Source organism: Rhipicephalus microplus, chromosome 9, assembly GCF_043290135.1.
Source record: "Rhipicephalus microplus isolate Deutch F79 chromosome 9, USDA_Rmic, whole genome shotgun sequence".
Lineage (NCBI taxonomy): Eukaryota > Metazoa > Arthropoda > Arachnida > Ixodida > Ixodidae > Rhipicephalus > Rhipicephalus microplus.
In genome coordinates this window covers 99111425-99255603 of record NC_134708.1, presented here as the reverse complement: position 1 = coordinate 99255603, position 144179 = coordinate 99111425, and the positions used below count along the sequence as shown (strand labels likewise).

The 144179-nt window shown below is 46.4% G+C and overlaps 1 protein-coding gene across 1 annotated transcript; it reads right to left on the bottom strand.

Moving 5' to 3' along the window:
* Positions 1–32361: 32361 nt before the first annotated feature.
* Positions 32362–129442, bottom strand: LOC119164680 (uncharacterized). Its single transcript, XM_037416898.2, has 11 exons — positions 129296–129442; positions 117820–118054; positions 115006–115333; positions 111936–112071; positions 101798–101965; positions 84133–84285; positions 80287–80560; positions 75345–75505; positions 52754–53091; positions 35146–35491; positions 32362–33457 (listed from the first exon to the last, which is right to left on the bottom strand). The coding sequence occupies exons 2-11, from the start codon at positions 118049–118051 to the stop codon at positions 33137–33139; spliced, it is 2457 nt and encodes an 818-aa protein (XP_037272795.2). The 5' UTR covers positions 118052–118054; positions 129296–129442; the 3' UTR covers positions 32362–33136.
* Positions 129443–144179: the final 14737 nt, after the last annotated feature.

Here is a 144179-nt window from a genome sequence, read left to right as displayed (position 1 = left end):
ATATCGTAGCCCTGACCCGTTTCTTGTCTTACACAACTGGTCTATTCCTGTAAAACATTAACCCTCTTTCGGTACGTCTTACTTAGCTTTTCGAGCTCGAGCGCACGGTAACACCAGATGCTTGATTTTAGCCGTACACATATGCTAGCTATGCACTCCTTCTGGTAATAATGAAATAGAGCGAATACATCTGTCGCCATTTTGAAATGCGAAGCACTTCTTAGTGAGCGTATCTTCTTTGGCGTCTTTGAGCGTCTTTGGCGTCTTTGGCGTCTTTGAGCGTATCTATCTACCTAGCTATAGATAGATATATCTATCTAGCCGCTTACGTTTGGCTACTCTCGTGATCACCACCTTAACTTGATTAAAGTCATCATAGGAGGGTAAGACGGTTTTACGAAAGTGACGCCCTGATCAAAACATGAATCACGTCACATTCTCGTCGCGTACGTCGTCAAACACTTAGCGCCAGAAATGGCACATACCCACAGGCAAGTATGTGCCACTGTTATGCATGCATGTGCCACAGGTGATTGACAGTTAGCATCTAACGAGGAACAACGAGACCACACATGCGCAATTTTAACGCGCAAGCGTAAAAAACACGTGACATTGGTAGCGTCAGCCCAACGAAGGCAAGTAATAAATGTCATGGTCTAAGGTGGAATCGAACGCAAGGATTCTGCGTGACAATGAAGCATACTACCACGGAGCTACGCCAGGTCTCAGAACTACTTTTCAAATAGACGCTAATATTCGAGAAAGATCAATATTGGTAGCAGTACTGCCTACCCTATTTTACAAACATTGCATAAGTACTCTTTTGACAGAGCCATTTCGTCGAGTTACGTCAATTTTGGTTAGGCGCCATGCGCTGGAGTTGATTTATGTAGCATTGTCCAGGGTCAGCATCCTCGCGAGCATCAGCGCTTCATATCAGCTTTATGGTGTCGCTAATACGCACGTTCTTGTTGGCATCGTTGCGTAAGTGCCAAGAACTGGTTATATAAAGATCTGCAACCCTTTAAAAAATGCTTGTGCGTGCGACATTTGTACATATATTTAGCATCATTTCAAGACGTGTCACTCAATGAAATATTCTTTCTCGCTCACCTTCCCTCCACATGCTTCGAATAACGTCAATGGCCAAGATACGTGAGATGTGCCGAAGTTATATTTATCATGTCAGTGTGATATAGTAGAAACTTGGCCGCGTATCTGCAGGTAATCTGCAAATGTCGTCGAAAGACGATAGTCTTGCTTGTGGAGAGAGTTAACAAGACATTTATTTGATGTTTTGCGCAAGAAAATCGGTGAGTGGTGTCCTGTAGGCGCTGCGTTAGAGTGCCTCGAGCGTGCAGCGGAGGCGAACGAGTGCATCAAGTTACGTCAAATGCGAGACATAAGCGCCATCTGGCAGTTGTCCTAAAAAATAAAACGCGTGGCTATGAGACGGGTGTGCGCGCCCATCTCAGAGGTGATAAGGTGTAGAACGCAAGGCGACGGGTAGGTGCCAGCACCATTTCGTTTTCGCAAAGCGTTGAAAACACTCGTTTTTTCCGTGCAGGTGTTGCATGGTCAGCGCAGCGTGATAAGCGCTACAGTCCTTAAAATTACTTATGCATGCCTTTTCTAGCAAGACACGCACATGCAGATTATATACGTTTTGTTATGGTGCCCCAGACATGCCCAATCATTTATTTAAATTGACAGTTTCACAAGCATGAACGCTCAACCTTGAGCAACATAGGTGGGCGCGGCAGATGAGGTCAGCCGTTTCAAGTACCCGATGATGTTAAGAGTGGACAAACGGATACATGTTCATACAGACAGACAGACAGACCAAAATTTTGCGTTGAAGGTCCCCAAAAAAGATTATCGTCTTTAAAAACGCAACCGAAACTATGCGATTGCCATGAAATGAAGGACGTAAGGAAGAGCACACGTCATTAGCGGTTAAAGAGCGCGTGACAGCTTTTGAGGCAGAGGGGCTTCTCCTCTGGGTCAGAGCTACGGGAGCGTCTGCTTAGCAGCCTGTGAATTCTTGGAAACACAAGGAAGTTTGCTTGTTAGGTTTTTAATAAATAAATTCGCGTCCCTTGGAACTATCACTCATATGTTTATTTCAGTTATGAGTTTTTAGCAACCTTACAATTCGGCCTAATTACTTCCTCTATACTTTCCTTGTCCTTGGCATTATTGTCTGTTACGTATCGTTAACATTGTGTCAAACAAGGAAAAATGAGCCCTTAAGTATACACGTCTTTCTTTTATTTTATATATATATAAAGGAAAGAAGTGTGTACCTAAGGGCTCATTTTTCCGTGTATTAACACAATATTAATGAGATCTAACTGACAGTAATGCCAAGGAATGTACAGGGGAAGTTATTAGAACCAATGGTATGTAAATAAGAATAAAAAAAGTGGATAAAAAAATAACCAGCCATGAGCAGGAATCGAACATACGACCTTCGAATAACGCGTTTGATGCTCTAACCACTGAGCTACCACAGCGGCCTTCCCTCCATCCACTTTTTTGGGTTTTTATATGTGAATTTACATTTAGGAGTGACAGTCAGCGCCATCTATAAGCCAAGCGACGAGTGTGAAAGCACTCTTTTTTGCGCATGTTTGGCGTCACGTAGCACGTGAACTTATTATGAGCGGGCAGCTGATTAATAGTCTTTCGTATACAACCTAAACACAGCGAGTCTGCCAGTACGAGACCCTCGTTCAATGAAATAAAGGAAACAAGTGTATACCTAAGGGCTCTTTTCTCCGTGTATTAACACAATTTTAATGAGATTTAACAGACAGTAATGCCAAGGAATGTACAAGGGAAGTTAATAGAACCAATGGAATGTAAATAAGAAGAAAGAAAAGTGGATGAAAAAATAACCAGCCGTGAACAGCAATCGAGCCTACGACCTTCGAATAACGCGTTCGATGCTCTAACCACTGAGCTACCACAGCAGCCTTCCCTTCATCCACTTTTTGGGTTTTTATATGTGAATTTAGAAGTAGGAGTGACAGTCAGCGCCATCTATAAGCCAAGCGACGAGTGTTTTTCTTCTTCTTATTTATATTCTTCTTTCTTTCTTCTTATTTACATTCCATTGGTTCTAATAACTTCCCCTGTACATTCCTTGGCATTGCTGTCTGTTAGATCTCATATATATATGGCGCTGACTGAGACTTCTACTTCTAAATTGACATATTAACCCCAAAAAAGCGGATGGAGGGAAGGCCGCTGTGATAGCTCAGTAGTTAGAGTATCGAACGCCTTATTCGAAGGTCGTAGGTTCGATTCCTGCTCACGGCTGGTTCTCTTTTCACCCACTTTTCTTTCTTCCTATTTACATTTCATTGGTTCTAATAACTTCCCCTGTATATCCCTTGGCATTGCTGTCTGTTAGATCACGTTATTATTGTGTCAAAACAGGGAAAAGCAAGCCCTTAGGTATACACTTATTTCCCATATATATATATATATATATATATATATATATATATATATATATATATATATATATATATAACGCCCCATGATGCACCAGGCTAATACTGCAGGTTTATTATTACTGTCAATGATATCTAACAGACAATAATGCCAAAGAATGTATAAGATAAACTATTACACCAATTGCAATGTAAATGTGAAGAAAGAAAAGTGGGTGGAAAGATAACTTGCTGTGAGCAGGAACCCAACCTTCGACCTTCGAAAGCGTTATTCGAAGTCGGTCAAGTCAATCGTTTCTTAAATTATGTGTGATTTTCCGTACGTTCCAAAATCGGCATCATGTTATTTCGCGCCTCAGAGCGTGGTGTCAAATGTTCCCACACACCAGTGGTACACTTGTCCGCCGAAGTGGTGTAACGGCCACGATGTTCGTTTACTGGTCCGAAGGCTGCGGGTGCTACACCGGCCCGGCAATCACATTTTGATGGAGGCGAAATGGTAGAGGTCTGTGTACTCTGTGATGTCAGCACACAATAATTAAAACCATATGGTTGAAATATCCGGAGCCCTTCACAATGGCATCTCTACACACTATGACGAATTTGGCACTCTAAGCCTACTCTAATAATATTATTAGTGTTAAATGAACTTTTGACAAACATGCATTGTGGGGCAGGTCGAATGAACTCTAAAGAACTTCCTCTTCAGATTGAGTGAAAAAAAAATGTAATTATGTCCGTGTTAAATCGCAGTGAATAAAACAAAAACCTCGATATCAACAAAGTGACTGAAGCTAGAGGAACTTGCTTGGAGGTGCGCGGGGCGTTTCTTAGCGAGACTACTTCTGTAACAAGCATTGTTAAGAAGCGGGCGAATGATGTGTACGTCGGAGGCAGCGTTGTCGGATACGTTCAGCGGCCGGCACGACACGTCAATCGGCACATTAACCACCTGCCCTTTTACAACTTTACGGGCCGCTGCTGTTAGTCAAATGCCTATCGCTCGTAAATGGCAGACGTCGAGCTACCAGGCGTTCTTCAGCGGGGTTGAGAGCAGGCAGGTGAGAGAGCTTGGGAAGATATTAGTACCTATGTGTAACCTCCTCGTTGGAACTTATCACGTGCTGGCATGACTACGGAGCGATGACATTGAAGTGGACGTAGTGACGAGGAGGCAAGCAAGCGCTCCATTGAAAACCGACGCCTTTGGTGGTGGCGCGCCACCTAGTAAGCATTGTTCAAATCACCGGAGAGGCGTCCTGAGAAGTGACTAGAGCGGTGACCTTTACGTTGACCGGAGAAATGTATACCGGAAACACTGGTGTACACGCCGGCGCCACCAGACAGTGTACGAGCATGAAAAGCTTGCAGAGCGAGGTTCTAAAATCGTATCGCTGTACGCAACGTTTCGAGAGTGGCCTTGACTTCTTCTAGGCAAGAGGCTTGAAGCACACAAGGCCACTAATAAAAAGTTTTGGCTCCATCGAACCCATGTTCAAGAATGGTTCGTCGTTTCAAATTATCATATTCCCGTTAGTTACTGCCATGTTTACAATTTAATGTCCATGACCTAGAAACACAATGTTAAAAAGATTGCCGCATAAGACGCTAATTCAATGCTGGCACTATAAAACCTTGAGTGGTAAAAAATTTTTTTTCGCATGTGCACCTATGCATTATTTCTCCTCGTGGCAGGTCAAGCCGGAGATAAAAAAAGAACAGAAAACCTCGTTCATCGCAACCCATCTTAAGGGGTTGGAAGACGAGGCCCTTTTTCAGTTCCCTTCTTTCATTACTACCTGCAACGCCTGATTACACTGCATCCTCATAAAATCATGTGCTTGTTATGCATTTAGATAAGACAGGCCGAATGCAGAAGTCACCTTCACCTTTTTGCTTTCTTAGCTGTTCGTATTAATTTCTTTCTTTCTTCCTTCCACCCTGGAGCCTTCGGCCTCTACGATGGTTTTGCACGGCCATCGCGATTGATTCACCATTGGCAGAGAAACGATGCCCACTGGTGACGGCATAATGACGTCACAAACTGTGGAGAAGCTTACTGTCAACAAAATGATACGAGTGTTCTTAAGCTTAAAGCTTTACAGATCACTAGATAACACAAACGAGAGCATAGGTGAAAGCCCATGCTTTTACAAAAACCTCATTAAATTGCTCTTGCATTCTCAATGAATGCACGAAGGGGAGTTTCAAGGGCTCGTATATCGTTCTGTAGATTCAATTTCAATAAGAACTAGCAGGCAATTAAGCCAGTACGGTGCATGTTCAGTTTCTGCTTTTGGCAATGAATTTCAGCTTCTGCCTGTTGCAAGCTATTTTAAATGCGAAGCATCTTAGCGATCTTCGCCGAGCTTGAGCGTATATATATATATATATATATATATATATATATATATATATATATATATATATATATATATATATATATATATATATATATATATATATATATATATACATACATATATATATAGCCGCTTACGTTTGGGTGCTCTCTCGCCAACCGGGCTCACAGCGACCTGCCTTCGTGCCAGGGAAGTGCCAGGGATCTACCCCTCAGCTATCACGATATCACGCTATTTTACCGAAATTCTCGCTTAACGTATCTTCCGCCACATAAATCTCTCTCCAGAAGTGACCAGGCTTTGTGGCGCAGACTTCAAACGGCCACAGTGACGACTCCTTTTCTTCTCTCCCTTTTTACACATGGCGAAACCTCACCTCATTGCAACTTATGTCCTAGCACGAGAGCCGACTTCCAGCACATATTTCTGAATTGTCTAAACAAACCCAAGCCTCTGTGGCAAGGGTCAGAACACCAGGAGCGATGGGAGGCTGCTCTGCGCAACTCGCAACCTGGTTTACAGCTCCGGACAGTGAGCTGGGCCAGAAGGGTCGCCGAAGAACAGCAGTGTCTGGCCACCTAGAGCGGCCCGGGGGCTCGTCGTCATCCTGATTCCACTTCCCCTACCACCCCCCCCCCTCGAATGATTCCTTCGTGAATCAATAAAGTTGATTACCTACCCACCTGGGTGCTCTCGTGGTAACCTCCTTAACTAGTTAGGCGTGAACCAAAATTAGTATGCAAGGTTAAGACGGTTTGAAGAATACGACGCGTTGGTCAAGACATGAATAATGCCACAATCCCGTCGCGTACGTTGTCAAACACTTCCCGCCAGACAGTGGCACATATCAATCGGCGGAAATGTGCCACTGGTATGTGGATATGTCCCACAAGTGATTGACACTTAGTATCTATCCAGGAACGAGAAGAACACACATGGGCAATTTTAACGCACGGTTAAGAAATTCCCGACTTTGGTAGCGTCCATCCGACGAATGCAAAGAATGAATGTCAGTGTGTCAGCTGGAATCGAACCCAAGCATTCTGCGTGGCCATGAAGTATTTTATCACAGAGCTACGCCCGGTCTCAGAAAAACTTCTCAAATACACGCTAATCTTCGTGACATGTCAATAGTGGTTGCAGTGCCGCCTATCCAATTTTATAATAAATACATATGTATGTACTGCTTTGATACAGCCTTCACGTTGGGTTAGCGTCAATTGTGGTTAGTTGCCATGCACTGAAGTGGATTTATGTAGCAGTGTGTGGGGCCAGCATCGTCCAGAGAGTCGGCACTTCATATGATCTTCTGGTGTTGCTAATACGCATGTTCCAGGTGACATCATTGCGCAAGTGTAAACAACTGATTATATAAACATATGCAACTCTTCAACATACGTCTGTGCGTGCGACTATTGCACACATCTTTAGTGTCATTTCATGACGTCTCGCTCAAGAAAAAATTGCATCATGGTCACCTTTCCTTCGCATGCTTCGCATTACGTCTATTATCAAGTACGTGGGATCTGCCGAATTTTTTTCGTCCACTTCACTTCCTTCACAATATATGCATACCTATAACAGTAAGTGACACACCCTACACTTTCATTGGCTTGATTGCTTGTTTGTTCTCATTTGACATTAGTTTAGTTGAATGGGCGTTTTCTGTGTCTGAGCAGCGCCACCACTGGAGATCGCCAAGACGCAAACTGGTCCCTTGGCCTCCGATGTTGGCAACGTCAGCCCCTTGACCTGCCTGCATTGGCGCACCTCTTTGGCGGGGGATGGAAGAATTCGCCAGCTACGAATTCTTGCTTAGTTTCTGTCGAGTGGTTTCACCGCCAAACAACATGGTGGACGCAATCGTCGACACTATCGCACATGCGACCACTACCCGCCTGGAAAAGCTTCACCGTCACTTATTCAGTCATGTCTCTCGCACATGACCAAAGGTTCTACGTGCTGAGACTCGGTCGCCGATATATATGAAACAAAATTTCACCACTCTTTGTTCTTGCCTGCATGCTTAATTTTCTGCATTACATTAACTTTAGGGTATACGTGACAGCAATTTTATTTGTATGATTATCATCTGAGTCATTTTGAGTAGCTATTCAGCTGCTTTCAGTACCAATAATCACCTATAATCAACTGATAAACACATCCAACTATATGAACCCTTCACCTGACTCCCCCTTCAGACTTGTTGGATCTCACCCGATGTTGCATCACGTCTGGGATCGGCACGCCCCACTTTCGGTACCATTTCAATGACGCCGCCGGACTTTCCAACTCTTGAGCCATACGTATGTTATTTAGGATATGTTGAACAAATAAACGCAAACCTCAGAAAAAAAAGGTCACTTCTCCGCTTTGATTGGTTGTTTTTTGCGCAACATATTCAAGTGGTCGTGACGTTGACGAAGGTAGCAGTCGGTGTGTTTAAGACGAAACTTTTTACTTGAGCGAACATGTGCCCAGAAAGGGAAAGATCAAAGCATGAGCAAGTGTAACTCTGCGCTGATAGCGGCGAGAACAACGTAGGTCTTTGTGTGAACTGATCTGTTGTGAAGTGCATGAGTATTAACGCATGTGGCATCGAACAGTCGAGGTTAATCACAAGTGCCCGCGTGTCTCATGAGTAGTCTTAACACAGTGAGTTTAATAAAAAAAAAACGCGAAGCTTCCCAAGTGGGGCGCGCCAAGCATTTATAACAGAATTTCTGGACTAAACGCGACTTCGCCTGCACCATACAATAAATGCACGCGGCAATATCAAACAGAATACATGCACACCAACTCACCTAGCCAGAATTATTTCTTAGGTAGAGCTGTGCGCCGCCGTGCCAAAACCGCCGCCCATTTTTGCGCACGCAGTTCACGCCGCTGCCGAAGTTTCAAGAAAGACCACCCCGCCCCAGCCACACAATATTGGCGGCGTGCCACCATTTGTCATATTTTACCGCGACTGAGGAATCTGAGCATAAAATGCATCACAATTCACTTTCCTTCGTCTTTAAAATTTTTTAGAGCGGTGTTTATGGTGTCTTGACTACTCTCTTGTGTCCGTCTTGGCATGCCTGGTTTATATAAGGGCGCTAAAACAGCTTCTGAAAATACACAGGTGAGCGTGCCATTCTCTGTTATTGTTTCTTGTTTTCTTGCACCTCTCCGTGCTGCCAGAATGGTGATTTACGTGACATTTTTAGTGCACATACTTTTTGATGCTTCATATACGAGAAATATCAATTTTAAATTGTTTCAAACACTGCTTTGCCACGTATTCGCCACTACCACCACCCTTCTTCCTTGCGTCTCGTAGGACTATCACGCGGGATGAGCTTGTGCTGCATTTTGTGACTCAGATTGCGCACGCGGAAACAACAGAGTGTAACCCACAAGCTGAAAATCCTGACAGGCTCAACTCTGAGCGCCTACATATTGCACACGTCCTTCATTGAGACATAAGCGTCGAAGAATTATACCTTGCCTGAATTGCAGTGGACGCCGTGCTCCGTAGCTCAGACGTTAATGCCTGAATTGCGGTGTAGGAAGTGTAGTCTGATTTATTGGAGAACAAAACGAAAGAAATTATTCGCTCCAGATTATTTCATTTTCCTAACGGACAATTTTTTCACAGTGAAGATGACGCAGCTCACCACAAAAAAGGCCAGCCCACTTCGACGGTTTTCGATATGTTTAATTGCGAAGCAATTTTATATGGGCGCTCTCTACAGGCTTTCATCGTCTCTGTCATGTTCCGTATAAACTCCGAATCAATAAACTTTGTACACATCCTGTATGCTGTCCCCACGGATAAAATCTTGTGAGTGCTAGCGAGGAACACTGCTGAGGGATAGATGAACAAGCTGCACATCTCCATCGCACGGAGGGTGCATGCGATATTTTCACTCCACGTGCCGTTCCGGTCATTGATTCATTCTCAATTGGGAAGAAAGCCCGGTCTGTCTTTTGCTCGACGCAGGAGTAAGAAGAGAGGAGGCTACGCTGCTTGATCGGCTACTGTGAACTTTGGTAACATGGGCGTAGTAAAGAGTGCTAGCCTGCTTTTTCAGCAGACATCAGCAATGATTCGTGCTCTTTTCTACGTGTTTTGATATCAATGAACTAACACTGCTCTTTTTCTGGAAGCGGCTGTATTTCCATAAGCATGCCTTGAGCAGGTTCGCGAGATCAGATGAAAAAGAGTGTGCTGCAGCCTCAGTTCCTTACGATGCTGCGTGCTCCTTTGGCACAATGTACAATAAAAACATTGTCGAAGAGTTTTCTGGCAATAAAACTGCTAAAATCGCCTAAAACATAGCATGTTATCCTCTAAGACCTAAGGTCAAAACAGTTTTACACTTTATAAAGGTGATGACGCTTCGGTACTCGACACTAGCCTCATATATTGAGAAATTTTGCGGTGTAGGTGCCCCTCTTCTTACCTTTTGCGACAATTGAATTCCCATCAATATATATATATATATATATATATATATATATATATAGATCTAACAGACAGTAATGCCAAGGAATGTACAGGGGAAGTTATTGGAACCAATGCAATGTAAATAAGAAGAAAGAAGAAAGAAAAGTGGATGAAAAATAACCAGCCGTGAGCAGGAATCGAACCTACGACCTTCGAATAACGCGTTCGATGCTCTAACCACTGAGCTATCACAGCGGCCTTCCATGCATCCACTTTTTTTGAGTTTATATGTGAATTTAGAAGTAGGAGTGAAAGTCAGCGCCATCTATTAGCCAAACAACGAGTGTGAAAACACTCTTATTGGCATGTTTCGCGTCACGTAGCACGTGAACTTATTATGAGCGGGCAGCTGATTAATTGTCCCTCTTATACAACCTAAACACACCAAGTCTGCCAGTATGAGACCCTTGTTCAATGAAATAAGGGAAAGAAGTGTATACCTAAGGGCTCGTTTTTCCGTGTTTTAACACAATATTAATGAGATCTAACAGACAGTAATGCCAAGGAATGTACAGGGGAAGTAATTAGAACCAATGCAATGTAAATAATAATAAATGCGACCCAATAAATAAATGTGACGCAAAACAGCCATGGTGACACAAATATATATTTAATCTCACTCGTCGCATAAAGCGTTTGTGTGGGAATCGTCATCCCAAGTGTCATCATAATGCTTCTTCATTCACTCTATTGAAAAGCAGATGGGAAGCTAGCATGAAAGAGGCTAGGAACAACAACTTCAGCAACGCCTTCGCTACATTTATGAAAAAATCCATCCTTGTTCTAGAGGATGGTTAATGCTGCATCGCCTATGCCTTCATCGTTTATTCTTGCTGGCTAATCCTCCTTCAATCCTGAAGCTATACCAAATGCCTTTACTATTCAATTGGAATCTGTTTTCTCTACCTATAATCACATCATTCGTTCATTTTCTACGAGCAGTAAACTACCTGCTCTTTCTATTCTTTAATTGAACTCCCGTGGACTACATAACCTTACGCCTAATTTTGAAGTTTTGAAATGATGTGGCCCACATGGTATTCCAAATAAGTTTCTGAATTATTATGAAGAAGATTTTCCTGGATATCTAGCTGTAATATCCAAAAAATCAATATTCTTTGTAGCACTTCCGCAGTTGACAAAATTAGAAAACGTCGTGGCTGTATTTCAGTTCGTAAACAAGCTAATACCAAATTATATGTTAGTATCTTTGCTTTATACGAGCTGTAAACATTTGGAGCATATCGTGCAGAAATAAATTGTAGAATAGCTACATGCAGAGAATACGCTTTCATGATGAGAGCAAGGCTTTCACGCTGGCTATTAAACTATTACACAGTTGCTTCTATTTACGCATGACGTTGCTTCTTCCCTTAAACAGATGGAGGCCATGTTCAGAGGACTTTGACATTGTTCGCCATGTTAAACTTCTTCACAATTTTCGGCGATAACAAACTAGTTGATTGCATAACAGATTACTTGCCTTCACCCTCAAACTTTCTTTAGTTTAAGCACACGAAGTCATCTGACGTACATCTCACTACAAGAAGGGCCTTCAGCGTTCGGTACTTGGTCTGATTTTGTTTATTATGTAAATGACGGGGATGAGATTATGGATGACACTCATATTATACTTAGAAAGTATGCAGATTACTGCGTTATCTGTAGAACCTTCTCTTATACTCTCGATCAGGATGCACTGAAGAGTGATTTTTTTCGCCGTCTTGTAACTGGAGGGAAACACGGCAAACTTCGAAAGTACTCGACACAACATTTTCAATTGAGCAGCAGCCATTTTATTTTACACATACTCATGACGGAGTAACTCTAGCAGGTGTTATGTAGTTTAAGTAAATTTGTCTCACTCTCACAGCAAATATAAAATAGCAAAAGCACATCGAAACATTCCACAACAACCTCCTCAAAAAAGTGGGTGTCTTTAAAGGACTAGACAAAGGAATACTGACTGACAGTGCGTAAGACTTTGGTAAAACTTGAATATATGTTTGTTGTTCGGTCGTCTCACCGCAAACATGACACACCTGTGTTAGAATATGTTTTCCAAAAAGCTATGCTCTTGTCCAGATAACAGTATATGAGCGGCATAGTATCCGTCTCACCATGACGGACTATTTGGGCGTCTACTGCTGCACACCTCCTGCCACAACAGGAGTGGCACCCAACGTTTTCCTGCACGGACGACTGCCCCGAACTCGCTTAAGTATTGTTGAATATACCAGATTCTTTATTTCACTAAAATTCAGCAGAGTCGATGAAAGGGCTGCGTCAGCGTGTCCAACACGAAACAAGCTTCTTTCAAACTTTACACTGACTGCCGTCCCGGATCTTGGACCAGAAACTTTGCCGTCGGTGACTACGTCCGTATGAGAAACCCATCCGCTCACTGGAAAATATCCGCGCACTTTCCGGAACCGAATTACTTATTAGGCAACGAGGGCTAACCTCATTTCTTTCGGAAGACGGTCACGTATTGAACTCTTCGAAATTTCAAGCAGTACACCCAGAAGCCGCGTGGAAGCTGATAAGCAGTCGGCCTGGAATCTGCCCTCATCGGAGGAACCTTTTTAAGGTAGTGCACCTGCGAGTGAACAACACGACGACTGTCCACTTACGCCACGGCAAGGGACAGCAGACCAAACCAACTAACCATCTTCACCACAGTCAGAGCCATCTTCACGGCAGTCAAAACCATCTTCACTGCAGATCAAAATGTCTGACCAGCCATCACAGAATAGTAGATGAGTGAAAAAAAAAACTCCGTAGGAGCTCAGGAACTACACGCAAGCGATAGTTTTTTTTTTTTTGATCAGCTGAGGAAACGATGTATATAGGAAAGAAGATTAGGACGATCGCGCGAATCAGGGAATAAAGAGAATGACGTTAAGGCATCAGATGCATCGTTTCTGTATGTTCTGAATACAACAATTGCCACCTATATTTCATCGCTATGGACACCGTGTCTGGCCTACTTCGCATGTGCATGTTTTCTCGCTGCAGCCCCCTTCAAACATCGGCGCACTTGCAACCGCGTTTCATCATCCTGCATAAATACGTTAATTAACAGTGTGGTTCGAGTGTTCTAGAACCTCCGTTTCATCTTCCGTGGTTCGAGTGTTCTATATTCTCCTTTTCATGTTCTGCACACCGTACCTGGTCATTTGATTCTCTACATATTGTGGCGGTAAGATAAATTCAGAATTGTATTACTTCTTTATTTTTACTTTTTTTGGAACGCGCATTTTTAGAATGAGCTTGATGGCTATCTTTGCAGACTCGTTGCTAAGCAATCGAAAATAAACGTGGCTAATCCTCCTTTGTAGAAATCGGTATGGAACAAAAGTGAAACATATTTTCACAGAGGTAGTTGAGTATTGTGCATTGTTTCGCCACAACGACGAAGGAATAAATGCTACCGCAACAAACTGCAAAGTCACGCAAAGTTCATGATAAGTTCGATATCAGCGGTAACAATCAATCTTTAAGAGTCATTTTGAAATTTCGCGTCGAATTCTCTGCGCGCCATTTTGAAAATTTTAAAATCATCTTTCAGCGTTTTCGTGGGAGTGGCTCAATGAACTCATTTGAAACTTCGTATGCTAAATTTAGGGTGCACCCACAAAAAAAACGTACTTTGATTCTATCGTTTGGAAGCTACGTAGAACCCAGTAGACGGCTATAAAAATTCTTACGTTTTGGTTTTTGGTGCAGGAATCTCACGAGTCGCCACACGCATTTTCTTTTCACGCATTTTCACGCCTACTAAAGGCGGGTTCACACTAGAGCGACACGTCGCTGACATGCCCCGGCGCTGATACGAGGCAGACGCAGACGATCAGCCTTCGAGACGCCCGCTGACAATGTCGGCGGACCGTCTGATCACACCAGGTCGACAACGACAATGACGCCTCGTAAGAAAACATATTGTCATAGTGTAACATGATGGTAGACCAAAAACACCAGCGAAACGCATCAGTAGCCTTGTCATTGGGAGACCGGTGGTCGAGTGAAACTTTGCCCGTGTCGTCACTCTAACGACGAAGAGGGAGATCCGGGAGGCAAATTTGGAGGCCCCTCACAAGATTTAAAGGGGTCGCGAAACGTTTTCTAAAATTTTTCAACTACGCGTGTCTTCGAAATTCTGGCAGTCAATTCAATACCTCGACTTTTTTTATCATCCGCGCTAACTGAATAACTAAAAAAGTGCTACTGCAGTTTCCGAGCTCACGTTTCCGTCAACTGTGCTGCTGACGTCACTTTAAGACAGCCAATGAAGAGTCTTTGTCGGGGACAAAACAAGGCGACGCAGCAAAGTTCTTTTAACTATAGATGACCGTCGTTCGTAGTATCATACTGTTTGTATTACGACGCCGTCACCACCATAACAATACCGTAACGTAGGATGGCACCCATTCACAAAGTGCAGGCTCATCTGCTACAGCGTAGTTGGCTCTTCGGCTTTGATCCGTACGCCGAAGCACTTATGCGAGTGCAAGATCCAACATTGTCAGAGCAAGACAACAGCGGCGGGGAAAAAGCCTGCGCCCTGGAAGCAATTGTATTGAGACTGCGTGGCAGAACCACCGCCAGCGGAAGCCCCGACCATGAGCCTCCATTCGGTGTGCCCATTTCATCGGGGCCATCGTGGTTGATAGCTCGAGGCACTGCTGTGGGCTGTGGCTCCCTAAGCAGTTCGTGAAAGCGGGCGTTGTTTGCTCAATATTAAACTGTGTTTGCAGCACTGTCTGACGAGGCACACGGTTGGTATAGCCACCCAGAACAAGCAGAATAATACAACCTGACGCAAAATTAAGAAAAAACGGGTAAGCGGCACTGGCTGCATCGATCGAGCCAAGGCGACCGGCTCGAAGGCAACAATACACACGTGACAGAGCCCGGTTGTACTTGAAAGTGAAGCCATGCGGATGGCTCGCTTAACTAGGAGCGTAAAAGTTGCCTCGTGATTTTTTTCTTCTCTTGGTTACTATAAATCTGTTACTTTATATCGCAATGAAGCTAACACTTTGCTTGTAACTTCTAACCCTGACAATTCAATGACGTCACATGTCAGTGCTAATGGCGGCCTATGATCACGCATGCTCGCTAGTGAGCCCCAGAAGAAGTGCGATTTCAAACGGGCGTCAATAATTACAGAATTGATAATGCGCCAAAATATATCACAATTGGTATGTCTAATCCTTACTAAACTGGACAAATTGCAACGGGGAAGTTTCATTTTAATTTCGCGACCACTTTAATGGTCATCTTGCGCACCTCACGGAAGCCGTTTCTTCGCTTCGTCTTTGTCCTTTCCCACCCTCGTCCCTCAAGGTGGTCAGGGATGGCGGAGGTTGCGCCATGTAGCCCGAGATGGACAATGATAACGCAGGGAGAACGGCTAAAAATGAGGAGCATGTTGAACCCTCTTTCGATTGATTCGTGCAAGTTTAGTCGATGTCGCCGCGTGCGCCTGCTTTATCACAAGAGAAATGGCCGACGAAAGGCTGTGAGCACCACAAGGCGCGTACGGAGTCTTCCCGAGACCATCGGCCGAACGTGTCGTTTCAGTTCAACAGAACGACGAGAAGACAAATTACGCTCGCAAAGACAGTCGGCAGAAAAAATCGGTGCCGTGTAACTGTAGTTAGCCACTCCTTTAGCGTCGTGTTACTGTAGGGGTGATGTGTTTGGGATTGATAAATTGTGCTTTACTAATATGCGAAAAATAGTTTTGCTCTTCGGCGTTTTTTTTAAGCCCGTTGTTCAAACAAGAAAATGGCAGCATATCCACGGAGTGAATGATGAAGAGTGGGACGAAGCATTCGTCCGTCCATTCGTCCTTGCTTTCGTCCATCCATGCGTCCGTCTGTGTGACCGTCTATGCGTCCATCCGCCCGTCCGTGCGTACGTCTGTTCGTGCGTGCGTCCCTGCGTTCGTCCATGCATCCGCCTCTGCGTCCGTTCATGCGTCCATCAATGCATCTGTCTGTGTGTCCGTTCGTCCATCTATTCAACACTCCAAGTACCACCATCTCGCATCTTTTCATCATATATTTCTCATATAGAAGCACCGCCATCCAGCGGACATTCCAAGGACTAAACGAGAGGTGACACACACACACTTTCTTACGGCTTGCGCTTCGGGTCTACTTCCCACCTTTAACCACCTGGAGTTCATGGTATATACTAGTTCACTGTATTCATGGCACTGCGGCGCAACGCTCGCTAAACCTTTCTAAAACCAAGGAGGTTACGCCCAGCGAGTATAACGTAGCAACCTTTTCCTGTCAGATAGTGCTTAATGTACATGCCAAAGGCTGCTAATGAAAAATGAGAGACAGAAGGATTCGGCTATTACTTTCTTACGGCTTGCGCTTCGTATCTACTTCCCACCTTTAACCACCTCGAGTTCATGACATATACTAGTTCATTGTATTCATGGCACTGCGGCTCAACGCTCGCTAAACCTTTCTAAACCTAAGGACGTTACACCGAGCGAGTATAACGTAGCAACCCTTTCTTGTCAGACAGTGCTCAATGTACATGCCAATGGCTGCTAATAGGGAAAGAGAGACGGGAGCAATCAGCAATTATTTAACGCGCGCGCCGCGAACTTTTTATTGTTCAACAAAGCACAGGAGAAATCTCTTTGCCTCTGCCCTCGTTACAGCGTGCAAAGACGGCAACTAGCGGCTGCGTTAGCTCGCCTTGACGACAGACCTTTTTCTGAACAATGAGTGCTTGAAAGGCGGCATAATTTATGTTCTCACAGAAAATCACTGAAGGCCTTACTGAACTTTCTGCTTGGCAGTGGACTTTTGTGTAGACTATAGCACCCCAGCCCCCCTATTTTTTGCGCGAGTCTATTTCCCTCTTCGCTTTCTTTCCCATCTTTCTTCTCCATTCCCCCTTACCCTAGTACATGGTAGCAAACCAGATGCTCCATTTTCTGGTTAACCTCCCTACCTTTCCCTTATTTTATTCGGTCTCTCTCCCACCGGCACCACCTTGCCGATCAAAATGTAACACTGGTTACACAGAGTCTCTTTCGGGCGTCCAGTGCGAACGGGCGTATTTTTCGGAGCTCTTGCGTCGGCGAGAGACGCTGCGGCGTCTTTGTCGTCTTCAAATGATTGCTGTCAGAGTATTGCTTCAATCCTACGAAATAGTACGCCGTTCGACAGATGTCATCGAGAGGATTATACTGAGCTCATTTTAGATGCGGAAGCATCTTATACTCGCGCCTTGTAGTGCGCCGTCCGCGCCGTCCGCACCGCTTCTCGAACATTCGACAGCTGACGCGCGCGCATGCGCCGCCGTGCCGTCTCCTCCTTCTTCCACCATCTGTGCATCCCTTCCTCCTCTACACACCGCGCGCGCTTCACTCCTCCACCATCTGTGCACCCTCCCTCCTCTACACACCGCGTTCGACATCTACAATTCTCCTGATTCTCCAGTGGACGCGCATGCACCGTCGCGCTTCGAGAACATTCAACAACTGACAGTGCATGCGCCGTCGCATTGTATATATATATACTCAAGGTCGGCGCTCGCTCGCTCAGTTGCCGCTCGTCGGTTGGTTTGTACGGCGCGTCGACGTCCAAGGTCGCGGTGAAATGAATTCCAACGAATCCACAAACACAATGATCGACGTCCCTTCGACCAGCGCCGCCCTTTCGCATACGTGTGTACGTGTTCTTTCATTTAACACCCCCTCCTACAACCACGTTAACCAATTTAGCCATCGACCCAAGTAAGTCGCAATTTAACACCCCATTTCACAACCACGTTAACCAATTTAGCCATCGACCCAAGTAAGTCGCACTTTAACACCCCGTTAACCAATTATATGCTCCGCATCCTCCTCAGTGTTCCCCCGAGGGAAGCTGCGGGCAATTTTTTTGACCTGATAAGTCTATTTTTCACCCTTTTAAAGAATTTTCTACGACTGGGCATCCGCCCGTGCCGACGGAATGGCATCATGCCGAAGGTGATGGTGGTGGACGAGGAGGTTATTTCCCAAGAAGACGCTAATGCGCCTCGGTGGCACACTGCTTTAGGCAAGAATAAGCGTTCTCCCCGACAACAAGCGTCTGCTTCTTATCAAAGTGGAGGAACGGCTGGCAATCGCACGGCCAGCGCACATGGCGTCGTTCTGCGTCTTGCAGCCGCATCGAGGCTTCCCCGATTGCCGAGGAGCCATATTCGAGTCATAGTCCGACCGAAAGGAGGCTTGGATCTCAAGAAGGTTAGCCTGATTCGTCTAGCCCAAGCCCTCGAGACAGCAGCAAAACTGTCCCCGGAAGAAACAATGGAGGATATCGTCTGCCCGAACATAACCCAGAATATCGTTGTGGTCTCTACGCCAGCGTCCCGCAACGCAAGCGCCTACGCGGCGCTGCGACTCATCCGCCTTGGCTCGACTGAGTATCACGTTTCGGCCTACATGGCCGCTTCTCACAGTACCTGCAAAGGTGTCATCCGAGGCGTCGACGTGAACATCGATGAGCGACAGTTGGCGGCGATGATCGTCAACCAGCGCAGCCCTAAAGCCATGAAGGTTCATCGCATCAAGGAAACGACTACCGTCGTTGTTCTCTATGTTATGTACCCAAATATGCTATGTGTGGTTCGATCATGCTACGGTGTACTTTGTACAGGAGACAGACTGACGTTTGTTATGAATGTGGAGCTCTCGGCCATCGTGCCGATGTTTACCCGACACCGATGAAGAAAGTGTGCCGCGGGTGTGCTGTCAACGATCCCACGAACAATCACCAATGCGAGCCGAAATGTGCCTTGTGCGGGGGGCACATCTAACGGCCGACAAGTCCTGCCAGCATCGATTCCAAGTCCCTACTTGGTAAGGCAACGAAGACTGCGTAGAAGGCCGCCAAAAAACGCAGGCAGCACCAAGAAGGTCTGACGTCACGGGATTCAAGCATGGCACCAACCTCCATGATGCGCTCTCCCTCGCCAGCTGTTAAGAAGAGTCGCAGCTGCTCAAGAGAACGCTCTCGCTCCAAGAGGCGCGCCCACTCCAAGGGGCGCTCCCGCTCCAAGGGACGTTCCCAGCCTAGGCTACGCTTCCAAAAAGCTCCCAAGACCTGGGCGGATTGTGCCAAGCCCACGTGGCACTGCAAGAGCAAAAAGAAGACCCTAAAATTGCAATCTTACTCCAAGAAAATGCTAGCCTAAAAGCGCAGCTTCGGCAAATGAGGGTCGATTTTGAAGCCCTCAAAAATACAGCACAGGCCCCGGTGCGGTCTTTGTCAGTAGAGCCGCGGCCGGCTAAGAGAAAGATAGGTGCGGAAGGGGCTTAGCGGTGGCTTCCGACTTGGACGTCTTGGGACCAATCAAAGATTTATAAAAGACGGTAGCACGGCAGGCGGAATGCTTTGACCTCATAGCATGTAAAGTTGCCATGATCGAAAGTAGACTCGCTCCAGGCGGGAACTCTTTTGTCCCGGTGACACCTGTTTTACTTGTTTCCTCTGCGCACCCCGGTGCGCCTATGAATCAGGCTCCCGTCGATATGGACGTGCCGTTAAGTCGGCAAACCAGTAGCAGCAGCCATGGCTCCCAACGCGACTGAGTTCGTCATTTGGCAGTGGAACTGCGCGGGGTTCAGGAAGCATAAGGCCTCCCTCCTGCAGTACATTGACTCATTGGCAGTTCCGCCGCAAGTGATTGATTTACAAGAAACCACTGACGCGGTGGTTGCCTTGCCCGGCTACCAATCTATATCGTTTAGGGGGGAGGGTCAACGTGGTCTGGCTGTCTTGGTTTCGAAGAAATGAGCGTTTTTAGAGCACACGCTTGCGCTTGGCAACTATACTTTGGAGGCTCTGTCGGTTAAAAATATTTCAAATAATTGGCTTAAGTGCAGCATATTCGTACTGAATGTTTACAGCAGCCCTCGAAATCACAAGCAGGCGTTCTCCTCGGTGGTCGCAAAGGCAGCTACCCTTCAGGCAAGTCACCGCTCGTAGCTATTGGTGACTTTAAGGCACCTCAGCCAGCCTGGGGTTCTCCAAAGGCCACTGTTAAAGGGAAAAACCTTGTTAAAGCTATGACGAATTGTTCCTTGGAGCTGGTCACGGACCCTCAGTTCCCAACCCGGTTGGGCTATTCCGTTTCAAGAGACACTACTCCCGATCTGGCATTCATCTGAAATGCAGAGAAAGTTCAGTGGGTTAACTTGCAGGAAAGCCTGGGAAGTGATCACTTCATCCTCGCAGTCACACAGGAAATCCGGGCGGCTCCACCTAAAGAGTCATCATCATCATCAGCCTGACTTACGTCCACTGCAGGATAAAGGCCTCTCCCATGTTACGCCAGTTAACCCGGTCCTGTGCTTGCTGCTGCCAATTTATACCCGCAAACTTCTTAATCTCATCTGCCCACCTAACCTTCTGTCTCCCCCTAACCCGCTTCCCTTCTCTGAGAATCCAGTTAGTTACCCTTAATGACCAGCGGTTATCCTGTCTACGCGCAACATGCCCGGCCCATGTCCATTTTCTCTTCGTTATTTCAACTATGATATCCTTAACCCCCGTTTGTCCCCTAATCCACTCTGCTCTCTTCTTGTCTCTTAAGGTTACACCTACCATTTTTCTTTGCATTGCTCGCTGCGTCGTCCTCAATTTAAGCTGAACCCTCTTTGTAAGTCTCCAGGTTTCTGCTCCGTAGCTAAGTACCGGCAAGATACAGCTGCTATATACCTTCCTCTTGAGGTATAGTGGCAATCTACCTGTCATAATTTGAGAGTGCTTGCCGAATGTGCTCCACCCCATTCTTATTCTTCTAGTTACTTCAATCTCGTGGTTAGGCTCGGCTGTTATTACCTGGCCTAAGTAGACTACCTCCCACATGCATACGTCAAATAACCTAAAGAGTACAGGGTGACAGACTGGGACAAGTTCAGGAAGCGCCGGAAAGCTGATGAGACCGAATATGCCATGTTAGAGGAACTCTTTTCTCGACTCGCGGAGGATGTGCTCCTCGCCACCAAGACTGTCCAAACCGATTTACAGGTGGATACAATGGACTCGCGTCTTGCACATTTATTGGAGGCTAAAAAATTGCTGGTTGAGAGATGGCGCAAACAAAAGCTAAGTAGGAGGCTCCCCAAAAGCATAGCTCTCCTCAATAAAGATATTGAAGAATATTGTCAGGAGATTTCAATGCAGCAGTGGAAAGAGGTTTGCTCAACAGTAGATGGGCAGATGCGCACCGGAGGTAAATGGGACCTGTTGAAGGTACTACTCGATCAGACAAACTCCAAAAGTAATCAAAGGTTGGCAATCGACTGCTTAGTTCAAGCACAGCGGAGCAGTGGAGTCACTGACACCCCTTTACTCAAGGATTTGGCAGAGCGATACCTTCCGCTTGGCCCCTCCAGGGACTGGGATTACCCGGTCTACCAGGGAAGGCCACTCGAGGAAATTGACTCGCCCTTTACGAACCTTCAGATCGAAGAGGTGCTTCATGCGCTTAAGCCGCTCAGCCCCTGGTCTAGACGGCGTTACAAACAAGTTGCTGCGCAATCTCGATGGAAAGTCAATCACTAAGTTAAATGAGGAGGTCAATATTCTCTGGGCATCACCTTCCCTCACATCTTGCGTGGGGAAGGTGATGGAGCATGCGGTACACAACAGAGTATCTCGGTATATGGAGGATAAAGAGCTCTTTCCGTACAACATGGTAGGCTTCTGGCCGGGTCTCTCTACCTATGATGTGATGCTGCTGACTAAGAGGCAAATTATCGATCGACACACCCAAGATGTTCGAAGAATATTGGCCCTTGATCTCGCCAAGGCCTTCGATACGATTTCACATCAGTTTATACTGGAGCAGGTAGAGCGCATGGGATAATGTCCCAAGTTCTACGCCTATGTTCGCGCCTTCCTCAGGGACCGCAGAGCCACCATAAAGATTGACGAATTAAAATCGGAGGCCTTCACCCTGGGTGCGACGGGCACGCCGCAGGGAGCGGTAATTTCACACCTTTTGTTCAACATAGCCATGGAAGGCCTCTCGGAGCGCCGCTCCACTGTAGCCAATACCAACCATGCCTTATATGCAGACGACATTACAGTCAGGTGCATGGGCGGTTCGGATGCTGAAGTGGAGCAGGCGCTCCGATCTACTTGGTCAATCACAGAACGTTTACTGCAGGGTACAGGGCTCCAGCTATCCGCCTCTAAATCGGAGTTGCTTCTATATCGAGCAGTTCGACCCGGAAGAAGAATCGAGTCACCGCTTGATCAGGTGCAGATTGCTATAACCACACGGGATGGGCAGTCGATTCCAAGAGCCAATTGTAATCGGGTGCTAGGCTTCCTTCTTGAATCTAATGGCAGAAACTCAGAGGTTTTGGCTGGCATCACTTCCAAAACGGAGAACATGCTCAGACTAATATTGAGGGGTTCAAGCCGCAGGGGAGGGCTGAAGGAAAGCAATCTCCTTCGGCTCTTCCATTCATTCCTGATGAGCCACATTAATTACGTGGCATTTACGCTAAATTGGTCTTAACGCGAGGAGGATAAACTCGACACTTTATTGCGTAAAAGCATCAAAAGGGTACTAGGCCTACCTATGAGCACCAGCACGGACCGGCTCAAGAGTCTGGGCATGCACAACACCCTCACGGAGGTGACCGAGGCACAAACACTAGCTCAGGTCGTGCGACTCTCCTCCACGAAAGCTGGGTAGCGTCTCCTACAGTCGCTGGGATATCATCATACGGCAGGGGAGGTACAGAAGATCTTCTTATCACAAGCAATGAAGGGCACGTACGAGGGGGCACTCTTCCCGCGTAACGTTCATCCACAGTACAATGTTGGCCGGCGAAAGGCACGGGCCAATACTCTCCTTGATTTCGTGGCTAAGTCCACGAGAAGTGTAGCTTTCATCGATGCGGCGCAGTACGGCCGCTTCGATCGTTTCGCAGCTGTGGTCGTTGATCATCGTGGTCGCGTACTCAACTCAGCTCCCGTGAGGAAAGTGTCTGCCTCCGTAGCAGAGCAGGTAGCGATAGCCTTGGCGATGACGGACCCTTTGCGTCCAGAGATATTTACTGGCACCTGGGCTGCCGCCCGGGCCTTTGCCTCGGGGGTAATCTCTAGGAAGGCTGCTGCAATTCTAAATTCCAGGGGTGTTGTAGGCGACCACACAATCACCTGGTTTCCGGCCCACATGGGCTCAGAGGTGCATCCGACTCTTCCCAACGCCAATGAACTTGCCCATAACCGTGCGCAAAAAATCACGTGCCGCGGTGGTCCGGGTGGGTACGGAGGTGGGTTAGCGGATAACTTTAAAGATCCACTTCGCACCTTTAACGAAGTGACGTCCCATCATCGCTTGCCTAGGCGGAAGTACCCGCTTCCGCATTCCAAGCTCACTCGGCCACAGTCGTCGGTTCTTCAGATGCTACAGGCAGGTTCATTCCCATCTCGTAGCACATTCAGCCACTTCGCTGATGGCATAACTCCAGGATGCCCTAGTCTTGAGGCACATAACTGCACACTCGCTCACATGCTCTGGCAGTGCCCGGTGTTACATGGCGCAAAGTTCAGCACAGAAGAAGACTGGGAGAGGGCTCTTAAAAGCCCCGAACTCTCAGTCCAATACTCGGCAGTCCAGGAGGCCTGCAAATGGGCAAAGAGCCACGGTCTTCCAGTCCCGGCGTGGACGCGGCCAGCAACTGCAGAGGACACCTCTACGGGGGGTGTCTGACCAGTTCTCCAGGACCAAATAAAGTTAATTTCACTTCACTTCACTGGTTACACACTACGACTACGACTACGACTACGAGGGACGAACGGGTGCCGCTTTAAGTAGCTTCGCCCCTAAAAATTGGCAGACTACACGTACAGTGTCAATGACTGATATGCGAAGCATGAATGAGGAAGGTTGCTGTGCCGCTTTCAAATCACCTCAACGTTACGATGCGGAGGTAAGTTATGACGTACACGACTTCCGTGTCATAATTATCATGTTTGGATGTGTCGTTTACCTTCGTGATCTAATCCCACAACGTTATGCCAAATTTAGTATATGTGGAGCTGGCGAAGTCACCGCGAACACGCCTTGAGCGTGGTATGTTGTCATGTATTTACATGAGACGCGTCCCCCGTTTATCATGTTTTCACTAGTCATATACCTTCGTCATCCATTGACATCACGTAACACGAAATTCGGTATATTTGGGGCTAGCGAAACGGCCTCGAGTGCATCATGAAGGGCCCAATATACTTCAATGTAGCGTTGACGCGTGCGCACGTTGGGCATAGCGACACTACGTTATCAAAACGTGAGTACTCAATAGTCTGACGCCGAGCGCGACCAGCGTGAAATGCGACATGCTGCATTTGGCGCCCATGCGTTACCCAGACAGCACTCTGTCTGCCTCTTTTCGAGACGGAAGGGCGCCGGACGGGCTGTAACGCGCTTGCGTCAAAGCAACGCAGCGCCTGCCTGCGAGTATATGGCAGGTCCGGCGCCTGGCGTGACAACACCGGCGTGACGCGATGAAATGAATGCCGGCGCGCACGCGTGTCGTGTCACGTTGAAGTGTATTGGCACCGTGACTGTGGCATGTAGTCATGTTGTCACATTACACGCATCTCATGATTATCATGTTTGCACCAACAACATATTTTCGTCGTCCATTGACGTCATGTAATGCTAAATTTAGCATATGTGAAGCTAGCGAAATGGTCGCGAGCGCATCATGCATGTGGCATGAGTCATGTTATTACATGACACACATGTTGTTATTATCTTGTTTGGATGTGTCATCGAGCAATGTCGAACTTTCTCGTCACGTAACACCGATTTTGGCACATGTGAATGTAGCCAAATGGCCGCGAGCGCATGATGAGCGTAGCATGTAGTCATGTTGTTACATGACACGCATCTCATGTTTATCATGTTTGCACCAGTCACATACCTTCGTCATCCATGCACGTACCGTAATACCAAGTTTGGTATATGTGATGCAAGCGAAACGGCCGTGAGCGCATCATAAGTGTGGCATGTAGTCATGTTGTTACATGACAAGCATGTCATTATTTTCATGTTAGGGTCTGTCGCTTGTGTTCGCCATGCAATCATGTCATACCATACCAGTTTTGCAACATGCCATGAAAACAAAACCTTCGCAAGTGCTGCAGTACCATGAAATGTAAATCATGGCATTTATTGCATACATGGGATGATTTTCATTTCATATTTAGTCATATATGTTCTTCATACTGTGATGTTATGCCATATCAAGTTTGGTATCGATACCATCATCCAAACGGCCAGGAGAGCTAAAAGGCGTAGGCAGCCAGATAGATAGATAGATAGATAGATAGATAGATAGATAGATAGATAGATAGATAGATAGATAGATAGATAGATAGATAGATAGATAGATAGATAGATAGATAGATAGATAGCTGCGGCGGCTGCATTTCCGATGGAAGCGGAAATGTTGTAGGCCTGTGTGCTCAGATTTGGGTGCACGTTAAAGAACCCCAGGTGATCTAAATCATATAGTGGTTTTGGGACGTTAAACCCCACATATCAATCAATTAGATAGATAGATAGATAGATAGATAGATAGATAGATAGATAGATAGATAGATAGATAGATAGATAGATAGATAGATAGATAGATAGATAGATAGATAGATAGATAGATAGATAGATAGATAGATAGATAGATAGATAGATAGATAGATAGATAGATAGATACGCTCAAAGTCACTGAGGTTCGCTAAGAAATGCCTCGCATTGAAAAGAATGTTGCACAAAAATAACGCACTAGTGTACACAGCAAAAAGCAAACTGCCGCAATTCTCGTTTCTTCGTGTATGAGCAGCGTGTTCCTTTCGTAAACGCGGCCTTCGCAGCGAGTGAAGTGACCTTCGTGCACTCCCGAATTACGAGTTGGATAAGTGCGCGCGCATGGGAGACCACGATCCGAGAGGACGGCGGAACGCTAGAGGCGACAACCTTCAGAGCACGCCCAATACGAGACTTTCCCGCCATTCAGCTACTAATGAAGAAAAAAAGAAAATGCGCTGAAGTCGCTCAGTTCTGAGAAGCACCAAATGGTATATGTTGAATATAAATAGCTTGCTGTCAGCAATCTTATTGACAACGTACATTCCGTGGCTTAGTCGTTAGCGCTACACACTGCAGATTGAGAGGTCACTATTTTGAAGCCCGGTGACGGAACCTTCCTTCTCACTCTTTTTTTCTTTGCAGAGTGTGAGTATATATTATACAACGTTATATGCTTGGCTGAAATACATCAGCTGAGTCGTGGTGCACCCTGCAATAAAACACTTTCGTGTTAAAATGTAGTGCAAGTGCAAATAAATTGTTTAAATATATTTGTTCAAGGTCTTGAACATTTGTATATACGTCTGCTATGTCTCGAAAATTAACAGAGTAGTATTTTGAAATAAACAACATTAAGACATGCTGCTACCTCGTTCACTGCTTCACCCTTTCGGGCAAACATTTTTTTTTGTTCACAATTCAAGGAACAAGTTTCCATTCCCGCTAAACTGTTGATTCCTGATACCCGACAGCGGCAGGCCAGACCTGCCAAAACATTCCTAAGCAAAAAATTGCATAAATCTTGCGAACAGAGGTGTAGTCTATAGAAACAATCTCCTCGTTTTCTTCTGCTATGTTCATGTCTGGCTTCGGCGACACGCCACATGTGGGGTACAGGGCCACGTTATATGCGCTCACGTGTCCCCTCTTATATGAATGACAGCTTTACAGTCGTCTGCAAGCTTAACACGAACGCTCCGCAGCGTGTCCTGAAACAGTTCTGTTGCCGCTATTGCCACATAGCTTTGGCTTCTGTTGCCGAGATGTATTCAAGCTTACCAATGTATTATCAATACTATTTAAGCTTACCAAGGTATTATCTCGGCAACAATGCCCTGTGCTTCGCGGCTGGCAATGTAGTCCGGGAAGGTAAACTCGCTACGCGTCGGAGCGTTCGTGCTAATCTTGCTGACGACTGCACTTGAAGGGGAAGTGCGTTTAGTACAAAGTAGAGCTCCACGGTTATTCATGGTTTACCTTGAATGCTTCAACAACACACTGGCGCTTTTTGCGACATTACATAATTGATAAAACTGCAAGGACTTTTGATCCGGCCAATCTGCGGAACTAATGTAGGCAGTATGTTTCGCATGATTCCAATGATGCCTGAGGGCTGCGGTCAAGTGTAACAGACTTTTAGTCAGAAGCTAGTCGCAGTTTTGCCATATGGTAGAATACAAGGAAGAATAGGTTGTAAGAATCACCTTGGCGATTCGACAGAGATACCTTGCATAGATGGATAGATTGACTTCCCGAGAATGTCTCACCTGCGCCTTGGTGGAAGGAGTCTTACTACCTAACCTATCACAAAAGAGTGTAGAGTGCAATAATAGACGTAGATGGATAGATGAATATATTTTTTAGGACAATCACAAATAAGCAATGTACGTTTGTCTTGTCTAGGAGGGTTACAAAAAGGCAAAAATGCCTGACTAAGTGTCACACCCCTATATAGACACATAACTCAGAGGCCATCACAGGAGCCCATATAATACATACACAAGATTACATATTTGATACGTAATTGGTAATACATATACAAGATGAATACAATTATACAAGGGCAGTGGAGACATATAGGAGCTCCAGAGAAATGTAAACGTGAATTGCAGCGAGAAGAAAAACACAAATAAAACTAAGAATTATTTTTATTATTAAAATTTATGTAGCTAACTTTCTTTTGAGGCACTATGTATGCACCGCTTCTTTTACCAGATTTATAACAGTAGGATGATGATTTGAGAAGTTTTCTAATACGTAAGATTGTTTCTGCATGTCATAGTTCGTGTAAAACCTTTGTCATAAAGGTTGTTCTAGTTTCGTAAGGATGTCGCTTTGACAAAAATTGTCGATGAAAGTTATCCTGGCATAACTTTATTTTCTGAAGAATTGCAATGAATATCTTCTTTCTTTACTACACATTGCAATGTTAATATATTATTCACTTTGAAATGTGGCGCGGAGAGAGTTATATAACGTAAATTTACGATAACTCACATGATAAGTTTTTGTAGAATGTGCAACATGTAATAGTTGTTGTTGTTGTTGATGTTCCCCATACAAGGAAAAAGTATTGTAAATGAGAACTGATTAGTGCATAACATGGCTGAATTTTCGACCACCAGTGGTCTGCCGCAATGGCTGTCTTTTCAAAAAATTTCCGCCCATAAGTGTGTTGGTCTGTGGGAATAGAAAGGTACAAGTAGCGGATGACCGATAGCCAAGCTGCTGTTTTTGTGACTAACCACCTGCGCATACTCATCGAGTATATATTCTATATTTTAAGGTAAATCAGATTTCGAAAGCGTGTGCTCGCGTACCTCAAATGTATTGTGCCATCTTCGCAGAACTCCCCTTCCCCCTAATAATTGAGCTAACACGCCCAGCGTAACGAGTTTCTATTGCATCCCTTATTTTTTCTTTATTAAAGGCACCAACGGATGACACTACTGTCTTTTTCAGGCGCTTTCGGTCTAACATTTACTTCGTGTATTTGGAACCTAGAAAACGTATTTCAAAAAATAAAATTGGTACTAAGTGAATGGTTCTCATTATAGTTAAAGTTTACACAAGGTGTGTCAACGGAGAAGAGCAATACTTAATATAAAGATGGGTGACTTGACAAGTAAAGTAACTAGAACTGTAAATCGTTACACACTTTTCCTAAACACAGGGTTAACAAAATAATTGAACACGTTCATTTGAAGAACAGACACTTTTCTCATGAGACGCTTGGGCTGCTGTGAACCTTGGTGGAGCAGACTTCCACCTCGCGCTACTTTTTATGCGACATCCGAGATCCGCATCGACGTTGCGATGAAAGAAAGCAATCATGGACTACGCCAACAACACGCGAAAATTGCGGTGACAGTGTCACTTACAGGTGCCGCAAATCTTGAGCATGGGCTGCTTTCTATGCGGCCTACAAGATCCTGATTGACTCTGACGAAAAAAATCTACTTTGTTAACCCAATGAGCACACGAAGGGCGCTCGAACCTGGAAGCGAGAATACTGCTACTGGACACCATTTGAAGTGCTACAAAGCGAAATGACTCGAATGTAAACATTGGACAGAAGTCTGTATGGTTGGGTATGAAACTGGAAGATGATTTATACTCAAACAAAAAATTTTGAAGAAACCCGACATTTCGAAACCGACTTGGTTCCTTCCTCAAATGTCACTGTGGGACTACGTAGCAGCCACGTCTTCAAAGCATTCGCGGAGCGGATAATGACCCCCTCTCACTCTCGTTTTGCCGTGGAGCGCAGTCCATGTGTATACATTGGGGGAAGGGTTCCGCAATAGCGGTTGATGTTATGGGCTGTCCTCTGCCACGACTCGAGTAACAACCTTCTCCTCCAGTTCGGCTCGCTTTCCAGGATGGCCGTCACTTCGAAATTTATCTTGTCATCCAACGTCTCAGCATGTTCCGCGACTGCGCTGCGCTCTTTGTAGAGCTTCCGCACATCGCTGGCGTGTTGCTTCAGTTGTTTCCGTAGGTTTTTCGTCTCGCCGATATACGAAAAGGGGCACTCGGCGCACGGAATTTTTTCAACGAAACCGGGAGTCCTGTTCATAGTTAGCGGTCTTTCGGGCAGGGGAGGAGGCAGCCAAGCGTACACGAAGGCACGTGCGCGATGCGAACCCCTTCCTTTTTGAAGATCCGCACCATTATCTCGCTGGTTCCCTGAACGTATGGAATTGGTACGCGTTTCGGAAGCTTCCAATTAAGGTTGATTGGGGTTTTCGTATCCTCTGTTGCTCGGCGCGGTGGTTGGCGTCTGGAATGAAGCTTTTTGGGTATCCGTTTTTTCGGAGGTCCGCAATTATGTGGGCCTCTTTTTCCTTTCGCTGCGTGTCATTGGAGCGTAAGTTTGTAGCTCTCTGGAGTAGCGTGGTCACAACCAAGGCCTTGTGGCAGGCGGGATGGGAAGAATGAAATTGAAGGTAGCGTGCGTGCGTTGGCTTCTTGTGAATAGAGAAATCCAGGCCGTTGCGCTTTCTTGCCACCTGCACGTCGAGAAAGGGCAGGCAGCGGTCGCTTTTACACTCGGGCGTGATTCGTATGGCTGGGTGCACGGAATTTAGGTGCTGTCTGAAATTTTCAGCTTCAGACGTCTTTATGACGTAAAAGCAATCGTCTATATAACGGAGAAAAAGCTTGAGTCACGGTGAGAAGAAGCTGAGTGCTTTCTCTTCTATGTACTTCATGGTCAGGTATGCCATCGTGACGGAGATGGAAGCTCCCATCCCGGTTACACTGTTCTGCCTGAAAATAGTTCCTTTGTAGTGAGAAGTACGTACTGGACTGGCCAAACTCCAGTAGACGGCAGAGCTCGTCAACCGCTAAAAGAGTCCTTTTAATCAGGCTTACGTCCCCCTCAAGCACAGAATGGGCAGAGAAAACAGCTAAGGGCACTGGCACATTGGTGAACAATGAAACGACGTCAAATGAGAGCAACCTCTCGTCATTGTCGATGCTCACATCTGACGCTAGCTACACGTAGTGGCTGGAGTCATAGACAAGAGTTGGTGTTTTCCGGGTTAGGGGGGTGAAGATTCGGTGTAGAAAATTTGAAAGGTCTCTGCACGGAGAGGAAGTATACAATCGGTCGGAGGGGGACGTCAGGCTTGGGAATTTTTGGTAGCCTCCGCAGTCACCCCTGATGCCTAGTTCACACTGAAACATCCGCTTTCTACAGCGACCGAAATTCTCCTGCCGCCGAAACGCAGCGTCGTTCGCACTGGACGCGCCCCGCGCCGCCGAATATGCCATCTACTACGGGGCGAACGCGGGATGGATGCGCTGTCACCCGGTTGTTGTCGCGGCTCGCAGACGCTACTACGCTATCCAGTGGTGTATACTTCGACGATTCTCGTACGCAAGGAGCAAGAAAAAGCAGTTATGCTTACTTTGCTGGCAAGTGGCTGTCTTGTATAGCACGATGAGCAGAAAAACCACCGACGCCAGCGGCGTTGGTGGGTTTGTTTTGCTCTGCAAGACCGCAACAAGCTCGGTCACGCCAACAGGAAGCTCGGTCACCTCTTTCACGAAATACGAAGGCGAAGTTGGCACAGAGTAGGTTAAACAACCGTTGGTTTCAACATTCAGTTACGTGCACTGCAGCATAACAAGCGAGTAGGGCTTGGCCGCCATTTTTCGAAATTCCTTGACTAGCGCTCCTATTGGTCCGCGGTGACCGATTCGGCGGCAGATGCCGCAAAAATCGGTCTGAGAGCGATCGGCGCGGAAAGGGCCCTTTCGGCTGATCTCGCCGCCGCCGAACCGGATTCGGAGCACTGTCGGCGGCCGGAATGCTCAGTGTCAACGCGGCCTGAGGAAGGAACTAAGTCGGTTTCAAAACGTCGGGTTTCTTCAAAACAATTGGCTAGAGTCTAAATCATCTCCTAAAGCAAAATGAACATGTCCTTTACCAACCTCCCTAAATTTCTGGTTAGAAGCCACGCTACTCTATATGTGCGTAAAACAATAACCAGTTTTTAGCCTCAGATTCCCTGCGAAGATCTCACCCAGAAGAACATATTTATCAGCCAAGCGGGTGTGGGTCACATGGCGATGCATGCGGACAGTGCCAGGATTACATGCAGTGGAATTTCGGGGCATTCGCTTTCAACGCTAAACTGTTGGGAGTAGAAAATTTGGCTGGTCTGCGTCAAGATATCTATTAGAGAACAAAATCTATTCTGCACTAAACATCTCTAACGACCCGGATTTCAACAAGACATTGACATCCTCTTGAGTTCGCATTTTCGAATTCATCTTCGTTAAATAGTTCAAAAACTGAAGCGCAAGAGCGCTTTTGAACATTGCCAAAATGGGGATGTTGTTGCGACATGCAATCGAGCCCGCCACCGTGTGCGGCGATTCGTAAGAAGACTAGGAGTAAAAATGCAGAAAATATATGTTTATTACTCATCGTAGAACACTAAAGAAAAAAACTATACAAGAAGCACTTTTGTCGTGGAATATTTCACAGCCACGAGAGAAATATGAAAGTGCGAAATTCTGAACGATATTATAAAACATGGCCGGACAAGATATCCGCAACCGCTACATCAAGAGGACAAATAGAGGCAGCGCTTAAATCAGAGGTGATGTTTAGAAGAAGTATGTTTGAGTTATTGGCTACTCCTAAATGAAACACTTGAAATATTGAGCTTAAACGGAAGAAAAAAAAAGGATCCAATGAGTAGGAAATGAGTCCTGCATTTCCAGTGAGAGCTATGCACAAAGTACTCCTTTTAAACAGTAGATGCGAAGACGCTTTGCCAAAAAGGCGTAAGTTCTTATAATATGCTTTGCTTTGACAGCAGCACTGCAGAGTCCATAAAATGAACTGCTGCATATGGCGAGCTGATAAAGCTCAGCAAGGTTCACCTACAGGTCACTTGAGACGAATGGATTTCAAGTGATCGCGTTAAGGCAATTACAAGATAATCGAGACCGTGTGATGCTTGGGGGAGCGTGAATAGGTGAAAAGCTTGCTAGCATGAGGGTCCCAAAACGTATTCGCTTCTGTGCTTGAATATTAGGTAAGAAGGTACGGGCTCTTCTTTTTTGTAAGTTAGGCATAAATAAACAACGTAACTGTAGTTGAAACAACGCACAAGTATCCCTTAAACCTGGCAAACAAAAAATCATTGCAAAACAATAGGCTGTCAGGTGTCCGTATCTATTACATCGCTGAGGCTTAGATAGCTGCAAAGGCGGGCCAGGAGATTTTCGTTCAGGCTGGCAATCGTGTATTCACCACTGCTGCAAGCGATGCCACGCTGTACCACCTTTGTCAAGATGAAGTAGTTTTTGTTCAGGCGGTCTCTAGCTTCGCCGATCTTCACCCACGCATCGCTCTCGGCTACGCCGAACTCGTCCTGCATCACCTGCCTTACGGAGTATGATCTGCGAAGCGTCTCAAAGGCCAGCCCTTCCGACTTGTTCATGGAGCCGTTGACGAACTGGATTGCCTGGTGGACGAGCGCCTGCGTAAAGCCGTGAGATCATGCTGGAATGAGCCAGAAGAGAGACTAGGCTGTTCTCAAGTAAACATGAATTGACACCGTCGCAGAAACCGTACTTCTCGTGCAACCGAGAAAGAAATGTGCCACAATTTCGTTCTTGTGTAAGCTTTGCAGTTTTAAACACTGTGGGTATTGATGTTACACAACCTTGAAACCAGGCTAAGCACATAAAGCCGGCTACCGTGAAATTTTCTAGGCTCTTGTGACCGCCTTGGTCACTCGCTCGCTTGCCAAGGTGGCGGGGGGACAACAGCTTCAGAAGTATACTACAAGATTTAGGTTATATTAATTTTCGAGTATACTCGACTTTATAATCCTTCAAAATTTAGTTAACTATGTAGTGGTCTTGAGCATTGCCAGCTTTGTCTTGGAATGCATGTTCATTCGGCATGATGCGATAGAGTGATGACAAGGCAGATAAGGAAACTGCTGTATGTACACGCAGGCAAAAAGTCAAATACATCAGTGCTTGTTCCTTGCCAACGCAAGTGGTGTGCCAGCATCAGGAGCACCTGCATTATTTGTTTTACCTTTTGTGTTGCGCAAGCACTTAGGTGACGCGCTCGTTACCCTTTTCCATTCTAGCACATACTTTTAGTCATCCAAATATTCATACTTCTTATAAAAACAAATTCTGACCATTCTGGTTGAAGTTAAGGGTGACATTGGGCAGTCATGACGTGGAATCCAAACGCGGTTGAAGGGAATGGCCGAACAGCTTCCAGGACAATGAAAATTTGGGGAGTTTTTGAGTAGCTTAGATTTCAGCAGCTAAGATTTTCAGCTGTCAGAGAGGATATCGAAGATACGCTTCAGCGTCGGAACCACGAACATTGTTAACAATAGAGAAACACCAGGGCTAACGAACAGCGAGGTGCGATCACTCCTAGGCACACACATTAGCCATAGTAAAAGTCGCCTTCAGTTTTTTTTTACCACTCTACCATCTCCGTATGAAGGAGAGCCGACTCTCAAGGATACTGGCAAGCGTAACTGCATTTTCCTCTGTGTGTATTCTTTCCCAATATATTTAGTGAAATCATTTGCTTGAGTGCTATATTGTCCTATCGGGGCTTGTAAGGAACCGTGGTGCTTGTGTCGTGACTGCCTAGTGGGAATTCGAGACAATGCTGTAGCCGAGAGAAAATATCCGCGCATTGGCGAGGCCATTTCATGAACCAGAAACTTGCATGGGTTGTGCAGTGGAGTGACGCGGATACACAGAGGATTACGTGCCGGAACACCTTGGCAAAATCAAGGTATTATGTCACACCTAGTTCATTCTGCGATCACATACCGTAGTGGGAGATGCTGTTTGTGCGAGCCACTCGTAGCACTTGATATTTGCACAAGCGAATTTTAGTGCAGGTACATTCTATTTTTTTCGTGGTGCCATCGTACTCCGCACCTGTATACGTTAATCGTGCGGCATCTGAGCCGATGTTTGAGCAATAATTGTAGAAAAGATTTAGACTTGAGTACATTGTCGGACGAGCCAGAACTGTCGACCGTTCTTCCCGACCATACTTGTGCGCCGTAACATCTGCACGGCGCCATCCCCAATTATCACGGTGGGGCTCCGAGCCTTAAAAACATGCAGGTCGAACGATGCTCGCGCCAGGTATACTAATGCTCTAATGAATGCTTACAAAGTTGTGCCTAAGAGTCTCTTTGATCAGAAAGTCACTAGCGCGGTTGTCTCCCTGCAGAACCACGCTGACCGATATGAGATAGCGGTTTTGCGGAACGGTCTGCTTGAGCTCTCGGCAGATTGCTCGCAGCTGGCTCCATTTATCTCCACGGCTTTTGTCGAGGTCTATGGAGAGCAAGTTGATCGTTTTGTTGTGCAGAACCAGTCGGCCCAGCGCTCTAACGACCCTCCTCTCGAAGGTGATGAGGTTCAGAAAGAGCGTTTCAATGCTGCTGTTTACTTGCAGAGCACGAAACACCCCCAGTGTGGCGGGCTCCTGTAGGACGGCGTTGAGATGCAGGTGCCTGCGACAATGAAAGTGTGTCACCTGTAGCATGTTTAAGGTATGCGCGTGCTCACTCAAATACACACACACACACACACACACACACACACCAACACGTACACACGCGTCCAAACGAAACAACACCGTTGATACAAAAATTATTAGAAAAGTGGCTTATAGTCTAAAAGTTCATACTAAGTTACTAGCCAGCCTTGAGGAAATTCACCGATCAGAAAGCATGGACTCGGGCGGTCATGTGCCGTGTACTTCAAAAAACAACGCAGCACTCTGAAACAATCGTGTAATCTCGCGCAATTTCTAGAGTGACCACCTATTCTGCAATATACACTAAAGAGAAAGTTAGGAAAAAGTTCGCAACATGCAAATAGTAAGAACAGCCTAACTAACCTTCTTTGGCCCTTAACTTCCTGCGATCTTTGTACTACCTACGTTAGCAGACACCAAAAGGGCCACTCACCAGGTTCGACGATTTTGAACTGCCAAGCGCGATGCATGCTTAGAGCATCAACGATCACGTCTGCTAGATTTTTCAATGGTACGCGCTGTGGAAATGGGTCAAATTTCAAGAATAACGCTGCTTGCCCTTCCTTTCGCGGGGCGCCCATAGAAGGACGTATTACGTAGACCTAGAAATGTCCCTACGTAGACGGTAGTGCTGTGACGTCGGTGCTCTACGCAGACACCTGCGCACGGTCGTCGCATACATTAGCGCGTGACAGGGCAAAAACTATTCTATACAACATGTGAAGTTTTTGTAATTTGTTGCTCGAGTAGAATAACACTTCACATAAATAACGAGACAAAAAGAAACTATGCGCGTTTTTTTCCTTTTTGTCCCGTTACTTTCAAGGAGATGCAAGGCTAATGCTCTTGAGTTTCGCGTGCATTCGTGTCGCCGGAATTAGTGCATCGAGCAGACTCCATCCCTGAAAACAAAATGATCCTGCGAGTTCGAGCACTTAATATGCTCATGTATTTACAGCGTCTAAGCCAGTGTTTCCAGACAAGCGTACAGTGAGGCATCCATCTTGCAGAAACAGGAAGTAGACCACGAAATAACGCTGGTCAACAAAACAACGTCCATCGTGCGCTCGAGAATCGGGCTTGCTCTGGGACGTCATGCGCACGTGACCATTATCACTGCTGCCGTAGCGGCTATAGGCACCGTTCAGTCGAGTTTTCCAGTCTGATTGCAGTTCCAGAATACATAGCCTAGCAGATAAAAAATGGGCGCCAAAACCTTCATGTTACTCTGCAAATATCGTCGAAAGACGATAGTGTTGCGTCTGGAGAGAGTGAACAAAACGTTTATCTGATGTTCTGCGCCAGAAAATCGGTGAATGGTATTCTGGAGGCGCTGCGTCAGAGGGCCTCGAGCGTGCAGTGGAAGCGAACGAGTGATTCAAGCCACGTCACACGTAACACATGAGCGCTATCTGGCAGTTATCTTAGAAAACAAAGCGTGCGGCGTGCGCGCTCATCTCAGAGGTGATAAAATGTAGACGCAAGGCAACGGGTAGGTGCCACCACCATGTTTTCTTAGCATAGCGTTGGGCACACATGCTTTGTCGTGCAAGAGTTGCATGGTCAGAGCAGCGTGATAAACGCTAAGGTCCCTGGAATTACGTATGAATGCTTTTTCTAGTAAAACACGCACATACAGAATATATACGTGTTGTTATTGTGCTCAGATATGTGCGATAGTTGCTTTTTATTTGAAAATCGCACAAGTATGAACGCTGAAGCTCGAGCAATACTGGTGGGCGCGGCGGACGGGGTCGGTCGTTTGGGGCTTCGTCCGGTGCATCTTAAAATACCGTTAAGAGCGGGCAACAGACAGATGTGAAGACAGACAGACTAAACTTTTTGCGTTCAATGTCCCCAAGCAAGATTATCGTCTTTAAAAAGCAACCTTGAGATCACCTAGGTGAAGGTGATATGCGACACGCGTCACGCCCCCTGCATCTGTTGGCGGATTGTGGCCGAGATACTTGGGGGACGCGAGCACGCGTCTATTTTCTGCGTGCCCCTAATGGGGGGGGGGGGGATAAACAACAAGAGGGAAGGCAGGGAGGTTAACCAGGCACATGCCCGGTTTGCTACCCTACGCTGGGGGAATAGGAAGGGGACATAAAGATGAGAGAGAGAGGAAAGAGAAAAGAAAGAAAAAAAAGGAGGATTGTCAGTCAATCGGCTGGCGCGTATGCAGCGGTGGCGCTACACAAAAGTTAAAGGTGGTCACATAGGCCTGTAGTCCTCAAAAAGCACAAGACAGCTTTGACTGCTTTTTGAGCCGACGAAAGGCGATGACGGTGCTCCAGTAGCATCTGCACAGAGAGTGGCCGATCGTCCAATTGTCGCAATGCGTCCGAAAGCTTCTGTCTTTCAGAGGCAAATCGAGGGCAATGGCATATCAGATGGTCGATGTCTTCTTTGGTGCAGCAGACGTCGCATTCGGCATTGTCGGTCAATCTGATGAGGGCTGTATATGCTTTTGTGAAGGCAACCCCCAACCAAAAGCGACAAAGAAGTGAAGCTTCACCTCGACGAAGTGCGGATGGAGGTCGAAGTTCCAGTCGAGAGTTTATTTGGTATAGTCTCGTATATCTTATGTTTGGGGTGTTCCACTCCTGCAGACTCGGACTACTTGCCAGGTGACTAAGTTGCTTTGCAGCGTCAGTCCTTGACAAACGAATCGGAAGGGCGTGTTCTTTTTGGTGCGATGTGCGGCCGCGTTGTCTGCGGAATCATTGCCACGGAACCCACAATGGCCAGGAAGCCACTGAAACTTGACCTCGTGGCCTGCTTATGTGACGTGGTGAACAAGCTTGACAACTTCGTAATTTAATTGTTCATGGCAACCTCGTCGAAGGACTGACTGCCTGCTCTGTAGGGCTGGTTTTGAGTCGGAAAACACAGCCCATTTACTCGGTCTTTAGGATTTGATGTACTCTAGGGCGCCACGCAAAGCCGCAAGTTCTGCCGCTGTGGACGTAGTGACATGTGGCAGTTTGATTCGCAGAGTGATTCCTCTAGCTGGAATCACCACCGCACCACCAGAACCAGACGCTGTGGTTGAACCATCGGTGTATACGTGCACGTGGTTGTTGTACATTTCGTTCAGATGGCTCAAGCTCAATTGTTTTAGGGCTGATGAAGGCAAATTCAATTTTTTCTGTATTCTTGGAATTGAAACACGTACTTGTGGAAGTGTCAGGCACCACGGAGGATACACCAGTTTCTCAGCATGCGTAAAACCTGACGTAAACGACCCACGACGAGCACATACAATTGCACTAAATTTCGTGCGGGGCCTCTCAGTAGCGAGGGTTGCCAAGTGGTGGAAAGGATTCCTAGCATGTTGCCTTAGGTACGTACGCATCGTTTCAATGGTGATGTGCGTCATGATCGAGTAGTCCTGTGCAATAGAAATTGTTTCAGCTGTCGATGCGCAGGGGGTAAACCAAGGCATATCCTAAGCGCTTGGGCTTGAATACTTTGGATTGTGCGCAGGTTCGTTTTGCGCGTGTTAGATATAACAGGTAGGATATACCACAGGAATCCAGTAAATCATACCTCGTACAGCTGTAACATATACTCGACAGACATTCCCCAACATTTCCCAGCAAGAAACCTGAATAAGTGACAAAGGGCAGTCAGCCACTTTTTCACGTAGTTTACGTGGGGTGTCCAAGACAGGTTTCGGTCGATTACGACTCCAAAGAACCTGTGACTCCGGCTGCATGACGCCAACTGCCCGTTAATTGATATGCCGTAAGCGGACATTGGTTTTCTGGTGAAAGCCACGACTGCACACTTCTCACTTGCAATTTCAAGCCCTTGTTTGCGTAAGTGGTACGATGTCACTGCTGCTGCCTTTTGAAGTCGAGTGCGAAGTTGAAGTCGAGTCACACCTGATGTCCACACACAGATGTCATCAGTATAAATGGAAAGTCGTACACTGCTTGGTTGCTTGCCAACTAGTTTAATGAGTGTTAGGTTGAACAGCGTCGGGCTTAGCACCCCGCCTTGCGGGACTCCTCGGCTGCAGTAGTACTCGGGTGTCGGGCCATTCTCTGTCTGCACGTGAAATGATATATTCTGTAGGTAGCTCTGAACCCACGTATATATCCTGCCACCGAGTCCCACTCCTAGTGCGCTGAGAATGGCTTCGTGGGTGACATTGTCGTATGCCCCTTTAACGTCAATAAACAGAGCAGCAGACAACCGTTTGCAGGCCTTCTGGTGTTCTACATATCTCACCAAGTCAACTACATTGTCAATTGACGAGCGGCCTCGTCGGAACCCAGGCATGGCATCTGGATACATTTCGTAGAACTCAAAGTACCATTCCAGACGTGTTCCGATCATCCTTTCCATAACTTTTCCCACACAGCTTGCGACGGCGATCGGGCGGTAAGAGGAAATGTCCAAGGGTGACCTGCCGGCTTCGAGAAGGGGAATCAGGCGACTTGACTTCCATTCCTGTGGAACCATGCCAGTTTGCCAGGAGTCGTTGTACAGCTGCAAGAGTGCCTGCCGAGCTTGATCTCCTAGGTGACACAGAGCGCGGTAAGTGATGCCGTCAGGTCTTGGCGCTGAAGAACGTCTACACAAAGCAAGCGCAGCCTTTAGCTCGTCGATTGAAAACGAAATCTCCATTCGGGGATCAAGTGAGGATACAGAATAGTCGGGTGTCTTTGTCCAAGTGGAATTTGAGCTGCAGGCCATCCTTCGACAGAAAGAATCTGCGACATCAATCTCTTCGCAGCGTAAGTGAAGTGCCAGAGATTTTAATGGGTAGCACTGAGTAATGGTTGTACGAAGACCCCAGACAGTTCTCCAGATTAGTGACAGAGGCTTTCTGAGATCCAAAGACTCGCAAAAAGATACCCATCGTTGCTTGTCCAACTTGTCCATGTGACGCTGTATTTTCTTTTGTGTGCGTCTGGCCAGTCTCAGATCATCAAGTGACCTCGTGCATCTATAACGTCGTTCTGCACGACGACAAATCGCTCGGAGTTTCTCGAGATCAATGTCCATATCAGTGCGAGATGCGCTCACCGGAAGCGAACGCGTCGTTGACTGTAGGGCACTCTTTATTGCGTCCTCTAGGTTGAAAGGTGAGGTGCCAACATAGTCTTCCTTGATTAACTTGTATTTTGGCCAATCAGTGCACTGGACGACTCTGGAGGACTTGAGACTTGGAAAGCCGTCAATCTTCAGGTATGTTGGGATGTGGTCACTACCCCTTTTTTCCAAATCCGAAAACCAGTGCACTCTGCGTGTGAACGAGCGTGAGACGAAAGTGAGGTCCAGGCAACTGCTATAGGCCGATCCGCGCAGATAAGTAGGGCTGCCGTCATTCACGAGGATAAGTTCACATTCAGAAGCGAAAGACACTAGCTGTCTACCTCTAGTGTTGACCCTGGAGCTTCCCCATAAGTACTGGTGGGCATTGAAGTCACCAGTTATCACCCATGGCTGGAAAGTTGAATTCAAAATTCTGCGCAAGCGCTCACAGTCTAGACGACTTCATGGATGTAAGTAGGCTCCGATGATGGTGAATGTGGTCTTGTTTTTTACTGTTAGGCAAACGTACTGGTTTTCTTCGTCAGGGGGTACAGGGGGATGAACATAAGTTAAGTCGTGCCGTATGAACACAACGACCTTGCTGCGCTCTCCATGGGTAGAAGACATGAAGCACTCATATCCAGACAGTCTCATCTGAGCTGACAGGGTCGGTTCACAAATCACAATTATGGAGAACTGGTTCGTGAATACATATTGCCGGAACTCGGACCTACGCGCCCTAAGTCCTCTGGCATTTCACTGAAGAACAGATGCGTTCTTGACCTCCTCTCGAAAGGATAACATGTTGCGGGCCATCGTTTTACCTTAGAGCTGCAAGTACCGGACTCAAGGTGTCCAGCACTTGGAGTGCGCTCTGCGCTAATGGGGTGTTCATGCTGCACATTGCGTTCATAAGGGTCTGCAACATGTTGATGACCTGGCGATTCTCAGTTGTCTTTTCATCAGTGGTTCGTGATGGCATCGAGGTTGGCGGGGATCGATGCGCCTCTGAAACAAGATGTGTTCGTGGAAGTGATGGCCACTCTTCACGAGTGGGAGGTTTGACCCTGATTCTGCTTTTGGTGTATCCGTCTTCACAGAGCTTGACGATGGGGGGCCAGTTCTTCTTGCTTGAGATGACGGGTCTCTATCGGTAGATGTCACCTTGCGTGATCTTTTGTGGTGACGCCGACGCCGCCTGACAGTAGCAGCGGCTTCCCTGTGCGTTGAATTGTCGCGCACCATGCGTTTCAGCACCGCGCGTTCATTTCTCACTCGTGGGCAATCTTTAGGCGACGCTTTATGAGCGCCGTGAAAATTGGAGCGTTTGAACGCAGTTGCGTGGCAGGTGTCCTCTGACTGAAATTCGGCACACCGCGGGCACACGACATTGCTGGTACATACTACTTTTGACATGTCCCATCTTGAAGCATCTTAAGCATTGTAGGGGCTTCGGTATGTATCGACGGACCTGATGGCGAACGTGGCCAACTTGGACGTGTGGGGGAAGACTGTCTCCCTCAAAAACAATCTTCAGGCATCGTGACTGACCAAGCCTTGTGATGTGCTTGATGAGGATGTCGTCTCTAGTTGGCTTTATCAAGATTGGGAAATCGTCAGCGGGAATGGAAATGTCCACGTCATAAATGACGCCAACACTGCCCTTACAGTTAGTGGGGATCACTGATTTAACTGTGACTGTCGATTTCCTAGATGTTCTGTAGGCTTTGCAGTGCACTATGGTGTAGAACATCAACTGCCAGAAAATTCTTCCATGAGTTGATCCTGACATCTTTAATTTCATTTGGAGCGAGTCCTTCGAGGTATGCAGAGAGGACTTGCCTGTTAAGCCGCCGTAGGTTGGCTGAAGGGTCCACAGCCATGAAGAGTATAGTGTGTGGCCAATGCTGCGCGGTAGCCTGCACGGTGGATATACTCGTCGTCGACGATGTTCGTAGCAGTGTTCGTTTTGCATTGTGGCTCATGACGACTGTGTAGTCGTCATCCGATGACTCAAAACCGTAGGAATAGAGCTCCGTTGCCTCACTGTCTGTGCCACTTGACGTACTCCCACGTTTCCTAGCCGCTGCCAGACGTAGCGGTTGTCCACCTCGAAAATCCTGAGATGCTTCTTCATCCATTCTCGCATGGAGGGAGCGGCAGCTCCCAGAATTTGCGGTAAAACAAAAGAAAATTTGAGACAAGGGTACAAGCGTTCTATGAAATAGACCCTTCGTCGTCGTCTCCTCGCCCCTAACGGTCAATGCAAAGAACTGAGGCGGGCCAGTGTGAGCAACGCACCTCCCTCTGCTCAGTGCGCGGTGCCTATGGGAGAGATTTGGTTTCCGAAAGCTAAGAAAGGCGAGCAGCAAGGGTCTCGAGCTCGCTTCCTCTCATCATGATTTTGGACCACTTCATAGTGCTGATTCTCCCCGTTTGTAATGAACTAATCAAAAAACTTCTGGTGTCATTACGCTCTTGTTCGAACACAACTGTCAGCGTTTAACTAGAATTTCTCCTGGTGCTTTGTGAGAAGCTTTTGAAAGGTTGCAATGTTTACTTCCTTTTGTGCTCTATTGCAAACGTTTTAAATGCGAAGCATTTCTTAGCAAACTTCTGCAATTTTGACCGTCCGTCCGTCCATCCGTCCGTCCGCCTGTCCATCCGTCCGTCCGTCCGTCCATCCGTCCACCCAATCCACCCACCCACCGACCCACCCACCCATCCATCCATCCATCCATCTGAGCCCACGGGCCTACAACATTTTCGCCTCCATCGAAAGTGCAGCCGCCGCAGCCAGGATGCGAACCCGCGACCTGTGGGTCAGCAGCCGAGTACCTTAGCCACTAGACAACCGCGGCGGGGCACATGCTTGTCAGGTAAACGAGTTGGGTTCGATTGTCCATCGCATCTTGAAATTGCACCTTTCTACTTATTTCTGTTATGGAGAAAGTATTTTGTCGCTCAAAACCCATGACGTCCACACTGACACCAATGCCAGAATTTCTGCGAAAAAAACTCTTCAACGCTTTCACATTATTTACTAATATCACAGACGTTGGTGAATCTCCGTGTTGTAGCCAATTGGATAAGCTTAGCAATTCTCGATCGAAAGAATAGTTCACAATTGAATAGAAGGTTAAAGAATAATGCCCGAAATGAGCTAAATGCTTAAGTTGCCTCAATGTGCCGATCCATCATCAGCTGCTACACAATAAGTACACACGCAGAGAAAATGCTGTGTTTCACATGTGAAGGAGGATTTGTAAAAATAGTTCGCCGTATGACGCAATCGACATTTAGTTATTTTTCACCAGTATTGCTATACCCCACCAGTTTACTTATACAATAATTACAGAGCGTATAAACTTTGCATAAACATTATTTTTCTGAATACATTATCACTGTCATCTCGAAACGTAGCGAAGTAATCTGCAGCTAGCAGCTCTGTGGGAAGATTGACTTAGAATTTCAAGGATTTTTGCAAATAGCACTAACAGTATACACAGCACAAGAAATGCTGGATCTGAATCGATTTCTATATGTTGTAACGGTATGCGCTACGAAAAGTTTCCACTGTCGGAACGCAAAGTCAATAAATACTCAGCTAGCTAAATTGCTGGCATTGGAAGGACCAGAAGATCAAGTACGCTATTGTTAAGGAGATTATTTTCTTGCAGCCACTTGCATCGGCCGAAGCTCTGTTCGAGCAGCTGCATCAAAACGAGTCATTACAATATGACTGTAGTAATGATAAATGTGCACTATTAGCCTGGTGCATATATATATATACATATATATACATATATATACATATATATATATATATATATATATATATATATATATATATACATAAATATATATATTATATATATATATTGTAATGAATCTAAATAACGGACGCTCTGCTGGTAATGAATAAGACGATGATGATCGAGGGCTATAGTAGTAGCTCGCGCACGCCACACGCCATTAGCCAGACCTGCCTGATAAAGCACATTTTGCCAAGCTGCGTCTGAACCTTTCTCGACGTACAACACCTCTATTTTTAGTGGTGGAGGAGCCGCGGTTGCCATCATCCTGGAACTTCGCCATTAGATGCTCCACTCACCACTCACCATGACTGCTCCTGGCCCTTCTCAAGCTGCCTTACCAACGACAGTCTACTGTACTGGCGTGCCTCGGCAACGCGACCCACCAATTTTTCGCGGCAACGACGAACAAGACGTCGAGGATGGCTCGTCGAGTACGAAATCGTAAGCGCTTCCAACAAGTGGAACGCCTGAGACCAGCTAACATTTACCTCGCTGATGTGGCCAGCCTCTCGTTCAAGAACCACGAAGGCGAAATCACCAACTGGTCCACCTTCAAGATCACCATCGCCGCGGTCTTCGGTCGTTCCGCCGTGCGCCGGCTTCGCGCGGAACAGCGTCTCCGTAGTCAAGTCCAGCGCAGGGACGAGACGTTTACAAGTTACATTGAAGATGACTTGTCTCTTTGCAAGCGCGTCAATGAATCTCTAACCGAACGTGACAAAATCAAGCACATCATCAAAGGAGTTGACGACGATACCTTCCAGATGCTCGTCGCTAGGAATTCACAGACCGTCACCGATGTTGTCCAGCTCTATCAGGAGTACGACGAGTTGCGTAGGCAGCGTGTCTCGACGCGCAGGGCCGCTGAAGATACGGCTGAAGTTTCTGCCCTCGTGCACGACGTCGCTGCTGATCACACCGTCTTACTGCCCCACATCAAACCATTCATTCGTGAAAAAGTTGAGCGTCAGCTTTCCCTTGTGGCCGAAGCATCCGCGCCAGTGACCTCGTAAGACCCACGTCTACGCCAGGTCATTGAGACACAGGTCACGCAGGCACTGCCTCCATCGCCATCTGTCCCTACGCCGCTGACCTACGCTGCCGTCGTTGCTAGACCCCCAGCCCCACCTGTCTCTGGCGCATACCGGGGCACCGAGTTCTCCTACCCTACGACGCTGCCTACATACACGGCACCCCATCCCGTTTCGCCCCCAGCACCTTCTGTCGTTAACCCATGGCGCACCTTGGATAATCGACCCATCTGTTTCGCATGCGGTTTCGTGGGACATATAGCACGCTACTGTCGCCGTCGCAACTTCCAGCCTGCAAACCATGGGAATTCTGCAAATTACCAGGCTGCCCAGAATCCCCAGCGACCATCTTTTCCTATCACCGACCATCTTTTCCTATGGCTCTGCGCCTCCTGCGCGGGGAACACGCCCCCAAGCAGCTGCAGCAGCCCGATGAAGGCCAGTGTCGGGTGCGGCAAATGTGGCGGAAACACCTACTTGTACAGTCACACCTTGTTCTTCTCGGTATTGTGCACTTCCTGGTTCAGGAACGGGAACGTCACAGTTTGGGTCCCCGTCGTCCCGACATGATGCGGTCGTCGACGTGCGCGAGGGCAAAGGTGGCACGGCTGGAACGGCTCACCGCACACGGATGCGCTACCGTGTGCAGCGCCGTTGAATCGGACGTCGCGACCAACCCAGCAGCCTGGGTCGCAACTCCCGAGCTCCAGGATCAGGCCACGGCTCACGAGGTCCACACCCGGTAGGCCTCGCCCACAAACCTGCTCGCGGCCACTGCACCCAGGCAGGAGCCGTTCAGCAGGCGCCGTCCTTGGACCTTGTACAGGCCGACGGACTCGACCTCGAACCGACACACCGGAGCTCGACCTGGCCGACACGTACGGGTCCCACGTCTGGCTCAGAAATGCTGCCAGGAACTCGTCCTCTCGAGCGGCGCACCGCTTCGTCTGCCTTCGTGGCCTCTACTCTCGAGCTGCGGTGGCGGAGATGCCTGGAGCAGCGCGACCTCGGACCTCGTTTCCAAGCTCTTGATCACCTTCCCGGCGTAGCGGTTTCACGTTTGCGGGTTCTGGCCAGCACAGCACCGTCTATGCCGTGCTTAAATACTGCTCGCTACAGCTGCGGTGCGGCAGCTCACTCACTGGCGTTCCTCGCCTTGGCCAGGGCACAGCCAGGTATTCTCGGGTGCACACGCCCGCGTCTCGCCCGGCCGAACGTCTCACTCGTCCCTTGCCGATGTGCGACACTCTGGTGACACCGGCGCTTGATGGCATGGGTGCGACTTCTGAGCAGTCAACCCGCATCGGAGACGCGACGCTCCATGCGGGGAATGGCCAGCCCTTCCAGCGAAGAGCGTGCGCCGAGACGCGATGCTCGACGCAACCGTGACCATTAGCCAGGCCACGTTTATCGCTGTGTCGAACGGCCGACCGCGGAGACGCCTCGCCGAGATCCGCGATGCCCTCGGCAAGGAAGAGAACAGCAGACCAGGCCGCGCCCCGACATGCAGTACTCGTGCCAGCAATGCCGCCCAGCTGGTGGTTGGACGGCAGCAGTGTGGACGGCCGCGTTCCCTGGCCGGAACCTGGATCGCCTGCGTCCGACGCTTCGGCCCGCTGTCTCCCGTATGCCGCTGCTCCGGCTCGTCCCCAGCCACACAGCCTACTGCCACGTAATGGTCGCACGTGGCCCAATCGTGGCACGCCACCTCCACGGGCCACCACTGGTCATCAGCTGATCGGCGCACAGTTGCCTCGTAATCGCACGTGCCTTCTCTTCTTCATTCCTTGTTGTCGCCTTCATGCCGCCTGCCCTCCGCTCGTCTTCTTCAGTTTCGGTTTGACGTTCCTCGGCGTCTTAAAGTCCTTTCCTTACACCATTTATTGCAACCTCACGCCTGGGCAGCAGGGACAGCTGATCAAGCTCCTACAGCGTTTTCGAGCCTCGTTTGACCGCAATCAGCCTTCCTTAGGTCGAGCGTCATCTGTTGTTCACCGTATAGATAGCGGTCAAAAGACGCCATGACAGCGGCGTCCATATCGCGTGTCAACTACCGAACGCCGTGCCATCAATGAACAGGTGACGAAATGCTGACACGTGGCATAATCGAACCATCAAGCAGTCCCTGGGCCTCTCCAGTTATGTTGGTGAAGAAGGACGGATCCATCAGGTTTTGCATGGACTACCGACGTCTCAACTGAATCACGCGCAAGGATGTTTATCCACTGCCACGCATTGACGATCCCTTGGACTGCCTACAGGGAGCCGAATTTTTCTCGTCTTTAGATCAGCGCTCTGGATACTGGCAGGTACCCATGGCAGAGGCCGATCACGAAAAAACAGCTTTCATCACGCCCGACGGGATTTACGAATTCACAGTCATGCCCTTCGGCCTATGCAACGCGCCAGCTACTTTTCAGCGTATGATGGACTCTATCCTTCGAGGCCTCAATTGGAACGTTTGCCTTTGTTATTTAGATGACAATGTCTTTTCAACTGATTTCGTAACACATTTAATCCGCCTCGAGAAAGTCCTCGCATGTATCTGCATCTGAAACTGAATCAGAAGTGCCATTTCGCCGCTCGAAAGCTTACGATCCTTGGCCACGTGGTTTCAAAAGACGGCATTCTTCCTGACCCTGCCAAACGTACAGCCGTTTCAGCGTTTCCCAAACCGACCACCATGAAAGAACTCCGAAGCTTCATAGGCCTTTGCTCTTACTTCCGGCACTTCGTCCACAATTTCGCGTCGATCATCGCTCCTTTGACCAAGCTCCTCGCCGGCTCTTGAGACCTTTCAGCCTGGTCTGCCACCTTTGACGATTCTTTCAATGAACTGCGCCGCCTCCTCACGTCGCCGCCTATTCTGTGACACTACGACCCATCGGCACCGACACACTGACGCTAGTGGTGTCAGGCTAGGCGCTATTCTTGCACAGAAGAAAGACGGCTTCCAAGAGTACGTGGTTGCCTATACAAGCCGAACTCTTAGCAAAGCCGAAATCATCTATTCCGTCACTGAAAACGAATGCCTCGCCATTATTTGGGCGACAGAGAAATTTCGACCTTACGTGTACGGGTGACCTTTTGACGTCGTGACTGACCACCACGCCCTCTGCTGGTTGTCGTCACTGAAGGATCCAAGCGGTCGCCTTGCCGGATGGGCATTACGCCTCCAAGAATATAATATTCGCGTGGTCTATCACTCCGGCCGGAAACATTTGGACGCAGACGCCCTATCCCGTTCGCCCCTACCCCCTGACCCGGACTGCTGCGAAAGTCCAACCTGTGATGCCACTGCTGTCACCATCGCCCACATGCCATCTGAGCAACGCAAGGACCCTTGGGTTGCTTCGATTCTAGACATCCTGGCTGGGCGGACGGCTCCCCCCCCCCTTCTCGCACGTTGCGTCGGCAAGTCGAGCACTTCGCCACTCGCGACGACATGCTGTACCGACGCAACTACGCACCCGGTGGACGTCAGTGGCTACTCGTGATTTCACGTCATCTGCGATCCGAAATTTCTTCCATATTTCACGACGACCCCCAATGTGGCCACGCAGGTTTCCTGAACACTTATTCTCGCATACGTCTCCGATATTACTCGCGTAGCATGTACCGTTTTCTACGACAATACGTTCGAGCCTGCTCGACGTGCCAGAGACAAAAAACTCCACCTTATCATGCCAGCGGTACCTTGCTACCCTTACCACGCCCATCCTGACCATTCTACCACGTCTGCATTGATATCTATGGTCCCCTTCCCAACACTGCTGACGGTAACCGCTGGATCATAGTTGCCGTCGACCATCTCACGCGGTATGCCGAAACTTCATCCCTTCCCTCGTCTACAGCAAAAGACGCTGCGACTTTCGTTCTTCACAACATCGTGTTATGTCATGGAGCACCTCCGGAGTTACTGAGCGATTGTGGTCGCGTATTCTTGTCAGACTTCATCACAGCATTGCTGCGTGAGTGCCACGTCGTTCACCGCACTACAAGCGCCTATCATCTCCAGAACAATGGAATGACAGAGCGCTTCAACCGCACCCTTGGTGACATGCTGTCTATGTATATCTCGTCAGACCACTCCAATTGGGACCGAGTGCTCCCGTTTATCACGTTCGCCTATAATACCGCCATTCAAAGCACTACTGGGTTCTCTCCTTTTTTCCTCCTTTACAGACGCGAAGCTTCTTGCACTATGGACACCATTCTTTCGTACAAACCTGACTCCTCAGAGTCCACGACTTTGTCTCAAGCCGCTACATACGCTGAAGAATGCCGCCAACTGGCAAGATCATCCACAACCCAAGACCAAGGACGCCAAAAGCACCACCATGACGCATCAAATAACATCACTTCCTACGATCCAGGTTCACTCATCTGGCTGCATGTCCCTTCTGCTACACCTGGTCTTTCTACCAAGTTGGTCTCGAAGTATCGCGGCCCATATCGCGTGCTACAAAAAACGTCACCAGTGAATTACCTCATTGAGCCACTAGAACCATCTTCTGATCAACGTCGTCGTGGCCAGGAAATCGTGCACGTCTCGAGACTTAAGCCCTGCTACGACCCTCCCGTTGTTTACTTGTCCATAGGTCGCCAGGATGGCTCCTTATTTCGCGGGGAGTAATTGTCATGAATCTAAATAATAGACGCTCTGATGGTAATGAAGAAGACGATGATCGGTAGCTATAGTAGTAGCTCGCGCACGCCGCTCGCCATTAGCCAGACCTGCCTGATAAAGCACATTTTGCCAAGCTGCGTCTGAACCTTTCTCGACGTACAACACCTCTATTTTATTATATATATTTCTTTAACATTTCTTTCTTAACACTTACTTTACACTTTGTTCTAATACGTTATATATTTTCCTTGGCATTATTGTCTGTTAGATCCGGTTGATAATGTGTAAAAACACGGGAAAACGAGCCCTTACGTATACACTTCTTTCCCTTATTCATTAACGAGGGTCTCGTACTGGCAGGCTTGATGCCTTAGGTTGTATACGAGGGACTATTGGTCAGCTGCCCACTCGTAACAAGTTCACGTACTACGTGTCGCCAAACAGGCTCCAAAAAGTCTGCCACACTCGCCGCCATGGCTACTGTTGCGCTGATGGACACTCCCACGTTTAATTCACATATAAACCCTATAAGGTGGCTGGGGGGATAGCTGTCGTGGTAGCTCAGTGGTAGAGCATCGAACGCGTCATTCGAAGGTCGCAGGTTGGGATTCTGCCCACGGCAAGTTATCTTTTCACCCACTTTTCTTCACATTTACATTACAATTCGGTCTAATATCTTCCCCTATACTTTTTTTGGCATTATTGTCTGTTAGATCTCATTGATATTGTGTAAAAACACGGAACAACGAGCCCTTAGGTATACACCTATTTCTTATATATATATATTATTGCCACGAACGCGCGTATGTCATTTTCAATTTTGGCTGATTTGGTTCTCGCCTCTAAAGCCTGGACAAGAATTCTCAGTGCATGTTGCACATTATTGCATGAGAACGTTCGCAATCCTTGTAGATTGTTCTGTTAAGATTACCTGCTAGACGCGACCACTCGAGATAGCTGCAGAGCTACCGCGAAGACCAATGGTAAGACTGGAGTATTTCATGACACATGTATAAATGCTACCGTTCTGAGCCACTTGCGAGTTGATCGCCGGCTAACTAATCGCCGCTATCAGTGCCCATGTGTGGCTGTAATCTTGCCTTCAGTTTTGTGTCCAAAGTTCAGCCTATTAAACAGTTTCATCTGAACATAGAGTCTGCTCCCTTCGTCCACATCACGACCACTTGACATCTGGTGGAGGTCTTTAGTAACGATCCCAGTATTTCTCGTCGGCAAAGACACAACAGTTGCCAACGACGAGGAAATAGTGGAAGCCAACAACGCTTTCAGTCTCATTGATTCTACCGAATCTATTCCGACGACTCAAACCCTTCAACCAGCTTTCAACGTTAATCCAAGCCTTTCGACACATAAACGAGAACAGTCCGGGAAGCTGCTCTTGAAAAATAAGAGCTTCTTTTGGTCATCGTCAAGAATTTGACAGACCCCGGTCGTGAAGAATTGAATCGTTATAGAAGACTTCTAAGGCACTCCGTCAGAGCCCGTACAGAGTTTCGACACGAGAACGCAAGGCCACAAAAAAAACTTGTCGGGAAAATGCTACGCGACGATATTGTTCAACCTTCAAAGAGTCCACGAGCGTCACTGGTGGTCTTAGTAAAGAACAAGAATGGAACAGTTCGCTTTTGCGTTGACCATCGGTGTCTCAACAAGATCATGAAGAAGTACGTACACACTCTCTTCGAAATAGATGACGCCTTTGATCGATTCCACAACACGAAATAATTTTCATCGATATACCTCAAGACAGGCCACTGCACAATTGTAGACGAGCGAGAAAAAAAAGACTGCCTTCATTACACTAGACGACCTCTGAGTTCAAAGTCATGCCCTTCGCTCGTTTTTGGCGCCTTTTAGGTTTCAGCACGTTATGGACCCCGTGCTGGCTTGGTTGAAGAGACGGACTTGCCTGGTATAGAAGGACTGAAAGCTGGGCCAGTTGGTGATAGTACTTGAACATATTTTAACAGTGTGGAAGTTTCTCCCATCTCTTCTGTTTGCGTAGTCGTGTGGTGTGTAAAGTTATGTTCAAGCATGGTCTAGTGAAGTGGGATGAGGACGTGGTGTATTTCTCAAGCTTCGACGGGCATCTCCGAGGCCTTGACGCTGTAATTCAAGCAAATAGGACTTCCTAACTCACGCTGAAGCCAGAAAAGACCACGTCGCGCACAAGAAACTTTGCTTCTTGGGCCATGTGATAAGCATGTTCGAAGTAACACCTCATCCGCAGAAGACAACCAACATCGCTGCATCGCGCCACCCTCCGAGAAAAAGTCCGTGCGTCAATTTTTCGGCCTGTGCGACTATTACAGGAGTGTCGTCATAAATTTGATGGAACGTGAGAAACAGAGAAAAAAAATAAGTCGACGCTTCGTTTTCGCCGGTAGTCCGTCAGCACAGCAGTGCTCTGGTGCTGCGTACCACATGGGTGGCGCTTTGCTATTGGCTACAAGGAGGCTGCTACTCAATGTGTAAACGCAATCACAGACGTCCACAAAGTTTTTTGCACTGCCATGCCAAAAACACTAATAGAGGACGTGTCATATAAGCGCTCCCCAGCAATACAGTTTTACAACTTGAACAGTCGAGCTCAACGGTGGGCACACCGATTGAACACTTGCATCTTCAAATAACACAATCTTTTCGGCAAAAGCTTTACCGCAATAGAATTGATAGGGTGTACGTACCTGAGGTACTTGATCCGGCCAAGAGTGTCGATCATCCTATTGACCACAAAGTTGGTCGTTCCAGCTGTGCACGTCAGGGTAAGGGCGTTGATTTTCCGGTCGATTACGAGAGTGTCCAGTAGCAGCGTGCTGTCGCAAGGGTAGCGATAATCAAGATTGAAGGAAGCCGAGGATATCTTGCATAGATCGTGTCCCTCACGAAAGTCCATACCATCCGGATTCTTCCATCCGATTATCACACGGGAGGAGAGCTTGTATCTCTTGATGATTGACAAAAGGTCTCGGACATCCGGCTGACGCGTGATATTTATGCTGAGTTCTTCTACCGTCGTGTTTTTCTGCGAAAGCGCATAATCAAAACGAAACTGTCACTGATAGTCGCGCATTCTATTTCAATAGTTGATAACAAGGTGTTAAACACGATACTAAGCTGACGGTCACTTTGTTTCAAATGTGATATCCTGGGTAATAGTTCACATGCTTTATAGTCTTAGTGCCACATTATTCACTACTGGCCTCTCTGGTACAGAGAAGAGGAGGAAAAAGTAATGCGCATACACAACAACAAAACAGTCTCGTTAACCCCTAGCGCTCACTACAGCCCTTTAAAAACTTTGCCAGGCCTTCGCGAAAGTCGTAGCACGGGCACAGCGAAAGGTCGAACTCTGGCGCCTGCTAAGAGAAGTTGTGATGCTGAAATATCTACTACGTGATCGCAATCCCCATGAAGTAAGTAAGGACCCACCAGAATATATTTCATCACATTGCTGATACCCGCAGAGGTATATGTGACGCATTAATGATGAATGAACATCGTTTCGGATCAGAACACGCAGGGCAAACTTTGCGTTAGCTGACTCATCCCGCGTAAGGAGCACGAAGTCAACCTTGTTGGCCCGATCATGGTCCTTCGACAGAACAACAAAAGTTGGTAAGGCATTATATGCATTTTAAAGACGATAGTCTTTCTTGGGGAACTTCGACGCAAAAGTTGTGGTCTGTCTGTCTGTACATTCGTCTGTACGAATGTTTTTGACGAATGTCTGTTTGTCTATCCTTAATGGTTTTGTGTACTGTAAACGGCACCAGTTGATACCCCAAATGACCGACCCTATCCGCAGTGCCCACCAATGTTGCTCAAGCCTCTGCATTCATACTTGTGCGATTGTCAATTAAAAAAGCAATTTTTTGCGCATATCTGAGGCCCCATAGTATATATTCTGCATGTGCGTCTTTTACTAAAAAGGCATACGTAAGTATTTCTAAGGACCGTAGCGTTTGTAAAGTGGCGCTGCCCATGCAACGCTTGCACGAAAGGGCGAGTGTTTCCAACGCTTTGCTAAGACGAGACGGTTGTGGCACCTACCCTTCGCTTTGCATTCTACACCTTATCACCTCCTATCTCATAGCTGCGCGCCTTGTTTTTTAAGATAACTGCCTGATAGCGCTCGTGTCTAACGTGCCTCGATGCGATAGTTCGCCTTGGTTGAACGGATAGAGACTCTAGCGGAGTGCTTTCAGAATGCAATTTACTGATTTTCTCGAGCGGAACATCGAATAAACATTTTGTTCACTCTCTCCACACGCCAGACTATCGTCTTTCGACGAAATTTGCAGACTAACATGCAGATACGGTGCCAACTTTTTTTGTGTGTGTAATCGAAGGTGAATAAACATGACTGACGCCCCTGTAATTGGTTAAAAACATTAATCAACTATTCAACCCATCTCAGGGTTGTCTTTAAATTCGCATTGTGTAGCTCAAGGTTACTCTTCCGCAACTTAATGCTACGTACTGCCAAGCGCATTTCTTTTCAATTGTGCCGTAATCTGTCTGAAATATTGCTTTTGTCTTTTGGCGTCACATGATCTAATTACGGGCTGGCAGCTAACCAATGAAAAGCTGACTCACCAGTGCAATTATTTTCGGAAATATTGGCACTTTCGCTCGAATAGAACAAAATCAGGTGCGAATTTCAGTTGCTGAATTGCAGGCCGGTGAATCGGAAGAGCCGACGCGCTATCTTCAGCGACAACTCGTTAGAATGGGGGTTTCCGTTTGGAAATATTGAAGGCTTCCATGGCGCGAAAGCATGGTTGCTACCGGCTGGAAAGTAACGGCTTATGTGCATTGCAAATGCCCAATTGAAAATTATGCAAAATAAACAGCTTTCAACGTGATTCGACTGATAGGCATTTTCCAAGTCACTTACGAGATTCGTAATGCCATGGGGGTATTTCTTCGTGTGATATCTATCTATCTATCTATATCTATCCATATCTATCTATCTATATCTATCCATCTATCTATATCTATCCATCTATCTATATCTATCCATCTATCTATCCATCTATCTATCCATCTATCTATCCATCTATCTATCCATCTATCTATCCATCTATCTATCCCACTATCTATCTATCCCACTATCTATCTATCCCACTATCTATCTATCCCACTATCTATCTATCCCACTATCCATCTATCCATCCATCTATCCATCCATCTATCCATCCATCTATCCATCCATCTATCCATCCATCTATCCATCCATCTATCCATCCATCTATCCATCCATCTATCCATCCATCTATCCATCTATCTATCCATCTATCTATCTATCTAGCCGCCTACGACGTTTAGCTCTCGTGGCTAAACCAAACTAGTATCGATACCATACTCGGTATGACATAACATGACTGTATGAAGAACATATCTGACTAATCACAACATGAAAATCATGAGACATGTCATGAATTCATGAGTTACGTTTCATGGTCCTACACCTTTTGTGGTGGTTTTGTTCACATAGCATGTTGTAAAACTGGTATGATATGGCATTATTGCATAGCAAACACAAGCGACAGAACCTAACATGAAAATCATGGCATGCGTGTCGTGTGACAACATGACTACATCCCATGCTCATGATGCGCTCGCGGCCATTTCGCTAGTGTCACATATACAAAGTTTGGTATTACAGTACGTGAATGTGACGAAAGTATGTGACTGGTGCAAACATAATAATCATGAGATGCATGTCATGTAACAACATGACTACATGCCAAGCTCATGATGCGCTGGCGGTCGTTTTGCTAGCTTCACAAGTACCGAACTCGGGATTACGCGATGCGAACGGGCGAAATAGGTAAATGACACCTCCAAACATGATAATCACGACATACGTGTCACTTAACAACATGACTATAAGACACACTGACGATGCGCTCACGGTCGATCCGCTAGCTTCACATATGCCAAATTTGGTATTACGTAGGTAGGTAGGTAATCAACTTTATTGATTCACGAAGGAATCATTTGAGGGGGAGGAGTGGTAGGGGAAGTTGAATTAGGATGACGACGAGCCCTCGGGCCGCTCTAGGTGGCCGGACACTGCTGTGCTTCGGCGACCCTTCTGGCCCAGCTCACTGTCTGGAGCTGTAAACCCGGTTGCGAGCTGCGCAGAGCAGCCTCCCATCGCTCCTGGTGTTCTGACTCTTGCCACGGAGGCTTGGGTTTGTTTGGACAATTCAGAAATATGTGCTGGAAGTCGGCTCTCGTGCTAGGACATAAGTTGCAATGAGGTGAGGTTTCGCCATGTGTAAAAAGGGAGAGAAGAAAAGGAGTCGTCACTGTGGCCGTTTGAAGTGTGCTTCACAAAGCCTGGTCACTTCTGAAGAGAGATTTATGTGGCGGGGGATACGTTAGGCGAGAATTTCGGTAAAGTAGCGTGATATCGTGATAGCTGAGGAGTCGATCCCTGGCACCTCGAAGCGAAGGCAGGTCGCTGTGAGCCCGGTTGGCGAGTGGTCGGGCTTGGGTGTGAGCGGCCGTGTTGCCTGGGTATCCACAGTGCGCAGGGACCCAGAGGAGGGTGATGAGGCGATCAGGCGGAGGGGATGATTCAAGAATTTTAGCAGCCCTGGAATGAAGTCGGAAAGTGGCGAAATTACGAATTGCAGTTTTTGAATCGGAAAAAATATACTCAGCGGAGGAGTGAACAATGGCTAAAGCAATTGTCGCCTCCTCTGCTTCCAGGGATTCTGTCGATTTTGGAAGGGACGCACCAGCGACCAGTTTTTGAAATCCGTCTACAACGGCTACCGCGAAAGCTCGATGATCTACATATTCGGCCGTGTCTACATGGACTGCGGGAGAATTAGGAGGGAAGCGCTTCTGAAGGGACTTGGCTCGAGCTTCCCGTCGCGCCCGATTATGTTCTGGGTGAGTATTTTTGGGGAGTGGCGGGATTAATAGGTTGCTGCTAACAGTGATGGGAACTGCGTGCGTGGCCGTGGTGTGACCAGGAACGTTGATTCCAAGTCGGCGCGGGAGTACCTGCCCTGTTTCTGTTGGTGATAGTCTTTGATATTGGCTGAAAAGATGCGCCTCTACAAGCTCTGCCTGAGTGTTGTGCACCCGAAGATGAAGTAGTTTATTTGTGGCTGTTGATTTAGGGAGATGGAGCGCAGTTTTATAGGCATAACTAATGAGGTTGTTAAGTTGCTCGATCTCCGTAAGTGAGAGATAGAGGTAGGGGATAGAATAGGTAATTCTGCATAGGCAAAAGGCCTGTATGCGGCGGTGTGTGTCTGCTTCCCTCATGCCGCGATGACGATTGGATATGCGCTTAATGAGAGAAGCTGTATTTTGAACCGAGGTGCAGATTAACTTTATAGTGTCAGCGTTTGAACCATTGCCGGAAATATTAAGGCCTAAAATATTGATTTTATTAACCGTACGAATAGGGGTGTCATCAAGGATGACTTAGATGTGACATGTCTCTTGCTTTTTAAAGTCAATTACTAGGAGTTCCGATTTAGCCACCGAGCACGTGAGCCCAATATTGTTGGCGTGTTTAACAACAATGTCAGCGGCCAACTGAAGCTTCGATTCGATTTCGCCATGGTTGCCAGTATGGACCCAGATGGTGATGTCATCCGCGTACAAGGAGTGATTGATGAAGGAAAGTTTGGCAGGTTCCCGCGCTAGCGGTATGAGAGTAATGTTAAAAAGGAACGGGGACAAAATCGATTCCTGGGGCGTTCCCTTGCTACCTAGCGTGAAGAAATCGGTTTTGAAAGCGCCCAACTGTAGGCATACGGACCTATTGCTGAGAAAGGCAGAGACATACCTGTGCGTGCGAGAGCCTACGTTTAGTTCACTAAGAGATTGTAAAATCAATGAGTGAGAAACATTATCAAAAGCCTTAGTCAGGTCCAATGCAAGGATGGCCCTGATGATGTCCTTAAAAGTAAGATTTAGCACGTCCTCCTTAAGCTGCAGCATGACATCCTGAGTGGAGAGTTCCGCTCGGAAGCCGTAAATGGTGGAGGGAAACAGTTTTTCTTGATCGATGTAGCGATTTAGACGATTGAGAATTAAATGCTCCATCAGTTTTCCTGTACATGAGGTAAGAGAGATCGGTCTCAAATTATTAAGGTTAACGGCTTATTATGCTTGGGTATGAAAGTCACCTTAGCTGAGTTTTATTCCTGGGGCAGCGGGCCCTGCTCCCATTGTTGATTCATGTATTCGGTAAGAGCTGCCACTGACTTGGAGTCTACATTTCGGAGTGTTTTGTTAGTAATTCCATCTAGTCCTGGAGCAGATGTGGTGCGAAGTTTGCTTTGGGCAGCCCAAACTTCCGCCCCTGCAATTGGTGCATCCAAGTCTGCATTGGGAGCTCCATTGTAGATAGGTAATTGATTGATTTGTGGGGTTTAACGTCCCAAAACCACCATATGATTATGAGAGACGCCGTAGTGGAGGGCTCCGGAAATTTTGACCACCTGGGGTTGTTTAACGTGCACCCAAATCTGAGCACACGGGCCTCATTGTAGATAGGTAACGATTCTCGCCTTGGGCCAGGGAAATACGTAGTTTTAAGAGCAGTTTCAATGTCATGCCCTTGTTTTTCTACTTCAAACAAGAGTTTCGTAATTCGCTTATCACTTTCACATCGCGAGGAGCATGGATCTAACATATGGCGAAGCAGGGGCCAAGAGTTCTTCATATGTAGAGCACCGTGGAGTCGGTTACATATCTGGTTCCATTGTTGCGATGAAAGTTCGGCCGCGTGTTCAGTTCCAAGCTGGAGTGTGTGTGACATCTTGCGTTTTAGTCTACGATTATATTTTTGCTTGAGCCATCGTTTCTCCAAGCTCTGATAGGCCTCCCATAGGTGGAGTAGCCTGCTGTCTACTGGATCACGGATATGTGCAGCTGGGGCTACTTTTTTGCTAAGAACTACATCCTGTTTAGGCTGAGACGCCCAGTCTTTGTAGTCTTGAATTTCTTTTTTCGGGTTTCGGTCTCGTATTTCGCGAAATTTGTTCCAGTCAACAATATGTTTTAAATGAAACTCTGGACGAAAATTGTCATGGGACAGTGTAATTGTTACGATGTATTGATCACTGCCGAGGTTGACCCCACTGTGTGTCCAGTTAGCTTGTCACACATTTTTGTGAAAGTAAGGTCAGGGGTGGTATCTCTGCTCACAGTGTTGCCAATTCGTATTGGTAGCATGCAGTCAGTGACTAGAGTGCACCTGTTTCGCTGAATGTATTGAAAAAGGCTGGTGCCCTTCCGAGTGTTCCTCCTGTAACCCCAATCTACGTGCGCGGCATTAAAGTCACCCATTACAACTATGGGAGCAAAGTTTGCTATTTGGATGGCCCTATCGATTGCTTCGAAAACAGCAGTGAGGGCATCTCTAGGATGAGAATAAATATTCCAAATAAAATATGTGCCTTGTCCTGTACGGCGCGGGAGAAGTTCAAGAAGAAGGCAGTCACTGTAAAGATCGGGAAGATCATGCGCTATAAACGAGATATTCCTCGGTATATATGTGGTAGCCCATGGGGAGCTAGGATGCGAATGTACAGCCTGATAGCCGAGGAATTTGCAAGCTTTTAAAGGCTCCTGTACGGAGATGACATCAGGGGCCCTTGTAAACCGCTGTATATAATGTGAGAGGTTGTCTCTCTTGTTTCTTAATCGACGGCAATTCCATTGCCATATGCAGAGTGAAGAGGGTGAAGATGAGGCAAGGGTGCAGAAGGGGGTTATGGCTGCGAAGGCGCTGGAGAGGGCTGGGATTGTGGGAGAGATTAGAGCCGAGCAACTAACACGTCTAGAATTCTCTCTATCTTATTGAAGCGTTCAGCAATTTGCGTAAAGCCAAGTCAACCTTTTGTTTGAGTTCCCGGTGTTCTTTCCAAATTTTTAGGGGCGAAGCTCCTTATGGCGTGGCTTGGGCGTCCCTCGTACGTAACCACCAGTGGCACATACCCGAAATAGGTATGACACATGACCTCCAAGGTGGTGCCAGTGAGAGATTTCTTCTGGGCGTTGTTTAACAATAAAAGGTAGAGCTCAATGTACATGCCAATGGCTGCTAATGGGGAATGAGAGACATGAGCATTCGGCTTTTAGTCAACGCGCACGCTGCGATTCCCATTAGCAGCCATTGGCATGTACATTGAGCACTATCGAACAAGAAAGGGATGCTACATTATACTCGCTGGGTGTAACCTCCTTAGCTTTAGAAAGGTTTAGCGAGAGTTGAGCCACAGTGCCATGAATACAATGAACTTGTATATACCATGAATGAACTCAAGGTGGTTAAAAATGAGAAGTAGATACGAAGCACAAGCCGTAAGAAAGTAAAAGCCGAATTCTCCTGTCTCTCATTTCTCATTAGCAGCCATTGGCATGTAAATTGAGCCCTATCTTACAGGGAAAGGTTGCTACGTTATACTCGCTGGGCGTAACCTCTTTGGTTTTCGAAAGGTTTAGCGAGCGTTTGGTCGCAGTGCCATGAATACAGTGAACTAGAATATACCATGAACTCGAGGTGGTTAAAGGTAGGAAGTGGACCCAAAGCACAGGCCGTAAGAAAGTGTGCGTGTGCCACCTCTCGTTTAGTCCTTGGAATGTCCGCTGGATGGCGATGCTTCTATATGGGGAATATATGATAAAAATATGCGAGATGGTGGGACTTGGAGTGTTGAATAGATGAACGAACGGACACACAAACAGATGCATAGATGGACGCATGAACGGACGCAGGGGCGGATGCATGAAAGAACGCAGGGACGGGCGCACAAACAGACGCATGGACGGTCACACAGACGGACGCATGGACGGACGAATGCTTCGCCCCACTCTCCATCATTCACTCCGTGGATATGCTGCCATTTTTTTTTGACTGGTGCTTTTAAAATCATCCTTCGATGACTCGGGTTGCTCTGTCCTTTTTCTTTTTTGTTGGCTGTGGAGAGGAATCTATATTATCGGTCCCGGACTCGGCTGCCATATCAGGCTTTATGGCAGAGGTGGAGATGGATAGGGGTGGAGAAGACGCGGGTGGGGCCGCTGTAAATGTACTTAAACGTTCCAGCACCAGAGCCAACTGTTGCTTTAACTCTTGATTCTCTCGCATTAGACGTTCGAAAGTCTCCTGAGTTTTAGAATTTTCTTTAGCGTCAGTGAGCATACAACAGGAGCAGGATGCTTGCTTTGCCCAGCTCACCTTTTCGAGTTTGGTGCTGAAGTCGCGGCTTTGTGATGTACTCCGTCCAGGGCTTTTGCCTTTGCTGCCACGGTTTTGTCCAGGACACCTGCTTCTGCTGCTACGGTTTCGTCCAGGACTCTTGCTTTTGCTGCTACGATTTCTATCGTTGATGCTTGAAAAAACCTCCTTCTCGAGCTGGAACTCGGGCTGCTCCTGCTGGTACTCTCGTTGCGGCCTTTGTCGTGGCCGAGAGAGACTGCTGAAGCCACGCTGAAAGCGTTGCTTGCATGCCCTGTCACCCGTCTTGCGAGCGTCCCCACAAATGACGCACTGCGGGATGCAGGGATAGTCCTCCGGGTGTTTCTGTGCGCAGCTTGAGTAAGTGAGGCGATTTGGCAAAGGACATACATCTCATCGATGGCCTACTTGTCTGCAGTTTAGGCACACTTCCACCTTCGGTCGAAAGTGTAAAACGGCGTAGAGGATGCCAAACATTTTGACTGACGGAGGAAGCTCCAGAGCCACAAAATGAATCAGCACTGAGCGTAAAGTACTTCCATGTCCCTCGCTTGGACTATTGGTAGAAGGGGATTCGTCCGACGTAATTCTTGAAGCAAGTCCTGAGGTGATTCACCATTCCAAGCGCGGTAGACGATCCCTGCCCGTGCCCCGTCCAGGGGAGCTATGTACGCTTGAAATCCCAGTTTTTTACCACGTAGCGTGAGTTCTCGTATTTTTGCATAGTTGGCAACTCGGTCAGCGCAAGAAGAGGACAAGGTGAAAATATTCTTGGCCAGATTGGTGCACACAATATCTTCGTCGGCAACCACAGAGTGCAGTCCACTGTTGGCGACTACAGCCGCTCGTAACTCTCCATCGTTGTATTGGGCCAGATCTACGCCCGCATTCGGACGAAAGACAATCTTGAAGTCATCGACTGGCAACTGTGGCAGTCGTTTTAAGCGAGGACGCGCCACAGCTGTGTGGTCGAGCTTTGAGGAAACGCTGGGCGGTGATTCTGTTTTCTGCGCTGGCGTTTCGGCAGCTGACGCCGCTGTACTTGACTGCGTTTCTTGAGTTTCTTTTGACTGCTGTCGAGATGAGCGTTGTCGGGCATTCAGGACTACACTCCATTCTTCTGGGTTAAATTCTGTGGCCAGTAAATTCGTGCCACTCACCATGTATGCCATTTCGTTGCCGAATGAACTTGTGCACGCGCGTCGAAGCGCGAGCCCGACGCCGGTGCCGGTGGCGTTAAGGCTAACGAGGCGGCGTTCCCCTGCTCAGCAATAGTTGAAGTTTGCAAAGCTCCTCCAGAACAAAGAGGTTTGAGGCACTCACCAGCAGCGTCGGCAACTTGCTGAAGTTCAAGAGAGACCACTGTTGGCACCAAAAAAGCAGTCTTGGTTCAACGAAAATTTCGTAGAATACGGAGCCCATGCGAGGCACACCAGCCTTGCCTGGCCCCCTAGCCTGGTATTACGTGACGCCAATGAATGAGGAAGGTAAGTGACTGGTGCAAACGTGATAATCATGAGATGCGTGTCATGTGACAACAGGACTACATGCCACAATCAAGGCGCCAATACATTTTGACGTGACGCGTTGCGCGTGCTCAACGGCGTTCATTTCGTCCCGTCACGCCGGCGTTGCCACGCCAGGCGCCGGTCCTGCCACATACTCGCAGGCACGCCCCACGCTGCCTTGCGTTGACGCATGCGCATTTCAGCGCCTCCAGCGTTTCTTCGTCACGAAAAGAGGCAGGCGCAGTGTTTTCTGGGGAACGCATCGGCGCAAAATGCAGCATGTCGCATTTCACGCTGGTTGTTGCCGAGCCGCGCTGACGGATCTTGGTCGCACCTGGCGTCAAACCATAGAGTTTCTCAAAATTAACTAGAGGGCACTCTGGCGCTGCGATCGTTCTGAGACCATGGGAATGATGGGTAGTAAACACATTTGCCTAGTCTTCGTACTTGTGGGCGGCGAATCGTACTTGCGGCTTCGTTTACTGCTGGTTACGGTTTTGCTTTAAAAGAAAGAACAAACCCTTTTGAATTTAGTGACTTGATTCGAAATGGTAAACCCAAAGAAATAAGGTTGTGAAGCGCAAACGGTGAACATTTGCTAATTAATGTTTTTGGGAAAAAAACAGCTTCAAGCCACACGAAAACACACGGAGCCAAAAGCAGGCCACAAGTACGAAAATTAGACAAATGTTTGTACTACCCATCATTCCCATGCTCGCTGAAGCGCCATGTGTTGCAGCTCCCATACACTAGCGCCAGAGTTTCGTCTAGCAAGTATTGTAGGAAACTATGCGTCAGACTACAGAGTACTCGCGATTTGCTAACATAGCGTCACTGTGCCCAGCGTGCGCGCGCGTCAACGCTACCTTGGAGTATATTGGGCCCTTCATAATGCGCTCGCGGCCATTTTGCTATTTTCATACATACCAAATTAGGTGTTACGTGACGTCAATGGATGACGAAATGTATGACTGATTCAAACATGATAATCTTAACAAGCGACAGACAGATGCCAATCCTGACACGCGTGTCATGTAAGAACAAGACAACACACCACGCTCATAGAGTGCTCGCGGCCGTTTCACTAGCTCGACATATATTAAATTTGCTATCAAGTTACATTAATAGATGACGAATGTAAAAAACTAATTCAAACATGATAATCATGACACGGAAGTCAGTACGGCATCATTTACTTCCACCTCATAACTTTGCGCAGATTTTAGAGTGACGTATCAACATTTCTCATTCATGCTTGGGGTATCATCGATTCCCAGTGTACGCGGGATCTGTCAATTTTTATCTGAGCAATTCTCAGCACATATCGCGTGCCAGCGTTCGAAAACTCACATTTTTTTGTAAATCATTGTGTTAAGATGACTCACAGGACTAGAATGCTCAAGACTATTTCGGGGCTTGCTTGACTACAGATGACAATAAAACTGCTTTTGGGCCTAGTTGGTTCGTAATCCTAGAAGCTTTTTACAGCGCAAATGCCAAGAGACCACGAAGATACGACACACACAAGTGCTGACTCTAGGCACGTGACAGTGGGCCAGAAGACGCCACGAAGCTTTTTGGGTCGCCTCAGCATTGTTTGTACTGACCGCCAGGGATACTAAGAAAATGAAACTCTCCCTGTACGCAGTGACATGCTGAAGTGTCAGTGCCCTTTTTGGCACGTTCTCGAAGAAGGCTTCCTGGGCGCTTACATAATTGGCCGGGCCCCCCTGCTCACAACTAAAAGAGAATATGATATGTACGTGCAAGTCCGGTTTGACTGCGTCTACTCGCTAGGCTGTGTGCTGTGGCGCTACCATCAGATCTCGTAAACTGCATACCAGGTTGCCTATTGTCAGCGCTTGTGTGTGGCGTCTCTTTTAAATACGAAACATTTCTTTAGCGAACTTTGGCGACATTGAGCGCGTCCGTCCGTCCGTCCGTCCGTCCATCCATCCATCCATCCATCCATCCATCCATCCATCCATCCATCCATCCATCCATCCATCCATCCATCCATCCATCCATCCATCCATCCATCCATCCATCCATCCATCCATCCATCCATCCATCCATCCATCCATCCATCCATCCATCCATCCATCCATCCATCCATCCATCCATCCATCCATCCATCCATCCATCCATCCATCCATCCATCCATCCATCCATCCATCCATCCATCCATCCATCCATCCATCCATCCATCCATCCATCCATCCATCCATCCATCCATCCATCCATCCATCCATCCATCCATCCATCCATCCATCCATCCATCCATCCATCCATCCATCCATCCATCCATCCATCCATCCATCCATCCATCCATCCATCCATCCATCCATCCATCCATCCATCCATCCATCCATCCATCCATCCATCCATCCATCCATCCATCCATCCATCCATCCATCCATCCATCCATCCATCCATCCATCCATCCATCCATCCATCCATCCATCCATCCATCCATCCATCCATCCATCCATCCATCCATCCATCCATCCATCCATCCATCCATCCATCCATCCATCCATCCATCCATCCATCCATCCATCCATCCATCCATCCATCCATCCATCCATCCATCCATCCATCCGCTTACGACTTTTAGCTCTCCTGGCCGTTTCGATAATGGTATCGGCACCAAACTTAGTATGGCATAAAATGACTGTATGAAGAACACATTTGGCTAGTCATAACTTGAAAATTGTGACATGTGCGTCTTGAACGTTATGATTTACATTTCACGGTCTTGCAGTTCTTGCAATGGTTTCGTTCACATGGCATGTTGCAAAACTGGTATGGTATAACATGACTGCATGGCGAACACGAGCGACAGACCACAACAAGAAAATCATGATATGCGTGTCATGTAACAACATAACTACAAGCCACGCTCATTATGTGCTCGCAGCCATTTCGCTAGCCTCACATATACCAAATTTGGCATTACAGTACCTAGATGGATTTGAAAGGTTTGTGACTGGTGCAAACATGATAATAATTGGGATTCGTGTCATGTGAGAACATGACTAAATGCCATAGTCAAGGCGCCAATACGTGTCGACCTAACGCGGTTCGGGTGGTCGCCGGCGTTCATTTCGTTGCGTCACGGTGCCGTTGCCGCGTCAGGCACCGGTCCTGCCATATACTGGCAGGCGCGCGCCGCGCTGCGTTGCTTTGACTCATGCGCGTTTTTTGCGCGTCCGGCGTCCTTCCGTCATGGGAAGAGGGAGATGCAGTGTTGTCTGGGTAACGCATCCACATAGGGTAATGTTACTCTATAGCATCGGCACGAAATGCAGCATGTCGCATTTCGCGCCAGTTGCCTTCGGGCCGCAACGACGGACGCTGGTCGCGCCTGGCGTCGGACTACAGAGTGCTCGCGTTTTGCTAACGTAGCATCGCTATGCCCAGCATGCGCGTGCGTCAACGCTACATTGGAGCATATTGGGTCCTTCATGATGCGCTAGCTGCCTTTTTGCTAGCTTCACATATACCAAATTTGGTGTTCGTTACGTCAATGGATGACAAAATATGACTGGTGCAAACATGATAATCCTGACACGCGCGTAATGTAAGAACATCAGAACATGCCACGCTTATAGCGTGCTCGCGGTCATTTCGCTAGCTACACATATACTAAATTTTAGTATTACGTGACGTGAATAGATGACGAAGGTAAACGACACATCCAAAGATGATAATCAAGACACGGAAGTCTTGTATGGCATCATTTACCTCCACCTCGTATCGTTGTAATGTTTTTAAAGTGACATATCAACCTTTTTTATTCGTGCTTCTCGTACATGAATCCCCACTGTACGTGAAATCTCAATTATTTTGTTGTGTCGTTGCGTCTGTCCTGTAAAAGTACTTATATAGCGCCAATGACACGCCTGCAAAGTTCCACGCGAGATGTATAAAAAGCGCCGCCTCCTAACGATGATCATTTGATTGACGGTCGACGCTCTGTTGGCCACTGTCAGTGTGAGTGCGTACTGCTGTAATTTGAGTTTCTGCTTGCCGGCCCGAACTCGCCGATTCGATACACATAGCTGCTTTAGATTTTTCTTTTACGCCTTTGTTCTTAGTAGGTGCTTTTAATCTCCCTAATTTAATTTGGAACGCTGATCTACCATGCGCATCACCTTTTTCGGCACACGCTAAGGATTTCACAGATACGTGTTCTGTTTTTGGTCTGTGTCAGCTGGTCACCCAACCTACGAGAGTAACGAGTACTGCTTGAAATACACTGTACCTAATTTTAATCAACGCACCAATACTTAGCTTCTGAAATATCAGTTATCTGACTGCCGTCAGCGATCATTCCTTGTTTGCTTTTCGCTTTAAAATGACACCCCTCAAACAAACTAATGATAAAAAGAGTTATATGCGATTTCTAAAAAGGAAGTTTTGATTCCATTACTGCTGAACTTTCTAACTTCGTCTCAATTTTTTTCTGAATTTAATGATCACCATGTACAAGCCAACTGGGATATTTTTGCTCCAAAGTAGATGAACTTAGCAAAGAAATACACTCCTGACCATATTATAATCTACAATTAGAAGGAATCATGGCACAACGCCTACATCAGACGATTATCTAACCGCAAAAACGATCGACTTTGCAAATTTTTGCAAGTAGCTCCACTGAAAAACGTTGGGCGATTTACAAGACCAGACACAACACCTAAATTACCGCTTTGAATTCCTCCAAGTTGCATTTTCATTCTCCTACAATGCCAGAAATATTGTTAACCAATTAAGGTAAAATTTGGCACCTAATAAATCCTCTATCAGATAACAGCATAGTTCTAAAAGATCATTGACCATTTCGTTTCTACTAACTTGTGTGCTGATTTTATGACACTAACAAAAACAATTTTTTAGTTGATAACGCCATTCTGCCTCATATTCAGAACTCGAAGTATATCGTCATGTCACCAATTTCTATTGGTCTTTTCGGTGTTGCTCAACCTATAGGTGGCTTGCCCATTCACTCTTCTCCTGGCCACGACAACATCGGTACTAAGGCTCGAAAAAGCATCATTACTTATAGTTTACAGATACTAACGAATATCTTTGAACCACCCTTACATACATTAACCATTCATACACAATAAAAAACCTAGATGGCGGTGACAATTTTCAAGTCCTGTAATAAACACTCTGCAAATAATTATCACCCTCTTTCTCTAACAAGTGCTTCCTGTAAGCTATGAGAACATGCAATTTTCACCACCCTCACTAACTTTCTTCAATTCAACTCTTTTTACACCAGCACAACATGGCTTTCGTAAACAAATTTTACGCGAGACACAACTCGCATCATTCACTCACCAACTTCATATTTTGACCATTCATCATGCGGTGACTATTTTCTTAGACCTTTTTGGTAATTGAGCTTTCGACGAAATCTCTAACCAACTACAACTGTTCAAATTGAGCCTGCTAAACATTGACAATAAATTACTTAAGTGGCATTAGTGTTTTTTGTGTAACAGAGTTGCATACGTTACTGCTAACAATCACAATTGGTCACCTGCTGCACTCCACTCAGGCGTACTGCAAGGACCGGCCCTCGACCCGCTTCTGTTTATTTTTATTAACGAACTCACTTCTACTATTCCTTCTAACAAATTCCTCTTAGTGCAGGTGATTGCGTGATTTTTTATCAAATAACCGGTGATAATGACATTTAATTCCATCACTCTTATCCTAACACGATAGCAGCTTGGTGCAGAATATGATGACCCTAAATATGGGCAAATGTAAGGTAATTCGTGTAACAAGACCAACCAACACCTCGCTAACATACTATTTAAACAACTACCCGCTCAAACCGGTCAAGTCATAAATACTCGAGGGTTCGTATCACGAAGAACGCATCTTGGGCACCTCTCATCGAATACGTTACTAATAATGCGAAGCGTACGCTACATACGCCGTGACTTTTGCAACGCACCATCAGCACTTAAATTGATCTTATATGAAAGATTAGTAAGATTCAAACTTGAATATGCTTTTTTGGTGCGGGATTCTTACAGCGATATTTTGATCGCTTCAATAGAACTTGTACGCAATAAATCCATTCGTTTCATCCTGTACATCTATAATAGCATTACTAGTATATCTTCCACGAAATTCAACCTAGGCCTCCCTTCACTCCTATCCGTCGTAAAATATCCCATTTGACAACATTTCACAAATTATTTCATCATCCCACACATCATGACTAACTAAGCGTCAATCCTCAGTACATATTTCGCCGTATCGATCATTGTCATAAAGTTGGCAATGCATTATGCTACTTGCGCTGTTTTTTTTTCTTATCGATCATTCATACTACGTGCACCAGCAGATAGGACCCATGTACCTGAGGAGATAACTATTACTATTAGCGTCATCATGGCTGGATGTAGGCGCATAGGCCTGTAACACCTTCATCTTATCTCTTAAACTGAATAAGAGATACAAGATGAAGGTGGTACAGGCCTACACGCCTACATCCAGCCATAATGACGCTTCAGTTGAAAGCTTCTATGAAGACGTGGAATCGGCAATGAGTAAGGTAAAACACAGTATACAATACTGATGGGAGACCTTAATGCAAAGGTAGGGAAGAAGCAGGCTGGAAACCAGGCAGTAGGAGATTATGGCATGGGTACTAGAAATGCAATAGGAGAGCTACTAGTAGAATTCGCAGAACGCAATAATATACAGATTTTAAATACCTTCTACCGAAAACGAGGAAACCGCAAGTGGACATGGAGGAGCCCTAATGGCGAAAATAAGAACGAAATAGACTTTATAATGAGTGCACACCCAGGCATCGTGCAGGATGTGGAAGTGGTTGGCAAGGTACGATGCAGTGACCATAGAATGGTACGGTCTCGAATTCGCCTAGACTTGAGAAAGGAACGACAGAAACTAATACGCAAGAAGCCAATCAATGAGCTAGCACTGAGAGGGAAAGTACAGGAATTCAGTGTGTCGCTTCAGAACAGGTAGTCGGCTCTTAGTGAGGAAACCAACCTTAGCATAGATACGATAATAATCTGACGAGTATCATTACGGAGTGTGCAGTGGAAGTTGGAGGCAGGGTAGTTAGACAGGACACTGGCAAGCTTTCCCAGGAAACAAAGAATCTCAAGAGGAAACTTGGGATGGGCAAAAATCGGATTTATGCACTAAGGGACAAAGAGGGCAAAATAACTACCAATATGAATAGGATAGTTGAAATAGCGGAGGAGTTTTACAGAGATTTGTACAGTAGCAGGGACAACCACGACTTTAATACTATAAGAACTAGCAGTAACCCAGATGACACCCCACCAGTAATGATAGAAGAAGTCAGAAAAGCTTTGGAGAGCATGCAAAGAGGCAAAGCTGCTGGTGAGGATCAGGTAACATCAGATCTGCTGAAAGATGGAGGACAGATTGTGTTAGAAAAACTAGCCACCCTGTTTACGAAGTGTCTCCTGACGGGAAGAGTACCAGAGTCTTGGAAAAACGCTAACATCATCTTAATACATAAGAAAGGAGATGACAAGGACTTGAAAAATTACAGGCCGATCAGCGTGCTCTCTATAGTATACAAGCTATTTACCAAGGTAATTGCTAACAGAGTAAAGAAAACATTATAATTTAATCAACCAAAGGAACAAGCAGGATTTCAAACAGGCTACTCAACAATTGACCACATTCATACTATCAATCAGGTAATAGAGAAATGCTCAGAATATAACCAACCACTATACATAGCCTTCATAGATTACGAGAAGGCGTTTGATTCAGTAGAAATATCAGCCGTCATACAGACACTGCGGAATCAGGGCGTAGATGAAGTATATATAAATATCCTAGAAGAAATCTACAGGGGATCAGCTGCTACCATAGCGCTTCATAAAGAAAGCAACAGAATACCAATCAAGAAGATTGTAAGGCAGGGGGACACAATCTCCCCAACGCTATTCACCGCGTGCTTACAGAAGGTTTTCAGAAGCCTAGGATGGGAACAGCTAGAGATAAGAGTTAATGGAGAGTACCTTAGTAACCTGCGCTTCGCCGATGACATTGCATTGCAGAGTAACTCAGGGGACGAATCGCAACTCGTGATTACAGAGTTAGACAAGTAGAGCAGAAAGGTGGGTCTTAAAATGAATCTGCAGAAAGCGAAAGTAATGTACAACAACCTCGGAAAAGAGCAGCGCTTCGAGATAGGTAATAGTGCACTTCAAGTTGTAGAAGACTGTCTTCTTAGGGCAGGTCATAACCGCGGAGCCGAACCACGAGATTGAAGTAACTAGAAGAATAAGAATGGGGTGGAGCACATTTGGCAAGCACTCTCAAATTATGACAGGTAGATTGCCACTATCCCTCAAGAGACAGGTATATACCAGCTGTATCTTGCCGGTACTTAGCTACGGAGCAGAAACCTGGAGACTTACAAAGAGGGTTCAGCTTAAATTGAGGACGACGCAGCGAGCAATGGAAAGAAAAATGGGAGGTGTAAACTTAAGAGACAAGAAGAGAGCAGAGTGGATTAGGGAACGGGGGTTAAGGATATCATAGCTGAAATCAAGAAGAAGAAATGGACATGGGCTGGGCATGTAGCGTGTAGACAGGATAACCGCTGGTCGTTAAGGGCAACTATCTGGATTCCCAGAGAAGGCAAGCGGGTTAGGGGGAGACAGAAGGTTAGGTGGGCAGATGAGATTAAGAAGTTTGCTGGTATAAATTGGCAGCAGCAAGCACATGACCAGGTTAACTGGCGGAACATGGGAGAAGCCTTTGTCCTGCTGTGGACGTAGTCAGGCTGATGATGATGATGATGATGACCTGAGGAGATAACTATTACTAAACACCATCTTTTCTGTCAAATAATTCCTTATTTTGTATAACTCGAAACTAAACAATGTAGTGTGTTAGGCATTATATTCATACTGTGTTGAGGTTCTGTTCCTTACGCTGTTAACATTGTTTATTCTGATGTTTTTGCATATTGACGAACTTGTTTTCATGGAGGAGGAATAAACTATTGTAAGAAACCAGAAGGTTTAGGTGGCCGGGCCTTCGCCTCGCATGAGGGGACGTCAAGGGCTCGCCTCGACGCCGCCTCACGGGCGTGCTGGGTCGCCCAGGTTTCGTCGTCAAGAGCGGGGCTCCGCAGAGCCTAATGGAGCTTTGACGAAATGGCCGTGGCGTTAGTGTGTCTGTACTATGCTGGGCACTCCCACAGCGTGTGCGGAAGCGTAGCTGGGTGAGTGCGCAGCACCGGAAGTGGGAGGCTGTGTACACGTTCGAGATTATGAGGTGAAGGCGGGGAGGTGAGGGGTACGTGTTTGTTTGAAGTAGACGCAAAGGGGTGGACTGTGCCCAGTTGAGCTTGGGGTGAGGTGGGGGAAAGGCTCGGCGTCCGAGATAAAAGTTCCTAACCAGATCATGGTAGGTAGTCAGGTTGTCCCTGGTTGTCCCTGGTAGGTAGTCAGGTTGTCTCTATTGCTGTAAGGTGTCCCTGGGGTCCGTCTCACTATGCTGTATTTTATTTCTTGTGTGCTTGTAAGCACTCCCTTCAATAATGTCTTATGGCTTGAGGGTAAATGAAATAAAATAAATTAAAAGAAGTTTGGGCAAATCTCATCTTGGACTCATCTTGCACGTACCATCTGCTTCCGTCATGCTCATCTCGACCGCGAGACACTATCAAACCAGTGCTGCGCATCTTCATGTCACTGAAATAAGTGCGTTTGCAGAGTATTACAGCTCTTGTCTAGAGATCAGTGCAAACAAACGCTGCTAATCCTAATAGATTAATCTGTTTTGCCGGACGATGGGTCCGGCGAGACATTTTTGGCGGTATAATACCTTTCAAAGGAATGGCTGGTTTTTATAACTTGAGTGCGCGGGCGAGCTCCTTGCTCTTGTACAACTGCACCAGTAAATAATTATATTTCCTGCAGTCACTACATGGGAAGGGGAAGGGGTCATTTGAATTAGTGCGTAAAGGAGCTACAAGGAGGATTGTTGCCTCAGCACTGGAGTTAGGCTGGGTACGTGCCTTGAAGGGACACTAAAGAGAAACAGGCTCTCTATATTCACAAGGTGCATTCTGGGAACTCTGTTGTAAATTTCGCAATCATAAGCTCTTTATTAACGCAGAAAACGAGGGTTGAACTTGTATTGCTACATTTGACGTTTTAATTGTTGTGCGGGTTGTGGAAAATGTCAGAATGCATTTTTCGTATTTCAGCGACAACGGCTCGTTCAAGTTTCTTAAAACTTCGTATGCTACGTCTATGACAGCAGTAGTTGGCAAAAACTATTTTTCAGAAATGGAACATGAAATGCGTGGCCTGGCGCACTCTGGCGGCTGCTGGCAGCACGTTCAAGCGAGCACAAAAACAACCGCAGCCTTTTGTCGCAAAATCTCGAGGCGAGCAAAACAAACAGTATTTGATGGTATGAAACCGAAGGCAAGATTTCAACCCCCTCCACTTCCAAGGTGATTAACGGCTTCATGAGTGATCGTTTTGAAGGGAGAGGAGGCTACAGTCTTGACACTTGTTAGGTAACAGTATCACCGGTGGCTGCTTCTTTTGCTCGCCTCGAGATGACGTGAAAAGAGGGTGCTGTTGCGTTTGCTCCCGCTTGTACGCGCTGCCAACAGCCGCTGGAGGACGCAGGCCACCCGTTGCCGTGTAACCTTTCATCAAAGTTAGCACTACTTTTATTTCATTGATTAAAAGCAACGTGAGACCTAGTAGACACCTTCTAAATCTATTAGAAGGTGTCTACTTAGTTAAAAAATTTCACGGGTAAAAACAATTGACCCCGTATCGGCATGTTTCATTGCAAATGTCGTCGAAAGACGATAGTCTTGCATGTGGAGAGAGTGAACAAAACGTTTGTTTGGTGTTCTGCGCGAGGAAATTTGTGAATTGTATTCTGGAAGCGCTGCGTTAAAGAGTCCATCCGTGCAGCGAAGGCGGACGAGTGCATCGAGGCACGTTAGACACGAGCGCCATCTGGCAGTTGTTTTGGGAAACGAAGGAAGGCGTGCGCTCCCGCGGAGAAAGATGCGCGCATGTCCCGGAGGCGATAAGCTTTAGAACCCAAAGCGACGGGCAGGTGCCACCACCGTGTCGTCTTAGGAAAGCGCTGGAAACATTTGCCTTTTTTAAGCATCGCATTGCACTGTCAGTGCAGCGCGATGAATGCTATGGTCCTGTTAATTACTTGTGTGTGCCTTTTCTAGTATTAGAACACACATACAAAACATCGACGTGTTGTTGTGGTGTCTCATAAGTGCAATAATTGTTTTTTAATTGACCATTGCACAATTACGAACGCTGAATCTTGAACAATATAGGTGGGTGCTGCAGACGGGGTTGGCCATTTGAGGTTTTGTATGATGCCATTTGGGGTATCGTTGCCATAGACAGACAGACAGACAGACAGACAGACAGACAGACAGACAGACAGACAGACAGACAGACAGACAGACAGACAGACAGACAGACAGACCAAAAGTTTGGCGACGAAGGTCCCCAAGAAAGACTATTGGTTTTAACAACAACGCTGTGCGAAATCAATGGGCAGGGGGGCAGATCGAGCGTTTTTTGTAGCGGTTTTGTTCACGGCCTTGCTGCCTCCACCAAGACAAGACCTCGTCGAAACGTTGCAAATATACCTGGTTTAAGGGTTTATCGTTTGTTTTGAATAATTTACTTATACTTTCTCTGAGGATTTTCATCACAAATAGATCTGCCACAAGAGCGCATAATTATGCATACCATCAAAGACTTAGGGCATGATCATACTGAACGCGTTCCGGGCAAATGGAGAGGCGGATCCGTGAAAGCGGGCAAGTAGTATCCGCGAAAGTGAAAGGCCCACTTGTCCGGGTCGCACCCGGACTACCTGCTTTGTATGTACACTAACCAAATAGATAGATGGACGCGAAACGTTATTTAGGTCCTGTGGGGCACGACTCAACACGCAGCGAGCCGCTCCCACGTTGGGGCAGTCAGGCCAAGCCCTACCACCACATCGTGGGCCCTCTTGAAAGTCCACAAACCAAATGAATAAAATTTTATGGGCCGCAGTCAATCAGGGCCTGATACTAGTTCAGCGTCATAGTGCTTCAAAATGGCGGCACATACACCATGCATTTGTAGGTTACTCTGTCCGAGGTGAAGCAGGCTAAAGGAAAACCGGGTTGATCTGAACAGCTGCTCAGGCTGGCAGCCTTTCCCCTTCGTGAGTCCATTTGCCCGCAAGCGTATTCCACGTTCATTCTTGAAAAGCGCAAAAGAAACAGGGACAACGAAGAAACAGGCGCTTCGCCCGTGTTTCTTTTTGCAACTACAGTTACCCACTCCAGTTACCAACTACAGTTACCAACTACAGTTACCAACTACAGTTACCAACTACAGTTACCAACTACAGGCCAAATAGCTGAACTGCTCAACGTTCGGTGTGAACGAGTCTTCAGTAAATTATTACATGACAGTTCCGCCTGACACGAAGGCTCACCCTTAAGACTTCCAACAGCATTCCGTTTCCTGCGATGGACAGTCGGTTATGCTGGACGTAGAGGTGTTTCAGGCGCTTGTCGGTGTGCAGCTCCAACGCTGCTTCTGACGCGAACGCATCTCTCAGCTCACAGGCGGTGAAGGTGAGATGACGTAGTACACCTGAACAACGTGAGAGATTCAGCATAAGAAACTTTAGCCAGGTACATGCGTCTGTGAGCAGTGGGGGACTTGAGCTAGTCGAGAATTCCGGGTGGTAATAAAGACCAAAAATGAGGGTACTAAAATAAATGTCATAAAGATGGCTACTGACACCATCACTATTGAGTGAAATCTATTTATGTATGCTGTAATTTGAATACTTCTTACATTTCTAAGCTGAATGAGCAAGGGCAGTTAAGTTGGCGAATATTGTTTAACAGCAGAGACAGGCTGCATGTTTACTTGTGAGGATTTCAGGACAGTTTGGCCAGATCCTCGTCGTGCGGATTGATGAATTTGGTAGTTATTGTTGTGAATGCGAAGCATTTCTTAGCAAACTTCGTCGACTTAGAGCGTATGCGTTCGTCCGTCTGTCCGTCCATCTATCTATGTCTGTCTCTCTGCGTCCGGTCTCCCTCTGCGTCCGGTCTCCCTCTGCGTCCGGTCTCCCTCTGCGTCCGGTCTCCCTCTGCGTCCGGTCTCCCTCTGCGTCCGGTCTCCCTCTGCGTCCGGTCTCCCTCTGCGTCCGGTCTCCCTCTGCGTCTCTCTGCGTCTCTCTGCGTCTCTCTGCGTCTCTCTGCGTCTCTCTGCGTCTCTCTGCGTCTGTCTGCGTCTCTCTGCGTCTCTCTGCGTCTCTCTGCGTCTCTCTGCGTCTCTCTGCGTCTCTCTGCGTCTGTCTGCGTCTCTCTGCGTCTGTCTGCGTCTGTCTGCGTCTGTCTGCGTCTCTCTGCGTCTGTCTGCGTCTGTCTCTCTCTGCGTCTGTCTCTCTCTGCGTCTGTCTCTCTCTGCGTCTGTCTCTCTCTGCGTCTGTCTCTCTCTGCGTCTGTCTCTCTCTGCGTCTCTCTCTGCGTCTCTCTCTGCGTCTCTCTCTGCGTCTCTCTCTGCGTCTCTCTCTGCGTCTCTCTCTGTGTCTGTCTGTCTCTCTGCGTCTCTCTCCGTCTCTGCGTCTCTCTCTGTGTCTGTCTGTCTCTCTCAGTCTCTCTCTCAGTCTCTCTCTCAGTCTCTCTCTCAGTCTCGCTCTCCGTCCCTCTCTCTCCGTCTCTGCGTCTCTCTCTGTGTCTGTCTGTCTCTCTCAGTCTCTCTCTCAGTCTCTCTCTCCGTCCCTCTCTCCGTCCCTCTCTCCGTCCCTCTCTCTCCGTCCCTCTCTCTCCGTCCCTCTCTCTCCGTCCCTCTCTCTCCGTCCCTCTCTCTCCGTCCCTCTCTCTCCGTCCGTCTCTCTCCGTCCGTCTCTGTGTCTGTATCTCTGTGTCTGTATCTCTGTGTCTGTATCTCTGTGTCTGTTTCTCTGTGTCTGTTTCTCTGTGTCTGTTTCTCTGCCTCTCTCTGTCTGTCCGACTCTCTCTGTCTGTCCGACTCTTTCTCTGTCTGTCCGACTCTTTCTCTGTCTGTCCGACTCTTTCTCTGTCTGTCCGACTCTTTCTCTGTCTGTCCGACTCTTTCTCTGTCTGTCCGACTCTTTCTCTGTCTGTCCGACTCTTTCTCTGTCTGTCCGACTCTTTCTCTGTCTGTCCGACTCTCTCTCTGTCTGTCCGACTCTCTCTCTGTCTGTCCGACTCTCTCTCTGTCTGTCCGACTCTCTCTCTGTCTGTCCGACTCTCTCTCTGTCTGTCCGACTCTCTCTCTCTCTGTCCGACTCTCTCTCTCTCTGTCCGACTCTCTCTCTCTGTCTCTCTCTCTCTGTCTCTCTCTCTCTGTCTCTCTCTCTCTCTGTCTCTCTCTCTCTGTCTCTCTCTCTCTCTGTCTCTCTCTCTCTGTCTCTCTCTCTCTTTAACCACATCGAGTTCATGGTATATACTAGTTCGCTGTATTCGTGGCAGTGCGGCCCAACGCTCGATAAACCTTTCTAAAACCAAGGATGTTATGCCCAGCGAGTATAACGTAGCAACCTTTTCCTGTCAGATAGTGCTCAATGTACATGACAATGGCTGCTAATGGGAAATGAGAGACAGGAGAAGTTGGCTTTTACTTTCTTACAGCTTGCGCTCCGTATCTACTTCCCACCTTAAACCACCTAGAGTTCATGCTATATACTAGTTCATTGTATTTATGGCACTGCGGCTCAACGCTCGCTAAACCTTTCTAAAACTAAGGAGGTTACACCCAGCTAGAATAACGCAGCAACCCTTTCTTGTCAGATGGTGCTCAATGTACATGCCAATGGCTGCTAATGGAGAATGAGAGACAGGAGCATTCGGCTTTTAGTTAACGCGCACGCCGCGAAGTTTTTACTGTTCAACAAAGCACAGGAGAAATCTCCCACCAGCACCACTTTGCAGGTCAAAATGTAACACTTGTTACACACTACGACTACGACTACAAGGGACGAACGCGTGCCGCATTCAGAAGCTTCGCCCCTAAAATTGCAACACGGTCACGTTCGCCAGAGCTTGGTGTAGGTGACGGAGTGCAGGGCCTAAGGAACGGAGCTTTGTGCTAACCTTCATGTCCTCGGGTAAGAAGCTGTGTGAAGATTAGCTAGCGAAATTCAGGACTGCTAAACAGACACCGGCTAAATATGCGTGTGAAGACTGCGCTACTGCGAGAAACATGTGCACTTCTGTGGCCAATGGGGCTGCGATGTTTGGCGAATAGCATGAAAGCGCGCACTGAGACGCCATGCCGGGTGTCTGTTAACTGTGTTGAACATTGCTTGCAAAGAGTTTATTTTATTTTTTGTGAAAAATTGTGGTTCATATATATTGTTCTTAATTTTACTAGATAACATGTCCAGCCATGTTTCTTCATTTCATGGCGTCTTGCTTAATAAAAATGTCGCTACATGGTGACGTTCCCTCCGCATGCTTCGCATAACGTCGATTCCCAGGTACGTGGGATCTTTCTGATAAGCAAGCTTCCGTTGCACTTTGCACTTGATGAAGCATCGAACGCCGCATCCACACATTGGGTTTTGGAGGGTAGCAAAGGACTGACGCGCTAGTACCACTGGATGTCGTCGTTTAGTTAGTGTTGTAAAACTGACGATTCGTAAATATGTGGTGACGGAACGACGGGAGCACTGGTAGTTAATGCTAGTGAGCGTTCAAACCAGTTCAAATGGCTAACTGGCATGGCACCTTGAGGAAATTATTCGTGGCTCATCGCGCGTCGATGATCACGGGGCGCAGTTTTCATACATGATTCACCATTGAGTTATGTCGGTTTTGTAATTAAAAGGCGCAAAAAGTGTTTTGATAGGCGCAAGAGGTCTCACCTAGTGCCAGCTGTGGGCAACACGAACATGTAGCTAACTCTTAAACACACGGACAAAATGAATAAGTCCACACGCCACAGCGAAGCTCCGACTAAGAACTGAAGATGCGCACAAAGACGCAAGGGAAAGAGACATGTAAACTTATCTGATCATGCTCATGCATTATGCAAAACCTGCTCAATCAGAACGCGTAGAGATTTACGTGAAAAATCTAAAGGCATTTCTCGCGTGAACCCCCACGTACCGGTGTGATATTTTCGCCTATTGGGTTATTAGATAAGCTTTCATGCCTTCTTTGCTTTGCATCTTTGTGTGCAACGTCATATTTTAGTCAGCGTTTGTAGCGTCTGGACTTATGTGCGTCCATGTTCACACTTCTGTACTTTACAAATCATGCTTACGAACAAGCACAGCTCTCTCTTCATCAAAAATGTAGTCTTAAGTTTCCGACTGGTCGATGGCTGTTTCGATGCGACTGATGTGCTTGTCTTTTCTACTAAGAAAAAAAAAACTGGCGTTCATAGGTCGGGCGCTTCAGTTGCGTGGACACATCGCTTACGCTGCTCTGTACGTGAAACTTGGTGTGTGGTCGTGAGGAGGTTTAGAAGACTCGCTGAGGGGCCAATTATCGCAAGTGTTTTCGAGAGCTCTACGCCAATAGATATTTGCTTCGATGATATTCACGGGAAACTTACATGTACAGTGTTGGCTTTATGATAACGCGCCGAGAGGCATTATTACCCACACACGTCCATCCTTCGCTTTCATTTGCTTTAATGCTCGGGGGCAGTGGGGGGAGGGGGGGGGTTCGAGGCAGTCCGGGAAGCCGTTCTGGTTCCCCAAGCCCAGACCTTTAGGGAATCCCAAGCTCTAAAGAAATGAAACCGCAAACGCAAAAGACCGAGCTAAAAAACAGAAGCCCACGGCAAGTGGCAAGTTTGACCATCGCGAGCTCCATTGTCACCAAGGCCTAAACTAAATGCAGCGCTCTTTTCTGTCCTAATTTTTTCGCTTCCACAGTTGCGAAGTAACTACTTCTAGGTTGCGCTGTCCCTACATTTAGTTATGTCCTACCAACTTGCCGAAGTTTCCACGCTTCATCGCCAAGACCACTGCAATATGTCACTGTATACTTGGCCGCGCGCATATGTGGTCACTCTGAACGTAAGCCTTGCGTTCGAAGACAAAAGATGCAGAAGGTCAGGACGCAGGCTGATGATTGAATGTGTCTTCTGGATCGTTTAACATGGCTCCCTTCTGCTTTTTATTCACCAAGGTAACTTTCGCAAAGCTCTCTTGAATGAAAGAAAAGAGGAGGAATTTCGATTGAGCAAAAAACTGTTATTTCACTCGTACTTCACAGAATAAAGTACCTGCCGGCAGTCGACTTGAGAGCCAATAAACTCCTGTAACGAAACCTTTAGGTTATTACTCGCGATGAAGAATTTTTCAAAGTAATAATTTAGTGTAATTGTGCGTTTGCTCACTACCGTTTTCGACAGTGTGGCTAGCTTAAGCACGAAACGCTTACCTCCAATAAGAGAAGCATACGCCTTTTGCAGTTGCGGATCTTTGCACTTGCAGCGGATGAAGGTGAGCTGCTGCAGGCCTCCAGTCGGCGATTCCGGTGGTGGCTTCTCCCCTTCGGGTGGCGTGGGAGGCGCAGGCCGACTGAGGGCGTCGGCCATGTACCTGATGTCGGCGACCTCGATGTTACACTCGCTGAGAGAGAGCGATTTGAGGCTTGGACTTCGCACGGAGGCTCTCATTATTACAGATGGGTTAACGTCATTCCTGGCTATGATCTGTAGAAGAAAGAGTAAGCAAGGTACATTGGCACAATTTCTGATCTCGCAATGCACATGCATCTGCTAGAGCAAGAAAAATAAAACATGCAGTTAGTGAATGAGAGTCAAGAGGGGGTTGAATACCAGAAAAGAAAAAAATCGCGTTTTTTTTTCTTTGCGAAGCCCGACTATAGTTCCCTACATGGAAGACTCGTCAACTTTAGGAGATCATGCTCTCAAAAGTAACTGGGGAAACCGCAAGATGATAAGTACTATTTCACGAGCGAACACCACATCAAGAGACTCATCGTACTCTGATCCTTTAAAACCCGTTTTACAGTATTCCGCATAGCCAAACAAGAAACTTGCATGCCTGGGCACTTCCGTCGTGATATAATACATTTGGTTACGAGGCCTAAACAGCACGCGTGAACTCAACAAAAATTGAGAAGAGTCTTCAGTTGAATTTCAACTCAACTGAATAGAAACAATCAAAAGACATTCGATGGACAGAGAAGGCCATCTTTCTCTGCATCCGTTATATTTAGAGTAGGGCAAGCTCTACAGTGAAAACGTCATAAAAGCGCGCACAAATGGTACTGATAGCATCGTACGAGTGGTTATATTTTAATGGGGCATGGTGGCAAGTACTGCCGGACTCACACAGACGGTGTCGTGCTTCACTGATACGAAAGCTGCAGTGGCATTGAAAAGGGTGCACACCCCTCGAATAAGTAAAGAAAAAAACGTATTAACAAATGCGCGAGAACGAAAGAAAGTTGAGGGTAGGAGTGAATAAGTTCATTTACCGTTGAAACTTTTGATACCCTGTCAACGAAAACATTTAGTTCAATAGCAGAATTCTTGTGTGCTTTTGTCAAGCAGCTCGGTGAGCGTTTTTAAGCTTGCGTGTTTTTTGCATTATGGCTCGTATATACGTCGGGGTATGGGCCATGATACAGGCGGTTATTATAGGGATAAAGAATGAACTCGAGAAGCAGAAAGAACTACTCAGCTGACTAGGAAATTACAATTTTTTTTCAGGTGATTACTTCAAGTCCCAATAAAATAAATATAGAAATATGCAGTGGTATGCAACCGGCAAATCAGATGAATGTTGAATTACAGAATTTTGAGTGGAACTACCCTATAAAAAGTTTGAGCAAGCGTTATTCTTGCATGAATGAATAAACTTAATTTAAAGTCTTGCATTTTTCACTAGGCGCGGCGGGGGAAGAGGGGATAAAACCCTGTCCCTTCCCCTCTCCGTCAGTTATGATGGTGGTGCTTCAGCTGACTGCTCGAAGATCTTGAACCTGAGCGGAATATTCAGCGTGCAGGACGGCCCGAAACTGGTCGGCCAGCTCGTCACTTGTGAGTGCCGCCTTCCAGCGGCAGCGCAGTTGACGCCGCCGATCAGCAACAGTGACCGCAGCCGCGGAGAAGGCCGCCCCTGCCCTCGCGCGGCGGTAGCAGCAGCAGCGATTGGCCTCGTAGTTTGTCCCTGTTTAACATGCGTCGCGAAGGGAGCGGCGGCAGTGACGTTAACTTTTCCAACCCACTCACAAAGCATGCGCCGCAGTGTGGCCCTTTTTCCGAACGTTTTACACGGGTCCGTCGGGTATAGGTGAGGATAGCACAGGCGTAAGATCACCGGGCTGGGGTACGTATTTGTCTCAAATAACCTCAAAGGTATGGCCTGCCTTTTGTTCAATTTGTTGTGTGATGGCGGTTATTTGCGTGTGTTTAGTCTGTAATGTTGTGTAATGTCGTTGAACGGGGTCAGGCGATCCCCCCACAACTATTCCAGTTGTTTGGATAGTGCCATCTCCCCGCTCTCGGAGGTGAAGGCGGCCACCGAATCAGCCGCGGCTCGGTGAGTGAGATCTCGAGCTGCGGTGTGGGCCGCCTGGTTACCTATGAGTGGGACGCTGGTGTGAGCTGTGGTCCACAGAAGGAAGACATTCGCATTTTCAATTTTGAGATACCAGGACGACAACGCCGAGGCCATCGCTCCTCGAAGCTCGCCGCCGTCCTTGTTGCGATTACTTCATTGTAGTATCCGGGCCGCCAGACACGAGATGCCACCGCACGCGAAGCCACGGACAGCAGCTTGCGAGTCGCTGATCTCGACCCCAGCCACCGGTGCTGCTACCAGTGCAAGAGCAATCGCTGCCTGTTCGGCTGCCTCTGTGTTCCGTACGCACCGTGGCACTCGAGAGGCATTTGGCTCTGTGATTCACAACGGCGGTAACGTGAGCACGCCTTCCCTCTGGGTAGCGCGCGGCGTCCACGTGCACCGCTTTGTCGCTGTTGCCATACATTCTTTGGAGGTCACTCGCTCTTTCGTTGCGGCGCCTGACGTGGTGTGTCGGTGCATCTTCCTGAGGAGCAGTGGGACGATGAGATGGTCGCGGACCGTGATAGGAACCATCGTCTTCTCCCCGCATTGCGTGTGGTATGTTATGCCTAGAGATTCGAGTGTGCGCCTGCCCGTCTTGGACAATCGCTCGTATTCTGCAAAGTTGTGCGCCTCAATCACTTCGTCCAGTGTGTTGGGCAGGCCCAGCTTGAACATGTCGGTGCTCGTGTTGACAGGTATGCCAACCACCCTCTTGAAGGCTTTGCGAATCAAGCAATTGACCTTGTTTCATTCGGACGCCAGCCATTATAGATATGCGACTGATTGCGTACGCCTGTACGAGATGGATCGCACAGTTTTCCCGCATACCGCTGCGTCTGTTCGCTATGCGGCATAAAAGTCAAATCTCGTTATCTACGGAACGTTTAAGTCTTCGAACTGTCTCATCGTAGTGACCGTTGGCCTGCTGATTCAGTCCCAATATCCTTATGTTCTCTTCGCTCAGTATGGGAACGCCGTCCGCCGTTATTAATCTGATTTCTCATCTCCCTACACCGAAAAGGACGGTTTCGCGGCCCCTTCTCGTGGATCTGTATAGCAATAGCTCGGGCTTAGCCACCGAACATTCGAGGTCCATACCTCTAACGAATTCCTGCACTGCGTCCACGCCCATCTGCATATTTAGGCCAGAACACTACCTCTCAGAAAGTTCATGTTAATGCCCGTTGTATCGCGTACAAGCTTTTGTACTGAAGGCTTATTGACTCAAGACACACTACGCCACCGACCAGAGGTGCTTGGGAAGTTCTCTGCGCAGAACGGAAGATTCGGATGATCGGAAAGTTAAGAAGAACCGCAGACATGGCGCTGTGCAGACATGTGGTTTTTCAATGAGTTGGGGTTTGTTCACCACCCATGTGGGGTCAGATGCGGTTGATGGCGTCTGCATAAATGTGTGTGCTTTGATTTTGAGCTTCTGGCATGGTGAGAACGTGATTCGCCACAAGACACTACAATTGCCATACCCTCTGCTATACGATGCAATTATAGCAAGATTTTAGGAAATAGATAATGCCTCCTATGCATTGCTTAGCCAATATGGTTGTATGACTTGTGTCTTTATTTATCAAGCATGCTGCAGGCCTGCAATTGCTTTCCACTTCAAATATTAGCATCGCAGCACGATACGGAATGGGACGAAGGCTTGTCCCCCGGGGTCATGGCTTACCTCGAGTCTTTCTATAGCAACGTGCTTAAGCAGGAAGTCAGCAAGGGCTTCGCCTGCTCGGTCTTTCATCAAACAATGCTCCAGTATGAGAATGTTAAGCGACGTGTTACGAGCCAGTTGGTCCAGAAATATAGCGGCGCTGTCTCCATCAACCTGCGATAGAAAGAAGAATTTTCCGTGTTCAGAGGAACCCGCCAGAGTGGCAAATTCAAACAATCATCTTTAGTTAACTTTACAGTACAAGTTATGAAATCAGAGCACGGGTCACGTGCGGCACCATAGATGCCCACCGCTCACGCCGGTGTCTATAAATAGTATCGCAATGAATGAAGAGCCGTGTAAATAAAAAACAGATTAGAAACAATGGGATTAGATGCCGGGTTCCCCGAGTGCCAGCCCAGTATTCTGCCACCGAGCCGTGCAGATGCTTCGAACTCGTTTGCAAATATGTCTTAGACTTGATGTCTGGAAAGGAGCCACGGTAATAGGAATAATAAAGCTTTTTATAATAGCAAAGGAAGAACTAGGGATCACACAATGCGAATTGCGTAACGCATGAGTCATCCAGTGCTCCAACCCATTACAAAAGCTTGTTCCTGATCACCTCTAATGGTGGCACATACCCTCTTCTAACATAATTGTTCAGCGACGTTATCCACCGCATAAAAAAGCCCCACCCCCTCTCCCCTCAGAGAATCATGAGGAAATGCGAAGGCCCTTCTTGCGCCGAAAGAGAATATAGTCAACGTCAGACATTCGCCCTCACCGACTCCTGCCATCACCTTGAAAGGGGCCCAGACAGCGAGTGGTCGGGAGTGAATCGCCAGTGGACGAGAAAGTGGGGTGCGGGGAGGAGAGAGTGCATGGCGAGAGGAGTGGCGAAGCATTGCACCAACCCTCTCCTACACTATCTCCACCCCATGCTCCGGTAGCTAGGAGTGAGGATAAGTGCACGCACCCACAGCTGTTGATTGATTTGTGGGGTTTAACGTCCCCAAACCACCATATGATTATGAGAGACGCCGTAGTGGAGGGCTCCGGAAATTTCGACCACCTGGGGTTCTTTAAGGTGCACCCAAATCTGAGCACACCCACAGCTGTTGCTAAGGAAGAGGGAGTGAGAATGGAATGATAACACCTGCTGGTCCGTAGACAACACTGCGGACAACGCCGGATGCCTGGCATAGCCGTACTAAGGAGTGTACGTCAGACATTCGCCCCACCCCCACCCCCTGATGAGCTAGTTCAGTACACAACTCAGGCAGTACCGCGAATAAGCAGACTGTATAACTTTTTTCCTATGTATTATCTTTTATTGAATAATAAAAATATTATCTATCTTATCTATTCGCCATTAAAGAATGGCACAAAATTTCTAGCACGCGGGTTACGGATACCAGGCTTCTCCGAAGAACGAAGAAGACTAGCATAGAAATGCCGACCTACTACACAAAATTATTATGGTGTAGGGGGTTCCCAAGGGTGTGTTTGAAGCAGTTACCCAAAGAGTGTTGTGTTTAAAAAGGCTGTGAAAGGCCACTCTTCTAGCTTCCACTGTGACTATGCTGCACGTTCCGTGCAGGCTGGGCGGTTTCGGTGGTTTTTTTTTTTTCGAACAATTCTGCTCGAATGCACCAATGCGTGGCCCTAGCAATAAATTTATGAATTGAACAGAAGCTCCTTTTAAAAGGCGGCACTGATGAGCTAGTTCAGTACACAACTCAGGCAGTACCGCGAATAAGCAGACCATAGACAAAAGACTAAGAGAGAGGGCTCATTTTGCGCTAGTGGCTTAATTATTTGCTGCTGTTAACACACACAAATTTGGAATAGAGGGTGAATACTAAGTTTCTTTTTCAATTAGGTGGATTTCGATGTCATGGGTGGGTGCTATTTTGTACAAACATTCAACCACAATGCATGGTACACAAGGAAGAAGCAGCCGCTGAACTCGTTACGCGGCGTAGGCACTACAACACGTTTGGGGCACATGATATTGTTGATTAAGTTAATGAACCTTTTAACAGTGAACATAGCCTATCAGTCAGTGGTATGCAAGAAACAAACATGGACATGCATTCATGTGAGCAGTAAGCCTTCATGTGGAAATGTATTGTTATGGAGATGAAATGTAGGAAAACGAAGAGCTGAAGAAGCTGATTGGTGCGTGAATGCATTAGTCAGCTCTATAAACATTGCCTTTTTATTCAGCAAAATACATGTTGCATATATGCCACCAACCACGTAACATATTCGCTGGAGGTTCTGCATGCAATACAGCTCCGCAGCGGACATTCCATTACTTTTCTAGTCATGACACACTCAGCCGCCTGTCAGCTTTTTCCGCTCTTAGCCTTACTTCACTTCAGCCCCGAACTTGCATCACACTATATGCTTCAAAACACAATTATTCACATAGTAAAGTGAATTCAATCAAAATTAAAAAGTGATTGAGGCCTCCACTGCGTGTTCCCTGGACAGGGGTTGGGTGAATTCAACAACTATGAGCAATTTTCCATTGCGCTTCTTCCATCGCGAACCTATGAGGATAATTTGTAGCTTGTATAAAAGCTCCAGCGCGTAATCCAAAATCTCATCTTCCGAAAAATTTTTGTACGCCGTTTTGATTCTCTAACAAATTTAGTTTAGTCTTGAAGCACATTTTTATCACTTTGGTTCGACTTCTGCGTGGAGCGACGATGACCTGGGGAGGAGGGGTCCCAGTTCGAATTAACAGTTAAGGGTGCCGACCTGTTTGAGCTATAGGGAGTTTTCCCGATAAAAATACATGTGGTAGTGCCGGGATCAAGGCTTTACCATTGAAATAAGTGAGTGGAGTAGCGAGCATTTACTGTACCAGTTAGCCGATCCGTGTCCTCATGAACAAGCACTGTATGCAGTTTTGCTATTTCGCGTTTCGTGTCATTCCTAACACTACTGCCTGAAGTTTGAAATTCTGGCTTGTAAATAGTAATTTGTCATTAAAGCATTGTTGCTTTATGCTATCAGTCTGCAAAGTTCACGGGCAAAGTTCTGCTACCTCTAAAGTGCTAACCTAGCCGCGTATAGCCATCAGTGGACGACAACGCTTTGAGGTGGAGGGTGAAGTTGCAATTTTATATGTGCCCACATAACACGGCAAATATGAAAATCGGAAAAAGCTCTCCTATGCGATGCGTGATAGATGCCAGTCATGTTTTGTTTGTACTCGCGTCGTCCAGGGCTTTGCATTCCACGATAGGTGGAGGCCTTCGCAATTTACGTCATAGTAACCTTACGTCACGACCTAACGGTGACATCTGCTGTATAGTTCGGCAAACTTATTCCTGATCGGTCTCCCTCAGAAACCAATTGGAAGAAGGCGAGTTTGGTTGAGGATTATTTTCGCGAGCAAGTCTGTGTGAGCGTGATAGAACTTTATTTTTGTATGGTGCTTGACCTAAGAGTTTCCTCATTTGCTTGCTAGGTCTATGAAAGTTTCTGTATACAAATCTCTGCTCAAACAAACTATCAGTTTTGTTTAAGTGCTTTTTCTGCCTTCTTTCTATCTTTGTGCGCTGTAGCTTTTCATAATGTGGTTGAAAATTCCGGAGAGTGAGCATCTTAGGCATTAAACACACAACCTAGTAGGAGAAGATTATCTCCTCTTCTCTCTTTTTACTACCACTCCTTACAGCATGGTATCATACGAGTTCTTGATTGGTTAACATGTATGCCTTGCCTTTGTCACCTTTCTTTGAGTAAGATATCTCTGACCTAAGAGCCCATATGTTCATCAACAATACTATCGGGCTATGACTTCTGACTGCTATACCCACGTTTACTTACACATTTCACCGCACTAGCGTTCATCTGTATATTTATTCTGCAGACGTATGAGCTATAGGAACGGAAATGCCCGTCTTCGCTTTCCCTCGTGATCTCATTTTCGGGCAGTCATATTGTACCAATTGCACCGGTGCACATCAGTGCCAGCTCTGTGCCAGTGAGAGAATAGACGACGACGTTCGTGTGTCGCGCTCTAGGTCTCCTGTTTTTTGTGCAGCAGCTGTCTTGCTTGCCCTTGTAAGTTTCTTGCTGAAAATGCTCCGATGAACACGCTTGTTACATTTGGTGGAGCGCTGCTGGATCGTTGTCCTTTTCGTCCTGGAGCTTCGCAACCGGACTTTACCATCCGCCTCCAAAGTGACCGAGGACGCTGCTCCTTCCCAAGCACCACTTACGGTCATGTGTGCTGGGGCGCGTCGTCAACATGACCCTCCGATGTTCAGCGGCACCGACTAACTTGACGTCGAAGACTGGCTGGTAGAGTTTGGGCTTGTTTGCGGTCCCAACAGATGGGAGGACCCTGCTAAGTTGACGCGTCAGCTTTTATCTGACTGATGTGGCGAAGCTATGAAGCCGAGACAACAGGCCCATCTGCTACGGCTGTGGCATTTTTGGCCATGTTGCGCGCCACTGTCGTCGTCAGCGCAGTCTTTATGCCAGCTATTACATCCCCAGCCTTGACTACATGCCACAGCAGCCAGGACACCTTGCTTCCACCGACTCATCGGACGCTTATTCGCGCCGTGCCAGTTCCCCCTCACGTCGATCTCCTCCTCCCCGGCACGCCCCATTTGTCCTATGCTCCGCCGTACCAACCCCACGAAAGAGAAAAACTAAGAGCCGCAATTCCTGAAGCATGAACTGCGCCCTCTCTAAAAATTTAAGGCCTCATCTTTCGCCTCCGCACGAGATCGCGGTTAGTAATGGTGCCACGATGAACGCTCTTGACACAGGAGGCGCTGCTTGTGTTTTAAGTGAACTTTTGTGCCACAAACTGCAGAAAGTGACGATACCCGTTTCTGATCTTTTATTACAGACGGCGAGCTCGCAGCACGTAAAGTCTGTGATGGCGTGCATGGCACGTCTTTTTATCAATGGTGCATTTTACGTTGTGGAATTCGTTGTCCTACCACATGCGTCACATGACGTGGTCCTCGGTTGGGACTTCCTTTCTACACATGATGCAGTCGTTGACAGCACTGGAGCTCGACTCACTTTGTCCCCTTTCAGTCCCAAAGTCAGCGACGTCCCCAGCCCGGTGGCTAAATTGGTTGTCGCTGCTGCCGCTATCATTTCTCTTCTCTGCCACCATGGTGTTCATTTCCTCTGACTGGCTTCACCGCCCTGTTTACATCGTCTGAAGACTGGACGCCGACTAAACCTCAGACTCCCATTTGCCATAGTTACCTTTGTAAATGGTGCCGGTGTTATCTACGCGTGCAATCCCTTTCCTTGCTCGGCAACTCTCTTACGTAGCGCATGCGTTGGGCAATTAGACAGTTTTGACGCCATCTTCCTTTTGAATGCAACGTGTGATAAGACATCGTTGACAATAAATGCCATCACTTCCGCCGTGGCTACCACATTCCCTGTCCAAGACATCCTCCGGCGTTGCATCGATAACGGGATTTCGCCAGTCCTGCGCACAAAGGTTGTTCAACTGCTTAAACGCTTTCTTGCCCTTTTCTACGTTGGCCAGCCATTATTGGGGCACACGTCTGCAGTGGTTCATTGTATTGACACTGGTCATCATGCTACCCTCCGACAGCGTCCTTCCCGAGTATTGCAAGCCAAAATCCACGTTATTAGTGACAGTGTCGATCATATGCTACAACGTGGCGTGATTCAAGAATCTAATAGTCCCTGGCCTCTCCTGGCGTGCTGGTGCGGAAAAAAGACGGTTATATAAGATTTTACGTTGACTACCGCCGCCTAAACAAGATTACGCAGAAAGATGTTTATCTCCTACCCCGCATCGACGACGCCCTAGAATTCCTTCAAGGAGCCGAATATTTCTTATCACTGGATTGGCGCTCAGACTACTAGCAAGAGCCCATGGCTGAAGCAGACATTCAGAAAACAGCTTCCGTCACCCCTGATGATTTAGAAGAGTTTGACGTAATGCCTTTCGGCCTTTGCAACATGCCTGCTACCTTCGAGAGGATGATGGACACTAGTCTCAAAGGCCTTAAATGGCAGATCTGTTTATGTTACTTAGATGACACAGTGTTGTCATCTAAGTAACATCTAAGTGTTGTAATGTGTTGCATTATTGTTTATTCCTTTTGAAATGCCTCCCACTTTGTCCTTACTCTCATCCACCATGGCAAATTATTTGTTCGATGCTGTTTGGTAATGCTTTTTATAGGTAATTTCCTTCCTTGACTTGAATTAGTCATAATTATTATTATTATTATTCTTTTATTAAGCCCATGAATTGCCAGTTTACTTGTGTTATTGACTTTGTTATCAAGTACAGGAGGTCCCAATCCAGTTCATAGTATGGGAGCTCTTTCAGTATATACTAATCACGTATTCGCTTCTTTGTTTGACGTAAAAAAATAAAATGATTCTGATTTTGATAAGTCGCCATCGACCACCTCACGTGGTACGCAGAAACATCTGCGCTACCAGCAGCCACCATTAAACGCCACGTGGTTCCTTCTACGTAATCTCATTATGTGCCATGGGGCCTCACTGGAATTACTTAGTGACCGTGGCAACGTATTCCTCTCAAATTCTATCGAGGTTGTGCTCAAAGGATGCCGCATTGCGCACCGCACCACTTCCGCATACCATCCTCAGACTAACAGCATGATGGAACGCTTCAATCGTACATTTGCCGACATGCTGGCGACGTACATGTCAGAAGACCACACCCTGCGTCCCAAACTACCACTGGCTTCTCTCCTTTTCTTCTCCTGTAGGGATATGAACTTTCATGTTCTATTGACACCATTCTGCCCTACAAACCAGACATTTTCAAGGGGAAACCCATCTCTCAAGCTGCTGCTTACGCTCAAAAATGCCGCAAACTGGCTCGCTCGTTCGGCACGCAAGATCAGTCGTGCCAAAAAAGCCCGTCATGACACCTCTGCGTCTGATGCCCATTAATCCCCGGGAAAGCTGGTTCGGCTTTGGGTTCCGTCCACAACTCCCGGACTTTCCACCAAGCTTTTTTCACAGTACCACGGTCCTTACCGCATGCTGGAGCAGACATCTCCCGTAAACTATGTCGTCGAGCCGCTCGACCCATCGCCCCATCATCGCTGCCGAGGCCGCAAAACAGTTCCCGTCACGTGACTTTAACCCTGCTATGACCCACCTATAGCGTCTTTTCTTTAAGACGCCGCCGCTAGGAAGGCTTTTCTTTGTGCGGGAAGGAAGTTATACCGGTGGACATCGGCACCAGCTCTGTGTACTCCTTTTTCATTTTTAGGGGCGAAGCTCCTTATCGCGATACCCCTTCGTCTCTCGTAGCCGTTGTAGTGTGCGACAAGTATAACATTTTCACCTCCAAGGTGGTGCCGGTGAGAGATTTATTCTGTGCGTTGTTGAACAATGAAAAATAGTGCTCAGTTTACATGCAAATGGCTGCTAATGAGAAATAAAAAACAGGAGCATTCAGATTTTAGTTCACGCGCACGCTGCCATTCTCATTAGCAGCCATTGGCAAGTATATTTAGCACTATCTGACAAGAAAGGGTTGCTACGTTATACTCGCTGGGTGTAACCTCCTTAGTTTTAGAAACGTTTAGCGAGCGTTGAGCCGCAGTGCCATGAATACAGCGAACTAGTATATACCATGAACTCGGGGTGGTGAAAGGTGGGAAGTACACCCGAAGCGCAAGCCGTAAGAAAATGTACGTGTGCCACCTCGTTTACTCCTTGGAATATCCGCTAGAAGGTGGTGCTCCTATATGGGCAATATATGATGAAAAGATGCGAGATGGTGGTACTTGGAGTGTTGAATAGACGGACGAACGGACACACAAACATATGCATGGATGGACGCATGAACGGACGCCGGGGTGGATGCATGGACGAACGCAGGGACGGATGCATGAACAGACACGCGCGGACGGACGGGCGGATGGACGCATGGACGGACGGAAGCAAGAACGCATGGACGGACGAATGCTTCGCCCCACACTCCATCATTCACTCCGTGGATATGATATTTTTTTTACTTTTCTTTCTATGCATATATTTTTTCAGTCCAAACTTTGTGTTTGTAAAACCATAGGCCTCTTACTAAGAAACCTGCCGCCCGGTTCTTCGCCAGTCCCCCTTTATGGGTCTGTGCCACAATAACAAGGATCATCATCTGTGCTGCAGCTGTCTTGCTTGCCCGGGCGAGTTTCTTGCTGAAACTCCTCCGTAGAACACGCTTGTTACGATATATATATACGTGTGAGAGAGTGAGAGAGTGAATGAGAGAGAGAGAGTGAATGAGAGAGAGAGAGAGTGAATGAGAGAGAGAGAGAGTGAATGAGAGAGAGAGAGAGAGTGAATGAGAGAGAGAGTGAATGAGAGAGAGAGTGAATGAGAGAGAGAGTGAATGAGAGAGAGAGTGAATGAGAGAGAGTGTGAATGAGAGAGAGAGTGAATGAGAGAGAGAGTGAATGAGAGAGAGAGAGTGAATGAGAGAGAGAGTGAATGAGAGAGAGAGTGAATGAGAGAGAGAGTGAATGAGAGAGAGAGAGAGAGTGGGAGAATGAGAGAGAGTGAATGACAGTGAGAGACAGAGTGAATGAATGAATGAGAGAGAGGGAGTGAATAAATGAATGAGAAAGAGTGAATGAGAGAGAGAAAGAGTGAATGAGAGAGAGAAAGAGTGAATAAATGAATGAGAAAGAGTGAATGAGAGAGAGAAAGAGTGAATAAATGAATGAGAAAGAGTGAATGAGAGAGAGAAAGAGTGAATAAATGAATGAGAAAGAGTGAATGAGAGAGAGAGTGAATGAGAGAGAGAGTGAATGAGAGAGAGAGTGAATGAGAGAGAGAGAGTGAATGACAGAGAGAGTGAATGAGAGAGAGAGTGTGAATGAGAGAGAGAGTGTGAATGAGAGAGAGAGTGTGAATGAGAGAGAGAGTGTGAATGAGTGAGAGAGAGTGTGAATGAGTGAGTGAGTGAGTGAATGAGAGAGTGAGTGAGTGAATGAGAGAGTGAGTGAGTGAATGAGAGAGTGAGTGAGTGAATGAGAGAGTGAGTGAGTGTGTGTGTGTGTGTGCACGCGCGCGGTGGTACATATAAATTTAAATAAGATCAGTCGGTACATCAAATTTAAATAAGTAAAGTTGAATGTCTAACACATTGAAAATGCAAAAGATCCACTCACACTGACCAAAGCTGTGCCAAGGTTGGAACTTACGTGCCAGCCATGGCACGGCTTTGGTCAGTGTGAGTGGATCTATTACACTGCAGCCACTTTTATGGGCTCACGTATCAAACTACCAGTTCCGCAGCTAGTACATCAGAAATGAAATTACGATTGATATCGGTTGCAGAAAACTATAAAGATGACAATCATGATAGGTACATAAATCTACAAACTTAAAAATTTCATTGCGTTTCAACAACGCGATGCACGGTGTGGATGTACGAACATGTGAAAATAATTTTAAAAAAGCTAAGAGGACAGTGCAAAGAGAATCACCATCACGAACTAACAAATGAATGTTATGAAAAGCGATGTTTTTTTATTGCAGGACAGGTGACCTTTATTACATTTTCAATTATACGAATACGAACAGTGTTAAACTTACGAATCAAGAAGGATACCTTTCTTGAGTTATGAGTGACTTCGTCCAGCATAATCACAGACGCTATGTAACGCGCAGAAGAGCTCGATCGTTGAGATCTTCTGGGTACTAACAAAAGATCGAAACTTCGCGTACTGACCTAGCTTTGACACTGTGGCCTCAGCTCCATATGCCAACCATACTTTACAGCGAAAGCTGTTATGAGATCTCAACTAACGTTTCGGGCAGCGCCGTAGTTGTCCGACGGCGCCGGTGTCAGTAAACACATCGCGCGAAACCTAGCACCAGTGACACAGTGGGGCTGAAACCCGGGTCTGCTGGGTGCCGGCCCAGTAATCTACCAGCCCCAATAACAATGTGGAGATGAACCCGGGTCTGCTGGATGTCAGCCCAGTAATCTACCACTGAGCTACGGCAGTGCTTGGGAGTTTTGGCAACTTGTCTTATGCAGGTTTGATGTCTTGAAAGCAATCGCACCAATACGACTTAAAAAGCGTTTAAAACAGCCAAAGAAGAAGCGGCCATTGCACAATGCGAATAGCGTAACGAGTCAATTGCCCAATACTCGAACCTATTACAAAAGTTTCTTTTTGTTCAGCTAGTAAGTTTGGCGCATACTCACTTCAGGCATTATTCCTCATAGTCGTTAGCCACTGCATGAATATTTGGCACACAATACCTCGGAATAGTTTAGCGGATACCACACTTCTCAGAAAAATGACGCAAAATAGCAAACATACTGCCGGTCTACTACCATAAATTTTTATTATTAATGTCGAAGTGGGCCTCAAGCACGTGTGCTTGCAGCAGTTACCCAATGAGCGTTTAGAAAAGGCTCTGAAAGGCCGCTTTTTTAGCTTTAGCTGTGACTGTTGCTACGTCTTCCGCGCAGGCCTGGCATTTTTAAAGAAACATTTCAACATTAATGCAGGGGGGGGGGGGCTGAAAAAATCTTTACGGAACAACCACGCGGGATGTACCAACGATCACGTCACCTCCGTGATCTAACAACTTCATCTAAAACGACACATTCTTGTCATGAAGGTTCTCTTTCCTACAAAAACAACGTTCCAAAGCGTTCGCGCACAAGACCAGATCTAAAACAGTACCAAGTACTTTATCCAAATTTCGTTTACCAATCAACGGTAACTACACATGTGACAGTACCAATGTAGTTAATTTTCTAGGGTGTACAACATGCCAAGCTCAATGCATAGGTCAAACGGAGACCAGCTTCAGACGTCGGTAAGTAATCATCGTGCACATGCCGTAATCCTCCCCGATATACCGTTCTCCGAGCTTGTCAGTACGCCTGGCCAATGTTCCGTTATAGAGAGGGCTGCCATTATCCAGTTCAGCTTACTAACGAACCAAAATAGGGAAAGAAGGCATTCCTTCTTGATTCATAAGTTTCATACAATTCGTTATAGTACCAATGAAAACGTAGTAAAGGTAACCTGTCTTGAAATGAAATAGAACTGCTTTTCATATCATTAATTTCTTCATTCGTGATAGCGGTTCTCTTTGCACTTTTTCTTTTTTTTAAATGTGAATTCCTTTCTTCATCAGCCTATGTGAGGCATCCTGCGCTGTCTGCGGCACTTTCTCTCGTATAGCAACACCTGTGGGCACGTGCGCTTATCCTCGACCCTAGCTACCAGACCATGCGTTGCGAGATAGTGTAGGAGAAGGGTAGGTCTATCGCTTTGCCACCCCTCTCATCGTTCGCGCTCTCCTTCCTCCCTTCACCGCACTTTACCGTCCGCTCGCGCCTCTTCGAAGCGTTCGCTGGCTGGGTGCCGCTAAAGAACATCTGGAAATCGAGATTTGCCAGGAAGTGTGGAACTAGCGTTCCACGTCTATATTGAATTTGGCGAGTTCAAAAGGGTTCTGCTGCCCCCTCGCAGATAATTACCCACAAGGCAAAGAAACTAATATTACAAGCTTCAAGCTGACCTATAAACTTTTTAGAGTTTTCATTTTAGCTAGGCAACTAATTAAGAATGTCACATCAAACAATTTTTTAAAGAACGATGAAATATTCACAAGTATTTGAGACTTTAGTAGGTAAACAATTGCAGCAACTTTTCCGGACGTTTTCCTATAAAGTGTTATTCGGAGTTAGCTGGGACCCTATTATTTTGGTCAACTTCGTTATTTTTGTTAGTCCAGGCGTCCTAAAAGCGCAGAAAACAAGCGGTAACTATTCAACCAAGGGTAGCTCGCGAAAGAAAATTTGAAGGATTCTGAAGCATCGCCTTTAGGAGAGCAAACCGCTAGCGATTTGCTGTCCTGAATGCGCACTTCAACCATTCGGATTCAAAATTGAACAATCGGCCGCACTGCCCAGATGTTGCCGAAGCAACGTCCTTGTGTTTCAACAGCTCACAAAACAGTGGAAGCTCTATTGCGCTTTTTCAGGACTACGGGTCTATGTGGACGCCTATGACTTTTGCATAGCACTACCGCTGCAACTCGCCGTCCACAACTAGAAGTAATTACCACCTTAATATCAAGCCTTACCATTGTCGTACTAACACATTCAAATTTAGTTTTTTTCCTTTCACTGCCGAAATGTGGAATCAACTGCCCGGTGATATTCGCTCCCTTCCGCTGGAAAATTTTTTACTTGCCCTTGCTGATTTGCGTTAAGTGTTCTTTTGTTTTATTGCTCTGTTGATCTGTTTGTTTGTTATTTATTTTCTGTAAATGCTCACTCCTGCCATAGCCTCAAATTGGGGGCTGCAGTATGTATAAATAAATAAATAAATAAATAAATAAATAAACGCGTGAGCCCGTTTACTGCTGTTGTGCCACAGACATGTTCCTCGTTCGGGAGCACGTCTCACGAGATCGAGCCCTGTTCCGACGAATTGTCTCCCCCCCCCCCTCCCAGAGCCGCCTTCCGTGCAGAAGAACCGTGCAGTTCCGGGGATAACGTCGCTTCCTCCGCCGAACCACTTTGCAGTTCCGGGTAGGGCTGCGTCTCCTCAGCCGAGCCACTGTGCCGTTCCGGGGAACTGGTCTCGCAGAAGAGTCCCAAAACGCTATTTAAGGCCGTGCCGGCCCCATGTTAGAGAGATTTTGCCCCAGCCGACGTTGTCGTGCTGGCCGGCTCTGTACTGTACAAACGACAACCTGCTACAGTAAACGCTACTTTTGTTGCTGTTTTCAAAACGAATTGCCTCCCTGTTTCGGCTTCAGCGAAGTCCGCTCGACGGCTCGCCGCTCTCCGCCACTGCTACCATCGCGACAGAGCAAATTCATAACAGTGGTTGGCAGCTACGGGATACAATATCCTACGTTTGGCAAGTCTGATCGGATCTCTGAGCACGAGGACGACCGCCGTGATAGCGTTTGGCTACGCTGGGATACGATATCCTACGTTTGGCACGCCGGATCGGATCTCTGGAAGCTCGAGCACGACTGACCTGATATCAGCGTTTGGATACGCTGGTATACGCTACCCTGTTCTCATCGTTCGGCAAGCTGGGACAAGCAGCCCCGGATCTCAACATTGGCAAGTTGGACCGGATCCCTGAAGGCCTGATACTGTTCGACGGCAGCCACGAGTTGGACCATCGTCGGCTACTTTGGTTGGGTGAGTGCCCAACGTTTACTGTTCATTTCGCCAGACCTCTCTAGCACAGGCAGATGTTAGGAGAGCGTTTTGTGTTTTGTTTGTTGTAATATATTATTCACGTGCTCTAGGCCATGAGATAAGTTTTAGAGTACGGTGAATATCAGTAGTATAGCATCACGAGGGACGAGATCGCGATGGAGCAGTACCTGGTGCAGGACCTCCTTTAAATTTGTGGAGCCATGGGGATTTCCGCCGGGTCGGCTAAAACAAGGGAAGCGATTCTCGAGGTGATGCGGGCAGAGAATTTGACGGCCGATGAGGCTGACGAGTTTTGGGAGCTCATTTGGGAGCAAAAGCAGAAGGCCGAGAAAAGCCGCGAAGAGCTCGAATCTCAAAGGCACGAACAGCAGAAGGCCGAAGAGCTCGAAGCTCAAAGTCACGAACAATGGAAGGCCGAATAGTGCCGAAAAAGGAAAGAGCATGCTCTTAGAATGAAAGAGCTTGATCTTCAAACTCAAGCACTTAAATGGGAGCGAGCTAAACACCAGCTCCACAACTTTCACACAGGCGAGAACATCGCGCATTTTCTTGATTTTGAAGTTGTCGGCTGTAATGTTGGTGTTAGCCGCGACATTTGGGTGGAGAAGCTCGCCACGCTGTTGCCACGCAAGATCGCGCTTGTTTTGAATTGCTTACCCTTCGAGGAAGCAAGAGACTTCAGTCTTGCTAGATATGCCTTGATAAGATATTTTTTTTCTTTCGAGTCCTGCCGACTGGGAAAGTCGGAGCGATAGAGACAGCGCTGAAGTGCGTCGAAGGGCGCTAAAGGTAGACGCCTGCCGAAAAGAGCGTGAGGATGAGGCGCGACGTGAAACGATGGAGGCTGAGGCCCGCCACGTGGCGCTTGATGATGTCGCTCACTGGAAAGTATTGGATGATAATGACAGAAGCAAAGCGCAAGACGCCGAGGCTCGTTGCTATGCGCAAGCCCCTGAGCGCGTCAGAGAAAGCGGGGCGCTGAGGAAAGTCACGAGGTATCGGACGTTGAGGCTGGTCACAAAATGCAGGACGCCGAAGTGCGTCAGACAGAGCCAGACGCTGAGGTACATCGCGAGGAGTTAGGGGCCGAGGCCCATCGCACAGCTAAGGACGCCGAAGCGCATCGTGAAGCGCTAGACAGGGAGCCGCTTCGCAGCGCACATAATCAAGATGCATCGCGTGAAAAAGAGCTTGACGACGAGTCGCATCGCAAGGCGCTAGAGGTTGACGCATGTCGACAAAATATTGAGCGGGATGCGCGAGATAAAGCGCTACAGAATAAAGCTCTTGAAAGAGAGCACGAGGCTGACGTAGAAGGGCAGAGAACAAGGGCTAACCACAACAGCGATATACCACGACCGATCGAAAGCTCCTTAGGCGCGTTAGTTGTATTTAAAGGCATCGGGACTCCCGTTCTGTCCCAAGCAGAGGCAGCTAGCAACGGGCCCGAGGATAAGCTAGATAACCAGTATGGAGTTTCTGGAGTACTTGTCAAAAGCAGCACACTTGGAAGTAAGTGTGTCGAGGCTGCCAGTATTGCGAGAAGTCCCGACAGAAAGAGGCGTCGGCGTAAGCGTAACGTGGTAAAAACGACGGGCGCCAAGAGTGCTAAAACTGCTGTTAGGTGCCATGACATCATCCATCGAGACACCATGTTCACGGCTAGGCATAGGATCGCGACAGGGCTTTCTGGGAAATGTTTGAAGCTCAGACCATCACGAGGATCGACATTAGGCGGGAACCGCGTCAAGAAAAACTGACTTTCAGGAAAATTCGGACGCCGAGATCTTCGCCTGGTCTCATCAATTTTGGTGCTGCGTAGAGGCAATCACGAGGGAAAGCATCGCGCACGCCTGAGTTGTAACAAAGGCGGTTGTTCCCCACCGTGGAGAAATGGTCACTGGTCGAACGGGCAGCGTAAACGATGCAGTGCAGATGCCCCTTTCTTCGAGTTCAGTGGCTGGGGGTCAAAAGTCACTGCTACTGAGTTCAGCGAACAAGTTGGTTCGGCGTCCCATTGTCCAGACTGCAACGATCGAAAGCTGTGGAGTGCGCGACTCCCCAGAGTTCGTCTGAGATAGTGCTGCCTTACCAATACCAAGAGTGTATTTTGTGCTTAGCTTTGATAATTATTTTTGTAGTTTTGTCGTCAGCCGTTCAGCAAGGAATGCGTCTGAATTTTTAAAAGTTTGACTTTTCTTCTCATCGAAGAAGCTGACATTCATATGTTCGTTTGATTAATTTTGGTTTCATAATATTTCAAAAGTAACAGTTGGTGTGTTTTATTTTAACAGATAAGGCCAAGTAAAAGTCCATGTTTAAAATACCTTTAGTGTTTGACGTTACACTTATTATGCGCGTCAGTGTAGGTCAACTTTGCCCTTTGTTTTGTTTAACGCAAGCAAGTTTGATTTTCATTGTTATTCACTTACTTTTTCAAGCGCGTTTTATCTTGTTGTGATGATCATTGGCTGCGCGCATTGAAGTGAGAGCTTGAGGAGGACGAACTTTGTCAAGTTTGACAATCTTATGCTTGAAGGCGACGCAAATAAGCATGATTCGGGAGTTCTTGGTGCTCTAAATTGTAGATTCGGGGCCAAATTGAGTTAACCTCGGCAGCTTCGATCGTCCCTAATCTGCCCGGGTCACAATCGAGAATCACTCACGAAAAAAAAAACCTGTTTGGTTTAGCAGTGTCATGCACTGTAAAGGAGTGTCCACATTATGTATTGCTCCTCAGATACATTGCTCGTGATGCTATTTTTTTAGCTCAGTTAAATCTCGAGGAAATATTTTCATTTCTGCTGGTCTGGCGATTTGATCAGCATTTGGAGGGTGCTTGCTTTGGCCATAGTGGTTTGGCTTTGTGTTCGAGGCCGTCGTTCCAGTGAACCTCTGCAGGCCTATGGAATTCTCAACGGGCGGAGAGAGCGGAACGGCTACCCACTGTCACTCAGCATCCCTCCTTCCGAGCCGCGCTGACGGCTAAAAACTCCGGATGCATTGTCTGGCGGGCGGGGGTGCTGTTGTGCCACAGACATGTTCCTCAATCGGGAGCACGTCTCACGAGATCGAGCCCTGTTCCGACAAATTGTCTCCCCCCCCCTCCCAGCGCTGCCTTCCGTGCAGAAGAAGCGTGCAGTTCCGGGGATAACATCGCTTCCTCCGCCGAACCACTTTGCAGTTCCGGGTAGGGCTGCGTCTCCTCAGCCGAGCCACTGTGCCGTTCCGGGGAACTGGTCTCGCAGAAGAGTCCCAAAACGCTATTTAAGGCCGTGCCGGCCCCATGTTAGACAGATTTTGCCCCAGCCGACGTTGTCGTGCTGGCCGGCTCTGTACAAACGACAACCTGCTACAGTAAACGCTACTTTTGTTGCTGTTTTCAAAACGAATTGCCTCCCTGTTTCGCCTTCGGGCTAAGGCTTCAGCGAAGTCCGCTGGACGGCTCGCCGTTCTTCGCCACCGCTACCATCGCGACAGAGCAAATTCCTAACACTGCCAATATTATCTATTTCTCTTCTCTTAGTTTCTCTCATTATTACACTCCTTTTACATTGCCCCAGCATAGGGTAGCCGACCGGGCATTTGCCTGGTCAAGCTTCCTGCTTTCTCTCGCTCTTCTTCCTCCATAGTGCATACCTTTTATTGCATCATGCTATGCAAGAAGTTGTTCTAGATTAGTACAAGGTAATCTATGAAGTTGGAAGGGTCTCGTGTGAGTGAAGCCATCGCATATTTGCCAGGAAGTGCGGAAGTAGCGTTCACCGTCTATATTGAATTTGGCACGTTCAAAGAGGTTTTGCTGCCCCCTCGCGGAAAATGAAACACAAGACAAAAAAAACTGATATTACAAGCTTCAAGGTGGCTTATATTATTTTTAGAGTTTATATTTTAGCTAGGCAACTAATACCATAATTATGCATTCAATGTATTAGGTTGCATGCTCTAAAGAAAAAGCAATTATACTTGCGACTTTTTTTTCGATTTCGGTGTGCGCCTAGTCGTATGTAAAGGGAATACGGGTAGTTAGGTTTGTACCTCTTACAATGACTGGCTGACTTTAAACCACGAAGTCATTATAGCAATAACATAATCTGACCCCCCCCCCCCCATGGAGAGGTATGCTTGTAGAGTGAAATATTACTGCGAGAACTCGTGTTGCATATTGAGGACTATGCAGAAAACGTGCGAGTGCAAAACGTGAACGTTATTTCCACTGCGTCAACAGGCATAGCAAGTTATTTCGACTGTATTTCCAAGCAGACGCGTGACTGCGCTATCAAACACGTGCTTGCCACGCAAAATGCCTGGGTTTGGTCCTCACTGAGACCCGTATATTGTAGTTATAATTGCATCTTTCTTAATTTTTCACTCACAACTAATGACGCGGACACCGGAATTTCTGCGAAACATGCTCTAACGCTATTGCGTTACGAAAATTGGGCTTACCGTGACCGACTTTATGACGAGTTTAACTAAGCTCGTAGAGCGTTGCGCGAAGCGTCCAAGCGCCCTGACGACTTCTCTGTCGAAGTATCCTCGAAGCAGGGTGAGAGTGTGCAGATTTTGCAGGGACTCAACGGCGTGGGACCATAGGGCACCTTCCACTTGAGGTACCTGGTTGGCGTGGGGGAAGGGGGCATGTAGAAAACATTGAAAGCGTTACCATACCGTTGACACGCTTTTTGGGGTTAGTTGGTGGCTTAGAGATTTCTTTATACACACTGGAGAGAATTCATGTGCTAGTATCTACGGGAGCTGCAACACATGGCGCTTCTGTCCGCAAGAGAGTCGTGGTTAGTACACGGATTTGTCCACCAAGCCTAGAGCAGTTTTCTCGCCAGACAGAGCTTAGTAAATCTTCTGCAGTTTTATTTTGTCACCTCAACCTCTTATTCTCACCAATTCAAATGTGCTTAATTATTGTTGGCGTTTAACATCTCCAAACCATCATACGATTATCAGAGGCACGGTAGCGGGGGGGGGGGGGGGTGGCTCCGGCAATTTTGACCAGCTGGGACTCCTTAGTGTTCTCATATATATCGCAATGCGCGTGCCTCAAGCAGTTTTGCTTCCATCGAAAATGCAGCCGCTGCAGTCGGGATTCCATCACCCGACCTGCGGTTCAGCAGCCGAGGGCCTCAGCCAGCAGGCGATCATTGCGGGTAATTCAAATTCGATTAAGTTCGTCTATAATTCAAAACCAAGTCACAACACAATAAACAAAGCCGAAAGTGCGTCTGAAGCCTACGAAGACCAGGCAAATCCGTGTACTACACATCAATAATTCGCGGGTGAGCAATGATCGCGGCGCCAGAGTTGTCTCTGGCTAACCTTATGAAACTATCATTGGTGATAAATTCTAACTTAAAAGTTACAGCGCTACATTTGACGAGCAGAGTACATGACAGGAAGGTGGTGCACTACAACTATTTTCATTGCAGTTGCCCCGCCCTCTATGCTGTTCCTTCGTGATTGCAGATGCTTTCATTGCCTTTTACTCCTGCGATTGCAATGTGTGTTTTCTCAACAAAAATTGTTGGTGTCGGCTAGCACCCGTCCTATGCTGCTCTTCTCCTCAAATGTAGTGCCACAATATTTGTAACAATTTACCGTATAGGCTAAAGCTCACGCTTTTGGTAGATTAGGAAAGGGAGTGCAGTAGAAGCGATGTCGAGAACAGTTTCACGATTTTGTATTAAGGCGCACTGAAGAGAGTGCCTGTTCAGAATATGGCAATCTAGATGGTGTCGTTTAACATGAGCTCTGCGCACGCTGGCTTCAACAATCTTGTGGTGTCAAACCGATTCAGTGACAATACGAGTCAGCTGTTTTCAAGCGAAATATTGCGTAACAAATGCAATGTTTCTCAATGTTTCAAAACACAAATGCTATTAGTCTTCGGCATTTCGAAAATGAAGGAATCTTGAGAATATGTAGCATACTCGACAAGCAAATAAAATATTTAGGCTCCGAGCACTGAATTGACAACTTGTATAGTACCACTGCAATAATTCATTTGTTGGCTTACGGGACTCAAGGTTCCAATAGGAGCAACTAGCGAAGAGAGTGTAGGTTTATTCTAACTACGCCGAGCTATTTTACGTGAATGCACTGAAGAGTAACTATAGAAGTGAAGGCTTACAATGTCAAACAGATTATAGGCCACCTTGTTATGCGAAAAACTGTCGATGCTAGCTCGTATCACGCAACCCTTTGCCATTTTAGTAACCTTGGTATGAGAGACTGACGTCGGCCAGCCTTGTGTCAGGGGCATGCGCACAGCATTTAGATATTGCAGTGAGTTTTTTTAGGCAATTGAAATAATACTGTCAAGGAAAGTTCCATGTGTCCACATAGTCTTGCTCTGAACGGCATATCCAGCATTTTTACAGCCCCGTAAACGCTAGATAAACGTACGTATCGAAGCCACATGCACACGAGCCACTTTTGTTATTGATTTGATATGAGGCAAGCACAGGAATCAGCCATCAGCTATTAAATAACACCTCGATGGGGCGGCATTAAAGTTGACAAGTTTGAAAAGGACAAAAGGTCAGTCGACGTTGTCACAGTGAAACCAGAATGAAAAAAAATTACCGCCCAAGCACTCCGTACTATTGCCAATGGGGCCCTGCAGCACTTTTTGAGCATGGTCAGAAAGCACTACCGATTGGTAGTAGAGACTCCTGACAACACGCGAGCCAAATATAGCGCAGCACGTGGCCAGGAATTCACAATAAGTTGACTAAATCCGCTAAAAATTGCTTTCTCTTCTCTCGACAACTCACGGAATAAGCCTAAAATTACTCGTAATCACATCACATCACTTTAATACCTTAAAGACCCCCATGTAGGGGGTATTACATAAGGGGTACTAAGCCCATCTGGGCTTATTACCCATATGAGCTTATTACCCAGATGGGCTTATTACCCGTAGGGGTAATAAGCCCATCTATCAGCCATTGCCTGATTTGAACATTGCACGCTCGTACGTTACAAAGATTGCAGCGCGAGACCACGGTTTGCCCTCACGTCCGCGCACGATCACACTAAAAAACTGCGCATTCGAAGAAAAAAAGAAAAAAAGTGCTCCAGGTCACGAGGCGCACATGCAGTTTTTCTTTGCGCCCACCATTCCTCCCTGCTTAGCTTCTATCACTTTCGTCAGAACAAGAGAAGAGAGAATGCAATCGCAGCATGCGACGAATCTTTGCAACTCCACTCGCACTGGACGGATTTTTAAAATTTTTGCGCCGTTTAATTCGTGAGGCAATAGGCTCTTCCAGAGAGTTCATTCCGTGGTTACTTGAAAAAGTGTTTCAAGGCCCCTTAAAACAGAGAAGGCTGTAATATGCCACACCAGTGTTTAGCGATGGGTTCGACCCGACGCTGCACACAAGCCTTTCACGAATATAGGTTACATGCTTATGCTTCCTAATGAGGTAAGGCGACCTCCTTGGGTTAGACCAAGGAGGTTTTGAATTGGGTTAGACATGCTTCTCGTCGATTTACCACAGTGTTTATTTCATATGCCGCGCACTTGTGCCTCACGCGATCACGGTCATGAAGGAGTGTAATTAGCGGTTAAATGCATTTCGGATTGTGTTAATCACAGTTGTTCTCGAACCACAGGTGGTCATAGACGTATTAGCCGGAGCTATAAAGTGCCGCTGGAGGAACTCCCAACGAAAGCGGTAGTTCGCCCTCTGTGAACGCTCTCCCACAATTAGAACGTTGACAATGTCATGCCCAAAAGTGCGGGGCGTTGTTGCAAACGTTTCACATCGCGCGTTAACTCCGTGGCGTGGCTTTCGGAATTCCGCCGCCACGGGCGTTTGCATTCTGGTTCGCAATTTCACGCAGCTTGGAAGGCTGCCGGATCATCGGTGGGTGGTTCCTGCTGGCATTCAGCCTCCCAGGCCTGTTTTTGTGTCCTGACTGGACCATCGGCCCTGTGAATGCGAGCTTCGTCACGTTTCTACTGTGGGCGCTCTTTTAAAGTTGTTTGTGGCTTATCTATGTAGAAAGTGTCAGTATAAACGTATGCGCACTTGCTTGACACCCCGGCTGCGACGTGATGAACGAGGTCGTTCACAGCACTGCCAATGTCGCGCGTGCTTGGGTACGCCGCTTAGAGTGATGTAACCTATAGCACAGCCAATAAAGAGCACTAGCAACACCAATGCCGAACAGTTTTACGATTTTCTACATGCAGTTTTTGCTTTAAAACCAGCAGTTGTTCCACGTAAAAGGAAGAAAAAAGACATCGATACTGTCGGCAAAACTATCATCACCATGACGAGAAGGCGCGAGATCAGCGCTCGAGCACCCTTATCTTGGCCACCAGCGATCTTTTTTGTGCTACCACGCGCTTGCTCAAGCTCGTTCAATAAACCCCTTCACGATTGGTGGACCGTGCTGGGTAACCACATCACCTACGCCCTGGAACTCCGATCCCGAACCCTGCCGTAGACCTTGCATGTTGATGCTGCCCAACAGAAAGTACCTCTTACGGCCGCTACTTGCCCCGGCCTGGTTCACCAGCGAGACCCGCCAATCTTTGGCACCAAGGACCAGGACGTCGACGGCTGGCTGTTGTACTACGAAAAAGTCAGTGGCCCTAACAGGTGGAATGATGCAGCTAAGTTAGGCACCATCAACTTTGCTAATGTGGCGAAGCCTTGGTAGTAAACCACGAATCCATGATCGAAAACTGCGACGCTTTCAAGTAGGAAACATCCTCCGTTTTTGGTCGCCCTGCCATGCGGAACTTGCGCGCCAAACAACGCCGGCGTACGCGGGCACAACAACTAGGCGAAACATTCACCACCCATACCGAGGACATACTCGATCTCTGCAGGCACGTCGATGCCACAATGAGCGAAAGTGCCAAGATGCAGCACAGAATGACGGGTATCGATGACGATGTTTTTGAAATGCTCCTTGCGAAGCCTCCTCGAACGGTGTTCGAAGTGGTAACTCAGTTCCAGAGCTAAGACAAATTGCGACGACAACGAGCTCTCATCCGTCGTCCATCGCAGCGTAACCACCCGCTCGCTGCACTGGGCGTCGTGCCTGAACGCTCCCGCCTTCTAGCACAAATGAAAGACTTCTTGTGTGAAGAGGTCATACGTCGGCTTTACCACCTGCCGTTTTCTCAGCACCAAGAGCTCCCGCAGCAGCAGCAGCAAGTGTGACCACAGACCCCGTTGGCTCCAATGCTTCGACATGCCCTTCAGGACCAGATTGCCGAGGCTATGCCAGTGCCCTTTCAGCAGCACATTGTCGCCGTGCCTCTTAATTATTCTGACGCAGTAAAGGGGCAGCAGCTACACCAGTCCTTGCCGTTCAGTGGACTGACACTTGTCCCCGCTCCTACTCAGTCGTCCATCGCATGGGCTCCTCCCCTTGCTACCGCAGCCTCGACTCAGCCGTTCGACATGTGTGCGGCGCCCCTCGCGGCAAACGCCTGGCGAACGTGCGATAACCAGCCGATCCGCTTTATATGCGGCGGCCCTGGCCATATCACCCGATACTGCCGCCGACGTGCGCCCGGCTAGATAGACGCAAGGTCACAGAGCAACTACACCGACACAACGTCTTCTGGTTACAAAAGTTCAGATCCTCAGTCAAGCAGGTCTTTACGTGACTATTCGGTAGCAACGTCTCATCGCTCACCTTCACCCATTAGTCGCTCCTTGTCACCCATGCGTCGACGACCAGCCCCTGAAAATGAGGGAAACTAGCCATCGCCGTTCAGGAAACAATAACTGTGATATCGAAATGCTCAAGTCCTCGAACTTTGCCATCAAATATTGTCGAAGTTTTTGTAGATGGCGCCCATACATACGCTCTTGTAGATACTGGTACCGCCATGTCTGTTATAGATGCTACAGATTGCCGCAAGCTACGAAAACTGACCATGCCGCTTGATAAGATGTTCTTGCGTTCAGTGAATGGATAACTTATTAGGCCTATAGCCGCCTGCACTGTGCGACTCGCCATCGTGGAATAATTGATTGATTGATTGATTGATTGATTTATTGATTGATATGTGGGGTTTAACATTCCAAAACCATCATAGATGCCGTAATGGAAGGCTCTGGAAGTTTTGACCACCTGGGGTTCTTTAACGTGTGCCCAAATCTGAGAACACGGACCTACAATATTTCCGCCTCCATCTGAAATGCAGCCGCTGCAGCCGGGATTCGATCTCGCAACCAGCGGGTCAGCAGCCGAGTACCTAAGCCACTAGACTACCGCGGCGGGGCTTACCATCGCGGAGGATCACTGCAATATTCAGTGTATTGTCCTTTCCTCCTGCTCTCATATGATACTTGGCTGGAATGTCCTATCGCGTAATTACGCCGTTATATATTGTGCCCGTTCCGAACTTGAACTGCTCCCATTCTTCGACCAGCTATACGACCACACGCATCAAGCCACACACAAGCTAGTAGTCAAAGAAGACCCTGACATCTAAATCAGCATCTGTTTTGCGTCCTGTGTTCTCGGAACGAATGTGTGATGAAGTAGCACTCTGAGCCTACAAGCCTCTTTCTAAGTCGCAAGCCACTTCTCCCTTACTCAGCGCAATCAATTTCAAATGAAGCCAGTGCTCTCTGCCTCACCAAGGCTGAATTGAACTACAGTGTCACTGAGAAGAAATGTTTGGCAATCGTTTGGGCACTTGTCAAGTTCCTCCCATACCTTTATAAACGTACTTTTGATGTAACGGACCACCACGCAATATGCTGGTTGTCTTCACTGGAAGATCTATCGGGTCGCCTCGACCGTAGGGCTTTTCAGCTTCAAAAATACGACATCCACGTTGTATACCATTCCAGCCGTAAGCATACCGATGCTGATGCACTGTCAAGGTCCCCACTATTTTCTGACATTGCATTAATTACCTCAGGCCACACGTTGTCAGCTCTTTACGTGGACACGATCTGCTCTGCACAACGCAATGATCCACGGATGGCTTCGCTTCCTGATGTGTTATCCGAGGCACCGACACTTCCGACCACTCGAAGCCTTCACCGCCAGGCTCCGCACTTCAGTATTTGAGATGTCCTTTTATACAGGCGCTACTATTGAGCAGATAGCAGGAAATTACTACGAGTCATTCCCCAAGCGCTTCGCTCTGCAATCTGCATGTCGTTTCATTCCGACCCGCGATGTGCTCACACCGGTGTTTTTAAAACCTATGAGCACCTACGAAAAAGGTATTACTGGCGTGGAATGCGTACCTTCATCCGCCAGTTCATTCGCGGCTGCCACAAATGTCAATGGTGGAAAAACCCGCCAAATCCTTCGACAGATTCATTGCAACCACTTCCATGCACAGACCACCCATTCGACTGCGTAAGAATTTACCTGTACGGACCACTGCCATTGACAACAGCGGTCTTACCGATGAGCTATCATGCTTTGGACTATCTTGCACGGTATGCTGAAACTGCTGCTCTTCCCACAGCGACAGAACAAGACGTCGCATCTTTCATCCTCAATCGCTTTTTGCTTCGTCATGGCCCTCCTCGTGAACTCCTCAGTGGCCGTGGGCGTGTAGTCCTCTCCGAAGTAATCCAAGCACTTTTTCAACAGTGCAATATTCTACACCAGAGGACTCTAGCCTACCACCCACAGTCGAACGGTTTGACTAGGCAGTTTAGTCGCACTCTGGGTGACATGCTGGCGACCCATGTCACTTCTGATCGAACAAACTGGGACCTCATTCTTCGATTTGTGACATATGCATATAACACCGCTACGCAAGTCACTACCGGGCTTTCCCATTTTTTTCCCTTTACGGTCGCCACCCATCCCACACCATCGACACTTTGCTGCCGTTCGGGCCAGATCCCTCTGAATGCGCACCTGTCACGTCACGAAGAATAATGTCACAAGCTGACCCAGCGGCTTACTACAGCCGACCAACAGCGCCAGAAGGAGACCCGCAACGATAACCATCGTTCTGCATCCATGTTCGTTCCTGGAGCACTGGCATGATTGCATGTACCACCCTGCGCACCTGGTGTATCGCCCAAGCTACTTTCCAATTATAACCCCTACCACGTGGCAGAGCGTACATCACCTGTAAACTACGCCATTGAACCTCTTACGCCACCGAGTGACCATTGGCGGCGTGGACGTGACATCGTTCACGTAGACCATCTCAAGCCCTATTTCAACCCGCTTGTGCCCACCTGCTAGATTGCCAGGATGAATAAATCTTTTTCACCGGGGTAAGTATAATGAAGAAGAAAGACATTGATATTATGGGCAAAACTATCATCACGAGAAGAAGGCACGAGATCAGCGCTTGAGCACCCTAACCATCATCATCATCATAATCTTGGTCCGCCTGCGTTCTTGTTCGAACTACCACCCGCTTGTTCGGCTCGTTCACTAAACCCCTTTACACATGTACGAGTACAACTGACGAACACAGCTCTTTTAGAAAAAAGACGCAATCGACTCATGAAGGTGGCAGAGTGAGGAGCGGGTGGAGTGAGCGTTGGCTGCGTTCGCGACGAAGAGAGGTAGTGTGCGGTGCTTGTGCTCCCGCTGCACTGCTGAGCGGAAGCACACCTGTTTTGCTAGGCGCGACTGCTTAGCGCAAGAAGCTCAGCCAAGAACAGGGAAGTGTAGAAAAACCGAAAAAAAAAACGCGAGGCCTGCGCGCACAATGCAACAGAGTAGAGCTGGAACAGTGGCATTTCTAGAGCCCATTGTAAATTCTCATGGCACTGCTGAGAGCACATACTCAAGGTACCCATTGCTTCATAAACCTATTTTTGTCAAGGTGGGAAGTCCCAAGTAGGTTACTCACCAATCCGCAGAAAATAGTGGTACCCGCTAAAAATTTCCGAGGCATTATGTTTACTTTCATGATTCGGTGGCTGATGACAATGATAAAACTGGCACTTTAATGGGTTCGAAAACCTAAACAACCCGGTTGTTACGCGGTTCGCATTGTTTGTTTGCTGCCTCGCTCTTTCTCTGTGATATCATGCTATACTAAATCTTTTAACGTGATTCCTTTTGACACACAGCGATGCCAGCTCCGGATGGTTTTGAATCAACTTGACCCCGGACCATTTTGTGTGCAGAAGATACTAGGACCTTGGGCATCTGCCTCAGTTGCGCAGAAGGCAACTAAAGCACTGCTACTTTACCTAAAGTCAACAAACCTGGGCGACCGCCTGCAGACTGTGTGTGCTCCCCAAGTGTGCTCGTGATTGTGTGTACCTTCTCATCTCTCTGCAACCTCTTTTCTCCCCTTTATTCCTTCCCCAGTGCAGGGTAGCAAACCGTAAGTGCGTCTGGTTAACCTCCCTGCCTTTCCTTGCATCTTTACTTCTCTCTCTTTTGCGAAATGTAGTCTTTAGAGCATCATTTTGCGAAGGAGTTTTAAGGGCTGGCATCGATATGGTAGAATATTGGGCTGCTACGGGCAGGGCCCGGTTTTGAGCCTCATACCATCCTGAATATTTATTAATTTCTTTTTAACTTATTTCGCACAATAGTGGTTATGGAAACCAGTGGCTGACAGCTACGGCAAAAAAAAACGGTTGCGACTTCATAGCACCTTCCAGATAGAAAATTTTGTGCGTACAACAGAAATTTTAAACTAGAAGAATAATAAATTATGGGTTATACAAATCGGAGCACTCCATAGGATTGTCTCTGGGCAGTGAGCGACACAGTGGTAATGTGTGTGAATTCCGCAAGAGTGCAACAGTCAACAGAACATGAACATTGGCATGCATTGATGTTTTATATGGTTGTATCAATGAGTACAAAATCTAGCGTATATGCTGTTCCCCTCAAGAAAGACAGTAGCTTGAACAAACTGTTTTCGTCACCGTCAACGATCTAGCGATGTTAACCAGTTCAAAAGCTGAAGACCTACATATTCAAAGCATCACCTCTTTGTAAATAAGCCAGACGCAGCAAGAGCAAATACGCATATAGACATGTGGCGGCCTGTACGTGGACGTCGGCTTGCGTTTGCTCTGTCTTCAGTATGAACCACACGCGTAGGCGTGTGCAGGGTACGACATTCGTTATGTCAAACGTTTTTCATAGAGCCTTCTACTTGGTGAAGTCAAAGTATGCGACAAAATTAGCAGCCCCCCCCCCCGCCCAGCACATGTTCAGTCGTTGCATTTCACTACCTTAATCTTTTAGGCTCACCAGTGCAAGTCGCTCAATGAAGTTCCAAACTATTCGTTTTTTTCTAATAAACATAACCAAAATGCAGCAATAAATAAAACCACAAGCGCGTCGGAAGGCTGCGAGCAGGAACACTGCAAGTCCGTATACTACTGCTTCCTACGGTCGCTAAACAATCGCAACGCCAGAGTAATGCCAAGTTAACTTTAGTAAACAAAGCGTTAACTTGCGATCGATTCTCCTGATTAGTCGTCGCCTCACGACATTCACATGCCTCTTTCAAGCGGCAAGCCGTGAATCTCGATCTCTTGCCCTTCTGACGCGTGCAGCATGACTGGCATGCTTTTGCCGCTCACGTGGCGAAGCCGTTATACGCAAACCGTCGGGTACGTGCACTGCTTACCGTGCCAGAATAGTGGGCGTCATTGGCACGGTACTCCAAGTACTCCAACTCATGAGAGAATGTCTTGATGGCGTGCCAGACCATTACAGGTTCGAGATCGTTGCTCATCAGGTCCAGCACGATGCGCACGACGCACCTGCAGAATCAAAGCAGAGAATAGGAAGTTCATACGTGAACCTTTACTTATTGAGAAGAAAATATATTACACCAACGACTAGACTCACCATCACAGCAGAAGGCCGCGCAAGCGCTACTGGGCTTTTTGTAAACTACTCGACTAGACTCATCATCACAGCAGAAGGTCGTACAAACGCGACTGAGTTTTTTACGAACTACTGGCTTGTGTGAAACACAATAATTGAATTGATTTTGTGAGTGCGTGCTTCTCTGTTTTGCTCTAATTGAATAAAAATGCCTTTCTTGTATATGGGGACCTTCAACGACAAATTTTTTGTCTGTCTGCCTGTCTCTGGATTTGTCTGTTTGTCCGCCGTAGCGACACCGCAAACAGCACCAATCGATACTTCAAACGGCCAACCCCATCCGCAGCGCCCACCAATAATCCTCAAGTTACAACGTTCATACATGTGCGATTGTCAATTAAAAAGCAACTATTGCGCATATGCGAGGCACAATAACAACACGTCGATGTTTTGCATGTGTGCTTTCATGCTAAAGAAGGCACAAAAAAGTAATTCTAAGGACCGCTGCGTTTATCACACTGCGCTGGCAGCGCAACGTGGTGCTCGAAAGGGCAAGTGTTTTCTAACGCTTTGCTAAGACGACAGGGTAGTGGCACCTGCCCGTTGCTTTGCGTTCTACACCTTATCACCTTTGAGACAGGCGCGCATCTTTCTCCGTCAGCACGCAAGCCTTCCTTCGTTTTCAAAGATAACTGCCAGATGGCACTCGTGTCCAACGTGCCTCGACGCGCTCGTTTGCGTTGGCTGCGCGGATCGAGACTCTCTAGCGTAGCGCTTCAAGAATACAATTCACTGATTTTCACGAGCATAACACCAAATAAATGTTTTATTCACTCTCTCCACACGCAAGACTATCGTCTTTCGACGACATTTGCAGTGAAACATGTAGATACGTGGCCAATTTTTTTTATCTCTCTCTTTCTTTCAACCCCCTGCCTTCCAACACCATTGCAGGGTAGCATACCGGATCCTAGCATCTGGTTAACCTCCTTGCATTTCTTTTTTTTTGTCTCTCTCTCTGTCTCCCTCTATTTAAGGAGTATAGTAGGCTAAACACGTAGAAATCATATTTGAAATTTCGGCCCTCAAATATCCCCTGCAATCTGAGCAAGAAACATGTGGAAGCCCAACATGAAGCGGCTGTTTCAAGTGGTTAAAATGCCGTGCCAAATAAAGCTACTGTATATGCAGTAACTTTATTACTGCATATACAGTAATACGGTTACTGCATATACAGTATATTACTGCATATACAGTAGTACGGTTGCATATGCAGTAACTCTTTACACTTACTTTATATGCTACCTAAACGTAGCGTATGCAGTAACTAGCACCGAAGCGCCCTCTGGCGTAAGCCATTTGTCTACGTAAAAATTCATCTTTCTTCAATTGCGTTTATTCTCATTTTTTTTCAACTTAATGGTATCTTTTCTAAAAAAATACTCAGTCAATTTTTATGAATCTTCATATGCGTGAGGTACCACAAATGTTTTTTCTCACACTTGATGAGAAATGTATTATTTTCTAGTTCAGCTGTAACCTGCTAGTCTCTGAAATAAGACAACCGAATACTATTACATTTATTTCAGTAGTTGCAAAGATAACACATATTGAATAAGTGAAGCCCCTCTAAATTTTTAAAGTGGGTCATAGGAAGGACTGGCCACCCAAGCATTAAAAAAGGGTGTTCCTTGAATACCCAGTGCCATTTTTTGTCAGTACATCAAATTATATGGGAACTCTTGAAGCCGATTTTATTTTAATATGCTATATCTGACATATACCCTTTACTCTTCCACGCCCCCTTAACTAGGTCACCTGAACCCGCGAAATAGTTTGTGAGATCAGGAACTTCGTACAATCAAAAATTGGCAGATTCACATACAGTGGGGATTGATGATGTGCGAAGCACGAATAAGAAAGGTTGATATGTCACTTTAAAATCAGCACAATATTACGAGGTGGAGATGGGCAGGGTCCGACAGCAAGTTATATTTTCACAGACTTTTCTTTCTTCATATTTACATTACAATTTGGTCAAATCTTCCCCTACATTTTCCTTGGCATTATTATCTGTTAGATATCATTACTATTGTGTAGAACACAGAAAAACGAGCCGTAAGTAAACACTTCTTTTCTTAACGTACATATATATATATATATATATATATATATATATATATATATATATATATATATATATATATGCATGTGCGTGTGCGTGCGTGTGCGTGCGTGCGTGTCGTGAACTGATCATGGTTTTATGGTTTTGAGACGCATGCGAGCCTAACTTATGTCGCGCTTGTTTTCAATTTGTTCGGGTTCATGTTTTACAGTACTCTTGGCTATAAATACATTTAGTGGACATGCTTGCGTTTCCTGCTTATTGAATACGCATCATGTGAACCTACAAGCGACCTTACAGTGCCCGCAACTACCATGCTGGTATCAAAGTGGCCTGATTATCTTAGGCAAGTTGTATAGCAATTGCTGTGATAAACACGAAACAAACCTAAAATTAACGCAATTGATTTAGCGTTTCAATGCACCGGTGTTGTACACAACGATTCACTCTCGGGCAGACATGGCAGCCGCTTGGCACTGCCACTCGCGGCGACATCAGCGAGAGCTCGTCAACGCTTCGATGTTCCCTTTAAAAATGTATCGCTGTGTATTTTTGCACGCATAATACCAACGTGTGAAGACACTCACCGTTCATTTTCACTTTCCCATCTAGACACAAGTTTTATACTATGCTGTTCTTTTCGATGGATGGATAACAACGATGCGTTCAAACTCGTGTCTCTGTGACCACGACTGCCACGCCATGCATATCTACTGACAAACGAAATCATAGACGTGTTAACCTGTGTTGGCGGATCATCAAGTGCATTAGCAGAGAAGCTCGAAGCAAGTCGGGTAGTGGCACTGGCACCGCTATCGGCAGTGGCCCGCCATATCCCTGCAGGGTGAGCTCGCCCCACTTGTGTTCTCGCACCTCAAAGAAGGCCTTCGCGAGAATACGGTTCCAGGCATCGAGCTCGTCAATGAGCCAACAGCGTTTCTCGTCCCGCTGACAAGTGCAGGCACGTTCGTAGGGCAATCGGTCTGAACGGTCTTCGTCATCATCGTCGTCGTCAGGGTCATCACCTTTGGAAGTCTTGCGACCGCGACCCCTGCCGGCAAGGCGCCCCCCTGCATCGAGATAACCCGCGGGGTAGGAATAGCAAGCATTGAGCCATTTGTAACTCATGTTTCTAAGATTACAGAAGAATAAGTAGGGAGGAAAAAGTTGAAAAGCAGCGCAGAAGTAGACAACGGAAAACGCATACATAAAAAGACGCAAACAGAAGCATTGTAGTGATAATTTTTTGACGAAAGACCAAGCTTAGACAGGAGATTACGCACATATGCACTGACAAATAAAAACCACAAGAAGACCATACAAAAGCCACATGGATAAAATAACACAAAACACATGGTGCTGATAAAAATTGCTTTACAGGGGCCATATATTGGCTATATATGGAGGTATTGTCGCGTTTTTTTAGAGAATGCGTCTTTCTAGGTGGGCGTGTTTGGGGTCCTTTTGTGCACTGCTTTATTGGAAATAATGGCTCAGCCACTGCCCCGCCAGTATGTTTCAGCACTATTTTTTGTATTGCATATTTTGATTTTATAATTTTTTTCTTTTAATGTTCCTCTCTTGTTTTTTGTACGTAAGCGTGGCCATACTTGAAAAAAAAACATTACCTGATAGATGGTGCATGACCCTGTGTTGTCTCAGCTTTTTTTTGTCGGTCCCTGTCAGATCAGGAAGCTCATTTCAAAATGAAAACTTACTCGTACTAGACATCATGCATGGCGAAATTTAGAAATAATGAAGGACCACACCACGTTAACTCTGATCACCTGGGATCAAATACCTCATATATGTCAGCAAACGGGAGTTTCGTGCAACTTTATACGTGCTAATTTTTAAATGACGCATAGACCACTCACAAATATTCTGGGCACAATAATTACAGCTCAGAAGAGATAGCCGAACCATTTGTTATCTATATAGTACCGCTGACCTGTTTGTTACCTTTCTGCTTTTTGTTTATCGCGCATGTGATTGATTTTTTCTTTTTTGTGAGCTATATAATGCATCAAATTCTCGAGGCAGCTTGTGTTGTTCAGCTCACTTTGGGGTGATTTTGTCTGTTCCCTCCGAAATGCAATAAGTACATACGTTCGCGTTGGTCCTCCAAACCAGCATCCGCAAACTGAGCATAACAATACTGTAGGCGCACATATCACTCATTGGGCTAGTTGGTGCATTGCATAAGAATTGGAACTAATAAAATAACGAACGCAAAAAAAGATGAACGAGACAGAAAAGTGGCTAGACTAACAGCTGTTTGGTAGTCTAGCTGCTTTCCTGTCTTCTTCGTTTAATGTATTTGTAAATTTATTGGCTGGATTTTTTCAGTGTTTAGTGAATACATTATTCTTTGTAAATTGTTCAATTGTACTTCACAAATATCAAAACATTATGCTTAAAACGCAAAGAAAGATAACGCAAGAGTGAGCAAACACTAGAGCATTTGACCAGCGTGTTCTCTCTCGCGTGTTGTTTTGCTGTGCATCGCTGAAGGATGGGTATGGTCCAACTCACCCGGATTTCGGTTAAACGTCTAAAGAAATGCCCGAATTGCGCTGATGGCGAATTATTGGCTGCACCAAGAAAAAAATCAGTTACGTGGGTGCTCACTGATTTTCTCGATGAACAAGTCAATCCAGTAATAATTAAAGTGAAATGTACATCCCCCGTCAAACGCGAAAACTGACCGGAGTTTCCCAACTGAAGCAAAACAGATATGACGCCATCATCTCATCAAGATATACTTTATCATGTGACGTTACCATACAGGATCTTTGATTGGTAAAAGGCGGGATACCAACACCAGGCTTCACAGCATCACCTAAGATGTCTGGGTATTTTGGGGTACTGTGAAACCGCGTCAGGTGGAGAAAGGTGTAGGAAGTGGGGCTTAGAACACAGGGGCTTAGAAAAGAAAGTTGGCTTTCCGCATGAAGCCATTTCAGGGAAATACGCAAGGAACCTTGCGAGTTCTTTGTGCGTGTGTGCGTGCGTGTGCGTGCGCAAGAACACACTAAAACCCACCATCTTCATGTGCGACTGACAGTGGCCTTATACCCCCATCTCTTCATCCGAGAAAGGCTGTAAATCTATACAATTTTACGTACTAACGCTACGATTGTGAATGGTGACCGCGCCATTGCGATGACCCACTGCCGTGTCGGTTGTAAACGAACGCCGCTGTCCCTCGTTTGCGTCGCTTATCTGAGGCGCTTCACGTGCGGCATGGTCCGAGGATCGCACGAATTAACCGCGTTGTGGCCAAATATCGTTAAGATAACGAGATTGCAAGGAAGGAATGCAAAAGAGAGAATGCGGGGATGTCAACCAGGCAGTGGTCCGGTTGGTTACCCAACACCGGGGGAAAAGGGAGGGGGAATGGTAAGAGATGAAGAGATGAGTAAAGAAGATTCGACATCATCAAACAATGTACGAGTATATGCTGGCTGAGACTCTAGCACACGTCCGAATAATTCGAGTGAAAGATCATTTACTTCATGAAGGAAAACACTCGGAGAAGCAATACCCGACTTACCGCCAACGCGTTTCTTTAAACCGCCGAACACTGCGCCCCAAGCTCTCGAAACCGTGGAGCTTAATGAAGGCCTGGAGCGGCCGGCCCCAAGAGCGCGACGGAACACCTCGTTGAAGATGGCGGTGACTTCGTCCACTGTCGGATTAGTCCGCCTGCAGAGACTTTGCAGCAGGGCCATGTACCGCGGTGTCAGCACACCAGCACCTTGTCCTTGCTTAGATGAACTGGCCATCTTCTGTAAGCAAGGAAGTTGAGATCCCGTTATTATTCACTGCCAACCAATAACTTCATTTTAGTATGTTCTGAAAATTTACGTGGGATAAATGATAGCCTTCTTTCACGAGCTTCAGGAGTCAGATGCTCCATCCGCAGGTTTATATATGGAAGGGAGAAGTTTAGGGGTAAATGGAAGCTCGTGAAGGTGAAACATTCCTGGATACGGGTCGTCACTGGAGCCCACGTCTCAACAGGTCGACCTGTGTGCTTGGATGTTGCAAGTTTTCTTCAACTTGCAGCTTTATACCTTTATTACCCGATGTACACAATTCTTTACACCATTTCTTCTTGTTATTTGCATCATGTAAAGGCTATAGAAAAGAGTAAAGTATGTCATGCTTTGGATGAATTGAACCTCCTGAATAATAAGTGTGTCTTCATTTAACTTCATTTTGCAGTATACTGATACATATGATCACTTTTTTGAAAGCACTACCACTTTCGACGAGTCGTGCGACGTGCCGCTTTGTGCAAGCTGTGTCAAAAGCAGGATTTTTCGGTGCTCAAAATTGACATTACCAAAAGTGAGTTTGCACTGTATTCCTAGCTCGAGATTTGCTGCTGCCAAAAGTAAGCATCCATAATTTTAGGTTAAAGAATTATTTATTTACAGCTTAATCAGAGCGACTTACTATAACAGATGTATTCAACAATTATCTCATTATTCTGTGTGTTATAGAATATTGAGTGCCTTGAAGTATATAACGTAAAGGTTTGACACATTTACCGACAGTTTTTCACAGGTGGCGTCTGAAAGTGTTAAGATGGCTCCGCTTGTAGAAACGTCGGCTGCAGTGACTCCCTGTATTCGACGTCATCCTTACTAATATATTACCATGCTACAAGTAGCTTGGCAATTCTTTCGTCGTTTTCTCGAACAAGCACAAGGCAGCTGGAAATGTCAAGGTATTATTCATGCAATGTCCGATCACGTCGTTCGCGTTGGCCACCAATCATTTAATGACTACTCACCCCAGAAGTATTTGGAAATATTTGCGTACACTGAAGGGAAAACACAAAGTGGCAAAGGGAGGCCTTGTACAGGACACGAAAAATTTTGCGCAACAAAGTACCAAATGGCGGAGCTGTGTAAAAGGAAGTTTTGAAGAGATAGTTTATACATAATACTGCGAGGAAGCAGCGCGTACGAGCGCTGTGTCTCAGCTAAGATTTATTCTGGGGCAAAACCAAAAAGAAAATCGAAGTGTACCACAAGAGTAAGGCGAAGATATGAAAAAATCTAATTACGAAATCTGAAAAAAACTAGCGCATTTTAACTTGTTAATTTATAGAAGTGATTTTGTAGCACATTTCAAGAATAGCAGAAGCACACTTTAGCCATGTGTAGATGTCTTCTTTAAGTATGGTTGGGAAAAGTTCCATTGTGATACTACCGGACCTATAGTTAAATCTCATATAATACAGGAGTACTAGTGACAGAGCAGAAATGTACTTATTCAAGGTGTGTTGACGTAAAATTTCTGGCGAGATGGCCTATAGATGTATTTCCGTGAACAAGCATGCATAAGCAAAATAAAAGCGGATAGAATTTCAAATGAATTTCAATGTTCACGTGCCGATTTATACTCGCAGTATTGACATCCGCAAATGTGAACCCATGGGCACCCGCCTACTTGTCTCGCGTCACCATGATGCTGTCAATTCAAATTACGATGATGCCGTAGCCGCCACTTTCCCTTTGCTGCGTTTGCTTCAGCAGACTACTTTTCGGTAGCTGCTCGCGACTCCGTTGTCTGGGCGTGCAGGAGTTTTTTGTTTGGCGACGCTGTTGTCCCATTTCCTCATCGTTCCTATTCTTGTGAAAGTGTGTTACACTTCTCTGTGCTGACGTGGTTAAGCGTTGCACACGCTAGGTAGTGATAGTTGCCACTGGCGGCTTGTTTTTGAAGCTCTCTCAAACAAAAACTGGAACTGATTTGTAATACAGAACCCGTAATTGTCTGTCACGCACTACAGTCAACGGTGTGCCGTGCCGAGACTAGCAGACTCCCAGCAACATATCGCACAAAAAAAACAAAGAAGCGAGGCTAAAACTTCGTTGTGAGTACACTTTTGACATCTTGTCACCTCTGGACAAGATTCAAAGCATCGTTCAAAGTAAAAAAAAACAGCAACACTCGTACGCAGTTCTACATCGGCTACATGTCAGACGTCGGATAAACCACAGTGCTAAAGTTCAAGAACACTAGACTAGACAGTGCTAAAATTTAGTAAACTAGCAAATCCAGTATAAACAGGTTACGCGATTTTTCAGGGCTCAGTAATTACTTTGTTTTTTTGTTATTTGTGCTCAAAATGCACTAGTAACCCATATCGCAATATCAATAAATCAAGGTTTAAAGGAAAAGAAAAATAATATCTTTTCTCCTACATTTTTGTAATAATGAAAGACTGAAAATTTAAGGACTAGTTTTTTGTTCATACACCTTGGCACAACAGCAATAAACAATAACAGACAATAAAGCCAAGTATAGACAAGTTATTGTAGTCAGTCATGTAGGTTGGAACCTGAACTTGGCAACGTTTAACGCTGGAACCTTATCTAGTAAGGGAAGTCTAGCTGTACTATTCGAGGAGCTAGAGGGTGTTAAATGGGATATAATAGGGCTCAGTGAGGTTAGGAGGACAGATGAGGCCTATACGGTGCTACAGGATGGGCACGTCCTTTGCTATCGGGGCTTGGCAGAGAGAAGAGAACTGGGAGTGGGGTACCTAATTCACAGAAACATAGCTGGCGACATAGAGGAATACTATAGCATTAATAAAAGGGTGGTAGGTATCGTAATTAAACTGAATAAAAGATACAAGATGAAGGTAGTACAGGCTAACGCGCCTACATCCAGCCATGATGACGCTTCAGTTGAAAGCTTCTATAAAGACGTGGAATCGGCAATGAGTAAGGTAAAAACACAGTATACTATAGTAATGGGCGACTTTAATGCAAAAGTAGGGAAGAAGCAGGCTGGAGACCACGCAGTAGGAGATTATGGCATTGGTACTAGAAACGCCAGAGGAGAGCTGCTAGTAGAATTCGCAGAACGCAATATTTTCCGATTTTTAATACCTTCTACCGAAAACGAGAAAGCCGCAAGTGGACATGGAAGAGCCCTAATGGCGAAAATGAAAACGAAATAGACTTTGTAATGAGTGCACACCCAGGAATCGTGCAGTATGTGGAAGTGGTTGGCAAGGTACGATGCAGTGACCATAGAATGGTACGGTCTCGAATTCGCCTAGACTTGAAGGAACGACAGAAACTAATACGCAAGAAGCCAATCAATGAGCTAGCACTTAGAGAAAAAGTACAGGAATTCAGAGTGTCGCTGCAAAACAGGTACTCTGCTCTTAGTGAGGAAACCAACCTTAGCGTAGATACAATGAATGATAATCTGACGAGTATCATTACGGAGTGTGCAGTGGAAGTTGGAGGCAGGGTAGTTAGACAGGACACTGACAAGCTTTCTCAAGAAACGAAGAACCTAATTAAGAAGCGTCAAATCATCAAAGTGTCAAGTACAATAGACAAAATAGAACTGGCAGAGCTTACGAAGTTGATTAATAGACGTAAGGTATGCGATGTAAGAAAGTATAACGTGGAGAGAATTGAACACGCTCTGAAAAACGGAGGAAGCGTTAAAGCAGTGAAGAGGAAACTTGGGATAGGCAAAAATCGGCTGTATGCACTAAGGGACAAAGAAGGCAAAATAACTACCAATATAGATAGGATAGTTAAAATAGCGGAGGAGTTTTACAGAGATCTGTACACTAGCCGAGACAACCACGACCATAATACTATAAGAACTTGCAGTAACCCAGATGACACCCCACCAGTAATGATAGAAGAAGTCAGAAAAGCTTTGGAGAGCATGCAAAGAGGCAAAGCTGCTGGTGAGGATCAGGTAACATCAGATCTGCTGAAAGATGCAGGACAGATTGTGTTAGACAAACTAGCCACCCTGTTTACGAGGTGTCTCCTGACGGGAAGAGTGTGAGAGTCTTGGAAGAACGCTAACATCATCCTAATACATAAGAAAGGAGATGACAAGGACTTGAAGATGTACAGGCCTATCAGTTTGCTCTCTGTAGTATGCAAGCTATTTACAAAGGTAATTGCTAACAGAGTAAAGAAAACATTAGAATTCAATCAACCAAAGGAACAAGCTGGATTTCGAACAGGCCACTCAATAATTGACCACATTCGTGCTATCAATCAGGTAATAGACAAATGCTCAGAGTATAACCAACCACTATACATAGCCTTCATAGATTACGAGAAGGCGTTTGATTCAGTAGAAATATCAGCCGTCATGCAGACACTGCGGAATCAGGGCGTAGATGAAGTATATATAAACATTCTGGAAGAAATCTACAGGGGATCAACTGCTACCATGGTGCTTCATAAAGAAAGCAACAGAATACCAATCAAGAAGGGTGTAAGGCAGGGGGACACAATCTCCCCAGTGCTATTTACCGCGTGCTTACAGGAGGTTTTCAGAAGCCTAGAATGGGAACAGTTAGAGATAAGAGTTAATGGAGAATACCTTACTGACCTGCACTTCGTCGATGACATTGCATTGCTGAGTAACTCAGGGGACAAATTGCAATTCATGATTACGGAGTTAGACAAGGACAGCAGAAAGGTGGGTCTTAAAATTAATCTGCAGAAAACAAAAGTAGTGTACAACAACCTCGGAAAGGAGCAGTGCTTCGAGATAGGTAATAGCGCACTTGAAGCTGTAAAAGACTGTCTACTTAGGGCAGGTCATAACCGCGGAGCCGAACCACGAGATTGAAGTAACTAGAAGAATAAGAATGGGGTGGAGCACATTTGGCAAGCACTCTCAAATTATGACAGGTAGATTGCCACTATCCCTCAAGAGAAAGGTATATACCAGCTGTATCTTGCCGGTACTTAGCTACGGAGCAGAAACCTGGAGACTTACAAAGAGGGTTCAGCTTAAATTGAGGACGACGCAGCGAGCAATGGAAAGAAAAATGGGAGGTGTAAACTTAAGAGACAAGAATAGAGCAGAGTGGATTAGGGAACAAACGGGGGTTAAGGATATCATAGCTGAAATCAAGAAGAAGAAATGGACATGGGCTGGGCATGTAGCGTGTAGACAGGATAACCGCTGGTCGTTAAGGGCAACTATCTGGATTCCCAGAGAAGGCAAGCGGGTTAGGGGAAGACAGAAGGTTATGTGGGAAGATGAGATTAAGAAGTTTTTGGGTATGAATTGGCAGCACCAAGCACAGGACCGGGTTAACTGGCGGAACATGGGAGAGGCCTTTGTCCTGCAGTGGACGTAGTCAGGCTGATGATGATGATGATGATGATGTTGATGTAGGCTGGGAACAAGATTATTGAGAATAAAATGTTTAATGAAGACGTCGGTGTTTGGCGGGACATGAGAGAGGCCTTTGCCCTACTGTGGGCGCAGTCAGGCTGATGAGTTATTGTTACCACACAAGGAATTTGCGAATATAGCTTTTCCGTGTCATATTACTCAGTACATTACGTAAACTTTTGTGCACGTCTGACGTAAGTAGGGCTGTTCCCATTTTTTTAATGACAATAGTCTTTCTTGGGGACCTTCGACGGAAAAATTTTTGTCTCCGTCCGTCCGTCTGTCCGTCCGTCCGTCCGTCCGTCCGTCCGTCTGCTTTATCAAACGGCACCAAATGACCGACCCCATCCGCAGCGCCCACCAATATTGCTCAAGACTCAGCGTTCGTTGTGGTGCGATTGTCAGTTAAAAAGCAATTATTGCGCATATCTGAGGCGCCATAACAACACGTCAATTTTTTGTATCTGCTTTTATACTAGAAGATGCACACACAAGTAATTATAAGGACTGTAGCGTTTATCGCGCGGCGCTGACTGTGGGACGCGATGCTCAAAAAGGTAAGCGTTTCCAACCCTTTGCTAAAACAACACGGTGGTGGTACCGGCACGTCGCGTTGCGTTCTACACCTGATTACCTCCGAGACAGGCGAGCATCTTTCTCCGCGGGCACGCACGCCTTCGTTTTCGAAGATAGCTGGCAGATGGTACTCGTGTGTAACGTGCCTCGATATGCTAGTTCACCTCCGCTACACGCTCGAGGCACTCTGACGCAGCGCCTCCAGAATACCATTCACTGATTTTCTTGCGCAGGACACCAAATAAACGTTTTGTTCACTCTCTTCAGACACAAGACTATCGTCTTTCGACTACGTTTCCAGTGTAACATGCAGATTCGGGGCCATGTTTTTTCTTTAGCAATTATTAGGGCAAAGTTTTCATCTCACGTACTCTTGATTTGCGTTTCTGTGTTTCCGAAATTGCCCTTGCACAGAATGATTTTTTCGCTTTCCGATCCAGTAATTGCTTTAAATGTTTTATGAGACTAAGGTAACAGTTATGGGCAGATGCAGTAAAAAAATGTGCTCTAAAGGTTCAGCCTATATGCGAACATAGGCTGATATAGAAAATTTTATGCTTTTAAGCAGTGATCAATACAGGTAGTCTAAGTGCAAAGGAAAAGTAATGTGACAGTAAAAATTTCCTAGAGGCGTCCGGTTCACACAAGAGTCCCGCGCTCACTAGACGATATACAGCAGAACGCTCGCCTGTCGGTACAGCATAAAAAAAAAAAGAGTCGCGCTTACTTCGGGTCTCTTCTATCGGGATTTTAGCACCTGAACAGTTCAGGCACTTGCAACGTGTTCTTTGAACATTAAGAAGAACGCAAAATTTCAGGAAGGATGCTGACGATCGCGATCGTACAACTTTTTGTGGTGAAAGAAAAAGAAGAAAAGAAAGGAAGAAGTAAATCTCACTTTTTTCTCACATGCCACCAGATCTCCTAGGAGACAAGACAAGACAAGACTTTGCCTCACTGCGCCGAATAATTCTTGAAAGAACGATTGGTATGCTCGGATTGCCAGTCAATACATCCACCCTATTATCGTTTGGAGCCAGTCAGTTGGGTGTGGGCCGCAGTGCTATTCTGTCAGCGCTACATAAATTCATTCAGGCAACCGGAAGGATACGCTGCTAGTGGTACTGCCAGATATATCCGATTCTTTCTCCCCCTTCCTCATTCTTGTTAATTTGTTTTATATATACTGGTTTATCGCATTCTTCTGAAAGTTTTCACGTTTTTTCAAAGGAACATTATTATTGTTCCTATCTAATTTCTCTTTATTTTTTTTAGCAAGCGTTGTAAAAATGATCTATTATGAGGTACAGTGTGGCCAATCCCCCATGTGGGTATGAGCCAAGATCTCTTAGGAGACAAGACAAGACAAGAAAAGGCTGAATTGCATGATCTTAAGCAGATGGTTTCTCTCCTGTCGTGTGCGATGCTCAGGCTCACGCTTTCTTTCCTTCTTTCACCCCGTATATATTTGTCATGTTGCCACCAAATAAACAGTTGCGAGTTCGTTCTCGTCTGTGTCCTTGCTTTCATTCTTCGTGTTCAAACAGCGTGTGCCATATGTCGACTATGTAGAACGAAGTAGCCCCTACTTTCGCCTTTCTATCAATTTACTTCTTTTCACATTTGTCTGATTTCTAAAATAAAAATAAAGGCTAGCTTAACGTTGGACATGGGTGCTTTGTAGGGCCACACTCAAGTGTTCGTGAGCTCTGGTGTATTCTTTAGGTCAATTTTGGGTTTCGTCACCCTTCAAAACCTAATTTCCGAGGGCACGTGTAATAACGTGCATAGTTGAGACCTAATGCACCAGAAGCCGCAAGAATGCAAGCTACTTACAAGAGCATGTGGTTGTTCAGTGAACGCATTCGCTTGGTTTTCGTTTTATAAACTGGTAGTTATATGACCCTCATTTGAAGTAGATTTGTGCTGTGGTATCGTACGTTTAATATATAGCTCTTAGATGGAAGTACAATAGTAGGTTTTTGAAAGTAATATTTCGAAATGTGGTCTTCCAAAAACTAAAGAAAATGCTGTACAAGAAGTGCAGGGTCACTGGTTGTTTGTGTGGCTGAAAATACCAGTTTTCTTTGTTTGTCGAACAACAAAATTTTCCAGGCAGTCCAAGCAGCCGAGGTGCCAAAAAGTAGCGGATGTGCGCAACTGACACTATGACTACTTGCATTTTACTAATTTCTCGAAAAGGTGCACCTTAGGCGCAGAGTTGAAAACGTTGCTTCAGTCTCTAAGTAGGCACACCTACAGGAATGAACTCGAGATTTCGCATGAATGGCTGCATGATTTGGATCGTTACCGCGGAGTACTCGGTATCACTTGTTTTGTCGCATGAAGTCCACGCAAAAAGGGCAGACCTAATGCTTATCTCTCACTAATATATTGAATACTAGTGATAAAGTGGAAGTCGTAAAGAATCTTTAAAAAGCGGCGTTTACGTACACCATCGGCATATAGCTCCAACGGAGCGCGTCACGCATATCTTTTTATGAGCACTCTGAATTTCAACGTCAGCAATATGTAAACATCCTATTAAGTCATGACCAACGCAGAAATCCATACCTAATCAGCAGCTGGCCGTGTTCATATTACGTAGCGACACATAGCTCACGACAACCTCATAACTATATGTGAGGGGGGAAGCCTAGCCCCCCTCCTTTCCAAAATTCGATTGGTGCTAGGGGGGTGTTTTACTGAGGACAAATAATCACCATCCATGGGTATTTTTCAAGACTTTCAACTAGTGGATGGCCCGCGAAAAAGTGGCTGGCTACGAGCCTGGCTCATAATTATAAAACATAGCCGTGAGAAGAAAACCATGCAGTGCGGCAGCGCACAAAGTGAAAATCTAGCAGACTAAAGAAAAGGAATTCATTGAAGGAACAGAAGTGCCATTAACAGGAACTTCACTTTCAAAAGGCCTCACTGGCCCTGCCTTGCATGATATATAGGTGAAAAAAAGGAAGGTTAAATCAATTAAAAACCTACGTTAATTGCGCTTAATGCATAATGGCGTTAAGAGTATTAATTGCATCGCATAACAAGGTACTAGCGGCATTCCTCTATAGCGTTTTAGATCCAGCCACGAGGCGGACGTGTTCTGATTGAAAGGTATGTAGCTCACCCATAAAAATTTCTAGCTCAGCGAATGAGCTAGAAGTGAGCTAGATCAGCGAATGAAGATCAGCAGTTTGCTCACTTCAATAAAAACGTAAATATGTTGGTTTAAATAGCCCTGAAACGTTTTGCAAGTAGCCCTAGAATAAATTTAGTAAAGGCGCTTATTGCCTCACGAAGTGGTCTTTACAAAAAAGTTTTAGAATTCGTTCTTGTGCGAGCGTAGTTGAACCTTTGTCACACGCTCGAATTGCTTTCTCTGTTCTCTGTCTTGACGAAAGCGCTGGAAGCCAAGCAAGCAAAGATGGAAAAGGGAAAGAAGATACGTCACGTCCACCCCTTGACATTGAGCGGTCTTTTCTCTTTTTCGAACCACCGGCTTATCAGTGCGATCACATGTGCGCGCGGACAGATCGAGGATTCTTGTGACGGCCCAGTAACTCATGAACATGGTGCACTCGAATCAGCTAATGGCGTGATATTGGTTTCTGACAAATTGATTTTGAGCATTTAGAATCATTTATGGAGAACAGAGGACTGAGAATTTACTGTTATTCGACTCCACGTGCTGCGCCTTAATATTTCATTTGCGTGGGCTCGGGAGCCTCGACCAGCAATCGGCAGCGTTTTCAGACTATGCTCAAATAGCATGCAAAACCCCTTAATGTCGCGTGAACTCTGCTTATACGAACTAAGATAAGCAAAAGGACCCGCCAATAATACAGAACATCGTCACAGGTGATAAATGTGCACAGAGACTCATCCGAGAGCCTTCTCAACAACGACAATTCAATCAGGTTCAACTTATTGTAAAGTGACGAAAAGAAGCATTACGAAGGAAGTCCTGAAAATGCTACAGACTAACTTAGCATGCCGATATAGTTCAATATTCGCCACAGTTGAATAGGCGTACAATCTACCCAACGCAACGAGGACGAATACAGGCCGTAATGAAAAAATACAATGTATTCTACCAATGTCGAGAATTGTCCCTAACGAAGCACATGCTAGGCAACCGTTACCATTCAGTAATCCTGCATGCGGGGCTTACGGAGTTCTGGGTTGTCACATCGACGCCACTTGCCCCAGTCTTCTGGTGATCTACACAGCTAATGACGGTGAGGCACAAAATCACAGTGGTGGTTATACAAAATGCCTCATCTGGGCAATTTGTGCGTACCACAGTTCTGCAGCGAATGAGCGAACTCCCCTTACGAGTGTAGCATGTATCAAATTACATGGGAGACCGTGGGACAATGATGGTGCCACAATAGAATAAGCTTTGCTGCAAGGAAACAAGCGTCTGTGCTTTCTAGACAAGCTTTACTCTAACGCGACGTTTCGTTGACGTCGGCGACCTAACTGGCATTGTACAGCAGCGTCTTTTTTTTTATCCTGAACCCGCAAGCATTGACCGCTGAGTCTGTAGGCGCCTGTTCCTGGCGTCCTGGTGTCCAGTTCGTAGAACAGCCTAACAGAAGACAGATGCATAGGACTGTTCATCACAGACAGACACGTATTCCCGTTCACTTTGCGATGTGCTCCGATAGACGCCGCTTATCGAATTGGTGGGCGACACTTGCGCGTTCAGGTTAAAAATGGGCGGCTGTACTACGTGAGATCATATCAAGTGAAATATGCTTGCTAGATATAAACATCGTAAAAAGAATGACCCATTTTTCGTAGAGCGGAGCTTCTATAGCATAGTTTACAAAAAGTGCGAGCTCCTACGAAGTATACATTCGCGAGCATGAATCATCTGTTGGACACTATAGATTGTTACACAAAATAGTTTCAAAAGCAACAGCACAAACATCATTCTATAAATTTGTTTCCTATCCGAACCATTTTATAGCAGCTGGTAATACCAGAAACTATAGCCGTGACCTTGGAACAGGCTTACGCCGGGAACACAAGAGTGTGAAAACGTTTCGATATGAGCGAATAAGCACGTCGCTCAAGCCGGGAGGACGTGCTAGACGGCAGCCGCTTAGCAATGCTTAAGTCTTCCACCACATGAATGAAAATGTTAAGTGAATCGTTTTCTCTTTCACATATGGTTCTTTGAATACATCGGTTCTCCATCCCCGCGTCACATGGCGAGTCTTCATAACCACAAGGCTTACCTTGAATTTTGGGCGAAGGCCCGACGAAGCCCGACTCCGCACAGCCCCGAAAGAACACCTGGTATGTAGAACTTCCAGCAGTGATGTATGCTGCTGAAGAAGAAAAAAGAACTAGATGTTGGGCGGTGGTCGACTATTATTTTGACGCCCCCGTGACGTCACCTCGCATTTGATTTCGAGGTGGTCTATGATTTACTGCGATCATCAGTGACAGCGAGATCACCATGCGAGGTGGAACCAACTTCAGCATGCGCAGTGAGCATGATATCTTTTTTTGGTCAGCGCTCTCGATAATGCATCATCTTCAGCGAAACATTTAAACCTGGCGAACGGTTCGATAACTACGTAAGTGCCAACGTGCTCTGAAGCTTAATGTCAATGTGCGAATAGTTAGCTCATAGTATTTAAAGAAAAATTATGGTTGACCACGTGCACTCGATGCATCCGTGATTTAATGCAGTGGGAAGATCGGCCGGATCTGAGAATGATTTAAGCCTAAAATATTTCGGCGAAGCCTGACAATCAGAATAACGGGATGCTTCAATCAGAATAACGGGAAGCTGGTGGGTTCTCAAATAGACTCAAGGTATAAAGCTTCTGTGGCTGTTCAGCGCATAGCAGTGCCAGTGAGACACTTTAAAGCTAAAATGCCTACTTTAGCAAGGGTGAGGAATGGCCTGGATATAAGCTATATATCACGTCACCATGACAGTTATTTTCTGATTCGAGTTGACTTGTAAGGCTGAATATAGTTGTCTATTGTACTACGGAGGCGGAATGGTTTCATCGGCCGGCTGACTTATGACGTCAATCTCAAGCTCAAACTGAGTGCTCTTCCTGTTTCGAGCATTCTTACGGTTGACTTCGTTTTGCTTCAGTTCTTCGATCTTTGCGCACATATCCTGCAGTAAGACGATCACAACTAGCCCAAGAAGTTCTTTTAGCATGGCACTGTTTTGTACGATGCTTAAAAGGGCCCTGAAACACTTTTTTGAGTAACTATAAAATTAATTCAGCGAAAGAACTTATCGCCTCACAAATTCAACGCCGCAAAAACTAAGAATCCGTCCAGTATGAGCGGAGTTACAAAGATTTGTCACACCCTACAATCGCATTCTCTCTTCTCTCATCCCGACGAAAGGGCTGGAAGCTAAGCAGGGAGGGATGGCAGGCGCACAGAAAAACGTGACACGCGCCTCGTGACCTTGAGCACTTTTTTTTCGAATACGCGGCTTTCTCAGTGCGATCGTTCGCGCACGCGTGGACAAGTGACGGCCTCCCGTGGCGATCTCTGTAATGACCAAGTGCGCCATGTTCAAATCAGCCAATGGCTGACAGATGGGCATTGTACGAGTTATTTTTAGTCCTCTTCCATCATTTGTGGACTGAAAAGAAAGCAATTTCTAGCTTACTTTGATAATTTATTCTGAATTCTAGGCTGCATGCTGCGCTATAACATTTCACTCACGTGTTCTCGGGAGCCTCTACTACCGATCGGCACCGTTTTCTGACCAAGCTCAAAAAGTGTTGCAGGGCCTCATTAAAGGGCCGCTAAAGAAGAACACTGACTTGGTTTTTATTGATAAACTGCACTCTCGGAACTTTACTGGCATAAGCTTTACTATCATAAGTGAATTATTAGTGGAGAAAATTAAGCTCCAAAATATCTGCACGTGAAGTGCGAGGAATATAAAAGGATTTTTTTGTAATTTGGCGATATTGGCTCGATGAAATTTGCTTAACATTGACATGCAGATATATAGAATGTCCCACATAACTTGAATCCAAAAATTTCAAATTGAAAGGCACTTAGGAGGCGAATTGAACCAAGCGCATACTTCGCACTAGCCTGTAGGCACTTGGGATTTTTGTTTCTCCCCCTACTAATTTATTTGTTTAACTCTTAACTACTTAATTTACATTTATAGGCTGAAAACCCAAATTATGAACTCTAAGATGTAGATGTAGAACTGAATTGCTTCTGTGCGATTCATGTAGCGCTGTTATATTTTTCGCGTTGCAAACAAAGCCTATAGCAGCACTATATCAGTGCGCTCGTGGTTCGTGACACGGCTTTTTTTTTTAATTTCGCGGCTTTCTTTATAACATGGAAAAAATAACAGCGCGAAACGTATCGTACCGAAAAAAAGTTTAGTCAGTGGTTTCTGAAAGTGCTCTACATCTCAGTGTTCATATTTTTGGTTTCCGGCCCGTAATAAAAAAGCAGGTAATTAAGGAATAATAATAATTAGTATGGGGAGAAATAAAAAATAGCCTGAGTACCTACAGGCTAGTGCGAGTAGTGTGCGTTTGGTTCAATTCACCACTGAAGTGTTCATTTTCAGATTCTTGGTTCAAGTTATGTGGGACACCCTGTATAAGGCACCAAAAGATGACAATGAACTTCATTTTTATCGATAAGAAGCTACGTAGGACCCGGTACACGAACTCTTACATTCCTATGGTCGCTGCATCGGATCTTGCGAACTACTTCTACACCCTGTACAGCGCCTGGGTGTGCACACAAAATGAAGCTTATTACGGATGTGCAAGAAGTTAATCAGTGAGCTAGCGTGAAAGGGAAAGTACAGGAATACAGAGTCTTGCTTCAGAATAGACTCGAGGCTCTTAACAAGGTAATCGACGTTAGGATTGACACAATGAACGTATATCTTACTTGTATCATCAAAGAGTGTGCAATTGAAGTCGACGGTACGGTCACTAGAAAGGACACTGGAAATCTATCTCAGGAGGCCAGAAATCTCATTAAGAGACGACAAACCATAAAAACCTCAAATGCAACTGAAAATATATAGCTAGTGGTACATTCGAAGTTAATCAATAGGGGTAAGGTAGCTGAGATCAGAACGTATAACATCGAAAGAATTGAGAAGGCTTTAAAAAGCGGCAGAAGCCTGCAAAGGCAAACTTGTCCATAGGCAGAATTCGGATTTAGGCATTAAAGGACAAGGAAGGCAATGTCATAACCAATATGGATAGGATAGTTGAGGTGGTAAAGGAGTTCTACAGAGAGCTGTACAGAAGCCTGAACAACTAGGATGATACCGTAAGCAGTAATATTAGCCTGAAGGAATTCGACATCCTACCAGTAACGACAAGAAAAGTAAGGAAAACACTAGAAGGAATGCAACGACGCAAAGCTGCTGGTTAGGATACGGTAACAACATACCTACTGAAATATGGCGGAAAAACGAGTGTAACAACGCCAGTGCTACGATGAAATTTCCGCAATTAACCTCAGCTCGTTTCAAGTGAGGTATATTCGCGAAATCACTGCGAGGAAAGCGTGAGACGACACGACGACTGAGCGAGAACACATAAAAAAACCAATACAACAGCTGGGATACTCGGCCAAGCCTTTTGGAGGTATTTTGCGAGCCTTGATACTGCGTGGGTTTTTTGCAACTCTGCCTGGAACTTGGTACACAGGCGCAAAAAACAATCCACGCCCATATATGCGCATGTGAGCGATACGAATAAAAGTTTGAAAAGTTGGAACATAGTATTTCGAAAAAAAACCGCTCCTGAAAAAAGCAACTTAATAATGAAAATATGCTGTTTTATGTGTAAAAATGATGACTTAAATACGGGAACGCTGTAGAATAAATTTCTACCCAAGCACAAACATGTTCCGGCTCATCGCTCACGTCGTAAAGCGGCTGCCACGGCCGAGAATTTAACCCCTCCTCCAGTTTAAAAGCACGGCTACAAAACCTGATAAAGGTGTGTATGGTGAAGCGTGGTAACCGTTGATCATTATACTGAAGTAAAGATTTTCACCATCGTTTTATTTAGAGCATCATCGATGCTGCTTTTGTCGATTATCTGAAGTTTGAGTCAAACGAAAAACGATCGCAATTAGCGGAACCGCGTACGTGGCGAGCGCATATTATGCGTGCCACGGCAAGCGTGGAAGCATCTTTGCCTTGACGTCATTCAGGCATCCCGCCAGGCGGTGCCATGCCACCTTCGAAGGGCTAATGATCACTCCTGAAGTCCATGGTAGGGCCAGTGGGAGACTATTCTTGTGCGTTGTTTAACAATTAAAATTCACTGTGTGCGCGTTAACTAAAAAATAAAGTGGACTGCAAGTCTCTGTCTCCAATCAGAGTCTTCTGTCTCTTATTGTCTATAAGCAACGATTGCCATCTTCCAGCAGGAAACACCGGTCCGTCAATGCGTCTTTAGCGACTCCCAGATTTCTCTTCTGCGCAACGCCGCGTTGACCGCCAGCGTCAACGTCGCCGCCAGTGTGAGCGTTAGCGCCCGCTGCTTCGCATCTACACATGGTTCCCATTAGCGGGAGATGGCGTAATCTTTCTTTTTTTTCGATTTGTCAGGAGTGGACTTTGTCGTGACATAATCGCTGAATGACGGCCATGCACCACCACCATAATGGGGTTTAAAAAAAGATTCACTTGCGATCATGCATAGGTTAAGACCCCAGGAATATAATGGCCAAAAGAAAGTATCGTGGAGGAAAGCGTGTATGTTTCTCGCGCATTCCAACATGACCTCGTATTGTCGAGTGAGCCTTAACACAAATATCTTTACAGCAAATATTGCTATAGCTAGGTCATGCGCAAATCCACCAACCTACCAAGCAGCCACCCTCACAAACGGAAAACTATATGGGTATGCGCCACAGATTTCAGACAACCCACCTTACTCGCCCTGGTCCACTACTATAAAAAAGTAACCTACAAAGACTTGCGCAAACTATCGTTGTGGTATAATTAACGAATGAGTAAATAGGTGTTTGCGCGCTGCTTTTCTTGGTCAGACGAAATTAGATGGAAGTGTTTTTAAAGAAACATATATCCAATTCTAAAAAAAATGGCAGCATATCCACGGAGTGAATGATGGAGAGTGGGGCGAAGCATCCGTCCATCCATTCGTTCTTGCTTCCGTCCACCCGTCCATGCGAGCGTCTGTTCGTGCGTCCGCACGTCCATCTGTGCGTCCATCTCTGCGTTCGTCCATGCATCCGCTCCTGCGTCCGTCCATGCGTTCATCCGTCCATGCCGCCATCCGTGCGTCCGTCCATGCATCTGTCTGTGTGTCCATTCGTCCACCTATTCAACACTCCAAGTACGACCATTTCGCATCTTTTCATCATATAATCATCATATAGAAGCACCGTCATCCAGCGGACATTCCAAGGACTGAACGATAAGAGGCATGCACACGTACACTTTCTTACCGCTTGCGCTTCGTGTCTACTTCCCACCTTTAACCACCTCGAGTTCATGGTATATACTAGTGCACTGTATCAATGGCACTGAGGCCCAACGCTCGCTAAACCTTTCTAAAACCACAGAGGTTGCGCCCAGCGAGTGTAACGTAGCAATCCTTTCTTGTCAGATAGTGCTCGATGTACATGGCAGTGGCTACTAAGGGGGAATGAGAGACAGGAAAATTCGGCTTTTAGTTACCGGCATGCTGGGAATTTTTTATTGTTCAACAACGCACAGAAGGAATCTCCCACCGGCACCATCTTGGAGGTCAAAATGTAAGACACGTTACACACTACTACTACGACTACGAGGGACGAACGGGTGCCGCTATAAGGAGCTTCGCCCCTAATAGGCGCCTTGCTGTACCGCTTGAACGAAATTGTCTTTCACATTTGTGCCGTCTACTACAAAGCTTCATAGAGTAAATTTGATTCGCAATTTTTATTTATTTGTCTTGTTATTTAGTGTTTATTCATTGATTCATTCATTCGTTTATTTATTAATTTATTTTATATAATGAACGTGGGACTTAATTCGAGTGTGTACGCATCAGCCGACTGCTCCAGTTTCCAACACGAGAAGTGAAGGCACTCGTGCCACTGCAGACGACGAACAGTTGGCATACCATGAATTCCACTTTAGCGTTTGACGTAGGTTTACTCAATTCTATTCTACAGCGACTAAAGTCTCATACGGGCTAAAGCACTTCATTCTTGTCTGCAGAAGAGCGCTGTTGACAGGGTGACGTTCAGTTTGCTTTATTTAGGGGCGGAACTCCTTACGGTGTGGGGCATGTCTCTCGTTTGTTATAGTAGTAGTAGCCACTCCTACTTGTTTTAAAGATTGCTAACTAGATGGCGCTGTGTGTATATGTCCTTGGAAAACATATCACTAGATGGCGGAAGTGGTTTTCGTATAGTTGATGCTTTCGGATAGATAGATAGATAGATAGATAGATAGATAGATAGATAGATAGATAGATAGATAGATAGATAGATAGACAGACAGACAGACAGACAGACAGACAGATAGACAGATAGATAGATAGATAGATAGATAGACAGATAGATAGATAGATAGATAGATAGATAGATAGATAGATAGATAGATAGATAGATAGATAGATAGATAGATAGATAGATAGATAGATAGATAGATAGATAGATAGATAGATAGATAGATAGATAGATAGATAGATAGATAGATAGATAGATAGATAGATAGATAGATAGATAGATAGATAGATAGATAGATAGATAGATATGCTGTAATAATTTTTGTTCTTGCTCTGGTGCAACTGTTGCAAGTACTTTTCGTTTTCACTGCGCCAGGCAGATTGCGAGCTTCATGCAGTTAGAGTTGTTCTTGCGTGAAGACATTTGTATAATATTTTGATTATTCATTCATTAGCTCACTCTCAATGCAAGTCTTTCCAGCAAAGCCATGCGAGAATACACGAGCACCATGACATGACAATGAGGAACGCCGCATTAGTGTGATGCATAGATGGGTGAACTTTATTTGGTCCTTCGAAGCGTGCTGTAGCACATTGCGGGCCACTCCACGTCGGAACAGAAAGACCAAGCCTCTCTGACGCGTCACGGGTCCACTGGACTGCCCATAGTTGTTGTTCGAGTCCGTAGCTTGCAATAGCACTCTCCCATTTCGACGGCGTGATGACTTCTCCACAGCTTAATGCGGGGCACCACCAGAACACAAGTTTTAAGGTAGCTATATCGTGGCAGTAGGAACATGTTTTAGTTGGCTGTATTTCGGGATAAATTTTGTTCAATAGGGCGGGATTAGGGTACACCCGACCTCAAGAAGCCTGAGTGTCAGAGCCTGCGGTCTGCTTAATTTTTTGTGTGGTGGAGAGTGTTGTCTGCGCGCCATGTGAATATATTTTGTCAATTCATTATGTGAGATGGGAGGGTCACGGTTCTCCAAGACATCAGCGCCGCGGCTCCCGATAGCTACGCGGTTTACTGGTCTTCGCGCAGCTATGTGGGCTGACTCGTACACATTGACCGGGGTTCTTTTAATGCGCCTAATATAAGCTGGGAACCAAACGAGTGTGTGGCTCGATGTCTTTGTCCCGAAGAAATTGAAAAGCTCCTTCCCATGTTGTTCCCTTGACAAATGCTCTGACCGCCAATCTCGAGTCGCTGTAAATTGTGGACCTTCTGTTATCTAGCTAGGCTGATGTTATCGCCGCTTGCTCTGCTATTTCAGCCCCCGTCGTGTGGACCGTTGTCGTGTTTGTGATACTGCCCTCGTGGTTGACGCTCACTGCCGCATATGCCTTCCCGTCGCGATACCAGGCCGCATATACGAAGCAAGAGTCCCCGGCATGTTCCTGAGCCCTTTGTAGTAGAGCCTTCACCCTGGCCCGTTTTCTAGCCTCGTTATGCTCGGGTCAGACATTTAGTGGGATGGAGACAGCGGTGGTTTGCTCTCGCCTTTGTACAAGGAATGCTGCAGAAGTGAGACTTGATAGGCTGTTTAAGATACGGGCCATCTGGTGCTCTTTAGCACGTGCCTAACTTTAAGTACAAAGACCTCAAGTGTTATTCCTAAATTGAAATGCAGCCGCCATGGCCGAGATTGAGTGACGATACCACAACACCATTTCAAAATCGCCGTTAAAATTCCACAACATATACACAAACATTTACAATATCCAAAAAAAGCTCGCGTGGCAGAGATTTTGAGGCTTTACAACTTTCCCAATTGTGTAACGCACCCAAAATAAAAAAGTAACACATGTTCTCAAGAGGTTTTTTTTCAGGAAATATTGTAGGAATGTGCGCAAACATCGTACGAACAGAGGAAAAACGAAGTAGACAGGGAGAGAGTGAACTATCAACTCGTTTATTCGCTGTTGTGTCAGTTTACATTAGCTGTTTCACACGTTACAGGGAAAGGGGTCAATGAGAAAACGCAAATGAATTCGTGGTCATCTCATGCCAGCAAAACCTACGGAGAAAACTGCCTCATGCTTTATACAGGTGAAGTGTCGATTACAAAATCACTACTATACTCTATTTACCAGAGCATCCATAAATACCCGCCTAACTCTGGTCGTGTTCTCTCCTATAATCTTTTTGAGCAAAATTTGCATACTAATTGGATGTAGCGCAATTAGTGGCTAGCTGCGTTCGTTGTTTATTTAGCAACGGACAAGGTGTGAACCTCGGCAAGCTAATTCATACTGCGCCTTCTTTATCCCACGAAGAACACTTCCACATATAAGTGGTATATCATGCACCATTTTCGTGGCACATTTTTCACGGCAGTTACAGTTTGCATTATCACACAAGCATTGCGTACGGATTATTTTCCACCAATCATATAGAGCAGGATCCAGCAAAATTTCAACGTGCCGAAAGCACGAAAATGACATGACGATTTCTCACTCGTTTCATGTTATAGCCGAACTTTTACATATATGACAATATGGACTTCGTTTTTGGTGAGAACACGGGGATGATATGACGTATTTTCTTTATTTTTAGTCTATTTACGAAGAGTTTTGCAAATGCTATGACCTCACATGGAAAGCAGCTGCTAGAATTATGAGAACTTGATTATAGAATGTGCCATGCATTATATGCGGACACAATTTAGTTAAATTAGAATGAAGGGATCAACATAAAACCATGTTTTTACAACGTTTGAATGCAGCGAAACAAATTGCGCAAATCGTTTCTGCAGTCGCAGTGGATGTTTCCGGCAAACATGCCGAGTTGCAAGGTAACACTATAAAACTGTTGGAGGGAATGCCGTAAGTAATCTTAAACATTTCCAGTGAAGCTCTTAAAAACCTAAAAAAACTGCTGCCTGAGCTCATGTGAGTACGGCCACTCTGTTGTGGTAATATCAATAAAATATTGTCTATTTATGTGAAAGTCCCAATTACCCCTTGTTTAAAAAATGCAAACCCAAGTGACTTGTCAACGGCGGCTAAGAAATATGCCACAGCGGGTCAAGACATGGTGATCCAGGAATGCACATGTGGCGACGACCTTTATGAAAACACAATTACGTAAGCGGGTGTCACTCAGTAAAGGTGAACGTTAGTCGAGCCGGTGACGGTACATGTTTGCGTGAGAAGCTGCGCATGTTTGCGTGTGAAGGAGCGTATGAAGTTGCTGCCAGCCTCAACCTAATTGGTTCGGCATTCATCAACTGCTTAAGGCGTTAACGTGGATGCTACCGATGTCTCGGACATACTAAGGTGCACGTTTAGACCACCGTCCCCGATAGCATCAATGACGAGTGATGCTGGTCCTGAATCACCCTTAAGGCGCGTTTACACTAGAACGACACGACACTTACATGACCCCGACGAAGTAGCGAGGCAGACGCTGACCATCGGCCGACGAGTCACCTGCCGATGAAGTCGCCAGACCACGTGATCACACTATACTGACGATGACGCCTCAAAAGACAGCATGTCGTTGTACTGTAACATAATAAAAGACCGAAAACACCAGCAAAACTTGTCGGCAGGCCTGTCATCGCCTTGTGGTCGGGAGATCTGCAGCTTAGCGAAAATATGCCCATGCCTTTGCTTCAAATGACCACGAAGGGGACAACGTTGGCGGAGATAAAATTGTCCCCTCCAAGGCTTCCAGGGTGTTTCAGTAGGCATCTTGCGCACACCACGGGAATGCCGTATTGAGGGACCGCCCCAGTCCCTCAACGCCGCAGATTATGGCGGGGGCTGCGCCGCATGACCGGAAAGGAACAATGGCAGAGTCGAGAGCATGGCCGAAAATGAGGTGCAGGTGTGCAAGTTTAGACGGTGTCACTGCGTGTGCCTCGAATGTGACTATCGAATTGGCCGACGAGAGACTGTGAGAACAAGGCGTGGCAGGAGTCTTCCAGAGACAATAGGTGGACTGTTTTTGTCTTTGCAGTGTACATAGACAAGACAAAAGAAACTCTTAAAGACAGTCAGCAGACCAAAATTGGTGTCATGTCTCTCTAGTGTACACACGCCTTACGGGATTCTTCGGAACTGTTGCAAACAGTGAATTATGGCGGAGTGCGTAATTCGCTTGCTCCCTATGAAGTTTGCAATGGCTTATGTGTTCTGTAGGGGCCCTCCTCTTTTCGCGGAAATGTATGTACATGCTGTGGGGGAGTTTAAGAAACGATGAAACATGTTTTGATTGAATGCGGTGATATCCACCGAGATATGCATTCAGAACAGGTCTCGATAATGCTACCGCGTTTCACTATGAAATGCTTTGCGTATCAGAAAGTCTCGTATTGCATTATCACTTTTTTGAAAAGTTCTTGTCATCGCCGTCATTCTCATGTAAAGCGCGAGACAGACGTGCGATTTTTTCTGCGATTCGGCGTGCGGTGCGACGATGCGACTGCTGGAGTGGTGACGTTTCGTGACGTATCATCGCGTCGCACCGCCGCATAGCCGGTGCGGCGAGCATCAAACCGGCCACATATTTTCGTCGCAGCATCGCACCGCCGCATGGCAGCAGCCTATCACAGCGCGAGCATACGAGTGACATCACGATGCTAGTGGCGCCATCTCCCTGTCGCCGCTCCCATCTACCGTCGATGGATCGGTGCGAGCGTGAATTTGCTTGCATCGCCGACTGCGGCCGCGTGACAAACATCAAGTACATTTCCCTGGTGACGTGGTATTATTCCGGATTGAATAAAGTGATGCTTGAAGTGTGCCTTTTCTGCACGACAACGCCCGTTTTGAAACCGCTAGCGAGATCGGAGATAGCGAGCAGCGACGCAAGGTCATTTCGCAGGTAAACACAGCTACCGGCGTATCTGCGCTGGCTCGCTTCGCTTCCACATTTGCTCTTCACATCAATGGCATCCATAAAGTAATAATGTATGCTAACGCATTATATACGAGCGCAATGCTATTTGATAGTGTTGTCAAAACAAGCGCTCGATGACGAGCTCGCATGTGAACGGCGTAGGCGACGGCAGGCGCCCGCGATGCTAGGCCTACCTGTCGGATTCGTGAAATCAGCTGTTGCCGTGGTTACGACGTGCTTGTCTTTCACGAATGCGATTTCTTAATTATTTTTATAGAACGAAGCATGGCTGTGCATTGTTGTTTGTTTTGAGCCTCATTACGAGTATACCAAGTTTTGAGCCTCATTACGAGGGCCCTGCATTCCGAGGCGCCGCATGGGGGCGGAGCCTGCCGCTGATAGCTCCTTTGCCCTCGTGTGTCCCGAAATGTTGCATTAGGCACGCCGCACTGTGCGACGCCGCACGCCGCATCGCGCGGGAAATCGCACGTCTGTCTCGCGCTTTATGCATAAAGCAGATAGTGTTTACTACACTCCCCCCTCCCCCCACTCACCACATAATATGCTTTACGTGTGACTGAAAGCACGCCAGTGCTGTCGACGAACGTAGCTGAAACGAAGATGAAGCGAGCCGGGCCACTTCGGTCGTGCGGCGTGAGCATGCGATAACATCGCCCTGCAAGCGATGGATGCCGCAGTTCATGCTTAGAGCGTGAGGAAGAGTGATGTAAGACTGAAGGGAAGTGAAAGAGAAAAAAAAAAGATCTGAGAGAGAAAACTGAAGCATAGCAATGCGCAGGTTAGCAAAGTAAGGGGCGGAACGCCACAGTGGGGGTAATAATAATAATAATAATAATAATCGGGGGTTAACGTCCCAAAATCACCATATGATTACGAGAGACGCCCTTAGTGGAGGACTCCAGAAATCCAGAGACGTGAGGGTGGGGAACGATGGTGCGGAGTTGGGGAGAAGAGGGTGAGAGGCCCGTATAATAAGAGATAAAAATATATCTAAAAATAATTGACAATTGACATAATGGCAAAAAATTTGAGAGCAGCTGTGTGTTGAGACAAAGCCAAGTGTGTCTGAAGTTCCGGCTTTCCGCGAGGTATTCATTACATCAAAAATCATAAATTTTGTAAAACAGGACTGCACCCGCTAGGCTGTTATTTCTGCACACAAATGAGGCGGTCGATACAAGTCTGTGAGGTATTATGTGCACTATGTAGATAGCCCATGTGGCTGATTATGATGAACAATTATGCGAGCACTTTGTAATAGGTGGTAAGCATTAAAACACAAACTCGTTGAGCAATTATCAATGCGTGTTGGGTGGCTGGACGTTCATCATTGTGCCATGCCGTATTACGTCCTTCGAACACCATTCTTACCCGACATGACACTTTTTGCACATGAGTTTTAAGCGCCAGCGTTGCTGTGAAGTAAAATACTCGACTGCCACGCAGAGGACAGGGGTTCAAATCTTTCGATTCTGGGTATCACCTTATTAATGCGATAGCTTTGAAGAGCTCGTTTCGCAGATATTCTGGCGTCAGCGTCGACGTAGATGGTTGTCAGCGAAAAATCATCATCTTTGCATTACCGAAAATTGAGGAAGATGCACATAAAATAAAATAATAAATGTTGTCGGCATGAGTGGGAATTGAACACGGGTCGTTTCCGTGGCAAGAAGGTGCTCTATCACACAGCCACTCCACGTTTCTTTTTTTTTCTTACCTGGTGTTTCTTAGAAGTGTAGAGTACGTATATACATAACGTACAAATTACTGAATTCTCAAGCAGAGGCGTGGCTGTCGAAGATGCCTTAATTTGTACAGCCACGCCTCTGCTTGTGAATGTGCATGGTGAAATAAGTTCATCTACTTGGAAATGCAGTGAAAGTAACTTTCATTCTTTACAACCACATGCATCCTCTATTCACGCTTCACAATACAACTTGAAATATTGCTGTTTTTACGTTCCGTGTGATGATTGGCGCGCTGATTTTGCATTGTTGTGTGTGGTCTACGACAGCAGCCACGAAGCGGTGACGTTCCTGGTAGCGTGCTGCGTCGACGAAGACCACCTCATGGTTGCGCCTCATGGTTGAGCCAGAGCCATGTCTTTGACATGGCTCTGGCTCTACTGACACGTGTCTGCTTTTGTTGTGTTCAGGGTGCATGTTTCTTGGTATGGGTGGTACTGTGAGCTTGGCACGTAGAGTGCGCGGTATGTCGTTTTTGTCTCCGTGTTGAATATGGTAAGAAATACCAAGATTACGTAAAATCTGGCGGCCTGGCTTAGTCTTGGCTCTTCACTCTAATTGGAAGATTTGTTGCACCTAAATAAGTTTCTCAAGGGTATCGTGCAAACCAAGTTGAAGAACGAGTTCGGTGCTAGTGTTTTGAGGCAAACCTACGCTTGTTTGTAAATTCTTCTAATTAGGTTGTTGAGTGTTGACTTTTCTGCAGTGAACCAACGGTGGACGACGCTGTATAGGTGATGTGACTTAAAACAAATGATTGAATCAGTCGGATGATGCTAGCCTCTTTCATGCCTTTGTGTTTATTGGTAATGCGCAAAATGAGGCGCATTGTGTTACACACTCAGGCGTCAATGTTGCGAACTGTCTCGCCGTTGGTACTCTTACTTTCCATGATCGGACTTAGCACTAGGATTTTATCCACGGTTGGTATGGCGTGACCGTCGCTTGTAGTGAGTTGTGTATCGGCGTGTGTCTAAGTGTAGGGGGATATAGCAGTAGCTCAGATTTATTCACCCAGCAGGATAGTCAAGTTCCTTGTAAATACCGCTCCGCTATGTCAATCCCCTCCTCTAATCTATGTTCAATAGAACCGTCACTGCCGTCGCACACCCAGAGGGTCATGTCGTCGGCATAAATGGTGTGATAAAGTCCTTGGACGGTTTGTAGTTTTGACGAAAGACCAATGAGGGCCAGGTTAAACAACAAAAGAAAGATCACGGAACCCTGTGGGATGCCCGCACTTCAATGGTTATTTCGGACGACCTAAGTGCCCCCACAGTGATTGTGGCTGCTCTGCCAGTAAGAAATGCTCTTATATAGTTGTACGTGCGAAGCCCGAAGTTCAGGGTGTTGACCTGATTTAGAATGGTGATATGCGTGACAGAGTCCAACACCTTCTTGAGATCTAGATCAAGTATGCCCTTAGTGGAGCGTCCTGTACTGTCTATGTTGTGATGCTTAAGCTGCAACATGGCATCCTGCGTTGAAAGATGCTTGCGGAAGTCAATGATTGTCTTCGCGGTAATTTGTTAGTCTAGCCTGGAAAGCGTGTTCCATCAATTCGCCTATGCAAGATGTTGAGGAGATGGGCCTAACATTCTCAGTATTCAGTAGTCGGCCTGCCTTCACAATCAAAACCACCTGGGCCTTTTTCTACTGCGGGGCGACAATCTGGTGTTCCAGCAGTTTTTAATGTAGTGTATAATATGGGTGATCGACTCATCGTCCAAATTACGTCTTATCTTGTTCGTGACGTTCAGGACCTGGTGCAGATTTGGTGTTAAGTTTTTGAAGGGTGGGACGGATATCCGCTTCGATGAATTCTTTTTCTAGAGTGGTGGGCCGTGTAATCTGGATGCTGCTGATCAAGAGCCTGAGAGAGGTATTCGAGCTCTACTTCCCTAAAAATCTCCTCGTCAGTGCATATTGTCTATATTGATAATTTCCGTGCCTTTGTATGCATGAATTAGTTTGTTGAAGGTTTGTCCTTGGGTGGTTTTGTTGTCTTCTGGATTTAGCAGGAACCGTAAAAATGCGACGTTTAACTAAGATTTAG

What these genes read in the sequence shown, in the direction of transcription:
- LOC119164680 (XM_037416898.2), bottom strand. Translation starts at nt 118,051, where the DNA reads ATGGCCAGTTCATCTAAGCAAGGACAAGGTGCTGGTGTGCTGACACCG. An exon ending in TTTAAAGAAACGCGTTGGCG is followed by an intron (nt 115,334 to 117,819) that starts GTAAGTCGGGTA and finishes ATCTCGATGCAG; the next exon opens with GGGGGCGCCTTGCCGGCAGG. An exon ending in ACGCCCACTATTCTGGCACG is followed by an intron (nt 101,966 to 111,935) that starts GTAAGCAGTGCA and finishes CACGCCAACCAG; the next exon opens with GTACCTCAAGTGGAAGGTGC.